The sequence below is a fragment of the Callorhinchus milii genome, unplaced genomic scaffold (assembly GCF_018977255.1).
Source record: "Callorhinchus milii isolate IMCB2004 unplaced genomic scaffold, IMCB_Cmil_1.0 Scaffold9, whole genome shotgun sequence".
In the NCBI taxonomy this organism is placed as follows: Eukaryota; Metazoa; Chordata; class Chondrichthyes; order Chimaeriformes; family Callorhinchidae; genus Callorhinchus; species Callorhinchus milii.
In genome coordinates, this window is record NW_024704750.1 from 22,459,327 (window position 1) to 22,603,505 (window position 144,179).

At 47.7% G+C, this 144,179-nt stretch overlaps 3 protein-coding genes and 1 non-coding gene across 4 annotated transcripts in view; 2 read left to right on the forward strand and 2 right to left on the reverse strand.

Moving 5' to 3' along the window:
• The first annotated feature begins 1,053 nt into the window (after positions 1-1,053).
• calm1a (calmodulin 1a) lies at positions 1,054-16,852 on the forward strand. The gene is made up of 6 exons (XM_007910124.2): positions 1,054-1,183; positions 4,055-4,085; positions 6,574-6,717; positions 11,808-11,914; positions 13,352-13,487; positions 16,230-16,852. The coding sequence occupies exons 1-6, from the start codon at positions 1,181-1,183 to the stop codon at positions 16,256-16,258; spliced, it is 450 nt and encodes a 149-aa protein (XP_007908315.1). The 5' UTR covers positions 1,054-1,180; the 3' UTR covers positions 16,259-16,852.
• A 30,338-nt stretch (positions 16,853-47,190) lies between these two features.
• Positions 47,191-119,265, reverse strand: ttc7b (tetratricopeptide repeat domain 7B). The gene is made up of 20 exons (XM_042337957.1): positions 119,118-119,265; positions 116,457-116,611; positions 115,522-115,690; positions 107,656-107,789; positions 101,539-101,660; positions 97,830-97,908; positions 96,494-96,666; positions 94,865-94,928; positions 93,617-93,754; positions 90,864-90,947; positions 90,486-90,590; positions 88,830-88,947; positions 88,242-88,299; positions 87,358-87,430; positions 86,614-86,774; positions 82,740-82,856; positions 75,804-75,901; positions 70,170-70,310; positions 63,624-63,826; positions 47,191-47,430 (listed from the first exon to the last, which is right to left on the reverse strand). The coding sequence occupies exons 1-20, from the start codon at positions 119,236-119,238 to the stop codon at positions 47,209-47,211; spliced, it is 2,535 nt and encodes an 844-aa protein (XP_042193891.1). The 5' UTR covers positions 119,239-119,265; the 3' UTR covers positions 47,191-47,208.
• Positions 71,920-71,993, forward strand: trnag-ccc. Its single transcript has one exon. It is a non-coding gene; the product is annotated as a tRNA-Gly (tRNA).
• A 9,921-nt stretch (positions 119,266-129,186) lies between the features above and the next one.
• The window catches only part of rps6ka5 (ribosomal protein S6 kinase, polypeptide 5), a 52,006-nt gene continuing 37,013 nt past the window's right edge, over positions 129,187-144,179 (reverse strand). Inside the window, exons 7-17 of the mRNA XM_042338173.1 lie at positions 143,835-143,938; positions 142,505-142,655; positions 139,317-139,478; positions 138,747-138,872; positions 137,625-137,758; positions 135,744-135,837; positions 134,190-134,360; positions 132,227-132,418; positions 131,358-131,517; positions 130,380-130,543; positions 129,187-129,557 (exon numbers count right to left, since the gene is read on the reverse strand). Coding sequence (XP_042194107.1) covers positions 129,306-129,557; positions 130,380-130,543; positions 131,358-131,517; positions 132,227-132,418; positions 134,190-134,360; positions 135,744-135,837; positions 137,625-137,758; positions 138,747-138,872; positions 139,317-139,478; positions 142,505-142,655; positions 143,835-143,938 — 1,710 coding nt within the window. The 3' untranslated portion in view covers positions 129,187-129,305. The remainder of the gene's footprint in view (positions 129,558-130,379; positions 130,544-131,357; positions 131,518-132,226; positions 132,419-134,189; positions 134,361-135,743; positions 135,838-137,624; positions 137,759-138,746; positions 138,873-139,316; positions 139,479-142,504; positions 142,656-143,834; positions 143,939-144,179) is intronic.

Here is a 144,179-nt window from a genome sequence, read left to right on the forward strand (position 1 = left end):
CGAGGCCCGCGCCGGCCAAGGCGAAGGGCGCAGAGCAACAGAAGCAGAAGCCGCGGCGATCGGTACAATTAGAAACGAGAGGAAAGTCGCGAAAAGCCAACGAGTGGCCGTGATTCGGTCCTTTTGCTCAGCGTTTCCGGCCCCATCTAAGTTTGCGGGTCATTTACTCGGGTTCCACCCGGCCTGAGGCACAGGTGTATTTCGCACCCTCCCCCCAACCCCTTCTTCTTCTTCTTCTTCTTCTCTCTCTCTCCTCCTCTCACTTTCCTTTGTTCCCTCCTTCCTTCCTCACTCACTCTCTCCCTCCTCTCGCGCTCTCTCTCTCTCTTTCTCTCTCTCCTCATCTCATTCTCTTCTTCCTTCCTCTCAAATCTTCACTGTTTCCCTCTCTCCTCACTATCTTTTTCTCCTTCCTTCTTTCCTTCCTTCCTTCCTCTCCTTCTCTCTCTCTCTCTCTCCCTCCCTCTCCTCTCTCTCTCCCTCCCTCCCCTCTCTCTTCCCTCCCTCCCCTCTCTCTCCCTCCCTCCCTCCCCCTCTCTCTCCCTCCCTCCCTCCCCCTCTCTCTCTCTCTCTCCCTCCCTCCCTCTCTCATTCCCCCTCTCCCTCTCCTCCACCAAACACAACCATCATGTCCAAAGCTTGACGCATTGCAGGTACCCCGCGACCAATGCGAGCGCTCGGCACATCCGCTCACCCATTGCAGGTACGCTTGGACCAATCAGAAGGAGCGTAACAAATCCACAGCCCCCCCCCCCCTCCACACACTCCTCCTCCTCCCCCTCTCCTCGCGCCAACCGGAGGCCTCATCACTCAGCCCTGGTGGTCATGGTAACCCCACGCCGCCGGAAAATAATCCCGCGCTTCGCCGACGTGCTTTCTCGGGAGGAGGAGGGGCGGGGGGTGGGGGGGGTGGACACTCCGCCGCGCGTCCCCGTCGGCCGAGGTGGGTGGGTGGCGGGGGGGTCCCGAGGGGGGAGGGGAGGAGGGTCGGCCGCGGCGTTCGCGGTGGTGGTGGCGGTGGGGGGGAGGGGTTGGCCGAGGGGCGGCGGAGGGATACGCAGTATATATATGAAGCGGGCAGTGGAGGCGGCGGGCGGCAGTCGGCGCTGGTACGGTCTCGGGTGTCGGACGAGAGCTGCTCGTATCCGCTCCACAGCGCGCATTCCCCCCTCGACTCAACATGGTACGTATTGGGCTCCCCGGCGCCGGCGGCTTCTTCTGAGGGGGGGGAAATGTGCGTCTATATGTCTATCTGTATGTGTGTATATATATATAGCTATATATTTTCTCCAGATGTGTAGCAGTCCCCGCCCGCCGTGGCCGGCGGTTGTCCGCTCGGGGTTTGAAAAGGAAGCGAATAAAAGCGGGAATGGGAAAACGGTCGTTTTTTCCCCCCTTCCCTCCCGTCCCCTCCCCTCCCCCCCTCCTCCTCCTCCTCCTCTCCCTCTCCCTCTCTCTCTCCCTCTCCTCCTCCCCTCGAAGTGGACAAAATGGCCGCTCGCGGTAACGGACGGACCAGACGCGGGGTTGGGGTTGGGGTTTGGTTGGGGTTGGGTTTGGGTTTGAACGGGAGCAGAGAAAAAACTGCCGAGTTTCTACTTCAGCTTTTCAGCCGAGCGGTTTGGTTGATCGCTCCCGGGCGGGTTTTTAAAAAAAAATTATATATATATATATATGTGTGTGTGTGTGTTTTTCTTTCGTGTAGGGTGAGGGGGTGGGAGGCGGCGGTGGTTTTAATTTTATTTTTTTATATATAATCTATTAAAGAATACTATAGAGGCTTTTTTCCCCCCTCGTCCTCCTCTCACACACACTCACACACCCACACCACCGTCTTGTTGCTTTCGCTTACCTTTCCGACCTCCTCTGGGCTGTGGGAGGCGAAGCTGGTTTTATTTTTTTATATGTGTATATATATATATATACATGTATGTGTGTGTGTATATATATATCTATATGCGTATATTTATTTGTATTTGAATTTAAATGAAACGTGTGATTTCGCTGGAAGCCGCCGTGGTCGCCAGTTGTTGCTCTCGGGGACGGAGTTGACGGGAGCTGAACGCGTGGCTAACGCGGAATCGCTGACGGTCGAAGTCTCTCGACGGATGGATGCCCTTAAGTTTGCGTCCTACCTCGGTGGCTGCTCGCCTCCCTGCCTCTCTTTTTCACCCACTTCTGCCTTCTCTGAGCCCGACCCGTTGCCCGACCCCTCCCTCGCGTTCACCCATCTGCAGCTTTTTATTGCCCGGTGCTGTAAAATCATCAGGTTTTTTAAAAAATGTATATATAAAATTCTGTCAGGAGCTTTTGAGACGTCTCAACGACGTGATAAGGCGCTATATCAAATGCAAGTATTATTACATGTGTCCCCAGGGTGGTCGTTTTGGGGCTCTTTCATGACGATTCTGAATGCGCATTGTATGCGTTGTTTGTGTGCGGGATGGTTTTTTTTGGAAAAAACCCTCGTCTTTCATGTCCAAATGTTTATCAGCGTACTTGATCTCCAGGATTGCATTCATCATCGGACATTACCCTTTGGTTATCTCGGAGGCCCATCGGCTTACAGAATTGGTGGAATTGGACCTTTGTACCCGCCCAGCGAGAGAGTCACAGCCCAGAAAATGTGTTGTAAACTTGCTTCACTTTTCCCCTCCCCCGATCGACGCTGATCATGCCACCAGCAAAGCAGAGTATTGCGTAGTTTCATATTTGTCTGCATTGAGTGTTTTTTTTAAACGAACGGATGTGTGTTCCGGTTTGTCGCTGCAGTTATGTCATCTGCACTCAAGTTAATGCGCTGATGTCTCATTAGATGTGCCTTTACGGCTTTTTTGCACAGGTGGATTGCACATGGATGTGCAATGAGATGTGGATGTGCTAGGTTACGTATTAAACCAAAATAAGGTTGCAATGTCGTGCCAAGCAAGCTAATGAAGAAAGCAGGTGTTTTATGAATCTTATACAAAGAAAGGACTTTATTTCATCTGTGCATAATGCATGAAGAATTAAAATTGAATGGTGACGAGTACTAATCTTCTCTACCTGATCAGGTCTAATGTGAACTCTGAAAGTGCCATTGGAAGGCCTCTGTAATTTTTTTAAAGGCCTCTTAAACTCAATTAGTGTTCGTGATCACTTATACAATAAACACAACAGGATCTTTAAAATTAAGACATTTGAATCTCAGAACATCTTTGAAAATCGCAATCAAGGTGAAGCATTGCAGTGACTGAAAGTATCCTCATCGTGTTTTCCTCTGTTTTTGATTTTGAGATGTTTCTCTAAAAAGTTTGGGATAAAAAGCTCAATATCACCCTTTTAGGCACATTTATTAATAATTTATTAATAAATGTGCCTAAAAGGGTGATATTGAGCTATATCCAAGTGATGTCCAGTGGATGCTTACAATGTGAAATTTGTCTGCAGACAATAGCATTAGTTTTATACTGTGATGCAGTTAATGTCATTATCTTTATAAACCCACATTCAATGGAGGATTACACTTTCATTCCCATTATGGTATAAATTCTGGTTAGCTTCCATGGAATTTCCTTTTGGTCCATCTGTTATGCATCTAAAACAATCTTATTGTTTCCAATACTTCTTTTCCCACCTGCAGTGAGTAGAGCAATCTGAAATGGCTAACTACAGTAATTTGCCTACTTGATGTTGCTGCATCTCCTCTGCCAGTAGGAGGTGCAGTACAGAGGGTGAATGATGAAAAATGGCCCTAACCCTTCCTGGAGAATAGACATTTTGCACGTGAGGTGGAATTCTGCTTGTCAGTTGGACAAGTGATTATTGCAATAGTGCACTAGTTATGGAACTATTAACCCCTTATTACTGACTATTAACTTGTTTGACTGGAAGCAGATTTGTAATATGAGATGGGATTTAACATTGTGTAAGTGTTGGGTGAACAAGGTTTTGATAATCTGATTGTAAGCATTCTGATTATCAATATGAAAATATTCTGATGATAAATATGAACTTAACATTACTGATTATGTCTTACTCATCTCATTAAAACATTAACCTTTGTGTCTTACAGGCTGACCAGCTGACTGAGGAACAGATTGCTGGTAGGTGAATTTAGGGACGTCTTTCCGATGTGAGGGGCGGTGTACAAATGTAATTTGTTGTTAGATGCAAATCTTTTGTTACTGGAATCTTTATGCTATCAAATGAGATTGTTGGGTTGGTGTTCAAATTTTTGTCTACTCGGTTTATTTAGAATGGTGGCTAGAAATTCAGCTATTATGGAAATGTATTCTTTTGGGGCTCCAGAGTACCAGAGCAGTCGAGTTCTTGTGGCTGTTTTCCCGACCTTGAATTACTGATCATATGGGAAGACATTTTTTCACTGGTGGAAAAAATGGAAGTCACCTAATGGGCACTATCCAGGAGTGGTGCATGACTGAAGAGATTAGTTAAAATCAGCCCAATGAGTGGCTCTGGTCTTTGTGCACACTGTGGCAGTTATTGATGGAGATCCGTGTAGTTGGAAGAAATTCCCCTAAATACTTTGTTAGAGCAGCTAATTCTCTAGCAACCTTTTGTTTTGGTTCATTGTTGTTTGGCTTTGAGTACTGAATGTCCCTTTGGAACTTGAGGGAAATTTAGAAACAACTGGATCTCTCACTGGTACTTTTGGGACTTGAGGGGCCCAAACCAGGTGCTTTCAATTGTATGGGTCGTTGATGCCTCTGCTCACTGTAGAGCATTGGTGTCATCCTTTCCTTATTAGTATAGTTGTGACCTGGTAAATTGTTGACGAGGAATTGGATTAGATATTCAAGCTCAGCAAATATCTTCGGCGCAAAGTGTTTACCACTTTGTATTTCTCGCTAGTTGAAGGTAACATTTCCATTCCTATTAGATTTGTAATACTGTATCGGTCGGTTTCCACCCCTACACATTGCTGCCTTGGTGATTTTGGATTATGTAGGTGCCTAACCCAAGAAAAAATAGTTGGTGCTAATGTTAATGATTGGTAACTTTTCTGGTCTTAAGCATCTTATTCTGTTAGACAATTGTGTTCAGGATATGTGCTTGCTATTCAACCTGTCTGCTATGAGAATGTTGCTGGTGCAGTCTTTGGATGAAATATAGCATTATTTGAATAATACACCAGATATATTGGTCACATTTTTCATGACTTTCTTGGACTTGGCTGTATGCTGAACACAGTTATATGCTGTGCTTGCCAATAAAGTCACTACATTTGATGGCACTTACCTGTGAAGTGCTCTGAGACATTTTGATAGTGCTCAGAATTATTTATCTTTGCTGCTGTATTTGATGTGGCTCATAAATTACTTTTTTTGTCTACACTTAGCTTCCATGTAAACTTAATGAAATGGCAAGATGAATTCTTAATGCTTCAATGAGAAGACAAGACAGCATATACCGTTAGTGAAAAGTGATATTGTCCTAAGTGATTATTTTCCATTGGCCATTGTATGTCACCTGAAGATTCATCACTTCTTGCTGTGATCATGAAGTCTGTGAATGCCTCTACTCTATCTGAAGTGGCTTGGAACAAATGGACTGCCTTTAATTGTGGTCCAAACATTTAGTTCTGAATTGAGGGATATTGTTGTACATTGGTGATCCTAAGTACTGAATGAAGGTTCATGGAGCCTGCATGGAATACCCCCAAGCCTTTCTTATCCTTCGATAAAATGAAATTGCATGCTCTTAGCTGACACTCCAATGCAGTGCTGGGGATGTGCTGCATTGATGAAGATGCTGTCCTTTGGATGAGACATTAAACTGAGGTTCGGTCTGGGTCGAAAAGAGAAGGGAGTTTTTCCCGGTGACTTGGCCAACAATCCCCCAAATAACTTTGGTCACTCACTCCATGGCTTTTTGTGGGACGTCACAGGTTATCCTGTGAAGTTCTTCGAGACGTCTCAATGACGTGATCAGACATCAAATGCGAGGATTATAACTGAGCATTTGTTCACAATGGAAAGCTGCTCCAAGACCTGGTTTCTTCGAGCATTTGACCAGCATCCATTCTTCTAATAGCTGCTAACCAGCTATTATGGACCTGTGCATGCTGATTTCTATAGGTTACAATATAAACACGCAGCCAATCCCCTTAAGGCTGTTCAGATTTGATCATGTGGATTTGATATGCTGATCTCAGTACTTTGACCATAATATCAACTTTGGCAATCTCACTGAATTGATGTAGAGCAAAGTTTGTTTTACAGCCCACCCCACTGTGAGCTTGTGGAATTATTTTTTGTACTGCAGGATGCCATTTAATGGGAAAAGGGTTGAAAGAAGATTCTTTCTTTAAAAAAATGGAGCTCCTACCACTTCCCTGGCTTCTTGAAGACCGCTTTGTCACACAGTTCTGTAGTTTTAAATTCTCTTGTCTTGTTTGAATATGTGACCCAATGTCTGAAAATTGGGCCACAGTCTGTACACTACTAGGATGTTCAAAGTTTTGCTATGCCAATAATCTTGTGTGGAGTTGAGACTTGGCCTTTTAATCTCTTTAAATGCCAAAATATTCCTTGTGCCCATTGACTAATTTTTTTTTAACCTGTTTTTCAGAATTCAAAGAGGCATTCTCCCTCTTTGATAAAGATGGTGATGGCACCATCACAACGAAAGAGCTGGGGACTGTCATGAGGTCTTTGGGACAGAATCCAACTGAGGCAGAGTTGCAGGACATGATAAATGAAGTTGATGCTGATGGTAAGTCTCAACCATTGAATATTAATTTCACAAAAAACTGATGCAATCAAATTATTGCACTTTAATATTGCTAATGCTTTTGCTCGCATTAATGCCTGAGCCATCCCATATACAGTGCCCATGGTTCGTATTTTGTGTTTATTCACTTAATTAAGTGCAGCTTTACAGATGGCAGACCAGCAGGCAAGAAGGCAATACAGAGGTGTTGAACTCTTAGCTATTTTAAATGCTATCTGAGTAACTTGTTTAGGGATGAGGATGATCATAAAGGGTGATTGCTTATTCTGCACATGAAATACAATTAAGTCTGAGGTAGTTTTTAATCGCATAGAATGAATAAAATGTAAGCCATTTCCATTTTGTAAACTTTCTTTACTTGGAATATTGAGTTATTCTGTGGGAATGAGATCCAATGACCCTGCCTAGTGGAATGGCTGGTTCACATGAGTGAAAAATAATTCATAAGGCCTGTTTTTGTTTATCACTTGACATTTGGCAGCTGCGCGTGACATTTTTAATACTTAACCTTTTGGGCTTCTATTACTCTAGGGATAATTCTTTCCCACAGTAAATTGTATCTTACTTATTGGTTACTAGGTGTGTCTGTTTGTATCAGGACACAGCTTAAGTTGTCTTGCATGAAAATAATGTAGCAAAATGTGCCAGTTTCACTGCCTTTTTAAAAAAGCTTATGAAATGGCATTAATAAATTATATTGGAGCACACTTTATCTGCTGTAGTGGAGAAACCAGTTGATGGATCAGTGAGATTTCTGTATCAACTCACTGTTCCTGGGAGATCAATGCTATGGTCTTGTACTTGAGGACAAACAAATTTTAAATAACTGGCGGTGTGCTGGTGATTGTCCAAGATATGTTGAATGCATTATTTTAGATCAGATATTCTCATTGATGAGCTTAATTTCAAATTGTTTAAAGTAGCAGTTTGGTTGGCCTTGGAAACAAATCTGAGGTACATTGTGCTTAATGACTGATAAGGTTGCAGTGTGTAACCAGACTGGAGGTGAGGAGCGGTAATTGTGACAGGAGATAGCCAACATTAACTAATTAAGTAGCATTTCCCTGACAGGTTTACATGCAATTTTCATTGGAAAGATCCAACATGCCATAGGGACAGATATATTAAACATTTACCCTCATTTCAGAATTTCAGTACAAACCTGTTTACCATGCCATTGAATTTTAACTCCAGAATAGTTGTCAATTTTGCAGTCTTTGAGAGTGCATTGCAGAACCGAGAATGACATCCAAAAACTTCAATTCATATTCATTTTTTAGACAACTGGAAACGAGCGGAAAATGCCGCAAACATTCAAGTCATTCTTTAAATTCCAAATTTATGTATTAGCTGATTGAAACTTGTTTTGGATTAATTGTATTTCCGCTATTTACGAATAAATAACTTGCTGTTTGAGGGAGGCGTGTTATGGCTACCCAGTTAGGGATGGTTTGGGCTTGACTTGTTTGATATCCTGCTGGGTTAATGCTGTGTCCGGTTTATCATACAGACAGTATTGGAGCACTGCCTCAGCCGATTGGGAGTATACTCTATACTCAGAATGTTTGCAATACAAAGAGCTGTATTCTCAAGGCTTTCCTTTGTTACGCTAAGCAAAGGTCCTGTTATCCCTGTTGCGGTGGTTCGCACCAATACATTTTGACAATGTCGTGGTAGACATCAAGCAAGGAAAATATATTGAGCAAGCTTGTGTTCAAGCTTGTGTTTTTTTTAAGGCAGTGAAACTGGAAGTAATGTCGCAGATGGGTTTGTAAGAGTTCAAGGATAGGACTGGTGACTGCAAAGGAAGTGTGAGCAGAGCTGTTGCTCATTTGGAAGCTGTGGGCTGCAATGTAGGAATGAAGATTACATCATTATGGGAAAATGCTTTTCCAGATTAGCTACTAGTTTTCCCAATTTATGTGATGCACTTGAGGCAATTTGACATAGAGCATTCTGCCTCTTAAGTTCAATGCAAATTGTGATTTTGAGCAGAATTACTCCAAACTGCCCCAGGCAATTGTATTTCTGCACTCTTGTCTCCGAGTCAGAAGGTTGTGGGTTCAAGCCCCAAATTGGGACTTGGAATCACTTAGTCTAAGACGCTGCCGCGTGCTGTAATGTTGGAGGTGCCGTCCTTCGAGTGAGGATGTTATTCCGAGGTCCCATCTTCCCTTTCAGGTGGATGCTAGAGATCCCATGGCTCCATTCGGGGGAAAAAAGAAGTGCATTTCTCGTCCATTCCTGGTCACCAAATTCCCCAAATAAAATTGGTCAATAACTCCATGGCTGTCTAAGACATGGCTGTGCACAAACTGGCTGTCTCGTTTCACCCACAAAATAGTCAGTACACTTTACGATGAAGTGCTTGAGACATCTTGATGATGTGATAATGTGCTGTAATCAAGGGCAAGAATTGTAAGTGTAAAAGGCTGCATAATTATTTGCCTGTGATTGATGTTATTAAAAAATAAATTTTGTCTTAGTGATCTGAAAGCAAAGGAAATAACAGGTACTGTAATATGTACCTCTGTTAGGATGAAGCTAAAAGATCTCAAAGTATCTACGACTTAATATTGAGCTGAGTTCTAGGCTTCATGTTGCTGCTTCTGATTGATGAGCAAAGATGTACCTGATGAATTAGCAGCCCTGCCACTGGGTAATGTCAGACTTAAGTGGATTGTCGCATAGCGGTTAATATTTGGCATTCACTCAGCAGTATCTGAACAGCACAATAGCAAACTTCTTGCCAACATCAAACCTTGAAAAGCTGCCTGAGGAATTAAAAACATTTTATTCCAAATTCAGTGCAACTTGATCTTAACTTAGGTGTGAAGTTTCTTTTTTTAAACGAATGCATGAAAAGTTGAGTAGTGATTTTCATACACTATGCTCTGTGTTAGCTCGCAATCATGTCACTGGAAACTAATTTAACTAACTAATTTAAATGAGGCAGTACCCCAATGAAACTTCCATATTCGGTGGTCCATCCCTGGTTGCTTCCAGCAACTGAAGGTAAGGTGGAAACACCATTACATATGCCTCAGTGGTCAATTAATGTTTGGAAGGGTTCTCTGTTGTGTTGTAGGAATTTATGCATTCCTGTTAAGAGGCAAAATTATCTAAATCTAAAGTAAGAGACCTGAGAGACCTGAGTTCAGTTCCAGGCAGAGGGCGGAACCTTGGACAAGTTTCCTTACTCCACACAGAGCCTAATAATAATCCCTCCAAAACCAAAAACAATAATAAATTGGTCATTTTCAATCTACGACTGTTTGTGGGACATTACTGTGTGCAATTGGCTGCCGCGTTCGCCCACAAATATACAGTCAAATCACTTTACAGTGTGTTCTGTGAAGCGCTTTGGGACGTCCTCCCGACGTGAAAAGCGCTATATCAAATGCAAGGATTATTATTATTATTATTAAATGCACTGAGCCCAAATGTCAGTGTCTTGTCATCTGGATGCACAAACTAGATTCATCATTAAAGGTTAAGGAATTGATATTTGCTTGGACTCCCTAAGCAGTTGAATTTCTTTTAAGGCTGCATTTCTGAATTTCTTTATTTGTTATTGATAATTAATTATATTGAATGTCACTGCTTTGCAGTTGCATTAAAACCAATTGTTGTATATTGGGCAGCACTGATGTATGTTGACTTCCTGGTTCCACTGTAGTATTCAAGATCTGCGAACAATAACTCAAATCAGTCCTGCAAATTGTCTGACTGCATGTACTTTGTTTCTGCTGAATGCACCAGTCCAGACACCAAATCAGTTTGGTGTGGGCCACAGTTTGCCTTGTTTTACTGGGTTTGGATTGCTTGATCTTACTTTGGAAATTAATATAAAGCACTTCCAGGAATACAATTTGGCCAGCATGACCTGGGTTGTTGAAGACTTAACAGAGTTTGCACTAGGAATCAATACAATATTGAATACAAATTTGTATTTCACGGCGAGTGAGAATCCAGAGGGATTGCATCAGGTTACATCAAATGGTTATTTCACCCTGGTGATGGGCTATTGGTTGGAAGTTTAGTCTGATTTACTACAATTATTGTTTTTTTAATCTATTTCCACACAGAGGCAAGTGGGATATATCCTGGAAGGCAATGTATGCTCAGTTTCCTTGTGGTAGGACCTGGAGACTCTTAAGAAACAGCAGTGCATCTATAATGTAAATCTCCAAAAAGTAAAAATTATCTGGTAGTGATGGCCTACTAAAATGTCCCCATCAGGCACAAATTGTATCTGTTGCTACAAAATGTCCTACATATTCTACAGAAAGCAGGAATTGGACTGTTGGCTGTGTCTTAGGGCTCTAATACTTGGGGTGGCAGAATGCAGGTTTATTCTGTTCTTTGATTGGGTTCCCAGACCATCTCTGGAGATTACTAGATTAGTCTCTCACTTGATAGGTCCTTGAGCAGCAGATACATGGAAGAAGAGGATATCGGAACAAATTTTATCATTGTAAATAACCACTTGCAGCTTGTTACCTTGCAGTTGATTTGAGAGGTCTTTCTGGATAAAGTTGTTTTGATGCAACCTAAACCAGGTAAAAATCTGAATTAAAAGACAAGTTAGTTAAGGTGGAATTGTACTTAACGGTGCAATTAAAAGGAGCACACTAAAATCTATTAAAAGAATATAATTGCCTGATTCTTATGAACCCGTTCATTGCAAATCTCTGGATAATATCAGAAGAATCTATTTCTGATTTAATGAGATTTGATCATATGGTTTAATTGGGTCAGATGAAAATTGTGCATAGGGGTCACTATCTAATATGGAAAGTGGGTAGCTTTAATTTGTAAATGTGAACTAACATTTAGACCGTTCCGCAATTGTGCACCACAGGATTGTATATATTCTATCAGAATGCTATATGCAAAATCTAGTCTTGCCATGTGTAGACTATATTTGCAATATCTTATTTACAAGAGTAACAAGAAAACAACTGTCTTTCGAGGTGTTGAATTCCATGATAGATTGCACTGGTAGCAAATTTAGATTACACACTTACCAAAGTAGTCTCTTGTTAAAAAAATCTCTTTTGCTCTTTTAGGTAATGGAACTATTGACTTTCCTGAGTTCTTGACCATGATGGCCAGGAAAATGAAAGACACAGATAGTGAGGAAGAAATTCGCGAGGCGTTCCGTGTATTTGACAAGGTATGGGAAATATTCAATAGCTGTGATAAAATTGTTATTACATTCCTGTTACTGGTTTCAGCTTCATACTTCCGATTAAGTAGACATTTGTGGCCTGTCCATCTTAATCAGTGAATGATTTGAATTCGGATTAGCTTTCTGGGTGTTGCCATTTCTGTTCTGAGATGCCAAGTTTTGGTGCAAATGTCTTTAACTGAAATCTACCCGTGAGTCATCACCCGTTCAGAGACTTGAGAAAGTCCAGGAGCGAAACGCTAGAATATTTTTAGTCTGTGGCATATCTGGGATAAAAGCTTTCAAAAGGAACTATTCCCAGTACAGCAATTTTAAGAATTTTTATTTCTCCACTCCCTTAAACCTGTGCACCAGTTATACCTGGAAATGTTCTGCTTTTGTGACCCGACCCCACTGTCAGTTGTAATCAGCTGATGCATGAATTCCCTCCTTGACTCAACTGAAATTGGGAACCCAGGGGAGATTGTAGCTGCACATTTTTACTTAAGTCAAACTGGTACAATTTACCTACATTTTTCCAAACTGATCAGCTTTTCCAGTTCACGTGGCATTCATTACTAAAGCCAAGAAGACCCTTCAGTTAATCTGGTTGATGCACGTTAAATAATAATCCTTGCATTTGATATGGAGCCTTACCACATCTTCAAGACGTCCCAAAGCACGTCACAGAATATACTGTAAAGTTAATTGACGTGTATTTTGTGGACGAAAGACATTTCATTAAAAAATATTCTATTCTAAAAGCATTAATAGAAAATGCAATTTTTGGTTGCCTTGTTAAGAAGGGATATTCATGCAGTTTTCACCCTCAGTACCAATGTCAAGTGTGTTTCACCCTCCTCCCTAATGAGATGGTTGCCTATCTCCTCCCTGGGTGATTCATGCCTGGCTTGGCAGGGAAGTCTGATTGCTTTGGACTGGAACAAAGGTCCTGGCCTATTGCTTGGTGGAAAATTGATTTTTTATAAACACCCATATAGAGGAAGGCCTTTCTAATCTAAGATCTTGATTCAATTATCTAAATGTGACTCGTGGCACAGCAATTTAGTGACAGCTGCTGCAATGGAAGGGCTTGAATATGTTTAGCAGATCACCAGGTGTTTCTGATCTGGGATCATGCTGAGATGCTTGCCAGACTTCACTTGCATGAAAGTGGTGATATAACCTGGATCACCACTTGACATGACATGCTCCCTACACGAAAGGTGCTATAAATGTAACTTTGTATTCTATTAATACCTCCTCAACAACTTGCATTTATATAGCACCCCTTGCGCAGTGTAGGATCCCAGAGCATTGATGTGAGGGCTTTCACTTTGAGGGGGGCTAGAGGCTTGGAGATAAGATCACAAACTTAGCATGTGTGTAAAAGCAATTTTCCAGTCTTATGATGCTAATTTGAAGGATGTTTACCGTTTGCAGGATGGTAACGGCTACATCAGTGCAGCAGAGCTGCGTCACGTTATGACAAACCTAGGGGAGAAATTGACAGACGAAGAAGTAGATGAAATGATTAGAGAAGCAGATATTGATGGAGATGGCCAAGTCAACTATGAAGGTGAGTGGTTATCTCTGCACTCCTTCCATCTGAAACTGGCAGGCGTAAACTAGTGGTTAGGATGAAGGGACGTACAACAGTTGACATTCTCCCGTAGTGGTAAAATGTATAATACTGGCTTGTCAAATATTTGATTGCATATTTTCAGCCACAATATTGGCACTGGTGCAAGTAGCTTAATGTTCCCACAGAATAGTTGTCTCTAGGGCAGGATGCTTCCTGAGGTTGATAGACTTATTAAATCTCCTAGAACCTCTCTACCCTTGAGCTGCAGGGGACTAAATATTCTCCCAGTGGACCATGTAGTGGCTGACCCTTACACAAAGCTCTCTGTTACATTGATCACATCCAATTATAGGTTTTCCCCACAGTCCTTGATTTTTACACTCGTTGCATATAAGCAGAAGGTAAAGCGCTTCGTTAGATTTTGGGTTCGCACCCTGAATTGCACAAAATATCTGAAATTCATGTCCCCACTTCATCACCAGCTGGTATGGGAAGCCCAAATGGCCAACTTCCAGATCAGGCGGTCAATGAGCCTTGTGTGCCATATGTTCAATGTGCAGAAGTGGTGTTGCTGGTGACCTAATGCCCTGGAAGTTGGCCATTTTAGCTTCCACACACTTGAACAAAAGCCAAATTTTGGTTCATTGTGTTGCCTTGTTCTATGCAGCAGCGCCCAGGGTGTGAGGGACACAACTTGACCTGAAATTCAGTTTTTTGCATCTCGCTACAGTTGTGCACTCCTTTGCAGTGAATGTGGAAGAGCTGAGATTTTATGGATCCCAATAGCTGAGTTATAACAGACCTCTACTGTAGCTGAGTTATAACAGACCTGACCTAGTGACCATTCTTGTGTGGGTCTTTTATGTATTTCTGCCCATACATATTCCCGTTGGATTGGAATTGAGAGCAGGAATATTTTTTGCCTTTCCCATTTGAGCCTCATATATTGAAGCCAATGTGTTCTGCTGCTCCAGCTGAGATCCAAATATTGTATAGGGCAAGAATCGAGCTGGGTTCACCAACCGTAACACATCGTGTGGCCAAAAAGTCCCAGGGCGAACCCATCTTAAAGCACCGGATCTACAAATGCAGATCAGCAGCACGTTCAGAAAGAGAACCAACAACTTTGAGAATGAACGCAAAACTGGAAGATCTGCATGTTTTTGCACCGGTTTTGTTTGGCTTTAAATGTCTGGAGCCCAGACGAGTCCTGCAACATCCACAAATATTAGCAGCTTATTGCAATATCAGTTCTGATATATAGGAAAGGTATTTGTGCAAGTTGTCCAAGTCCATTTGAAATAAAACGGTGAATAAAAAACATTCCTAATGGCCCACCGGTGGTGTGGTGGGTAATAAGACTTCAGAGAAGACTCCCCTCCCCTTTGATCCCAGGATGTGCTGAGTTAGCTGACCTCTGTGTGGTTCTCTCAAGAGGAGCAGAGGTAAATGTGATTTATAGATTTGAGGATATAAAGATCACTCACCCTAAGTCCCCAATTCTACCAACATGGCTATATTTACTTCAGTTGAGATGAGGCAAAGGAAAGCCTATCTTCAGGCATTGGACTAAATGGTGGTAGGGATACAGTTGACTGCCGTGTGTACTAGGGTGGGAAAGAAGCCAGCAATGATTTTTGTTCCTGATCACTGTCCAGGACCACCCACTGGAAAGTGAGTGGGTGACGATATCAACACCTCCACCCACAGCCGCTTTAGCAACCTACAGGAGAGCTCCATTACTGATATCCCTGAAACTTTGAATCCCAGCATTCTCAAGGATAAGTGGAAGAAAGATTTATGCATGTACAGTGATTTGACAATTAATCCATTCCCTTGTTTCTGATGATGTTTATTAGCAACTCCAAAGTGGTGTACGCACCCAGGTTCACTGTCACTACAGTATAAATGGCACTCGCCACATCAGTCTGTGCTGTGGATTGTTTGCTGCTGGTTCAGGAGAGAGAGATTTTGTTATCTTTCTCAGCTGTGCTTTAGTCATTTGCTGATAAACTTGTTTGTCCCAAGGAATAGTTGAAGTGGATTCAAGGGCTGCTGCCTAGCTGGTGGCTAATAACAATTCCCAGACTGCATGTTTGTACATACAGCTTTGCCATATGTAGCTATGCAGAACTGCCTTGTTTTCTGTCCTTCGCAGTTGCTCCCACGATCAGTCGCACATTAAATGGTTCTACATGGGTAGAGATGGCAATGTGTATCTTTTGAACAGATTGTAGAGTCTCTGGTTTTGTTCTCTTGTTGACCATAACAGGACATTAATAATGTCTTGCCCATGTTCTAGCATTCCATACACAACATGCTTATCTCTTCTCCCTCCTACTCACCTACCCATCAATCTACCACAAATTAGTACCAGTCATCAGCTTTCTACTTGTTCCAGCAGAAATTATCTGAATGTTTTAATAAGATGTTACAAAGTAGGTCATTTTGTCACTAAAATAGAAATCTATTGCTAATTGTTTGAATGCACTAGTCTGCAGTGGCCTTTATCAACAACAATTTATATAGCGCTCCTCAAGTAGGGTAGAGTCTCAGGCACTTTGAAGTCAAGGGTAGGGTGAGGTGACTAGGCACGGTCGAAGAGGAAGGACTTGGGTGTGACCAGAAAATGGGGAAGGGGGGAGTCGAGGTGAAATTAAATTCATGTTTTTCAAAAGCTGCCTCAGAATTGAGTTTAGTGCTGATTCTTAAAATCCTTTTTGTTTCCCCTCACAGAATTCGTACAGATGATGACTGCAAAATGAAGACGTTCATTACCTTTCCCCTTCCTAGAAAAAAAACAGTTGAAATCTTTTACTTACCTCTTGCAAAATGTTCATTTATTCATTCTGTTCCTGTATAGCAAAAAGTTACTGAATGTCAAAGAAAACAACAAAAAAAAACCTGTCCACAAACTCTGCATGTAATGATCAGTGGTCCTGTCCCCAGAGATCTTCAAGCCATGCATCAGTCAAACTTGTACTACCTTCAAAACAAAACAAGCACTTGGACTCTATGAAGTTCCATGCTAATTAATACACTGTTTAGGCTGGCCAGTTTTTCATGCATGCAGCTTGACAGTTGAGCACAGCCTGGCTCTGTTGATTCCACTTTTATGTTCTTTGTGGGAATAGTTTAGTTTTTTCCAGTTTGTATATTGTAATGGGGATGATTGTTCTGAAGTTGGTTGGGTTGATATTTTTTTGAATGCCTTGGCAAGCGAAAAAACAAACCACCGTTGCTTAGAAGGTTGTAATTACATGACAGTCCCTGGAGTGGAATTGTTTTCATACTTAACCGTGTGCTCACAAATTACCAGGTTTGAAGATCTTAATAAATAGATAAATTAAAAAAAAAAACGAATGGATGGCATGTCTGTATAAACTTGGTTAACTTGTCTGCATTGCACTATTGTGAAACGGATGTCAGGCAGTAGCCGTTCACTGAATTTTTAAAAGTTACTATGATAAGGGAGCGTCTTGGACTCTCATGTCTCTTCTGTTCTGTACCATAACTTGGAGCCGTCAGAGTATATATCTACATAGGACTTCAGCACAATGACGACATGGCTGTTGAGCAAATTACAAATATGTCCATTCCAAGTTGTAAATGCTAGTCTTTTTTTTCCAATAAAAGACCATTAACTTAACTTTTTCATGGCTGTTGGGTTGATTTTGTAGACTGACGGGAGCCACATCACACGACTTTTAATTTCAGCAACAAATTGCTGGGTGACTGACTGTCTCTTTACGCTTAATTCTTTTGGAGGGTTTAAAAAAACTGTGGTAAATGCTCGTGCACAAGCATTTCTAGTCGTCAAATTACTTGTAGTTGACCAGTGTTTCAATTATTGCGGTTGCATACTAATTATTGCGGTTGCATACTAATTTACAAATGCCACCTTATGGCAAGCTGTTGTATTTGATAGAACTAGTGCCTTACCACGCCTTATCGTTGAGGTCTCAAAGGAGCTTCACAGAATATATACTGTAAAGTGAATTGACTATTTTGTGGGTAAAACGCCATACCACACCATGCAGGGAGATCAATTTCAGCAGAAATCAACATTTTAACAGCAATTATCTGACTGCTTGACCATTGTGATTTAATGTCTCTGAAGATTTCTCGGTGTCGTCTACCTTTATTTGGAGTAAACTGATTATTTCTCATCTACAATACGACTTAATAAGTACATATCTATTATTGCTTCAGAAAGCGATCCGCCAATTGACTGCCAACTGGTTTCCTATCTACCTCAAGGTAAACAGAGGCGTGTGGAGTAAGGCAACTTGCCTCAGGTTTGTTCTGCCCGCGAATCGAACCTGGATCCTCTCGCTACACGACTCCACATCCGAAATGTACCCATTGAATTGATCTGCAGCTCTAACTTGGGAGTCTTGTATTCCTGCCATGTCCAAATATCTCAATAACCTACTTTCCAAGTGTCTATCCCTTTCAAATGCTTAAATTAATACCAATGTATGTGACGATTGATGGACAGATAACTGCATGTTGATATTTAAAGCAGCTAATCCTTTGGAAAGCAACGCCAAGCCACATTAGTGTTGCAATGTAACTTATCTACCTTTGATTCATGGCAGGAATTACTTAATAGCAGTACTCGCCTCTCGGTTGCACAATCTCATCCCCTGCGGGAAAGAGTAGGATTAGAAATTGGCTTGAAGTAAAGCCAATGTGTGTAACAACAGTAAATGGACTGCCATCCTCCGTGTGTTGGAAATGATAGACTTGCAGAATTAGTCTGGTCTATTCCTGTGTTAGATAACTCACCTTGTTTTACCCCCTCCTCCCCACCACCTCTTTCAAACTCATTCATGGAATCGTAAATTATACAGCTCAGGAGGCCATGCAGCCCATCGTGTCTGTGCCAGCTCTTTGAAAAGAGGTATCCGAATCAATCCCTCTTCCTATAGCCCTGCAAACTTGTCCTCCCCAAATAATTATCTACTCTCTTAAAAGTTGTTATCGAATTGGCTTCCACCAGCCTTTAAGGCAATGCATTCCAGATCCCAACAACTCGCTGTGGGAAACAATTCCTCCTCACCTCCCCTCGGTTTCTTTTAACTATTTTAAATCGGGTTACCGACTCGCCCGCCAGTGGGAATAATTTCTCCTTATTTCACCCTATTGAATCCCCTCATAATTTTGAAAACTTCTATTAAGTCTCCTCTTAACCTTCTCTGCTCCAAGGAGAATAATCCGAGCTTCTCTACCTCTCCTGATAACTGGGTCCCTCATTCCTGGTACCATTCTGGTCAATCTCCTTTGCACCCTCTCCAATGCCTTGACATCTTTCCTAAAGTGTGGGGCCCAGAACTGAGCACAGTCTTTAACTGAGGCCTAACCGGTGTTTTATAAAGGTTCATCATAACAATAGAATGGTGGAACAGGCTCAAGGGGCTGAATGGCCACTCCTGTGTGTATATTTCTATTCACTTTTTGACTTTGTGGGACCTTCAGCGTTTCATTGAATTAAATGGGCTTCAGTGCATAACTGAGTGGACAAGTGACCAGATTGGCATAGCCCCAGTGTTAAAGTTGCTAAAATTGTCCCCAGCTTCCCAAGCCACGGGGAAGAAATGAGCCTGGATATCCAAGTGATCTCTGCTCAAATAGCTTGAGATGTTTGTCGGGTAGCTGAGAGCTGCAAGTCACAATGAAAAGCTTAGAGAAGGAGAGACTGCACGAAAAGTGAAGCGGATAACTTGTTGCAGCAGATTGTGTATTCAGTGAAAGCCATGCCATGATGGAAACGGGCAATTGAGCCCAACTAGTCCGTGCCTATGTTTATAATCCACATGAGTCTCTGCTCATGCCTCCCATACGCTTCTCTTCCCTTCTCCCTCATGTATATTTTATGTGCACTTGTGACATTGTAGTACAGTGATTGCTGTTAGTAGCTGAAGCGTGTCATAATAATAATAATCCTTGCATTTAATATAGCGCCTTATCACATGTCTCAAAGTGCTTCACCGAATATACTGTAAAATGAATCGACTATGTTTTGTGGGCAAAAGATGAATATTTCTCTTAAGTCTGAACAGAATTGTCAGTCCCCCTGAAGCAAGATACAAGCGCTATTGTTAACAGTTTAGTGTACTTTTGTTAAATATTATTAATAATAGCTTAGTGTACAACCACCTGCCGAGGTTACAGAGAAGCCGAAACTGAGAACGACTAATTAAAGTGAAAGATGATACTGTACTAACTGACCTCTGACAGACAATAGCGGGTGAATCCAATGAAAGGTAGAACATGGGAATATAACGTCCTGGTTACTATCGCCAGCATTGATGTGTGCAGTTGATAGTGCACTCACCTCGCGAGCGAGAGGACCCGGGTTCGATTCCCTGGCAGGGCGAAACCTTAGATAAGTTTCCATACTCCACATGCCTCTGGCCACCTAGCAGAAAGTAAGGAACCTGGTTGTTAGTTGATTGGCAGATTGCGTTCTGGGGGTAATAATCCGATAATAATCCCTTAAAAGAAAAGTCATTCAATCCACAACTGCTTGATAATGCGCTATATTGAACGCAAAGGATTATGATTGTTATTATATGATGTCCGACCTGGAATTGGGGCACTCAGGTGGTGATGGAGTGTTCCCCAGGAGCCTAGCGGAGAACTATGGGCGTCACTGAGCATTGTGGTTAGTTTCAAGGTCTCAGTCGTTGGGCCGGGGAACATAGTAACAAAGAGTGAGGCAGCGCACAATGAGCAATTGAACCTGTAGAAGGTACCGTTTTCCCTGGGGAACCCTAAATCAAAGAGCATACAGAATTGCTTGATGTGAACATTATATGAGTTCACTCCGCAATGGATTGAACACAGACCAAATGGACAGTTGAGTCATGTCTGGTTCACTCAATCTGAATAAGAACTATACAGAGAGAGGACACTACAAACGACTAACATAAGAAGGAATGCTCGAGGTAAAATGAATGCCGATCTCTTTGCCACAGTTTTAATAAAAATCCTTGCATTTGATATATCGCTTTTCTCAAATCGCTTCGCAGAATAGACTGTAAAGTGAATTGACTGTATATTTTTTGTGTTCCTCTTTGACACCACTTAAGATGCGGGAGGAAGAACTTGCATTTAATAGCATCGTGTTACATCGACTGACTGCAAAGTGTGGCAGCCAATTCCGCACAGCCCTTGTGGATTGAGTGATCAAATTTTTTTTCTTTTGGAGAGATTATTACCCCTGGAAAGCGACTAAACTGGGTTCCTACTTACTGCTGGGTAAACAGAGGCATGTGGAGTAAGGAAACTCGATTTAAGGTTTCACCCCAGCCAGGAATCGGACCCGGGTCTTTCGCTTGCAAGGCGTGCGAGCTAACCACCACGATACGGGATTCCCAGTGTAGAGATCTGTAGACATAAACAGGATCTGGTTGCACACGGTGATATCTCACATTTTTCATTCATGATTTTTTAAAAAAATTTCAGTCTTAATTTGGAAGCCAATTTTTCTTTAAGCGCTGCAGAAAACCTTCTAAATAAAGGCTGAATCTAAGGATTTTCCAAGATCCTGCCAATTGTAAGCTTTGTGATAAAACTGCCTGACGATAACTCTAAGTCACCGTGAAGTCGAGTCCTGTAGCTCAGTGGTTAGAGCGCACAGCTCGCGAGTGAGAGGACCTGGGTTCGATTCCCGGGCAAAGTTTCCTTACTCCACAGACCTCTGTTCACCTAGCAGTAAGTAGGAACCCGGTTCTTAGTCAATTGGCGGATCATTTTTTGGAGGATAACCCTAAGGGTTAAGGTTAGGGTAATGTTGTTGTTGTATTATCAAAGAACAATGACCTTGACGGGTTGAATGACGTTGTTGATTCATTCTACAAAATTGGGTCTTATCGACACAGGGTCAATTTTAGTGGTTGATTTGTTGACTGTGGGACATCGGTTGTCCAGCTAATGTTCCACCCAATGTATGTGCATTTCATCAAACGGAATTACAATCCTGAACCCCTGACGCAGAAATGTAAGGTGTGGATGTGAAGTTGAGATGCCAGGGAGTAATATCTGAGTAATATCTGCCGTAACTAATATAATAATAATCCTTGCATTTGATATAGGAATATATAATAATAATATAATATCTGAGTAATAATATATATGAGTAATATCTGCCATAGCTACTAGACACAGCACTTAGCTGAATGTGGCCTATTTTTGTGATGCGGTGACGTAGACACACAAGGAATGTCTTTCTGTCTAAGTATAATTGTTTTATCAATGCATCAGGACTTATTTCCCCTTTGTCCTCCCCTCCTCTCTTCCCTTGGGCACTCAGTGAATGCTATCCCTGGTATGATGCTGTCCCTGATCAATTAGTCCATCTCCGCCGTGTCAGAGTGCTTAACAGTGGCGGATCCTGACTCCGAACCGGTGGTGAGGGTGGGAGGGGAAGGTGGCTGAAAGACAGCACCTCTGTTAATGAAGCATACCACCCCCCCCCCCAGTCTGCACTGGAGTATCAGCTTAGATTGTGAGCTCAAAGTCTCGATACAGGGGCTTGAACTCACAAGAGGTGAGAACACAGTCAACTGAGCCAGGCTGTTAGAGCTGATCGATAATCCAATGGTCCATTTGACACCCGGCAAAGACCATAACCAAATAAAATGTATTTATTGTATAACCTTTCCAATTTGGGAGTCCTGTAGCGTATTGGTTAGAGCGCTCGCCTCGCAAGCGAGAGGATCTGGGTTTGATTCCCGGACAGAGCAAACCTTAGGCAAGTTTCCTTATTCCACTCGCCTCTGTTTACCTCGCAGTAAATAGGAACCCGGGTGTTCGTCGATTGGTGAATCGCTTTCCGGAGGTACTAATCCCTCAAACAAAATGTGATCACTCAATCCACGACTGTGGGCACTGCCATGTTTCGCCCACATGTTATGTGAAGTGCTTTGAGACGTCTCGAAGACATAATAAGACGCCTTATCAAATGCCAGGATTATTATAACTTGCTCAGTGACGTTAAGCGTCTGTCAGTGTTTTTTTNCTCCCAACTTTTGGCCTCCAGCTCTGCCTGGCAAAGTACAACATGGCAGTAAACACAGGATAAAGCTTCCTCTGCTCTGCCCCCAACAAATGTGTCTAAGCATCAAGCTCACAGGATCATCCAAGTGAATTGACGCTCTCACTTCTAACCACCTGCCATCGCTGCAGTCTCACCGAGTCAGGCTGACAACTTAGTGGCATTACCAAGCCAATTTGTGTGGTTTGAATCCGTACTAAAGATGGGTTGGATGGCAGACACTGACCGAACTCATGAGAGAGAGAGAGAGACCGCGCGAGAGAGGAAGGGAGAGAGAAAGAGAGAGAGGCTTTCATCCCATATGTCTGGTTGGAATCCAAAGCCAGGATCCAGAAGGAAAGAACATGATACCAGCCTCCTGCCATAACTGATCCATCTACACAGAGTCGGGTAGAAACCTCCTATGAAGTGTGCCCAAGGTGGTGTGGTGGATAGAATTGCTGGTTCGAATCCCACTCTCCCTGGAGCCATGGTCTGAAAGGTTTCCTGTGTGCTATCTCTACGGTTCTACGGCACACACTAAGATTCCTTTAGGGCAAGACAATAAACTGGATGAATGTTGGAAGATCCTGCTATTTTGATAAACAAAATTATATTAGTATAGAGATTTTCATGTTGGGAGGACGTCCCAAGGCACTGGACAGTCAGAGTTCTGGACAATCTCCTACTATTGCCTTCTTTTGTCTCGCACCAACAACACCTCTGATCTCATCATCTCCCGTCCTCCACCTAAATTTCTTCCTTTCTCTTTCTTTCCCTGGCACTTTCTCTGCTTGTCCTTATCAACTGCTTCCTTCCAACAGCCCCCAGTTCTAACGAAAGGTCATCGACCTGAAACGTTAACCCACTTTCCTCTCTCCATAGATGCTGCTGCGTATTCCTAGCGACTTCAGTTTTTATTTCAATCCCGTCCTCACCTGGTGCCCACATACAGAACACACACTCGGTCCAATCTAGGCAACACCTTCTACTGATGCAAATCAGTCTCGAAGAGTCACTGAGGCACTATATCAGATGTGAGGATTATTATTATCATTTATTCATTAGCACTGATAGAAATGAGTTCAGTGTATGTTGAACTCCTGATAATAAGATCCTGGTTTATATCACGTATAAACGTTACACATATCATGGCTTATATGTATAATCATCAAGCTGTAAATATTTCCTTACCATTTAAAATGTGAATAGGGGACCCACTTTATCTCATCACCTGCTTATTATAATAATAATACTTATGTCATCGAGACGTCTCAAAGCGCTTCACAGAATATACTGTAAAATAAATTAACTGTATATTTTGCGGGCGAAACACAGCAGCCAATTTCGCACAGCAGCGTCCCACAAACGGTGGTGGATTAAGTGACTGCATATTTTGTTGTCGGAGGGATTATTACCCCCGGAAAGTGATCCGCCAATCGACTAACATTGGGTTCCTACTTATTGCTATGTAGACAGAAGCGAGCGGAGTAAGGAAACTTGTCCAAGGTTTCGTTCTGCCCGGGAATCGAACCCGGGTCCTCTCACTTGCGAGGTGAGCTCTACACTACAGGACTCCACTGTTTGTATTTGAATCCCGTCCTCACCTGTGCCCACTATGGAACTCCACATCAGGAGTTTACAGTACATTAAACTATTTCTTCTTATAATGATCCATGCATTTGATACAGTGCCTTGTCACGTCATCGAGCTGTGATAACATATTTATTAAAAGAACATTCATATTACAAACAGATTCTTCTCTGGAGACAAGTACAAAGCAATGTACTATTCCGCCGATGAAGACTGTCCTTTCTCTTGTGCAATGAACATTTGAGATGACATGATTTCCTGGCTGGAGTCCACAATGTATTTTGGGTTTTGCAGAGCTGTAAACATGCCAAGCTGCCTGTGATAGGATCGGGCTGCGTTCAGCAGATTCGCTTCGCTCACTCCCTTGTCTCGAGACTTTCTTCTTCGACCGGGCCTTCAGTCACCCTCCTATCCCCTACCCTCCCTGCTCTCCACTCCTCCTGATCCCATCCCCCGGCTCGGGTCCAAATCCCTGACTGTCCAACGCTTTGGGACGTCCTCCCGATGTGAAGAGCGCTGTGTAAATGTAATGTATTGTTGTTGTTTAGTCGATAGCTATTAAGACTTCACGGTGGTTAGCATGCTCGCCTCCGAGTAAATAGGAGTAAATAGGTCATAAGCGAGAGGACCCGGGTTCGATTCCCGGGCAGGGCAGAACCTTAGGCAAGTTTCCTTTCTCCACACGCCTCTGTTTACTTAGCGGTAAGTAGGAACCTGGTTGTTAGTCGATTGGGAGATCGCTTTCTGGGGGTAATAATCCCTTCAACAACAAATAATAATAATTTAGTCACTCAATCCACGGCTGTTTGTGGGACTCTCTGTGCGTAACTGGCTGCTGCGATTCGCCCACAAAATATACAGTCAATTCACTTTGCAGTATATTCTGTGAAGCGCTTTGAGACGTCGAGAAGACGTGAAAAGCGCTACAACAAATGCAAGGATTATTATTATTATATCAAATGCAAGGGTTATTATTGTTATTACTAAAGGGCTCGGGGTCTTCGAAGATATTAAATGCGAGGGAGGAAGTGGAGGGTAAACAGAGAGTGGAAATTGCAACAGAGAGCTATTGCGGACAAAGGAACAGAGGGGGAGGGGAGCTGTCGAGTGGTTGACTTTTCCTGAGGACCAAGGAACATTCTTCCGGCTTCCCCGAAAGTAACCAATAAAGGATCTCGCTTCAGAGGCCGCTAACTTCACCGCTCTAGGAGCGCAACTGACATCCCGGGTCTAACTTGTGACATTAGAAGGCCATTCGGCCCCTTCTCGAGCCTTGGGACGTCCTCCCGACATGAAAGGTGCTGTGTAAATGGAATGTGTTGTTGTTGTTGTTGTTGTTGCTGTTCTAGATCATGGCTGATCTGTACCTCAACTGCAATGACCCACCTTTGCTCGATGTCGATGGGTACCCTGACCTGACACACATCTATTCACCTCAGTGGAGATCATTTCACGTGGGGGAGGAAAAAAAATATGTACAAGTCAAACTGTTAAGTGGTCACTTAAACAAGATGAGATATGAGAGTGCGGGTTGCACAGCTCACCAGACTGTCAGCAACGTAACTGTAATTCATCACAGAAACTCCAAACTCCAAGCCACCGACCTGGACCATCTCCAATTTGGGCCCAGATCTTTGGGAAGTGAAGTCCTACAGCTCGCAAGCGAGGGGACCCGGGTTTGATTCCCGGGCCAGGGGGCGAAACGTTGGGCAAGTTTCCTTACGCTAACCACACAGCCTCTGTTTACTGCGCAGTCAAGCATACAGTCACTCCACTTTACAGTGAAGCACTTTGAGACGTCTGAACAACGTGATAAGGCGCTGTATCAAATGCAAGGATTACAGGGATTAGGGAGGGTGTCGGAGCACAGCTTGTCTCAGTTTTGCTGACGAGCGCCAGCCCCTGAAGGGAACTCTCAGAGGATCAAATTAAGAGCGCCATAAATATTTAAGAAATGCAAATGATGTGGTTGTTGCCTGTCAGCCGGAGAGGCTGAGACAGCTCAGTGACTGCAAAGGGCAAGGGGTTGGGTTGGGGCGGGTGTAGAGGCAGAGAGCAGATCTGTCTTTAAAATAATCTGCGGGCGGGGGGAGAGGGGGGTGATGACCGGAGGCTGAGACCAGAACAAAAGGTCCGCAGACCCTGGAAATCTGGTATAAACACAGAACACGCAGCAGGTCAGGCAGCATCCACGGAGAGAGGAAAAGCGAGTTGACGTTTTCAGGTCGATTGACAACAACGACAGCGCCCTTCGGGCCAGGCAGCCTCTCGGAGAGCTCGTTCTCCCTGGGTGAAAGGCGCTAGATGAGTGCACGTTGTCTGTGCCATCGAATAAAACTGAGGTGCACACCGACAACCAGCGTCCAGTCGCACACCCGCGCGCGCGCGCGCACACCCACACACACTCACGCACACCCGCCCACACACACACTGCCTCCCAAGGCAGCCCTCACCATCACGGTGGCTGTCCTTCAGAGCAAAGATGTGTCCGACGCGACACAGAGCTATGTCCGTGCGAGGATCCAAACGCTTGTTCTGTCCTGCGCGACAGAAGCAAAAGCCAGCGACCGCTTGAGTCGCCGTGAGACACGTCTCCGAGGAGAGGAGGTCTGGTGTCTGCGCAGCCTGTCAACCGCATCTCTCAGGTCACAGCTGCATCGACCGGCACCGGGTTCAAAAACAGCCGCAGGGGGTGGGTGGGGGGTCCCACGGGTTATCGACCCGCGCTCAGACCACCTGATGCTGCCCGTGCCTTTTATCTACCCGTGGAAAGGCGATGAGACTCAGAGACTCCCGGGGAACATCAAAGTGTTTAATCAAGCTGTGCCGGGCTGGGCTGGGCTGGGCTGGGCTGTAATGAAAACATCTCCTGGCCCACTCACGTACACTGACATTCACACACACGCTTCCCAGACATGCATCAAACCACTGCATTGCAGAGTTGAGGGCGGTAAAAGGAAGCCAAACAGCCTCCAGGCTGCCTCCAAGCAATTTAGTGCTGAGCGCAGGATGCTACCAGGCTGACAGGTTGTGATGGGTGTCAATCGTTTTTGCTGGCGCTGGGATTACAGTCTGGGAGATTTCACTCGATGGAGCTATAACCCTATAGTTGTGCACGTACAGATATTTTATATAAAATAATAATAATAATCCTTGCATTTGGTGCAAGCATTTTGTTTTGCCTGGATCCGATGGGCTGGGAGACGTTTTTAATATTAAATAATAATAGTAATAATAATCCTTGCAGTTGATACAGCGCTTTATCAGATCATTGCGCTTCACAGGATATATTTTAAACTGTAGTGACTGTGTAATTTGTGGGCCAAACGCGCCAGCCAATCGTGCACAGTAACGTCCCACAAACAGCCGTGGATTGAATAACCAAATTATTATTTTTTTTTATTGTTTTCTTTAAGGGTTTATTACCCCCGGAAAGCAATCCGCCAATCGACTAACAACCGGGTTCCCACTTACTGCTGGGTAACAGAGGTGTGTGGAGTAAGGAAACTTCCTTAAGGTTTCGCCCCACACCGGGAATCGATCCCGGGTCCTCTCACTTGTGAGGCGAGCGCTCTAACCACTGAGTTACCTAACTCGCCACTGCTGCTAACAGGTCACTGAGCCCTGTCTGGTCCCTTGGAGTGACGAGTTATCAGGAGTCACCATCTGTTATGTGAATGCTCTCGCTGTCACCTTGTGCAAACAATAACTGCTGACCCTGAGCAGCGATTGGGGGTGAAATGGATTTTGTGTGAAGCCTTCGGCTTCTCGCTTTCCTTCCTTTTTATTTATAAATCGTTCATTAATTATACACGTGGGCTTTGTCTCTGCTCCTTTCACCACCGCCTCCATCTACATCCAGCGACTGTAATCACTCAAGTGCTCTGAGAGAGGAGAGATTTCACTTAGTACCTGGAGTTCCAAATTGGTTCCTGGAGACTTGGATTCAAGGAGGATTTATCACAGGGGAGAAACCACACCCGGGTCCAGATTGACTCTATTTATGTCCCATTTCGGAGAATCCAGAGTGTGACACATTCTTAAATTCAGCCTTAACTTTGCAGCCGGATCCTTAACAGGACTTGGGATGTCCTCTCAGCGTGAAAGATCCTTTATAAACTAAACGTTAATGACAATAATAATCCTTGCATTTGATGCAGTGCCTTATCGCGTCGTCGAGCCGTCTCAAAGCGTGTCACAGAATATACCGTCAAGTGAATTGGCTGTGCATTTTGTGGGCGAAACGCGGCAGCCAATTGCGCACAGCAGCGTCCCCGCAAACCGTGGATTGAGTGAGCATATTTTTTATATTTTTAAATTTATTTTTCTTTGAATGGATAACCCCATTTCCCAGAAGCAGCAGAGAACTGTGTATAAAGAAATCAAATCCAGTCTATAATAAAAATAACAATAATCATCATCATAATAATAATAAGATAATAATAATAATAAAATCCATATAGAGTTAGACCTAAAGACAATCACCTGTCTTTGGGGGAGAAAAATATTGAATAGCACAAACATAATCTACAGTGTTAGTAACTGAACAAAACCAAAGGCAATGCCTGTACCTGTTGTCATCAAACATTACTCTGTTTCCACGTCTTATAAACACACAACACAAATTTACAGTTCCGCAGCGCCTTTCAAGGAGTTTGACACCGAATTGGGTGTCGCGACCCCAGGGTTGAGGAGGGGAGAGATGAAAGCAGAGCGGTCGAAGAGGAGGATCGGGGAGCGGGGGGGGGTGGGGGGGGGGGCGGTGTATGGTAATAATAATTAGATAATTATTTGGGGAGGATAAGTTTGTAGGTCTATGGGGAGAGCGCGGGGGAGTGCGATTGGATTGGATAGCTCTTTTCAGACACGATGGACCGAATGGCCTCCTCCAGTGCTGTATAATTCTATGACTCTATGATATGTCACCAGGCACAGGCTCTTTGCAATAACCTTCATAACATCCTGGAGGCTTGGCTTTAACAGCTCAAACCTGTGACAACTGCAGGGAGGAGAATATCTCTTTGATTTATTCGGCAAAACAAAAATCACATTTGTTCTTGTCTGATTTGCATTTAAAGCCCCCCCCGTCCTCCCTTCCCCCTTCTCTCCCTCTCTCTCTCTCTCTCTCTCTCTACATCTCCCCTTTCTCCCTCCCTCCTTTCCTTAAGAGAAAAGAAACGAAACGAGAAATAATCCGTCTCGGTATATTAAAAAAAAACGACCACTTTAATTTCATGCAGAATATTTAAATAAACCTGTCGGAGAACCTCGTAAAATATAACCAGCTGGAAACAAAGTCAGTGTTGTTCTGGAGATAAACACAGCGGCTCATGATAATATCTGGGAAACTGCAACAGACAATATATTAGAGTGGTATCCTGTAGCTCAATGGTTGGAGTGATTGCCTCCCAAACGAGTTTCCTTACTCCACACGCCTCTGTCTACCCAGCAGTTTACTAGGAACCCGGTTGTTAGGCGATTGACGGATCACTTTCTGGGGGTAATAACCCCTTCAACGAAAAACAATAATAATTTGGTCCCTCAATCCACGGCTGTTTGCGCGGACGCTGCTGTGCGCAATTGGCTGCCGCGTTTGGCCCACAAAACACACAGTCAATTCACTGTACGGCTTATCCTGCGAAGCGCTTTGAGAGTCACGAAGACGTGATGAGGCGCTGTGTCAAATGCAAGGATTATTATTATTCTTATTCGCATGTTACTACTAACGGCCCCGAGTTTCTTGGGAAGAGCAGAAACAGGTTGCCCTTAGCAATCCACATCACCTTCCAGGGAAAGCTACGCCCATCTCTAAACACTTCACAGAACGGAACTGATGGGAGCTGAAGTTGGGATGTTACAGAGGCAGAACGAGAGCGACGCAAGATGACACCTGTCAAAGTGATGGGGCTAACACCCCTCTCGATGGGTACGGGTCGGGCACGATTGCAGTCAGCGAGAGGGAGGAAGGGAGGGAGGGAGGGAGGGTGGGAGCGAGAGGAGAGGAGTGTGCGCGTGGGGACACTCTGCATTCGCTCTCTGCATTGCTGAGTTCCTGGGAGCATCACTGCACCATAGGATGACCTTCAGAAGCGCAGACAGCGCACACATCAGTCCACAGCTGAGAGCTGAGAGCCTGAGAGCTGGCGGCTTGTGTGACAGACTGAGAGACACGTCACCACACGCTCTCTCTCTCTCTCTCTCTCTCTCTCCGCCAGAGCTGGGATGCGGTGGACTCAAAGCAGCTGTTACTCTCCTTGGTGCTTAGTTAAACAGGTCGAGCGTAACAATAATAATAACGATAATCCTGGCATTTGATGCAGCGCCTCATCACGTCTTCACGACGTCTCAAAAGCGCTTCACAGGATACACTGTAAAGTGGAGTGACTTTATATTTTGTGGGCAAAATAACGCCGGATGCCTGTAACTTCCTCTCCATCCATGTTAACAGAAGATGTGAATTTTAGTGCTGAATAATTCTATGAAAACTGGCTGATGGCGTGTTGCTCCAGGGAGCAAAAAGTTCAGTGATCACCCGTCTTCCATTCCCCAACCCCCCCTTCCCACTACAATATGTTCACACACGTGGAAACCCGTCAACGTGATCAGCCGGGTGTCTGACACACATGGTAACCCGTCACCGTGATCAGCCGGGTGTCTGACACACACACGGAAACCCGTGACCGTGACCAGCCGGGCGTCTGACACACACACGGAAACCCGTCCCCGTGACCAGCCGGGCGTCTGACACACACACGGAAACCCGTGACCGTGACCAGCCGGGCGTCTGACACACACACGGAAACCCGTCCCAGTGCTTAAGAGTCTCTAAACCAGACTGAGAATTCCACATACTGTGTGTCTGCCACCTACACATGGAAATTTCCTCGTGTCTGGAATGGAACGCCCTGCGGTGGGACGCATCCTGTTTATTTAATTCTAGAAAGTATCAGGCGCAGGTCGGCAAGAGCCAAGGCTTGGGGGCGGGGAGCCCAGAGTGTGCGTTGGGGTAACTGCTGGAGTCTAACCAGATAAAACAGCATCGCTAGCCACTGATACCACTGTCTGGCAAGCTTTCCCGCTGCTTGTCCAGCCAGCACCGCCCCACCCTTTAGGGCTTTGGTGTGAACGGTTAATAGGAGCTGAGCGCTTAGCGTGGAAGGAGAAGGAACAGCCGGGGAGAGTGTGGTGAGTACAGACAGCAGCTGGTAACGCTTGCTTTACACTGTCTTTATTCCAACTCCCCTCTGGCATACGCTCTGTCCCCGAGGTGCTGTCAGGGTGATTTGCCGGCTTGGAGTTCACGCAATAGTCCAGTTATTATGAACAGGTGGATGTGTACTGCGTGCGCCGAGACCTGAGTGACACTGGATCATTAACACCAATTAATATTGAATTCTGGGGCGGTCTGCGGTGTGGACGTGAGAATTGAGGGAGGAAGGGAGGGAGGGAGGGAGGGAGGGAACCGGAGAGATTGGGCGGTTTCTGATTTCATTTGGGAGATTTACAGCCGACACACACACACACACAGACACAGACAGACACCTAGAGAGACACACACACTCACACACAGACACCCACACACAGACACATAGACAGACACACACTCACACACAGACACACACACACAGACAGACACATAGATAGACACACACACAGACACATAGGCAGATACACACACAGACAGACAGACACACACAGACACACACACACACACGCAGACAGACACACACACAAACACACACAGACAGATACATAGATAGACACAGACACACACACACACAGAGACACATGCATACACACACACACACACAGTGAAGTGACTGATCTCATCTGTCGGAGTTCTGTTTCTTACGGGGCGGGTTTGTGTTTCAGTTCACAAAGTGAATTGACTGTATATTTTGTGGGCGCAACGCGGCAGCCAATTGCGCACAGCAGCGTCCCCACAAACAGTTGTGGATTTTTTTAAAAGTAATTATTACCCCCGGAAAGCGATCCGTCAATCAACTAACAACCGGGTTCCTACTTACTGCTGGGAAACAGAGGCGCGTGGGGTAAGGAAACCTGCCGCAGGTTTCGCTCTGCCTGTTGTTCACAGTGGGTTAAGTAAACGTCCTCTTTCAGGCCCGAGTGACAGTATTATTACTCGTAGCCCATGTTACACACTGACTGAAGCTCTCTCTCTGCCTCAGCCCCAGTCTCAGCGAGATGACCCCTTTAACCACCCTCAAATCATCCCACTCGGCTCCTGTTAACCCCGGAAGCCAGGGTAGGCGGTCGTAGCTGGACAAGCAGCGGGAACATGGAATTCTCAGCTTGGTTCGGATGCTTTTAAGCAACTGTGATGGGTTGCCTCGTGTCTCGGACACCCGGCTGACCCCCCCCCCCCCCGCCCACAAAAAATGAGCAAAGTTTGACGGCTGCGACTGGAAGACGGTGGGTCAGGAAATCTTCTGATCAAGAAGATTAACATCTCCTCCTTTGACACCATCTCCTTTGACAATAGCCCAGTCAGGTCAAATTCCCACACCCTTCTGAGTCGGAGGACTTAGAGCGAGCGACTGAGCCGGGCTGAGAGCTCCACTGACTGACTGACTAGTTTCTGTGGGTGGTTTTTGCCTCTGGAGGCCTGAGGATTCCTGCGAGTGATTGGGGATTAGAGGGAACAGCTGGTACGGATACAGTATTCGGCTGTTACATGAAAAAGCCTATTTTTCTCATCCCGAGGAATTAGCAAGAGAAGCGGTGTGAGCTGCGGAGCGAACCCCACAGTAAAGCTGCTCAGATGAGAAACCGTAAATTATCCTCAGTCTGAGTAAACCCATTCCACCCCAGAAATACACAACAAGTGTTCCTCACTGTCTCACACCATCATCTTTGGCCTGTTTTTATAATAATAATAATAATATTCCTTGCATTCGTTATAGCGACTTAGCGCGTCGTTGAGACGTCTCAAAGCGCTTCACAGGATAGACTGCAAAGTGAATTGACGGTGTATTTTGTGGGCGAAAGGCGGCAGTCAATCGCGCACAGCAGCGTCCCCGCAAACACTCGTGGATTCAGTGACCAAATCTTTTTCACCCTCTTCCCTCCTCGGCTCCCTTCCCCTCACTCCCTCTCGTGCCCCCTTGCTCTCACCTTTGCCCCCTCACTCTCTCTTCGCTCCCCCTAAATCTCTCCCTTGCCCCCTCACTCTCCTCCCTTCCCCTCTCTCTTCTCTCCCCCCCTCTCGCTCATCCTCCTCTCTGCCAGTAACCAGCTTGGTATTACCTTGTATAATTCAGCGCAGGCTCACGGCTCACAGCCTTTAGGCAAACCCCAGCCTCGTCTCCCGAAGCTCATTAGTCCATCGTTGGCAGCTGCAAAACAAAATGTACTTTAGGGATTGTCCAGAGAGAGAGAGAGAGAGACAGGCGATGCACTGGGACAATTTGAATGTTGTTTGGTTTGTTTTGTCTCCACAAATAGCCCTGGATGTCCTGCGTCAAATTGGAGCGACAGGTTTTTGTGATCAATGCAAATTTTGGTAATTCATTTTAAAGGAATTTTTTGGGTAAAGAAGTTCTATGAAACCGGCTGCCAAATCAAGGATTTCCTGCAATTCCGGGGTGGGGGGAGAGGGAGTGTGGGGGGGTGGGGGGGAGAATACAGAAGATGTCTCAGGCTGATACTAGGGATAAAAGCCTTTGGTAAGTCTCCTTACTCCACACACCTCCGCTCACCTGGCAGTGAGCAGGAGCTTTGCTGTTAGACGATTGTCGGGATTGCTTTTCGGGGGTAATAATCCCTAAAAAAAAGGGTCTCTCAATCCACGGCTGTTCGTGGCGACGCTGCTGTGCGCAATTGGTTGCCGTGTTTCGCCGCCAAATATTACAGTCAATTCGCTCTACAGTGTGTTCTTATGAAGCGCTTTGAGACGTCTCGAAGGCGTAATAAGGCGCTGTATTAAATGCAAGGATTAGTATATCATTATTATTATTTATAATTATTATAATTCTCGGCTCGTCCACTTGAATCACTGTCGCTCTTTTTCACAGAAGAAGTTCGGCCAGACAGCCAGACAGCCAGACAGACAGACAGACAGACAGACAGAGCGAGAGGGAGCGAGACAGAGAAAGCTACTTGTCAGGCCAGACACAGAGTTCACGCTGATGCTATTCCTAGCAACTCGCTCCGAAACACCGTGATGTCTGGAGCTGAGAGCCAGCGATGGATGTGCTCGGAATACACACAGCTCTGCTGATGTCAAATCAGCCTCTGAACTGACCATCTCCGCACCGGCTCTTCCCTTACCTTCAAGATCAGGCGAACTGAGAATGGGGATGGGGTGGGGGTGGGGGTGGGGGGGGGGTGAATTTGGGGGTGGGGAGGGGGTCGCGGGGCGGCGAAAGGTTTTCAATTATCCCGTTAATTAATTCCCGTTAATTAAATCCCGCCATCAATTTTAATTCATTGTTAGATATCAATCGGCTGCCGAATTTCGCCCACAAAACGCACGGTCACTCCACTTTACAGTGGATCTCGTGAAGCACTTTGAGAGGTCTCGACCACGACGTGATCACGGCTCTACATCGAACGCAAGGATTATTATCATCATGAAACAGCTCCAACCAGTGATTTATTTTGTACGCGTTACCTTGTGATCCAACAGCTGTTTAGAAAAAAAAACGGAACGATGCTTATGTTTCAGAGTTGGGGGAGTGGGGCGGGGAGGGGGGGGGGAGAGGGGAAAGAGGGAGAAACACAGAGAGAGAGCGAGAGAGAGAGAAACGTAGAGAGAGAAAAAACGTACGTGTGACAGTTACAAAGTGCTTCAGTCACAGACGAACACTTAAAGGTCATTTCACACCCGAACACATAAGGTTTGAGATGTTTCACAGGATTTTAATTACCAGATCACAAAACTCTGCCAATCTCCAACCCCCCCCTCCCCATCCCCCCATCACCACACTCCCAGCCCGTCATATCAAGTCCCCCAAATTCCACCTGGTCTTAGCCTGTCAGCCTGTCACCCTCCTCTGTCACCCAACCCTCCCCGTCCTCCGCCCCTCCTGATCCCAACCACCAGCGATTCCCTGACTGTCCAGATTCTTAGGATGGTCTCCTGACGTGAAAGTCGCTGTGTAAATGTCATGTGTTGTCGTTGTTGTTGTTGTTGTTACCTTATCATCGAAGTCGGAAGCAAAAACGACTTGGCGTTAAGGCCTGATTCGGGGACGGTTTCTGGGTAAGAAACCGACAAAATCCGACCGGCAGATTGAGGTGGAATTGAAGGATTTTTGACAGCTCGTCAACCTGCGCCTAATACTTTCCAGGACGAAGTAAGGGAGGTGCGGGGAGGGGGGGGGGGGGGGAGAGAGAGAGCGACAGAGAGAGAGAGAGAGAGAGAGAGTGCATACACCCTTCCAGACAATAGGAAAAGCGATTTATTAAGCGATTTAATCGCTCAATCCACAAAGCGTTGAAGCGTTTTGAATGCAAGGATTATTATTATTATATTATAATTTTATCAGGTCCTATTGAGGGAGGAGCAAGGAGTTGGTTGAGAGAGAGGTGTTGAGTGTCTGTCTGTCGGCTTAAGAGCAGTGTTTGCTGTTTACCTCCACAATCTGCGTCTAATGACTAGACAGCTGTTCGTAATGTGTGTGATCTGGAGGCCGGTCATGTCACACTGAATAGGATACGGAAGAGTCATGTACTCATCACGGAGCTGCCGTAAAGAGAGAGAGGGAGACAGACAGACAGAGAGAGAGGCAGACAGACAGACAGAGAGGCAGACAGACAGACAGACAGACAGACAGAGAGAGAGGCAGACAGACAGAGAGACAGAGAGAGAGAGAGAGAGGGAGACAGACAGACAGACAGAGAGAGAGAGAGGGGAGACAGACAGACAGAGAGAGAGAGAGAGAGAGAGGGAGACAGAAAGAGAGGGAGACAGACAGACAGAGAGAGAGGGAGACAGACAGACAGACAGACAGAGAGAGAGGGAGACAGACAGACAGACAGAGAGAGAGAGAGAGAGAGAGAGAGAGAGAGAGGGAGACAGACAGACAGAGAGAGAGAGAGAGAGAGGGAGACAGAAAGAGAGGGAGACAGACAGACAGAGAGAGAGAGAGAGAGAGACAGACAGACAGAGAGAGAGAGAGAGAGAGAGAGGGGGAGACAGAGAGAGAGAGGGAGACAGACAGACAGACAGACAGAGAAAGAGAGAGAGGGAGACAGAGAGAGAGGGAGACAGACAGACAGAGAGGGGACGGGGGGAGCGCGGGGACGTGGGATTAGAGCAGTTGTAGTGGTCGGCTGTAGGAGCCAAAGCCACTCAGTGAGTGGATAACAATGCATTAATAATAATCCTTGCATTTGATATCGCGCCTTAACACGTCAAAGCGCTCCACAGGGAATTGCCGTCAAGTGTAGTGACTGCGTGTTTGCGGAAGGAGCGGTGGGGGGGGGGGGGGGGGGGGTGCGGGACCGATTGAGCAGTTCTTCCAAAGAGCCGGCACAGGCACGATGAGCCGAATGGCCTCCTTCTGTGCTGTAAGATTCTATGACTCTATGATACATTGCAATCAATTTTCACACAACGTCCTGCAATGAGATGAGTCTTTTTTTCGCTGGAGGGGGGGAGAGAAGAGGGAGGGGTGAGGGAGGCTGTCAGCCATGACCCCGGGAGAGAGAAACTCCCTTCTCTTTTCGAATAGTGCCGTGGGGATTCTTTACGTCCGTCTGAAACATGGCACAGGGCAGGTCCTGAGTTCAATGTCAGAACGTCTCCAACTCTCACGGAGAACGCAGAGGGAGGGGGAGAGAGAGAGAGAGAAAGAACACGTTTACAACAATTACATCTCATTCTAATTTGACTGCGAACCCCGCGAAGCGCTTTGAAGACGTTTGAAGTTGAACGTCTTTCAAGTTCCTTTGAGAAACTCGAGAGGCTTCGACGATATCAAATGCGCTATCAAATAAGAACATAATAATAAGTAATAAATAACCCTCGCATTTGACATCTTTTCGAATACACTGTAAAGCGTAGTGACTGTACGTACATCTGTGGGCGAAACGCGGCAGCCAATTCCACACAGCGACGTCCCCACAAACAGCCGTGGATTGAGCGACCGAATTATTATTATTTATCTATTCTTTTCTTTCTCTCTTGAGGGATTATAATCAGGCTTGTGTGTGGAGTAAGGAAACTTGCCCGAGGTTTAACCCTGACCGGGAATCGAACCCAGGTCCTCTCGCTCGCTCGCGAGGCGAGTGCTCTAACCGCTGAGCTGCAGGACTTAACGTAAGAATTTGCTGGCGAATGAACCGAGGTCCATCTCGTTCGCCTTCCACCACCTGGTCAGTCGCTTGACATGTCATCTTGTCCCAAAACTATACACCGTATCATCCCCAGATATTATTTTCTAGCAGATTATAAATCTATCTCATTTGTCGTGCTGTTATGTATATTAATGTGAGGATTATTGCTGTAACACGGCTGACGTTTCAGACCCTGTCATGTCAGGGCTTCTCGGGATTAAACCTGGAGTCCTGTAGCTCGGTGGTTAGAGCACTCGCCTCGCCAGCGAGAGGACCGGGGTTCGATTCTCCGCCTACGTCACTCACAATCCTGGGTTGTGTTTTATTTTGGCAACCAAACAAAGGACAAGGCACGAGGAGGAACAGGATCGAATAGAGCAGCTATTAAACATTTAGAGGCTCTGGGAGGCAGTTTGCTAACAAAAGAGGTTCCAGGGTTGAATCAATGGCCCCAGAGGAGGGCCATTGCCCACCTGCAGCCAGACAAGAGCTGACTGTAACTGGAGACCGAGGACAGACTGCAGACTGCAGGCGGTGTGAGTGTATGTGTGCGTGTATATATGTGTGTGTGTGTATGTGTGTATGTGTGTGTATATGGATGTGTATGTATGTGTGTGTATATGTATGTGTGTATATGTGTATATGCACGTGTATATGTGTGTATGTATGTAAGTATGTGTGTGTATGTGTATATATGTGTGTGTATGTGTATATGTGTATGTGTGTGTGTGTGTATATGTGTATATGTATGTGTGTATATGTGTATATGCGCGTGTATATGTGTGTATGTACGTATGTATGTATGTGTGTATATATGTGTGTATATGTGTGTGTGTATATGTGTGTGTATATGTGTGTGTATATATATGTGTGTGTATGTGTATATGTGTATGTTTATGCGTATGTGTATATGTGTGTGTATATGGGTGTGTGTATATGTGTGTTTATGTATGTGGTGTGTATATGTGTGTGTGTATATGTGTGTGTGTGTATATGTGTGTGTCAGTCGCTGATCAGCAAATCCAGAGCCCGATTAAACCATCCCCAGGCCCCTGGGCACCCAGATAGCTCTGGTCCCTCTGCTCGACTCGGAGTCCCGGAGCAGTAAAATCACGGTGGGACGTGAGTGGTCGGACCTGGGATAGTGAGAACTAATAACCGTGTGATTTAGTAACACCGCGAGACAAGGACACAGACGTGATGGGCCAAATGGCCTCTTTCTGAGCTAAATATATCCTCAGGATGAACAGTAAATTCCAACTGCGGAGAGATTTACCAGGACGATAGCGGGGATGAGTGGTTTGACCTATGAACAGCCATTAGAGAAACTGGATCTGTTTTCACTGGAACAGAGCAGGTTGAGGGGAGATGTGAAGTGTGCCAGAGTTATGGGGCAAACTGATCGTCAGTGAGTCAGCGAAAGATAATTACCAAAAGGGGAAGTTTAGGAGGAGTTTGTTTGGTTAAAATCAGTCATTTACTTGACGGCTGTTTGTGTGATGTCGCTGTCAGTACATTGGCTGCCGTGTTTGATTGCAAAATACACAATCATTTATACCATTTCATAAATAAACTTTACAGTAAATCCTCAGACGCTTTGATGCGGGGCGAAACCGCAGGCAAGTATCCTCACTCCACACGCCTCTGTTTACCCAGCGGTAGGTAGGAACCCGGTTGTTAGTCGATTGGCGGAGTGCTTCTCCGGGGATAATAAACCGTCCAAAAAAAATAACAACAACAACAAAATGACATTTATAGAGCGCCTTTCACGTCGGGAGGACGTCCCAAAGCGCTGGACAGTCAGGTGTCGGAACCCGAGCACGGAGGAGGGGAGGGGTGGTGTAGGGGTGAGGGAAGGCACAGAGGTGGGAGGGAGACCAAAGCCACGGTCGAAGAGAAGGGTCTTGAAACCGGCCGTGAGGGAGGCGAGGGAGGAAGCGAGGCCAAGGGACCGTGGGATGGACTTCCAGAGTGTAGGGGCAGAGAGGCTGAAAGCCCGGCCACCGATGGTAGGGCGGGTCGGGCGGGAGTCATGGAGCAGCCCGGAGCCTGATGAACAGAGGGAGCGGGCGGGTTGGTAGGGAGTCAGCAGCTCAGAGAGGGAGGAGGGGGTAAGGCCATGGATGGCCTTAAAGGGTGAGGACGAGGATCTTGAACTCGATCCTCTGGGGGACGGGGAGCCGGTGGAGTCGGATTTGGTCGCTCAATCCCCGACTGTTTGTGGGACAATGCTGTGCTGTGCACAATTGGTTGCTGCATTACACCCACAAAATACACAGTCACTACACTTTACGCTGTATTCTGTGAAGCGCCTTGAGATGTCTCAACGGCTTGATAAGGCGCTGCGTCACACGCAAGGATAATTATTCATTATTATTATAAATCTAAGCATTGGTATTTTAAAACAAATGGGGATTTTAACCTCTCGTCCAACGGGAACGGATGATATTTTCATCGAATGAATAAAAAAGGCCCCAAAAAAATGTCATTGCGATTGTAAGTATAATTGGGGGTTGAGTTACAGATGTGCCCTAATCTTATAGAATGGCGGAACAGGCTCGAGGGGCTGGATGGCCTCCTCCTGTTCCTGCGATTTAAGACCCAGCGAGAATGCCGAACGCGATGGTGTAATTGAAACTTGACTAATAAGATTAATCGTCTATTTTTAATTTTTGCTTCAAACCCACAAAACAGGTCACTCTCGGAAGCGGTTGCCGAGGCAACAGAGAAGGCAATACCACCTTTCATTGCTCACTGACATTCCCCGCACAGCGAAGCCGACACAAATCGCTTCCTTTGAAGGGAGCCTGGGCTTTGGCTCAGCGTAAAAGGCTTCCTACAGAAATAACAGAATTAAGATCATCACCAACTTGCCCTCCCTCCTCACTCCCTTCCTTCCACCCGCTCCCTCCATCCCTCTCTCCCATCCCCGCCTTTTCCTCCAAAAGACAACACAGCTCCTCTGTGGGGAGGGGTTGAGGCGGAGGGATAGAGGGAGGGAGAGCGTTCCAGAGTTTTGGGGCGTAGTGGCTGAAAGAGCGGGCCTTGCCGATGGTGGAACGGAGAGGCACGAGAGGCAAGCGGGTGTGGGGGGGAGTGGGGGCTGTAGTTCGTGCTGTGGTTTGTGGTGACGCTGGGATCTTGGCTGGGGCCGGTTATTGTGGATGGAATTCCAGACGTTCCTCATATTTCTCTCGTTGGATGGAGCCTGGCAGATGGACTTCGCTTCCACACAGGAGCTGCTCCCACTCCCCAAGGAGACGTCCCCTCCAATGTTGCTCTTCATTCGTTGACCCAATGGTGGCAGCTGGGCTGGGCTGTCCTGCACACTCCAGCAGGGGGCGCCAGCGAGCGTCACTCCTCCTGCCCCGACTCTGGATGTGTTCTGTTGTCTGAGGACTGACCCAGTCAGTGAGTGAACCCGGGATTTGAGCCCATAAACGACTGGCGCTACCCACTGAGCCAAACCAACCATCCAACCAACCAACACACCCACCCACCCACCAATCCAACCACCAACCCACCCACCAATCCAACCACCAACCCACCCACCCACCAACCACCCACCAACCAACCAAACACCCACCAACCAACCCATCCACCAACCCATCAACCAACCCACCCACCCACCAACCAACCCATCAACCAACCAACCCACCCACCAACCAACCAACTGCACAAACACTCAATTCACATCAAAGACACGGAGCCACATAGCATCTGACTTGAAAATAAATTTAATCACAACGTGTAATAAATATTGATCCGGTCGTTAAAAAGTAAGGAGCGAGTGAGCGGGACAAAGTTTTAGCATCAACACAAGCCTCGATGACAACACAAAGCTGTCCGGAGTTCATCACGTTGCCACGATCGTACAGTGACTTCACATCAATGGCTGACATGTAACAACACGACCGAGAGAATCGCGATAACACGTTACCTCGGCCCCTTAACGTTGAGCTCAGACACCGTGTAATGTGTTGATCATTATGAGTTGTGATTAAATGCAGGTCAAATGGCTCTAACGTCTGAAACGCCCTCCCTCTACCCCTCCGTCTCGCCCTCTCTCTTTCGCTCCTTTAAGTCTCACCTCAACTCCTCTTCAAATACATCTACAATAACCTCCTTTCTCCCTCGCTCAGTCAACCCTGTCCCATGAGATGTTACCTTAAGCCCAGAGCGCTGTATGAACGTTCTCCGCTTGAGTTTTGAGACGCAGTTACATTTTGAGATGTTTTTCTTTGTACAAATAGTTTGAAGCACGACCTCCACTGACCAGAAACTCAGCCCCAATGACAGTCACACACTGACTAAGGTTGCGTGTTCTCTCTAGAACTTACTCGCATGGAGACCCTTCTCGCCAAACGAGCAGTTTAGACCATCTGTCGGTCTGTCCAGCTCTTCAATCTGAACAGGACAACAGTTAATCGATGGAATTCAGAATGAAAGTCGTGGTGTTTTTGTCTCAGTGGTTAAGGTTAGCTTGTGAGTGAGGCACACCTCCACACCGAGTCCTTACTGTGCTGGGGATTAATTGACACCAACCTTGTACGAGCACACTAACCGCTGGCTGGTATCTGGGTGGTCTATGTGGGGCTCAGGGACCAGGAGGTGGGCTGTTGTGTGATCAGTCCCTCTAGTCAGCCTCAGTCACGCCTTACAGTGACTGCGTAGAGACTCCCTGTTGACTCTTAATCCATTGTCCCTTCCTGTACTGGGCTCAGTCGGGGTCTAACCAGGCATTCGCTGGTCAGGGCACGGTTTCTGTTTAACATTCGAGCTGGGGCAGCGACGGAGAGCCAGGGCGCGATCGCTGCCTGTTAGGACACTCAGTGCTTTATCTCCGTACACAGTCAATGTCAATTAAATCCCATCCATTAAACGTTTCGCCCGCAAAAAACACAGTCACTCCACTTTACAGTGGATCCCGTGAAGCGCTTTGAGACGTCTCGTCAACGTGATAAGGCGCTGTATCAAATGCAAGGATTATTATTATTATAACCGGACTGAGGTCAGGAAATTCAGAGAGACATACCTGGGACTCGATGGATCCAAAAAATGCCTGACCCAGCGGAAACCCATCGCCTTGGTCTGTTGCCCCCAAACCCAACACTGCCTTCCTCCCTCAACCGGCTCACTGTAGATGGGGGTCTGGGAGATAAAGAGAACCGGGAAGATTCCTGGGAGAATCCAGTTTGTTCCAGGAAAACTTCAGGAAAGTGGGAAGCTGCAGCGACTGACGGGATGTAAATTGAATTCCTCCCAGAAACTGATCTTTCTTAGTTCCCAGAGACTCCCACCTCACGATTGCTCTCCCCCCCACCCCCCTCTCTCTCCACTCCCTTCTTTCCCTCTCTTTCCCCCCCCACACCTTTCCCCACACATCCCTCTCTCTCCCCATCCCACATCCTTCCCTTTCTCACTCTCTCTGACCCTAGGCTGGGGGGGGCTGACAATGCTACACTGGGTGCTGTATCTGCCAAAATCTCCTTCCGAGTCAGAAATAAATGATCTGTAGGGAACATCTGAGGCAGGTGGGAGAGTTTGGAGAGGTCAATACACAACACAAGTGAGTGTGAGGGCTGTGCAGGTTAACTACAGGAATCTCCGACTTTATAGTCTATGGAATCCTGTATTTCAGTGGTTAGAGCACTCGTCTCGCAAGCGAGAAGACCTGGACTCGATTCCCGGGCAGGGGGCGAAACGTTGGGCAAGTTTCCTTACTCCACACGCCTCTGTTTACCCAGCAGCAAGTAGGAACACGGTTGTTAGTCGATTGGTGGATCACTTTTCTGGAGGTAACAATCCCTTTAAAAAAAAACTGATGGTAATAATTTGTTCACTCAATCCACGACTGTTTATGGGACGCTGCTGTGCTCAATTGGCTGCCGCGTTTCGCCCACAAAACATAGTCAATTCACTCTACAGTATCTTCTGCGAAACGCTTTGAGACGTCTTGAAGACGTAATGAGGCGCTGTATCAAATGCAAGGATTATTATTATGGAAATGTTATTGTGGTGTTTGTTAATACATTCCCCCCACACGCCGTCCCCATCAGAGAGAGAAAAAGGGGTGGGCTACCTCTGAGCGAGGCCCTGGAATTTACTGTGTGAATGTTTCTGCTGCTTCACAGCTTACAAATCAACACCTCTTCCCCTTTAGTATCCTCGAGCCATCAGACATCACATGCTCCTGAGCACAGCGCAGAGCAGCAGACTTCTGTGACCTAAATAGGGTCAGAGAGAGAGAGAGAGAAGGGGATGAGGATGTGGGGGGTAGAGAAAGAGAAAGAAGGGGAGAGAGAGAGAGAGAGAGAGAGAGAAGGGGATGGAGAGGGGGGAGAGCAATTGTGAGGCGAGCGTCCCCAGGGTCTAAGAATGATCAGTATTCGGGAGGGATTGTATTTATATCCCGATATCAAAAGGAGGACTGATCAGCTGACTCGTCACTGGCTGGAAAAGCACATTCTGGGACGCAATTGATGCTGTGTTTGAGGCAGAGCTGGGGCTGGGAGGACAAGATGGCACTGGGCAGGGCTGGGGAGGGCAGGACAGGCTGGGCAGGGCTGGGGAGACAAGATGGCACTGGGCAGGGCTGGGGAGGGCAGGACAGGCTGGGCAGGGCTGGGCAGACAAGATGGCACTGGGCAGGGCTGGGGAGGGCAGGACAGGCTGGGCAGGGCTGGGGAGGGCAGGACAGGCTGGGCAGGGCTGGGGAGGGCAGGACAGGCTGGGCAGGGCTGGGGAGGGCAGGACAGGCTGGGCAAGGCTGGGGAGGGCAGGACAGGCTGGTCAGGACAGGCTGAGGAGGGTAGGATCGAGCTGGGGAGGGCAGGACAGGCTGAGGAGGGCAGGGGAAGGCAGGACCGTGCAGGGCAGGGGAGGGTAGGGCTGGGGAGGGCAGGACCGTGCAGGGCTGACCCACCACCAACAAGCAGACATGAAAGAGTAGGAATCTTTAGCAGCTGCAGGTCTGGTCCAGGGAGGGCTATTAGCTTGGACATGCACATCATTACTGCTCCCCACCTTACGATTAAAGGTCAGCTCTCGCCACACGCTCTTCCCCGGCCCCCCCACCCTCCCCCACATTCCCCCCCACCCTCCCCCACATTCCCCCCCACCCACCCCCGCGCTGCTCAATCCTCAGGTGTGACAAGCAGACGGAGTAGAAGTGATCACTGAGGAGGGAAGAGATTCCAGACTTTCATTTACAGCAATTCTTTCAGCTCCCGTCACTCTCCTCTACGTACAAAACCTCATCCCATCCATGACATAATAATTATGATAATAATAGTAATCCCTGCATTTGATACAGTGCCTTATCACGTCTTTGAGATGTCTCAAGAACATCACCTCACGCCTGGCAGTCAAGTGATGCCACTGTGAGATGCACTTCTCAGCCCTCTGTGTGTGTGGTGTGTCTGAGTGAGGGTGTGTGTGTGTGTATGTGTGGGTGTGTGTGAGTGTGTGTGTGTGTATGAATGTGTGTGTGTGAGTGTGTGGGTGTGTGTGCACAAGAGGAATGTACGGTAGTGTTTAAGGTAGTATTTTTTTGGGGCCGGGTGGGTGTCTGACACATTCGGAAACCCACCACCATCGCTTAAGAGTCTCCAAAGTAATCTGAGAATTCCACCTCCGCGTGGAAATCCCAGAGATAGATTGATTGTTGGAATGGAGTGTGCGCGCTCTCTCCCTGGAGGGACGCAGCCTGCTTACCTAATTCCAGAAAGTATTAGGCGTAGGGTGGCAAGGTTCAAGGCTTGGGGGAGCCCAGAATGTGGGTTGGGGTAACTGCTCAAAGGTAGTGTGTGTATGTGAGGTAGTGTCAGCGCGCGTGTGTGTGTGTGTGTGTGGCAGTAATGTCTGAGTAATCATCTCTTACACAAACACACAGCAGTACAGCACATGCTTCGGGGAGGGTCATTTCCTGGGAAGATTACATACACAAGCCTCTGTCACAGCGACCGACGTGCCTGCGATGTACGATGGGGCTCAGTACTGAAAGCCAGCTGTCCCGAGGGTTTGTGCCTGAGATGGGCTTTAAAAACCGATGGAAACAAAATCATCGAACACTGCCGACTTAGAAAAATAAGCAGAGGGGAGACGAGGAGACATTTTTTTCCCCCCAGAGAGTTGTTACAGTCTGGAACCCACCTCCTGAAAGGGCGTTGGAAGCAGATTCGATAATAGCTTTCAAAAGGGAATTGGATAGATAGTTAAAAAGGAAACGTTTGCAGGGCTATGGGGGGTGTAAGAGCGGGCGAGTGGGACTGGTTGGTAGCTCACTCAAAAGAGCCGACACAGGCCCGATGGGCCGAATGGCCTCCTTCTGTGCTGTGGGATTCTATGATAACTCTTCTCCCCTCTCAGATCTCTGCTGAAGCCAAGGCAGGGGCAGTGGTGGAGGTGGTAGGTGGGGGGAGACCCTAGCTCCCTCTCAGTGAAGGCTGATCAGCAACGCTGAACCCCCACCCCACTCAACCCCAGCAAACATCAATCACACTGCGATAAGAGACCAGCGGCCTGTGGTTCCCTCTGCCCCAGCCGACTCCCACTGCCTTGGCTTATTACACACCGCGATTTAATTAAGTGATATTTTGTTGAATTTAGTATGTATTAGTTAAATCCTCCCCTCCTTCAACCCCCCCCCCCACCCACCCACCACCACCTCCGACAAAAAGGAAATTAGTGTCACAGTCGAGTGAAAATAGTTCCAGTCCATTTGCTCGAGCTCCTGATTGCCCAAAGCCCGTTCAGACTGACCTCCATCTGTGTGAGCTCAGTGTGGGGGGAGGGCAGAGGGCAGAGCACTTTCTAGTTTCTCCTCTGTACATATTTCTACATTGAAACGCTGAGACTGCGGAGTTAGTTCCAGTTACAAGCCGTACTCTGTTGGCTCTTAATGTAAACACACAATATAAATATATTACTTATATGACTATACATATACATATATATATATATATATCTTATATATACCCCACCCCACTCTCCCCCACCCCCTTTCTCAGGCTCAGATTCAGAGTTTCTGGTGCAAGGTACAAACGTGGGAGAGGACAATAAACAGGCAGTGAGTTTGTTGAGGTGTGATTTACACTGAATTGGACAGTGCTCAGCCCTGAGCAAAGGCTCGACTGGCCTCAGAGCAGTGTATGGAGTGTCTGTGAGAATAACACAGTGTCTATGAGAGTAACAGTATCTTTGATACTAAGAGTGTGTCTGTGAGTGTAACAGTCTCTGTGAGAGTAACAGAGTGTCTGTGAGAGTAACAGTGTCTTTGAGACACTGTTATTTCTGGGAGCGTAACAATATCTGGGAGTGTAACAGTGTGGCTGTGAGAGTAACAGTGTGTCTGTGAGAATAACAGTGTCTATGAGAGTAACAGTATCTTTGATACTAAGAGTGTGTCTGTGAGTGTAACAGTCTCTGTGAGAGTAGCAGTGTGTCTGTGAGAGTAACCGAATCCAAAGGAAATCCACTGTTTGTCAAGAGGCAGACTTTCCGGGCAGAGATTTGTTGCTCCCCCCACTCCCCGCCCCACCCTCTCCCTGGTCAGATCAGACAGTAAAACACACCTCAACAGCCACTTTACACTGGTAAGAGAGAGAGAGAGAGAGAGAATGAGCCCCCTGGGGCTGGATGATAGACAGACAGTGTGTGCGCATCCGAAAAGAACGTGGCACTTGTCTCCAGTGTAACAGTGAAGTCCTTCCCCAGCCCTGCCCTGCCCAGCCCAGCCCCGCCCGCACCCCCAGCCCCAGCCCGGCCCGGCCCGGCTCACAGTGTCCTGGGGATGATGGTGAAGGGGACGACGGGGCTGCTGGCCTCGAGTTCCAGGGCGGTGAGGAAGCACTCCGTGGCTGCGTGGTGGTTGCCCTGTGCTTGCAGGACCTCGCCCAGGTTGTTCCACACCTCGTGTGCCGTGGAGTTGACCTGCACGGCGTCCCGTAGCACCTTCTCGGCCAGGCTGTACCGTCCCAGCTGGTGTAACACCAGCCCCTGCCACACACACACACGCACACACACACAGGGAGAGAGTCTCAATCCACCGCTCTTCAGCTCACAAGTGTGTTAAAGTCTCACATTCCAATAACAGCAATAATAAACAGCGCCTTATCACATCATTGAGACTACAACAACAAATTGCTCTTTGCAGCACCTTCCCTTTAATAAATAGCGAATAATTTAAAAGGTATACAAATACAGGCATTGCGACGTCTCAAAGAGCTTCGCAGGATATAATAATAACTCTTGCATCTGATAGAGCACCTTATCACGTCTTCGAGACGTCTCAAATCGCTTCACAGGTAAAGTGGATTGACCGCGTATTTTCTAGGTGAAACACGGCAGCCAATTGCGCCCAGCAGCGTCCCGCAAACACCCGTGGATTGAGTGTTACAATAATAATCCTTGCGTTCGATATAGTGTCTTATCACGTCGTTAAGACAGATCAAAGTGTTTCACAGAATATACTGTAAAGTGAATTGACTGTATAATTTGTGGGCGAAACGCGGCAGCCAATTGCGCACGGCAGCGTCCCCACAAACACTCGCGGATTGAGTGACCGCATTTTATTTTGAAGGGATTATTACCCCCAGAAAGTGATCCACCAATTGACTAACAACTGGGTTTCTACTTACTGCTAGGTAAACAGAGGCGTGTGGAGTAAGGAAACTGGCGTCTAAGGTTTCGCCCCGAACCCAGGTCCCCTCGCTTGCGAGGTGAGCGCTCTAACCACTGAGCCACAGGACTCCACAACTTCCTAACTTGGCAGCACTATTATTTTCTAGAGCGGGAGGCTTCTGGTTAATGCTCCACAAGGCTCTTCAGTAGTGACTCCTACAGGAAAGTATGTGTGTTTGAGTGTGTGTGAACGTGGGTTAGAACAGGACACGAGTCCTTGGCTGCAACCATCGCCCTACTGAATATCCTGAGGCTGACAGCACATGAATATAATAATAATAATCCTTGCATTTTATATAGGTTTCCTGTAGGATTCCTACTCACTGTTAGGTAAACAGAAGCGTGTGGAGTAAGGAAGCTTGCCTAAGGTTTCGCCTGGCCCGGGGATTCGAATCCACCCATGCACAGCCAGAACATGAGATTCTGAAGCCTTGCCAAGGTGGTGTCACCGAGTAGAGGAAAAGTGAAACCCTCCACTTATAATAATAGTAATCCTCGCATTTGATACAGCGCCTCATCACGTCTTCGAGACGTCTCAAAGCGCTTCACAGGATACACAGTGAAGTGAATTGACCGTGTATTCTGAGGGTGAAACGTGGCAGCCAATTGCGCACACCAGCGTCCCACTCACAGTCACGGATTGAGTGACCAAATTATTATTATTTTTTTTTGGAAGGGATTATTACCCCCGGGGAAAAAAAAGCCATCCGCCAATCGCCTAACAACCGGGTTCCTACTCACTGCTGGGCAAGCAGAGGCGTGTGGAGCAAGGAAACTTGCCTAAGGTTTTGCCCTGTCCCGCCCGGGAATCAAGCCCAGGTCTTCTTGCTCGCGAGGCGAGCGCTCTAACCAATAAGGACTCCACTCAATCTAAACCGCGGCTCGGAATTTCTGAGTGTACACACTCGGTGCCACACGCGGTCCGTCAGTGTGGCACAGTCCCACGTGAATCAGTGATGCGTCAGTCTCCGACACTGTTCTCTTTGCCCGTGTGAAGAGCGAGGGACTAAGTCACGTGTCCAATCCTCGCCTGGTGCCCTGTCCCCGGTTTGATTGCTAACGCAGAGAAGCATCTCGATGTGCAGGGAGCTGTAACCACAAGTGCTGCCAAGCCGAGCCAACTCCTTACATCCACCCACACGAAATAAACACCTTCTCCCTGACGAGTGCCGGGGGAATCTGGTTGCTAGGCTGAGAGCTGTTGCGTGGCAACGGTTTCAATCCGATCCAATTGTGGCGGCTTAAAAGCGATGGTTTTAATTGGAATTGTGCCTCGTCAGTGAAAGTTGGCAGCGGAGCAAAACACTGGGTCGAAAAGGAGTCGAAAGGAAACGCAGACAGACAGACAGACAGAGGGTGAGCACCTCTGCCTGACTCTGTGTCTGCACCACACGGCTGGGGTCAGATCGACACGATTAAGGCAATGATTTGCTGTCAAATGAGATGGTGAGCGATTTTAATAATAATAATAATCCTCGCATTTGATACAGCGCCTTATCGCGTCTTCGCGACGTCTCAAAGCGCTTCACGGGATATACTGTCAAGTGGATTGACTGTATTTCGTGAGCGAAACACAGCAGCCAAGTGCGTACAGCAGCGTCCCTGAAACAGTCGTGGACTGAGTGCTTTTACCCACTGGAGCTCTCTACTCTAACCCCATTCCCTGCTCTCTCTCTCCCCATCGTGTCTGTGCTGGTGCTCGTTCCCCCACTGGAGCTCTTTCCGAGATCCACAAATCACACAGCCACTACACATTCCAATAAAATCAAATGAAGCACTTTGAAATGTTTCAACGATGTGACACGATATGCAAGGGTTATTAGAATAAATTTGAACTGAAGAGGATCACGAAACCACCGATCAAACAGAATCTAACTTGCACCGTCTAACTCTTCAAAAGCAACTTCAGGGATCGTAAAGACTTTCTAAAGGAAAGGAAGAAGTCCTATATAAAAAAAAAACCCCGTCTCACTTTCCTGTGACAAAGTGCGTCCCCGAAATTAGCTCTACCTTCGCTCTGTGCTTCGAGGCTCATTGTTAGCTGACAAGAAAATAACATTGCACGCTCCAACAAAATTGCTACTTTCACCTCTACACAAACCTGCCATTTGTTGGTAGGAATTAAACGGTAACTGAGTACAATTACTACATTAATGATAACTTGTGGTGGGTTCATGTTACCACTGAGCTACTGCCGAGCTCCCTGCTTCTGTCTGGGCAGATCGATTTCAAACTCCTCACCTATAAATCCCTTCGCGCACCTTCCACGCTCTCTGATCTTCTCCCACCCTACTCCTCCACTCACCCCTCTACTCTCGGTTATGGAAGCCTGTCCGTGCGTCCACTGTTCTCTCCGTGCACCCACCACCCCAAGCCTCCGTAGCCCCCTCCCCTCTCTCTAGTCCCTCGCTGACACTCTAAATGCTGCCGTAATAATAATTATCCCTGTCTTCAATATGGTGCCTTATCACGTCTCCCGAGACGTCTCAAAGCGCTTCACAGAATATACTGTAAAGGGAATTGACTGTATATTTTGTGGGAGAAACATGGCAGCCGCTTGGGCACAGCGGTGTCCCCACAAACAGCCGTGGATTAAGTGACCAAATGATTGTTTTTTTTAGAAGGAATTATTACCCTCGGGAAAACGATCCACCAATCGACTAACAACCGGGTTCCTACTTACTGCTGCGCAAACAGGCGTGTGGGGTAAAGAATACTTGCCCAACATTTTGCCCTGTCCGGGAATCCTCCTCCACACGCCTCTGTTTACCAGCAGTAAGTAGGAACCCGGTTGTTAGTCGATTTGCGGATCACTTTTCCGGGGGTAATAATCCCTCCAAAAAAAATATGGTCATTTAATCCATGACTGCTGTGCGCAATTGCCCATGAAATAACACAGTCACTCCACTTTACAATATATTCTACGAAGCGCTTTGAGACGTCTCAACGGTGTGATAAGGCCCTGTAGCAAATGGAGACATTATCTTACGTGAAGGTTGCAGTATAAATGGAAGTTGTTGTAACGTATACAAAACTCAAATTTTCTCACGCGCTCAGGTGAAGGTTACTGCTGATTCTGTGCAAATAAGTCACGTTCTACCCTCCCGGCGCGAGTTCCGTCTGCCCCTTTCCCAACAGCGACTGACTGTGAAGGTCAAAGCAAAACCCCTCCTCGGGGTCTGCTGTTACTTCCAGACAGGAGGGTGATTGAGGGAGAAGTTCAGGACATCTGCCTCCCTCCACCTCCCCAGGCTCCTCTCCAGATTGGTGTGTGTGTGTGTGTTTGGGGGGGCGGGGGGCTGTTTCCTCAGTGACAAGCCAAGGTCCACCATCCAGACCTGTCTCTTGAAATGGCAGCAGAGGAACGAGACAAATCCAGCAGTGATGGTGGTTACTGAGGAGTCAAAAGCCTTGTAGATTGTAGGAGGAAAGGGAAGAGCGAGGGAGGGAGGTGAGGAGTCCTGCAGAGTGAGGGCGGAAGGAAAAAATGTTGTTTGCAAGCCCATAAATAAAAGAAGAGCGTCTGATAAGTTTAGCTCCCGAGGCAGATCAGTCATTAAATATGTAGTGAAGAATTAGTCCAAAAAGATGCAGTTTAATAATACATGTGCTTCACTTCGGACAGCTTGAGATTGATGTAAGCTAACTCTCGATTCTCTCAAACTCCAAGTTTCTGTCCTTCACTCTTGATTCTGACGTAATGCAGAAAGGCTCCTTTCCCTCTCTCCTCCTCCACCCTTTTTCCTCACTCTTCCCTACTCATAGGAGCAGTCCCTAAGGCCTGTTCCGCCATTCTATTAAATCATGACTGATCTGTACCACAACTTCAGTTACCCGCTCTTGCTCCGTATCGCTTGATTCCCTGACCAAACAAATATCTATTCAGCTCGGTCTTGAAAATTTGAATGGATCCACAGCCTTTTGGGGAGGGAGAGAGTTCCAGATTTTTGGATAAAATAAACTACTTCCTGATTCCCCTCCTAAATGATCGAGCTCTAATTTTACTCACCTTTGCCCCATATTCCTTGATGCTCTGACCTAATAAAACTGACCTCGTTTGGCCATTTGACACCAGCTTTTTAGGGTATTCCCCCACAAAAACTACAGTCACTTCACTTTACAGTATATTCTGTGAAGCGCTTTGAGACTTATCATCATCAGCCTGGCTCAGTGATAGCACTCTCTCTCTCTCTCTCTCTCTCTCTCACCTCTGAGTCAAATGTTGTGGGTTCAAGCCCCACATTGGGACTTGGAATCACATAGTCTAAGCTGACGCTCCAATGCAGCGCTGGGAGGTGTGTTGCATTGTCAGAGGTGCCGTCCTTCGGGTGAGACGTCAAACCGAGGTCCCAGGTGGACATTAAAGATCTATCTCCCGGGCTATCCTGGACAACAATCCCCCAAGTAAAATAGGTCGCTCGCTCCGTGGCTGTTTATTGGACGTTGCTGTGCGCAAACTGGCTACTGCGTGTTTCGCTTACAAAATACACAGTCACTCCACTTTATAGTATGTTCTGTGAAACGATTTGAGACGTCTCAACAACGTGATAAGGCGCTATATCAAATGCAAGGCTTATTATTATTATTATTATTATTATTATTATTATTATTACCAAAGCCCACACATCATGGCTGAGCCCGGCCGACACATTGCTCTCCAACCTCAGCAAAGACTCAGATGGACTGATAATATTAAAAATAACCCAACGTTGGTCACACTGAGGTTACCACAGAGAGCATCCTCACTCACACCACACCTCATTAACATCGGGATGTGACAGATCTGTCACACTGAGCACTGCCCTCCTGATCAGGCAGTGTGGTGAGAGCTGTGTCACAGGAAGCCAGACAAGCTGGTCACAAGGAGATTAAAAATATATTGGTTTATTAAGACTCAGGATGGAAGCTGTAAATCAGCGGAAGTCCTGTAAGCTCAGTGGTTAGAGCACTCGCCTCACAAGCGAGAGGACGTGGGTTCGATTCCAAGGCAGGGTGAAACCTTAGGAAAGTTTCTTCACTCCACATCACGCCTCTGTTTACCTGGTAGTAAGTAGGAACCTGGTTGTTAGTCGATTCGCGGATCGCTTTTCCAGGGTAATAATCCCTTAAAAATTAATATTCATTTGGTCACTCAATCCACGACTGTTTGTGGGACACTGCTGGGCGCTATTGGCTGCCGCGTTTTGCCCACAAAACATACTTTACTGTATATTCTGTGAAGCTCTTTGAGATGTCTGGGAGACTTGATGAGGTGCTGTATCAAATGCAAGGATTATTATTATCATCGTCGTGGCCGGCCTAGCCTTTTATGAGAAGGGAGGAAAGCCCTCTTGTCCCCGAGTTACAGACTCCAATCTGTTGGGTTTGTGCTGCCTGTGTCTGTCTCATCACGTGCAAGTCAGAGTTTCAGCCTTCCCTCCCGCGCCCCCCACCCTGCTTGTAAAGCCGGCCGGAGTCCGCTGAGTGGAGGGAGCGTGCAGGATGGTAGGGGGTTAGGCAGTCACAGAGGTAGGGGGGATCAAGACCATGGAGGGCTTTGAAGGTGAGGACCAGGATTTTGCAACTGAGGTGGAGTGCGCAACCATGGATGGTGATGCTGTCAGCGCCTGAGGTGTGGAGGGCCTCGGTCTTGTTGACGTTCAACTGAAGAAAGTTCGCTCTCATCCAGGACTTGATGTCTGACAGACATTCTGTCAGGACAGCAGTGGGTCCTGGAGTCGAGGCTGGAGGCAGAGAGGTAGAGTTGGGTGTCATCCGCATACATGTGGGAGTTGACCCCATGTTTGCGGATGATGTCACCAAGAGGGAGCATACAGATATTGAAGAGGAGGGGACCAAGGACAGAGCCCTGAGGAAATTGCCCAAGGTTTCGCCCCGCCTGGGAATCGAACCCGGGTCCTCTCACTTGCGAAGGTGTTAGTCACTGAGCCAGGCCCCACACACTTGTCAGCTTTGCTGTGCTGTCTCTGACCCAAGTCACATTGATAACCAAGGATTGTACCACATTGGCTCTGGGTGTTAATGTGTTATGACCCAGCGTCATTGAAGCTCTCCCAGGTGAGCAATAATGCACAGAGTACAACAAGGCAAACACAAATGGCTCGTCACACTGTTCAGCACCAAAACACATCACAAGCTGAAGGGTTCACCCCCCTTCCCCCCCCACCTAGGGACAGTTTAGGGAGCGAGGAAATTGAGTCAAACTTCTTTCTCCCTCGCTTTGACATTCCCCCCTTTCCCCACCTTCCCTCTGGTCAGGATGCAGTGCTCTACTCTCGCTCTCCCACCGCCCCTTTCCGAGAGATGTCGTTAATAGGTGATATGTTTTGGGAGAGCTGCCGGAAGCTTTTGATCCCCGCAATCCCAGCTGGTGTCTGTGAAGAGCCCAGGTACGGGCTGCAGTGATCAGCAGCCGGGTATCAATCAGACTGGCTGAGCAGAGGCCAGAGCAACACGGAGCTCGGGGTGTCTGGCGGTCATGCCATAAACAGGGTGATACACAGTATATTCTCCTGCAGTCTCTACCCACTCTCAGTTGCCTCCGCTCTGCTCCCTCAGACCTGCTTCACGTTTCCCGTTACCCCCTACTCTGCTCCACTATCAGTGGGCGAGCTTTGCTCCACTTGCCCACCCCCCCCATCCACCACCTCCATAACTCCACCTCCTCCCCTCCCTCTCCACTGCCTCTTTAATGACCTCCCTTCTCCCCCCCACCCCCCCCAGCCCCCAGCACAAACTTTCCCAGTTTGGTTTGGAGACTCTTAAGCACGGGGGATGGGTTTCCGCGTGTGTCAAGACACCCGGCTGACCACAAAATAAAATAGCAGCGCAATTCACAACAGAAGCTGCAAATAGAGACTCCTATTGACTCCAGCCTGTGGGAGCAGCATTCCCGAGGTTCTTCCCATTGGAAAAGCGTTAGAAAGCTTGGGAAAGGGCGAGACCATTCCAGTGGCTCCTTCCACCTCCTCCTCTCCCCATGGACGTCACCCCAAACATTCCACCTTTCTGTTTGGACATAATCTGAGGTGGATAGATGCCTTTTCAGGGTGAGGGTATCAAGGGATGTTGGGCAAGGTCGGGTAATTGGAATTGAGGTACAGATCAGCCATGATCTAATAGAATGGCGGAACAGACTCAAGGGGCTGAATGTCCTCCTCCTGTTCCTATGTCCCTATGACACTTCCTGATCCCCAGAGATGCAGGGCAGTTATTTATGTCCCAGCCATTGCACTGATCGTGGCCGTTTGCACTGATCACTGTTCCCGCTTGCTGTGTTTATTGCCTGGTATCCAACGCACAAACACAGCGAGCAGGAAGAGGCTGGTGACCCTAATTACATTCCTCTGGTTTGCCAAGTTGTCTTGTCTCATCAGCCGGGCCCCGCTGTCGAGCTTGTTAATTCCCATTTACAACCTTTGTAAATACACTGTGTAATTACGCATCTCGTAACATTCACGTTAATCAATCCAGTTCAGCCGTGTGACAGTAATAATATAATATCATCGCTATTCTTGGTGGAGAATGCTCCTGCTCTTAACACCGACAAGAATCCCCACAACTACACGGTTACTGTGTTCAACTCAACTGCACGTGACACCAAATCCCTGTGAAGCGTTTTGACATTATTGGATCAACTACTAGGATTATTATTATTATCATTTATGTTTTAATTTCAATATATTTAGGACTCCCCCCCCCCAACCCCCCCCCCACTGAAGCTCTCTACTCTAACCCCATTCCCTGCTCTCTTTCTCTCCCTGTATCCTTCAGTATTACATTTTACTCGAAGTATTTATCCAATTCCTTTTCAATCGCTGAAATAATAATAATCCTTGCATTTGATGTAGCGCCTAATCACGTCCTCGAGACGGGTAGTGACTGTGTGTGTTGTGCCCGATCGCTATAGAGGAGTAGTTGACAGCCATTCATGGTAACGCTTCCACTTTGTAACAAGTCTCTGTGTAAAACCAATCTCTTCTAACCAACCTTCGCTTCCTCCTGTTAATGACCCTGTGCCCCAGATGGGATTATTGATGAGCTGCTGATGTCTGTGTGAGACACGGATGGATTTTGGACCTGAACAACAGGAGAGGAGTGGAGAGCTCAATTTGTTACTGTCTCCTGTTTGTCCAGGGCTGTGTAATCAAGTCAGTCAATCACACAGGAATAGAGCTGCAATATCGAGCAATGCCTGAGGGAAGGAACAGGCTATGAGGCCTCACTAAAGGGAGCCAGACGTTATACCTTGGCTCTTCTCTCACAGGTGATTGATCTGCAGTTTTGTTTTTTTAAATAAAATAAAATATTTAAATACTCCAATGGCAAAAGGAAAATGCTTCTGTAAACGACTTAAAAAAATCACAAGACGCAAATCATTAAACTCTAGGTATCTTCTGAAAGATTTACAAAAAGAGTTTAAAAAATCCCTAACTTGAGTGATAAGAGTTGTGTGGCCCTAATCTAAACACAGTGTTGAGTAGTCCTGAGCTATATAATCATAATAATAATCATCCTTGCATTTGCATTTGATTGTTGAGATGTCTCAAAGAGCTTCACAGGATACACTGTTAAGTGAATTGACTGTGTATTTTGTGGGCGAAACGCGGCGGCCAATTGCGCACAGCAGCGTCCCACAAACAGCCGTGGATTGAAGCGACCAATTTTTTTTATTTTGAGTGATTATTACCCCCCAGAAAGCGATCCGCCAATCGACTAACAAGCGGGTTCCTGCTTCCTGCTAGGGAATCAGAGGTGTGTAGAGTAAGGAAACTTGCTTAAGATTTCACCTTGCTAAACCTGGGTCCTCCGGTTTGCGAGGCGAGGGTTCTACTCTACGCCACAGGACTCTAGTGTGGAGTGGTACTGAGCTCACACAGTGTTGAGTGTTATTCAGCTACACAAGGCTGGGACTAGACCACCTGGTGTCAGACATTGGCGAGATATATGCCACACTCTCTGATGTGTGAACCTTATACAGATGGTGAACACACTGAGAGAAGACAGGTCAGAAATGCCTGATAAACCTGGAAGTTCCCACCTTACCTGACCCAACAGGCAACCATCCAAAACCTCATTAACAAAGCCAGCTTGAGCTAAATTAATTTAACACTACTGACAACACCCCCTCCCCAAACACACACGTACAGGGACGGGGTCTGTCCAGATAGTGCGTTGTTGACCCGCGGAAATACTTGCAAAGTGGTTTGTAGCTTTGAAAATATCAGGAGAGCGTTTGGAGAAATTTTTTCACGGAGTGCTGTTTGTGTAATATATGGAGTCCTGTAGCTCAGTGGTTAGAGCACTCGCCTCACAAGCGAGAGGACCTAGGTTCGATTCCCGGGTGAAATGTTGGGCAAGTTTCCTTACTCCACACGCCTCTGTTCACCCAGCAGTAAGTAGGAACCCAGTTTGTTAGTCGATTCGCGGATCATTTTTCCGGGGATAATAATCCCTTCAAAAAAATTATAATGATAAATTGGTCACTTCAATCCGCGGCTGTTTGTGGAGACGCTGCTGTGTGCAATTGGCTGCTGCGTTTTACCCACAAAGTATACGGTCAATTCGCTTTACGGTATATCCTGTGAAGCGCGTTGGGACGTCTCGAAAAGAATATCGCTTCAAGCAATATTTGAAGCAGAACCCTTCATAGCCATTAAATCAAGAGAAAAAAAACATCTGCAAAAGATGTTAAACTTTGTGGGGAAAGGGGAGTGTGGCTCTGGCACAGCCATGAGGGGCTGAGGCACAGGCCTCCTGCTGTGCATTTCTCTCATTCCAGGAACGTTGCTCACTCACTCTGCTACCTCAGCCCATTGCAAACGGCGACACAGGAGACCTCTGAGGCGCGTGTGTGTATGTTAGCCTCGGGCTGCCCAGCATGTGTGGCTCACATATTCCAATTAGGCCCAGCCCGTGTAACTCCACTTCAACCCAGGGACTTGCTCTGCATTTAGCTCAAAGAGCAATAATCCTTTGTGACTGTGGGAGGCTGTGGCCGTTTAAATTTGGCTCTTAATTTCTTGTGGAGCTAAATAGCAACCGTTGCATAGAGGTGTCGCCTTCCACCCAATCCTGCCCGCCTGTCCTGTATGTGTGTGTGTGTGTGGCCATGTGTGTGTATCTGGGTGTGGATGTGTGTGCGATCACAACTGTACATGTTTGAGTATTTGTGTGGAGTTTTTTTTGTGTAGTGTGTGTGGGTGCCTGCGTGTATGTTTGTGTGTTGTGTGTAGGTGCGTTTGTGTGGTCTGTGTGGGTGTCTGCATGTGTGTGTCTGTGTGTGTGGTTGTGGGTGTGTGGTGTGAGCATGTGTGTGTGTGTGGTGTGTGTATGTGGGTGGGTATGTGTGTGGCGTGTGTGGGTGGTGTGCATGTGTGTGTGTTTGTGTGTGGTGTGTGTGTTTGTGTGTGTGGTGTGCATGTGTCTGTGTCAATCAGTGTCAATCGGCTTCCTATGTACTGTTAGGTAAACAGGCGTTTGGAGTAAGGAAACTTGCCTAAGGTGTCTCCCCGCTCAGGAATCGAACCCGGGTCTTCTCGCTTGTGAGGCAAGCGCTCTTGAACTCGACCCACCGGGGTGATGGGAGAGCGGGATATGCGAGAAGCGAGACACAAGATTCTCAGCGGTCTCTCAGCTGGTTAATCAGACAAGTCTGGCAGTACGGTGTCTCAGCCAGCCAGCCAGCCAGCCAGCCAACCTGCCTACAGGAATGAATCTACAAGCTGCTGTGTGCAGACACAATTAAAGGGTGGCAGGCGGCTTGGCTTAAACTGGAGGCATATGACAGATGCAGAGCTAATCCTCAAGGACTGCGGTACATCTTGTTAACTGCACAGACATGTGTTTTATTGCTGCCCTGGAGCATGCTGTCACTCTCCCCTCCAGCCTCTGCATCCCCACCTCTGTCCGTGAGCGACATCAACCCGGTCAGTGGAGAAAAGGTTCCACATCTACCGTCCACTGTGGCTAGATATCACAGACTGTATTATAATAATAATAATAATCCTTGCATTTGATATAGCACCTAACCACATCCTCGAGACGTCTTAAAGCGCCTCATGGAATATAATGTAAAGTGGATTACTGTATATTTTGTGGGTGAAACTGTGTGTGTATGTGTGTGCGTGCGCGCGTGTGTGTGCACGTGCTTATCTGCCTTCGGGCACACACACATATACATAAACACAGCAAGGCATTGTGTGCTCTGCCGCTGGCAAGGCACACAGAACAACCCAGCTCCTTTCAGCGTGTCCCTGCGAGTCAGTGAATAGAAAAATTGTTCTTTCGGATTGAAAAATAATGCCTGAAACCCTCGGTCCAATTTTCTATCTCTAATATTCAGCTCAACTGGTGTCATACCAAGGGCTATCCAAAACCCACGAGATATAACCTGATCTCTGGCTATAACAGAAACACTATTCTGGAACATTTTTAAAAGGTGCTTTCTTAGTGATCTGCTTGAATGACATTTATTTTCTTTGTTTTTTTATTGCAAGGGATGGACGCAGGCTCCCAGAGCAATCGGGCCTGCTTTCCTACGGTTTTAATAGTAATAATAATCCTTGCGTCTGAAATAGCGCCTTATCACGTCTTTGAGACGTTCTCAAAGCGCTTCACAGGATAAACTGTAAAGTGAGTTGACTCTATATATTCTGTGGCCGAAACACGGCAGCCAATTGTGCACAGCAGTGTCCCACAAACAGTCGCGGAGTGAGTGACCAATTTTTTTTGGAGGGATTGTTACCCCCGGGAAAGCGATCCGCCAATCGACTAACAACCGGGTTCCTACTTCCTGCTGGGTAAACAGAGGCGTGTGGAGAAAAGAAACTTACCTAAGGTTCGCCCTGCCCGGGAATCGAACCCGGGTCCTTTCGCTAGCGAGGCGAGTGCTCTACAGGACTCCTATTGTTGCTGTATAAATGCAAGGTTATTGCTCAGCCTGAGATCAGTTAGCTCAGTGTAGTCCATCACCAATGTCACGTTTAAAAGAAACATGCTGCGTCCAGGTGGGCAAATTATTTCACCTGGGATATACGTTTTAAGAGCGAGATGAAACAAAGCATTAAATGTACTGTTCAGGGCGGTTGATGAAATATTGTGTGTCCTCATTAACAAGATTGCAATGCAATACCAGGGCATCAAGTCCGTCCCTGTCAATAAGGCAGCGCTCTCAGTTACATGGCTCAGCCTGCCTCAGGCAGACTGGGTTTCACTGCGAGCCAGACGCACAGCGAGAGGACACTTACCGTGTTACACCTTGCGATGAGGATACTGACCACTGCCTCGAATTCTCAAGTCAGGGGATTTGCCAGCAAAATGCACAGTCACTACACTTTACAGTCAATCCACCCGTGAAGCGCTTTGTGACATTTTCCTGACGTGATAAGTGGCTGTATCAGATTCCAGGATTATTATTATTATTATTATTACTGAACACTTTGCCAAGCCGTCCACCATAAAACAACATACTTCTTGCATTTGCATGTCTGAAGGTCTGGAAGAGGTTCACAGGGAATTGCTGTCAAGTGCAGCGACTTGTGGGCTTCGCAGACAAACGCAGCAGCCAATTTGTGCACACGAAGTTACAAAGTGAATGACTAATTTATACTGTCTGTGATTAGCACAGCCCAGAGACTGACAGCTCCACACAGACCAGTGCAGGCAGCACTCTCAGCTATCCTTGGAGGACGTTCCAACGCGCTGGACAGTCAGGGTTTCGGACCCGAGCTAAGGGTCGGGATCGGGGAGGGTGGCGGGTAAGGGGGGGGTGATCGAAGTTCCTCTCACTGTGTGTCTGGATAGCAATGAAACCCACGGGCGAAGAGGAGGGTCATAAGACGTGTCTTGAAGGAGGCGAGGGAGGGGGCGAGGTGGAGGGACTGCGGGACAGAGGGTGATGGCAAAGTGGCTGAAGTGGGGCAGGCGAGGCAGGGAACACGAGGCAGCGGAGGGAGCGGGCAGGTTGGTAGGGGGTTAGTAGGTTGCAGAGGTGGGGGGAGTGGGGGGAGCAAGACCACGGAGGGCTTTGAAAGTGAGATCTGCAGCCTGTGGAGGGAGGAGTTCACTCAGATCAATAAAAGCCCATTTCCCATATATAGCGACAGATCAGCCTTTCTCACACTGGTCTCCTTGAGTGAGTGTAGTGCTCACAGGGCCTTGCAAAGCAGGAAGTCCGGTGAGCGTAGTACTTAGTGCGCTCGCTTCGCGAGGGAGGGGACCTCAGAGGCAAGTTTCCTTTCCAACATACTCTGTTTACCAAGCAGGGAGTGGGGGAGGTTAAGGTACCACTGACTTGCAATCCCCTCCCCTCACTATAATAACAATCCTTGCGTTTGATACAGCGCCTCATCACGTCTTCCGAGATGTCTCAAAGCGCTTCACAGGATTTAATGTAATGTGAATTGACTGTATATTTTGTGGCTGAAACGCAGCAGCCAATTGCGCTCAGTAGATTCCCACAAACAGCCGTGGATTGAGTGATCGAATTATTATTATTTCTTTAAATTATATTTGAATGGGGTTATTCAATCCCTTCAAACGGTGACAAGTGGGTCAAGATTCAAACCCCATATTCCAGGTATTATTTTTCCTGGGAATTACGTTCAGTGGAGCGGAGAAAACTGGGCGGAGAGAGATTCCTGTCTGTGAGGAATGTGAAGCGAGCAGCCTGACCCAGCCTGCAAGAACATAAAGGACTCAATGTAAAATATTTTGTCAACTCTTTAAACACAATTGTGTGTTGGAGGCTCGGGCGGCGGTGGGGGAAGAGAGGATTGTGTAATTTCTGCATTGTTTTACTGTGAAGCGTGTCACAAATGCTGCTGAGTCACAGGACGTGTCTGTGGGTGAAGCTACATGTGTAAGTGCTGCCTATTGTCAAACGTAAGCGATAAAGTGAGAGAGGGGGAGAAGCGATGGAGATGGAGAGAGAGAGAGAGAGAGAGGAGAGAGAGAGAGAGAGTTGTGCTTTCTGTACACAACCAACCCAATCAGCCCTGTAAATCAGCTTGTAATTTACAGCTTGACAGATTGTGGCAGTAGGGATGGACAGCTCCACAGAAGGTAATGGGATTCCTGATTACAACTGCCTAATACATACCGACACACCGACCAACACCTCAGTTGGAGAGGAACTCACTGGCCTGTCACAGAGTAACACTGGCACTCGTACCCTCTCTCTTTATCCCTTGTATTTGACATTAGGCAGTACTTACACGTGTAGCTTCACCCACAGACACGTCCTGTGACTCAAACCATTCCATCGGCAAACACAACTGAGGCCCTTGCAATGTTGAGACAATTGTTTTATGTTTTAAGTGGAGTCAGTGGTTAGAGCAGTCGCCTCGCAAGCGAGAGATTTGGGTTCGATACCCGGCAGGGAGAAACCTCGGGCAATTTTCCTTACTCCACACGCCTCTGTTTACGTGGCAGTAAGTAGGAACCCGGTTGTTAGTCGATTAGCCGATCTCTTTTCCGGGGGTAATAATTCTTTCAAAAAATAATAATAATAATTTGGTCGCTCAATCCACGGCTGTTTGTGGGACGCTGCTGTGCGCAATTGGCTGCCGCCTTTCGCCCACAAAATATAGTCACTTTACAGTATATTCTGTAAAGCACTTTGAAACGTCTCGAAGACGTGATAAGGCGCAATATCAAATGCCAGGATTATTATAAACAAAACCCAAAATACTGCAGCTGCTGGAAATGTGAAACAAGAACACAAGTCGTTGGGAACACTCAGCAGGTCAGGCAGCATCTATGGAGAATCTTCCAGCATCTTTCTTGCCACTTCAACCCTCCCTCCCACTGGCACTCTGACCTCCATGGTCTCCTACGCTGTTCCAATGAGCTATAGCGCAAGTTCGAGGAACAAAACCTAATTTATCTGCTGGGGACCCAATTTCAGACCATAACAGCTCACCTTCCCCCTCCCCTCTCCTGTGACCATTACCACATCATCTGGGTCCCAGGCACATCTTTTTTCTCTCTGATCGACCTATTTTGTTGCAATTTCTCCCCACCCCCCCCCTCCCTTTTGTTTTGCATCATTAACACTTTTTTAAACCCATCATCCCCTGTCCCTCTACCCCATTTTCTCCTTTGTCTCCCTTGCCCTGCCTCCCCCCTCTCTGTTAGTCCTTAAGAGCCTCTCCCTACCAACCTGTCCCAGTTCTGACGAAGGGTCGTGGACCCGAAACGTTGACTAACTTTCCTCTCTCTCTCTCTTTCTCTCTTCTCTTTTCCAATAGCGCAAACGGGATCTTTAACATCTAACTGAACAAGCAAACGGGACCTCGGTTTAACGTCTCATCCAAAGGACGGCAGCTCTGATAATGCAACAACCCCCCAGTGCTGCATCGGAGCGTCAGCTTAGACACCGATGGGGTGGGGGTGTGGGGGGTTTCGAACTTACAACCTTCTGACTCAGTTGGCTTCACTGTGACCCTTCGAGCAGTACATTAAAATATCTTCAAGTATTAAAACCACACAGTAAAGCAGGCACTTACCAGTCTCTGCATGGTCCTAACGTGTGTGGGGCTGATGGACAGAGCCTCCTCGTACCAGCGCTTGGCCTCCTCTATGTTTCCTCGGAGTTCAGCCACTTGTCCGCGCATGAACAGCACGTTGTGGGAGGTGGGGAAGAGGTTGGCAGCCTCCTGGATACAGGCCGTGGCCTCCGCAGGCTTCCCGATACCAATGTACACCTCGGCTGTGGAGAAACAGACAGGACCTGAGTCAGCCCGGGCTCAGCCGCTTGCACTCTCTTCCACCTCTGGGTCCTGTAGCTCAGTGGTTAGAGCCCTCGCCTCGTAAGCGAGAGGACCTGGGTTCGATTCCCGGGCAGGCGGAGAAACATTGGGCAAGTTTCCTTACTCCACACGCCTCTGTTTACCCAGCAGTAAGTAGGAGCCCGGTTGTTAGTCGGTTGGCGGGTCACTTTTCCGGGGGTTAATAATCGATTCAAAAAAATGAAATAAAATAATAATTTGGTCACTCAATCCACGACTGCTGCGTTTCATCCACAAATGCACAGTCATTACACTTCACAGTAAATCCTGTGAAGCGCAGTGGGATAGGCGCTATACCAAGTACCAAATGCAAGGAACAGTATAAGGTTGTTAGCTCAATCCTGCAGTGGGATCTGAGCTGATCACGGTGATGGGCTTTCACGGGCGTCAGACACTCGGCTGATCACAGTGATGGGTTTCCACGTGTGTCAGACACTCTAATGATCACGGTGATGGGCTTTCACGTGGGTCAGACCCTCAGACGATCACGGTGATGGGTTTCCACTTATGTCAGACACTCCGCTGATCGCAGTGATGAGATTCCACGAATATCAAGACACACGGTTGAGGGGAAAAATAAGGTCACATGGGTGGAACTTACTCGTGGATGGGATATGTGGGTCCGAGGTTTTGGCAACACTTCCTGTCGTTTGACCCAATGTTGGTGAGTTTCGCTGGAAGACCAACCAACTGTGGTCTTGCAAGAAACAAACACACGTAGCTTACATAAGCAAAAGAATACCGTCTGCTGTACAGGACGAGTTGAGGGCTTTGGAGCGATAAGTGTCTCTTGATGTCAGGCTATAAAGCTCACTCGTCTCTGGGTGTGAGGGTTTGATCGTCTGACGTCAATCGGTGATCTCTGAGATTCACCCTGCCTCAAAATTATGATTCACTGAAGCAAAAAAGCTCCTCCACCATGTGCTTTGTGACAGGTTATTTTAGTGACTGGCTCGACCGCTGTACTTTAATATTGACGAGAACATCGCCTTTGCATCACTGACTTACACAGCGAACAGGAGCCACGCAGGCGCAGCCCTGGCTGTGTTTCTCACGCTCCTCCGACCAGGAGGTGCTCACTTCCTCCATGTTCTCATCCGCAGCGTTAACCCTGCGAGTGCTGGAGTGCCACACTGCGATGGGTCGCTGCGTGTGTCAGACACCCGGCTGATCATGGTTAAGGGTTTCTGTGTGTGTCAGACACCCGGCTGATCACGGCAACGGGTTTCCACATTGTGCAGAACTGTTGAATAGCAGTACTGTGATGTTATCTTAAACCACCTCCCACCCACCCCATCGCCCACTCCCCACCCCCTCAATTTCCATAGTTATTTTCTGATCTCTTACATCTGGCCCAGCTTGATGCCACCCCCATGTTTTGGGTCATGTGAAGTCCAACCCAACTCCGCGCGATGCACACAGCAGCTTTCTGAGTAAATTTGGGTTCAAAGCAGCACACAGTATATATATTACATTATTCAAGATCACATTAGAGGAGCCGGGGAACTAGATAATAATCATAATAAACCTCGCATTTGATATAACAACAACTTGCATTTAAATAGCGCCATTCATGGCGGACAGCGTGAAGGGAGTTCAGAGCGATATAGCATCTGTCTCACACAATATATTGTAAAGTGAATTGACTGTAATATTTTGTGGGTGAAACGCGACAGCTGTGGATCGAGTGACCAAATTATTATTTTATAATTATCTTTTGGTGGAACTATTACCCCCCCCCAGAAAGCGATCCGCCGATGTGTGTGGCGTATGGAAACTTGCCGAAGGGTTCGCCCTGCCTGGGAATCGAACCTGGTCCTCACAACAACAACAACAACAAGATTCCATTTATAGCGAGCCTTTCACGTCGGGAGGACGTCCCAAGGCGTGTGAGGTGAGCGCACTAACCACTGCTCTACAGGACTGCACAAGGTTTACATAAACCAGGTTAACCTTAACGACCGAGGTATGTGCTGGGATCCGTACACCTCAGGCAAACCCACATATTGGCTCTCCCGCCCCCAACCGCAAATGTATTCATTAAGTGGAACCAGAACATCTGTTTGCACATCGTGCTGGTGAGACAGAACTTACGCAACTAAACCAGCTTTGTTATAGGCAGAACCCACATCCCGTAAACGGAGTTCGCGCGTTGGGAGTCGAGGGGAAACGTGGGGTGCGTGTGTGTATATGTATAAATAAATTGATAAGAGTGTCTGGAGCACATGGCACGCATCCCCTCAAGCTGTCATCCTTCCTTCCTGCGTGACTCACACTCACAGGTACAATCTTTCCAATTTGGCACAAATACTAAACTTCCCTTTGGCAGACTGGCTCAGTTCAGAACAATATTAAGAAGATTCCTTGCATTGATCTGGCGCCTGGCACGTCAGAACACATCAATGCTACACAGAGAAGCGCTGTGCGATGTAGTGACTTCTATCAGGCTAACGTAATAATAATACTACTAATAATCCTTGCATTTGACATAGTGCCTCATCACATCTTCGAGACGTCTCAGAGCGCTTCAAGAATGCACTGTAGGGTGAGTGGCCATTTTGCACACAGTAAAGGTCCCACACACATGGCCACGAGGTTAATGCTGCATTTTTATTGTGAAAGAATAAATTTGTGTCTCTTTTCCAATAGTGCCATAGGATCGTTCAAGTCCATCTTTACAGACAGAACCTTCGTTTAATATCTTATTCCGAGGCTGGCAATCCAACAATGTAGTTCTCCCTAAGTACAGCCACGACTCTAAAACTCAATTTCCCAATATGAGCTACACTTGACAGTAAGATCTTGTGAAGCTCTTTGAAACATAATATTGTTAATAATAATGATCTTTGCATTTGATATAACGCCTTATTACATCGCTGAAACGCCTCAAATTGCGTCACAATTGACTATATTTTGTGGGCGAAACGTGGTAGCCAATTAATTGCGCGCAGAGGTGTCCCAGAAACAGCGGTGGAATCACTGACCAAATTTTTTAAAAGAATTATTTTTAAAGCGATCCGCCAATTGGTTACAATAGGATAAAATAAGGAAATCTGCCTAAGGTTTCGCCCTGCTCGGGAACTGAACCCAGGGCCTCTCGCTTGTGAGGCGAGTGCTCTAACCACTACGCTACGGGACTTTGTACATCCTTCTGATGTGAAAGGCGCTGTATCAAACGAAAGATTATTGTCACAGAGAGTGAGGACCTGCCAGAATCCCCACATTCCTGTCTCCCCAATACTGTTTTTTGTGTGATTCCCAGCGTTCAGGTAACTTTGCTCCAGCTGTTAAGTGTGTAAGGAAGCATTTCCTGGACTAACCACACTGGCAGAGTAAACGGTGTGAATTTCACAGGTTCTGAGCAGGGCTTGTGACCTGCTCCTAGCGGTGGCAGCGTCTGTGATATGAAGGGGCATCAATCAGTGAGTGGATTCCTGAGACCGTGGCCCTGTTTGGTGAGAAACCTTCTGTCAGAGTGTGGTTGCCTTCCTTCACCTTCAGACCTCCTGGCGAGAAGGCAGCCTGTCGTCGCTGAGCTGTTCCTGAGTACTTCACTCACTGGCCTTAATCCAACCACTGCCTGTTCCAGCCTCACACTACCTCTCTGACTCCACGCTCAAGTACTTTATTTACACAGCGCCCCTCACGATGCTGAGCCAGGGGTGGGGGGGGTGGGAGGACAATGTGACCATTTGCATGTCCGAAGAGGAAGGTCTTCAGGCGGGACCTGAGGAAGGGGCAAGCCGGCGGGATAGAGGAAGAGTGTTCCAGAGTTTCAGGGCGTAGTGGCTGAAAGCACGGCTGCCGATGGTGGAACGGAGGGCATGGGGGACATGCAGAAGGCTGGAGCCAGTTGCGCGGAGCCAGTGGGTTGTGGGGTAAGCATGTCAGAGAGGTAGGGAGATGCCAGGGCACTAACAGCACGAGTAAAGAGAAACTAGGTTTATATGTCACAATCCCAGGTGAAGCGACACTGCGCTGAGAAGCTAACTAGAAAGAGAGTGTTTTTGGTGTCTTTGGGGTTATATTAATAAAAAAAATTGTTCTTATAATAATTTGTATTTAATATAGCGCCTATATTATATTATATATTATATAATAATATATACATAATATATATACTATATTATATATTATATATATAGCCCTAACCTGCTCTATTACAATCACTGCAATCGCTGCACTTGAAGGAAAATCCTGACGTGAAAGGCCCTATTTCAAATGCAAGGATAATTCTTATCAAGTGTCTTACAGGCGTTTGTTATCAAGTGACTGTTTCTTAGTCAAACACAGCAGCCAATTTGTGCACAGCAACATCCCACAAACTGCGGTGATATATGTACGTGAGGAGATCGCCAAACGTGACTGCAAAAAACAGAGGGAAAACCCTGTTTTGTCCAATCCAGGCGAGTGGGCTCAATCGGCGTTCAATTGGAGTGGTTGGGGGGGGGGGGCAGGAGTTCTTTGGCTCCACCCCATCCTTACCCCTCTCCTTACCTCCCAGCTCCACCTCCTTACTCAAACATCTCCCTATCCTCTGGTGCTGTTCCCAACCCTTAAAACCGCTGTCATCACTCCTATCCTTAAAAAACCGTCTCTGGACCCATCCCTGCTCTCAAATTCCTGCCCCATCTCCAACCTCTCCTTCCTCTCCAAGGTCCTGGAATGAGTTGTTGCTTCCCAGCTTCGCTCCTTCCTCTCCCGCCGCTCCCTTCTCGAACCCCTCCAATCAGGTTTCCGTGCCGCCCACAGCACAGACACCGCCTGGTCAAAGTGACAAATGACACTCTGTCCAACTGCAACCAGGACTCCCTCTGTCTCCTCGTCCTCCTTGACCTCTCTGCTGTCTTTGACACCGTCGACCACTCTATCCTCATCCACCGCCTCTCCTCTCACCTCAAACTTCACGGTTCTGTCCTTGACTGGTTCAGATTGTACTTCTCACACCGCCTGCACTTCATCTCCTCAAACGGTTTCTCCTCTATAGCCCCCGTACCATCTCGTGTGGTGTTCCTCAGGGCTTTGTCCTTAGTCCCCTCCTCTTCAACATCTATATACTCCCTCTTGGTGACATCATCTGCAGACATGGGGTCAACTTCCACATGTATGCGGATGACACCCAACTCTACCTTTCTCCCTTGATTCCAGGACCCACTGCTGTCCTGACAGAATGTCTGTCAGACATCGAGTTCTGGATGAGTGCGAACTTTCTTCAGTTGAACGTCAGCAAGACCGAGGCCCTCCTGATCGATTTCCATCAGCGCCTCCACACCTCAGGCGCTGACAGCATCACTATCCATAGTTGCACAATCCACCTCACTGAGCCAGTCCGGAACCTTGGTGTCTTGTTTGACCCCTCATATCCGGGCCATGACCCGCTCTGCCTTCTCCCACCGCTGCAGCATCGCCCGGCTCCGACACTGTCTCACACCGCCGGCCACCGAGATCCTCGCATTCATACACACACTCATAACATCGAGGCTTGACTACGTAAACTCCCTGCTTGTCGGTCTCCCCAACTCCTCCTTCCACAGGCTGCAGATCATCCAGAACTCTGCGGCCCATGTTCTCTCCCACCCCGGGCTCCGTGACCCTATCACCCCCATCCTCGCCCGACTCCACTGGCTTCCCATCACACAGAGGATACAGTTCAAGATCCTGGTCCTCACCTTCAAAATCCTCCATGGCCTTGCTCCCCCCTATCTCTGCGACCTCCTAACCCCCTACCATCCTGCTCGCTCCTTCCGCTCAGCGGGCTCCGGCCTGCTTCCCATCCTGCACCTCGCCCACCCCACTATTGGCGGGCGGGCCTTCTGCCACTGTGCCCCCACCCTCTGGAACCCCATCCCTCAATCCCTCCGCCTCGCCCCCTCCCTCGCCTCCTTCAAGACCCATCTCAAGACCCTCCTTTTGACTGTGCTTTCGATCATCCTCCATTCCCACCTCCCTCCACCATCCCCCACCCAGAACCCCAGCCCGGGTCCGAAACAGTGACTCTCCAGCGCCTTGGGACGTCCTCCCAATGTGAAAGGCGCCGTGTAAATGTAATAGTGTCACAGGACCTTTGGCGGCAGACAGACAAAAAGGCAAAGGTGAATCTCACTGAGAACAGAGGCTCTTGTCTGCCCTTCGATCGATTGAGTTCTTGTCTTGTAACAAGGGTGGGATTTAAAGCTGGAGTGAATAACAGCGAACACTTTGTGCGCTGTTTGCGATGGAGCCCGAGGAGAGAGGAGGCGAAACGAGTGACTGTGTTTGGCTTACCTGCGTGCAGCCAGATCTGGGCGAGGGTCATCCAGGGATGCATAGGGCCCTGTCTGGGCATGCTGCTCTGTAGTGAGGAGGCCACCTCCGACAGTGCCTGCTCCACCCTGGAGGCTGCGATTGAGGTGGCGTGTATGGATCCTGAGGCGGAGAGAAAGGTAAGAGAGAGATCAACATCTTTATCAACATCGAGCGGGCTCAGACTCTGCAGCAGTGTGTAGGCTCTACACACAGCCCCTTCCCGCCCACCCCCCCACACACAGTGTAACTCAACAACAACAACTTGCATTTGCACAGCGCCCCTCATGTAGGGCAGCGGCCCAGAGCCCTTGACAGTGATGGAGCACAACGCCGAGCCGGGTCAAGACTATGCTTCCTGCAATTCAATGCAGATGGTAACTACGTGAGTAATGGAGGGTAGAGGAGCAGCGTTACGAGTTAGGAGGTGAATAATACGAGTCCTGCAAAGAAGCTTAAATCGTTACGATAGGAAACGGAATGGGACTCAGGTGGATGGGCGACTCAGGCGATTATACGATTATACGATTTAAGACTTGTGTGAGTTTTACTGCACAGGCATTTACCTTCAGATAAAATTAAGTTACTCACTTCACGGCTGCTTGCGGGACGCTGCTGTGCGCAATATGGCTGCTGCCTTCGCCTACAAAATACCACAGTCACTGCGCTTTAGAGTAAAACCCTGTGAAGCGCTTTGAGTTGTTTTGATGACGTGATAAGTTGCTGGATCACATATAAAGATTATTTTTTATTAGATAGTTTGAAGGATGTTAAGAACAGTTTAAAAATGCCTATAAAATGTCAGTGGTTTAGACGGTGACTAAGATATACAATAAACACACAGTTTAAGATTGATTGTGCCTCATGCATCATTTAATACCCCGAATGACTTATTTTTTCCCTTCAGATAGCTTGACTTGACTGAGCAGTTAACACTGCGATCAATAAAACATTTTAATACACTTCTGTTTTCTATTGATTGAGGTCTGAATGTAATAGGAGAGGGACCGCAGCAAAATACATAAACTGAGAGAGAAGAGAGCACGGGGAGAGAGAAAGGGGGGGAAGAGAGAAGAGGGGGGGTTGGAGAGAGAGGGGGAAAGAAACAGAGAGAGATATACCGAACCAACAACACTGCATATTACAGGAAACAGGGTGTGGAAAGTAAAGTGCTCTTGGAAAAAGAGAACGGGTGCAGAGGTTGAAGGGAGTGGAACAGACAAACGACAACAACTTGATTCTGTACAGTGCCCCTCATGCAGCGTAGCGTCCCAGAGCGCTTAAAGACCAGACGGAGGAGCAGTCAGTATACTATGGAATGTAAGGTAAGGTGGGAGATGATTACACTGGGGGCCGGGGGTGGGGGGGGGGATGATGATTGCCATTGTTAACAATGTAGTTCAAATGGGGGGGCGTGCGGGGTGGGGGGATTGGGAGAAGGGCGTCAGACATTTTTGAACAGTTTACGAGCTGAGCTGAGTGATCTATCCCCTGTGATTATCTGTGTACTAGGAAACACAGATCCTTTTCTCGCCAGTGGGGCTCATTAACGGGAGCTGAAATCCATGATCTGCTCCGAGTTCAAGATAAGACAAACCTTAAATAATTCATTTGAAAGATGCCTGTGCTCGAGGGAGAGTAAATTGGATAGACAGTGGATCCCTCAGGACACGGAACCACACCTTTCACTGGTCGCAGAGCTAAACTGCAAGCACTGTATGTTTGTGGAGTGAGTCCTGTAGCTCAGTGGTTAGAGCACTCGCCTCCCAAGCGAGAGGACCTGGGTTTGATTCCCGGGCAGGACGAAACATTGGGGAAATTTCCTTTCTCCACACGCCTCCGTTTACCAGCAGTAAGTAGGAATTCTGTCGATTGGCAGATTGCTTTTCCGGGGATAATAATTCCTTCAAAACAATTTTTTAAAAAAAACTGGTCACTCAATCCACGACTGAATGTGGGGACGCTGCTGTGCGCAATTGGCTGCCGCATTTTGCCCACAAAATATACAGTCAATTAATTTTGTGAAGCGCTTTGAGATGTCTCGAAGACGCGATAAGGCGCTATATCCAACGCACGGATGATGTTATTATGTTACTCCACTGAATGCCACCGTTAGGGAGTGTGTCACTGACACGCCGTGCTGCCAGTCCACCCACCAGGCTGCTGGGAGCAGGGAGAAGGTTAAGGTTTCCATAGTGAGTGGTGCTAAACTGGTGCCCAATGAGTCCACTGCAATGCAACATGGAGTCTAGTGTCTGACCCACTGTCACTGTCCCCCACCCTCCACACACCACCCCCCCCCCAGCAAGTCTATCTCCCCTTGTCTTGTCTCGCCCACAAATATACAATCAATTCACTTTACAGTCTATTCTGTGAAGCGCTTTGAGACGTCTAGAAGACGTGAAAAGCGCTATAATCAAATGCGAGGATGATTTATTATTATTATTGTCTCACCAGCAGTTTGTCTCGCACCGAGTACAGCCGCGAGCTGGTGCTTAATCTGCGAGCTGTGAGAGAGAGAGAAAGTGACTATAAAGTGAACAGAACGGAAAGGGGTGTCTGAGTATGGTCCGAGAGGCTGAGCGGGCTCACATTTCCTCTCACTGCGCGGTGCAATTAGACGGCAGACGGCTCCCACTTCAGGGCAGGTCACTGAGAGACAAGCACTGTGATCAGTCGTACAGCCACGGTCATAACACTGCACATTACTAGGTGGAGAAGAGATCAGAGGTTTCTTTTCATCTTGATAATTGTCCTGAGACACACAGCGGTGCCTTACGCAGGAGGGGGGAAATCGGAACAATAGTCTTATCCTCCCTGTTGCTGACTAGTGGAACACACTGCAACTAATACCTTACCGAATACCAAATACATAAATTACAAATATTAATAATATGGCCACTTAATCCAAGACTGTTTGTGGGGACGCTGCTGTGCACAATTGGCTGTTGCGTTTCGCCCACAAAATACAGTCACTACACTTTACAGTGTATCCTGTGAAGCACTTTGAGACGTCTCGCAAACGTGATAAGGCGCTGTATCAAACGCAAGCATTATTATTATTACTAAATACGTACTTTTTATTCCAGTTTCTCAGGAAACCAAGGTCAATATTAACTGCTTCCCCCAGTTCCTCAAGGGATAAACAGTCTCAGGACTTAGTGAGGTCTATAGCAAGTCTGATCTGTACAAATTGCATAATTGCATAAGTTATAATGAGCCCAAGTCCCGGTTAAGAGTTTATATTCTATGCAGGTTTGACATAACTCATGCTTTGCATAAGTCATATTAAATGATACCACTTATGTGAGGTTTACTGTATAATTCAAGAGGTGAACAACACTATATCAACTGGAAGGATTATTATTATAATATTTTATGGGATTGAGAAAGTAAACCCAGAACAATACTTTCGGATGCACCTAAACAGCGGAACAAGAAGGACACAGGTTTATCGCAAAGGGCGATTTCAGGACAGACACCAGGAAGGTTTTTTTCTACCCAGAGAGTAATTACCGACTGGAACAGGTTACTAGTAAGGAAGGTCACTGGCAGAACAGTGGTCTGCAGTACTGTCAACAATGACAACTGGCATTTACACAGCGCTCTTCGCGCAGGATAGTGTCTCGGAGAGCTCCATACCGAGGGCGAGTTTGCCCTGACTGTCAGAGCCGGGAGCAGCAGTAACGAGCTGTTTGTTTTTAATTAGTCTCCAAACATGGCAGGCGGCACAATGCTGTTTAATGGGAGCCTGACTCAGGCGGCAGCTCGTGCTGTACAAACCAACAGTCTGTTATTGAGTGACGTCACTCTCACAGGCCCTGCAAAACAGGTCGCCACCCGACACATTCAAAACAACTCGCTGTTTTCCATGTTGGGCGTCTAAAAATAGCCCCAGCAACTTTCCTGGCCTCGGGGGCTGTGCTTTTATGTTGTTAAAAGGGGAATTAAAGTCCCGAGGATTGCTTTTTATTTTATTTAAATACTCTCAATCACATTCTGACTATCTGCGATCAGGGCTCCCTCTGCATCCTCGTCCTCCTTGACCTTCTGCTGCCTTCGACACCATCGACCCATTCTATCCTCCTCCACCGCCTCTCCTCTCACCTCAACCTTCATGGCTCTGTCCTTGACTGGTTCAGATTGTACCTCTCACACGGCCTCCACTTCATCTCCACAAACGGCTTCTCCTCTATAGCCCCCGACCCCATCCTCGGTCTTGTTTGACCCTCACCTATCCTTACTACCCCACATCTGTGGCATGACCCGCTCTGCCTTCCCCCACCTCCGCAACATCCCCCGGCTCCGCCACTGTCTCACACCGCAGGCCCCCAAGATCCTCACATTCATACACACATTCATAACATCCAGGATTGACTACGCAAACTCCCTGCTTGTCAGCCTCCCCGACTCCTCCCTCCCATGGCTGCAGATCATCCAGAACTCTGCAGCCCGTGTCCTCTCCCGCACCGGGCTCCACGACCCTATCACCCCCATCCTCGCCCGACTCCACTGGCTTCCCATCACACAGAGGATACAGTTCAAGATCCTCACGTTCAAAGCCCTGCAGGGTCTTGCTCCCCCCTACCTCTGCGACCTCCTAGCCCTCTACCACCCTGTTCTCTCCCTCCGTTCAGCTGACTCCGGCCTGCTTCATGTCCCCAGCCTTGCTCGCCCCACTATTGATGGGCGGTCCTTCTGCCACTTTGCCCCCACCCTCTGCAACTCCAAAGTTATTATCATTGAGTTGGCTTCCACCACCCTTTCGATCTCCCTGCTTCCCCCTTACCCTCCACCCTCCCCGACCCCGACCCCCAGCTCAGGTCTGAAACTCTGACTGTCCAGCGCCTTGCGACGTCCTCCTGATGTGAAAGATGCTTTACAAATGTAATTTTGTTATTGTTGCTGTTGTACTGGGCACAGAAGACAGTGTCCTCTCCCCTGTCCCCCCCCCTTCGCCTTGCCTGGGCTCCTCTACTTTGCCGACTTGGAGACTGACTGGGTACAGACGAGCTGGGGAGGCTCCGCAAGGGATTTTCTTCTTTATGGGATCACTTGGAATAAACGTTTCACCCTCTATCCTTTATTTCTAACAGGGTCTGTCATCAGTTCTATTATTTCTCATTTGCAATTGTATAATAATAATAATCATTAAATGTGATGTAGCCCCTTATCACATCTTCGAGGTGTCTCAAAGCACTTCACAGAATATACTGTAAAGAGAATTGATTGTGTATTTGTGAGTGAAAAGCGGGAGCCATTTGTGCACGGCAGTGTCCCACAAACAGTTGTGGATTGAGCAACCAAATTTCTTTCGGAGGGACTATTACCCCTGGAAAGTGAACTGCCAACCGACTAACAACCGGGTTCCTATTTCCTGCTAGGTGAATAGAGGCGTGTCGAGTAGAAAAATTTGCCAAAGATTTCGTCCTGGCCCAGGAATGGAACCCGGGTCCTCTAGGTTGCGAGGTGAGCCCTGTACCCACTGAGCTATGGGACTCCATGTGCAAACGTATGCGTAAACAATGCGTAGGAAGGAATTCCAGGTGCTCTAGAACCCCGATCAACAACTGCTCAGTGAGGGGCCAGATGCCAGTGAAGCCGGGGCTGGGTTACCTGTCTCGGGGTCACTGAAGTCGGGCAGGGTGATGGTGTTCAGGTTCCGTCGGTCAGCTATAACTCTATCCAACAGGCTGCTTCCTCGGCCAGAATCACTGCAAGAGACAAGACAGCAAAGACAGCATTAGCACCAAGGCAAAGGCGGTGTCCGGAAGCGATTTCTGATCAAATGTACACAGCCCAGAGCGAGACAGGGCTGAGCATGTACCAGCCAGTACCTTGGGGCGTGCTCTCGGTGTGAAAGGTTCTATACAAATTTAATTTTGTATTGTATCTCTAAAGCCGACTGGATAATGGGCAAATTACGAAGCAAAAACGATAGGCGTTCGAGAAAGAGGGTGGGAATGGGATTGGCGCAGAGAGCTCCAAAGGATTCCTGCTATTGGCGTGTTTCTTTGCAAATGTTTTTAGAGTTCCTCGGGAAATTGTGAAGCGATAAAAAGCTGACATCTCGCGCTTGCCTGGCAAGTGGGAGGATTGTTTGTGGGACACTGCTGTGACGCAATTGGCAGCCGCGTTTCGCCCCAATCGCACGGTCAATTCACTTTGCTGTATATTCTGTGAAGCGCTTTGAGACGTCTAGAAGACGTGATAAGGCGCTGTATCAAACCCAAGGATTATTATTCTTGAAGGTTGATGACCTTTCGGATGAAACTTTAACTCACGTGCCTCTCTCCATAGATGCTGCCTGACCTGCTGAGTGTTCCTAGTGACTTCTGCTCTTATTGCAAGGATTATTATTGTTATGTTTAGTCACACCAGCTCCCTGGTATTGTATATGTAAAGTGGGCTAATACAGGGCAGTATAGATCAGATGGTGTTTCCAGGACAGATGAACTATCTTCAGGACCACAGTGACCACACAAAGCATCTATATTAATCTCCACAAATTCATCAACTATTAATGTGTATCCATTGCTGCAGTATCTGTCCTCAGTAATTTAGGTCAACTGCTCCGTGTGGCCGCAGCACTGGTTCCAGGGTAACTAATAACAATCTTTAAGGCCAATGCTGAATAGGTCTGAGACAGGATCTCTTCATCCACAACTTTGCCCCCACCCCCACTCCTGTCCTCCCCCACTCAACCCATTATAGATTGTCACACGGAGCCCCAGGTGACTGCTTTCACTCTTCAATATCATGGATATAAACAGGACGATCACAATTCATCGATCTTTCCCTCTTGATACGTCATCTCAAAAAGGTCAACTGTATAAAAGTCAGACTCCAAAGTCAAGAGTCTAAACAGCAGATCCTGTCACTGTTAATCTGAATTACCCCCCACCCACCTCTCACTGGAGCTCTCTACTCTAACCCCATTCCCTGCTCTCTCCCCATTGTGTCTGCGCTGGGGCTCGCTCTCCCACTAGAGCTCTCTAACCCCATTCCCTGCTCTCTCCCCATTGTGTCTGCGCTGGGGCTCGCTCCCCCGCTGAGCTCTCTAACCCCATTCCCTGCTCTCTCCCCATTGTGTCTGCGCTGGGGCTCGCTCTCCCACTAGAGCTCTCTAACCCCATTCCCTGCTCTCTCCCCATTGTGTCTGCACTGGGGCTCGCTCCCCCACTAGAGCTCTCTAACCCCATTCCCTGCTCTCCCCCCATTGTGTCTGCGCTGGGGCTCGCTCCCCCACTAGAGCTCTCTAACCCCATTCCCTGCTCTCCCCCCATTGTGTCTGCGCTGGGGCTTGCTCCCCCGCTGAGCTCTCTACTCTAACCACATTCCCCTGTTCTTTACCCCTTAATAGTACATTTTTTCCTGAAGTATTTACATGTTCGCTGATAAACTATCGCTGCGGAATGGGATGCCACATATTTGTGGGCAAGTCCTCCCGATGTGACTTACACAAATGTAATTTTTGTTGTTTTTTTTGTTGTTGTTGTAAGGCACTCCCCATTCTAACATGCCTCTGTGAACAGGAATCTTACAACCTCCTCATTTTTGTTGTGGTGATAATAATAACAATAATTATCCTTTGATTTAACACGGCGCCTTATCGCTTGGTTGAGACGTCTCAAAGCGCTTCACGGGACACACGGTAAAGTGAAGTGACTGTATATTTGTGGGCGAAACCCGGCAGCGCCCCAAAAACAGTCGTGGAATGAGTGACCAAGTTATTGTTATTGACACTAATTGATGAACGTGGCCTCTAGTTCAAAATCAACCTGATCTCTCGCTGTGTCTTGCTACGTCTGCTAATAATTTCTCAAGGCGAGAGAATGAAATGAGGAGGCCCCTGAGCTGGGGGCAATAGTGCCCCCACTGGGCATCACCGGGAACTACACGCTAAAGTGTAAACAATGACCCAGCTCTTCAGTTCTCTCTCTCTCTCTCTCTCTCCAGGACGTGAGCCTGAAATAATCCAATCTAAATCATTATAGTCCTCCCATCTGATTTAGCGGCAGCCGAGTTGTGTACACAACACCCCCACAAGCAGCCATGGGGTGAGTGGCCAATTATATCTGGGGGATTTTTGGCCAGGACACCGAGAGCGAGAGAGAGAGAGAGAGATAGAGAGACAGAGAGAGAGAGAGAGAGAGGAACTCCCTTCTCTTTTCGAATAGTGCCATGGGATCTTTAACGTCCACCTGAACAGGCAGACGGGATCTCGGTTTAACGGCTCATCCGAACTTCTTATAAATTCTCTTTTAACTTCTCATAACTCCTCCAACAATGCTGTGATCTCCTCAGCACAGCACTGCACTGCACTGGAGCGTCAGCAACAGCGACAACACATTACATTTGCACGTTGCCTTTCATGTCGGGAGGACGTCCCAAGGCGCTGGACAGTCAGGGATTCGGACCCGAGCTGAGGGTTGAGATCAGGAGGGGTGCAGGGCAGGGGTAGGAGGGTGACTGAAGGCACGGTCGAACAGGAGGGTCTTGAGTCGTGCCTTGAAGGAGGCGAGGGAGGGAGCGAGGTGAAGGGACTGTGGGATGGAGTTCCGGAGGGTGGGGGAAGAGAGTCTGGAGGCCCAACCGCCGATGGTGAGGTGGGTCAGCCTGGAAAATGAACTGAAAGTGCTGATATGAGGCTCGAACCCACAACCGTCTAACCCAGTGCCATGGACTGTGGCCGCCTGTCATGCTCTTGATGCGAGTGACAAATGTGCACTTGAATTCGGTGAGACATGAGGGGTTAAATATATGTTATGTTCTGGGAACGTTATTCTCAGTTCAGGCCAGCTCTCGCTCGGAGTGAGCCAAATCCCCTCCTGAATGACGGGGAGGCAATTTTCAGCCATTAAGAGAGCGCCGTGGTGGTGAGAATCCACAGGGAAACAGCAGCATTAGGCACAGAGCTGTTCATTAGCACTAAACACAGCAACCACATCCACCTACTGGGCCCCATCCATAGCACACGCTCGCTGCACACGATAAGCTCGCTGCACATTACAGTACACGCAGTCAACTGTTTAACACGGGCGGCATTAACCTGAACTGATGAGACGTACCATCACTCAAGGAGTTTGTGAAACAGTTCTGTGTGGCATCTGCTCAAGCCAGACACTGGCTCCTCCACATCCGAGATCTTTATGAGAGCCGGTGCATCAGCTCACAAAGTAACCCCTCGGCAGCTGTCTGAGCCGGGGAGGCAGAGAGATCCTGAGATCTATCCAGCCTTAATGTCAACAACAACAACCAACAACAATTCAATTTGTATAGCAGGTACCTTCAAGGCTCTGTTTTCTACTCGAGTTAAAATCAATACAGCACAGAAGGAGGCCATTCGGCCCATCGTGTCTGTGCCGGCTCTTTGAAAAGAGCTTCCAATTCAATCTCACCCCCCCCACCCCGCTCTCTCCCCAGTGCCCTGCAAACTTGTCCTCCCCAAATAATTATCTATAGAGAGTTCCCAAAGCAACAATATTTTGTGATTTTGGACACGTTGTTCTGTGAAGAGCGGGTACTGGGTGTGAGCTTGGTTCAGTGAATAGCACACTTGTCCCTGAAGCTTGTGGTTTCAAGCATAGAAACAGGAGTAGGCCATTCAGCCCCTCGAGCCTGTTCCGCCATTCTACAAGATCAAGGCTGATTTGCAGTCATCGCCACTTAACCGCCTTTGCCCCATATCCCTCGATACTCTGATCTAACAAATATCTATCCACCTCAGTCTGGAAAATGTGAATGGATACAGCATCCACAGCCTTTTGGGGAGGGAGAGAGTTCCAGATTTCCACTACACTTTGGGTGAAAAACTACCTCATGATTTCACTCCTAAATGGCCGAGATCTAATTTTATGATTACGCCCCTTGTTCTGGATTCCCCCACCAGAGGACTTGTAAGCGCTATGGGACACTAACCTGCATAGTGGGCGCTATAAAATTGCTAGTTGTTGTTGTTGACTTTTAACTCATAGTCTTGGCTGAAACTCCAATGCGATGCTGGGGGAAGCACTCGTGGAGCAGTGGAGCTCAGTGGTTAGAGCACTCGCCTTGCAAGCGAGACATCTGGGTTCAATTCCCGGCAGGGAGAAACCTTGGGCAAGTTTCCTTACTCCACACCCCTAATAATAATCCCTCCAAAACAAAACAATAATAAATTGGTCATTTCAATCCACGACTGTTTGTGGGACATTGCTGTGCGCAATTGGCTGCCGCGTTTCACCCACAAATATACAGTCAATTCACTTTACAGTATATTCTGTGAAGCGCTTTGAGACGTCTCGAAGACGTGAAAAGCGCTATATCAAATGCAAGGAATATTATTATTATTGCTGGAGGTGCCATCCTTCAGATGAAACTGAGGTCCCGGTGGACGTTAAAGATCCCATGGCGCTATTCAAAAACAGAAGGGAGTTTCTCTCTCCTGGTTCCTGGACGACAAACCCCTTAATAAAACTGCTCATTCATTTCATGGCTGACTGTAGGACATCAATGGTGCAAAGGTTTAGCTTGAGGTGTGTGTGCGGACATGTGTGTATGTATGAAGTATGCGCGCATATGTGAGTACGTATACGTGTATGTGTGTGTATGGAGTGTGCGCTTGTGTATGGTGTGCGCGTGCGTGTGTGCGTGTATGTATGTGTTTATGTATGGAGTGTGTGTATGGAGTGTGTGTGTGTGTGGGTGTATGGAGTGTGCGTGGGTGTACATATGGACTGTGCGTGCATATGTCTGTGCGTATGTATGGAGCGGGAGTGTGTGTAATCTCCAGTGGCCACACTGAATGGACAGAACTGGTGCCCTCCTCTCTGCAGATGTTCTCCCAGCCACCCCCAGGACCGAGCTCTGCGGGGAGAGGAACTTTGTGGTGTAGTTGCGACCGCTCGCATTCAGTGTATCAACCCAAGTAAACTTGTGAGGCTGGTGACAGCTGTTTGGAGCAGCATTGTTTACCGGAGCCGTCTCTGGAAGAAGCGCCAACATCCCCGCCGGTTCAGAACCATCTCACTGCGCCACACACAGCCTCATTGTCACCAGCTGCCGCTGTGCCCGAGGTGACTCCAGGCCCCGTTACTGTACAATGCGCTGAACAAACAGCAACTCAGTACAACAGCCAAAGTTTGGTCCCGAGTCTTAACGCTGGACAATGGCAAACACACACACCCTGTGGGTCTGTCCCAGAGTCGCTCTGTGCTAAGCGAGCTCATCTCAGCCATGTCGGGGAACGCAAATTACTCTGTTGGTCCGCCCATCACTATCAGCGAGCCACGCCCCCCACCCCAACCCCTATCCCCCATTCTCCTGGCAAGGCTTTCACAAGGGGTGACGCCAACAACAATAAATAAGATTTGCACAGCGAGCGTCTTTCACGGCAGGAGGACATCCCGAAGTTTTGGATGGGTAAGGGTTTGCAACCCGAGCAGGGGGCTGAAATCAAAAGGCGTAGAGGGCAGGCCGAGTGGTGATGGGAGTGTGGCCCAAAGGCGCGGTCAACGAGGAAGGTCTTGAGAACGGCCTTGAAGGAGCCGAGGGAGGGGGACTAGGCACGTCGGAGGGATTTGGGGATGGAGTTCCAGCAGGTGGGGGCAGAAAATCTGAAGGCCCGATCGCCGATGGTGGGGTGGGCAGGGGACGTGGAGTAGGCCAGTGCCCGCTGAGCAGAGGGGGCGGGTAGGTTGACATGTTGTTAAGATTAACAGGATGCAGAGGTAGGGAGGAGCAAGACTGTAGAGAGGGCTTTAAAAATGGGAGTTGTAGAAGAACAGAGGACAGGGAGGTTGGAAGCCAGCAAAGTCTTTAACACGACTAAGACAGCCATTGGGAGATGTTACCGAGTGCGACAAACAAAAAGCACCTCACTGTCAGAGCACTGGAGGCTCAGCGTTTCCACTGACTAACCAGCTGGCAGTTCCACTTACACACGGGGGCAAGATGAGAAGCAGCAGCAGCTCATTAAAGCACATTATAATGTCTCACGTTACAGCGCTCGCTTCAATCAAAACCTCCCCAACAGAGACATCCTAGTCATGTAGAACAGAGCCGGGCAAGAGAACGAGCAGACTTCACTCCCTGACAATAACAACAACAATAATAATAATAATCCTTGCATTTGATACGGCGCCTTATCACGTCGTCGAGACGTCTCAAAGCGCTTCACGGGATATACTGTAAAAGTGGAGTGACAGTGTATTTTGTGGGTGCAACACGGCAGCCAATTGCGCACAGCGGCGTCCCGCAAACAGTCGTGGATCGAGTGAGAATAAAATGATTATTATTTTATTTTGAAGGGATCGTTAGACCTGGAAAGCAATCCACCGGTCGCCTAACAATCGAGTTCCTGCTTACCGCTGGGTAAACAGTGGCGTGTGAGAGGAGTAAGGAAACTTGCCAAAGGTTTGGCCCTGCCCGGGAATCGAACCCGGGTCCTCTTGCTTGCGAGGCGAACGCACTGACCACTCACTATGCTGTAGGGTGATTGTTTTGTTGCTGGAGATGCCCCTGTCGTGGTCTGTGTTGTGAGGGAGCAGGGCCCTCACTCACTGCGCTTACCTGGGGTTCGTCAGGTTGTAGCAGGATTTCCAGATCTGCAGCATGTGTTTACAGGTGAGAAGTGCTTCATCAGGGCCCCTGCACATCGATTCCAGCTTCACCTTCGTAAAGAGCAATCTGTGGGGGCAAACCATCCACAGCAAAGTCACCACCACGTCCAAGTGCCTTTGCACAGCGCCTCCTCACGCACGGTAGGGCCCCAGAGCGCTTGTCAGTGGTGGACACGACCCCGAGCCGGGGGTGTGGGGTGGGGGAAGGGGGAAGGTGACCACAGGCACGGTCGGGAGAGGATGGTTTTTCAGGCGAGACCTGAAGATAGGGGAAGGAGGGGGGCAAGGCAGCCAGTAGCCACCAAAGTGAGGAGGAGACAACAACGACAATTGACCTTCACGCAGCAGCCTCTTTCACGTCCCGAGGCGCTGGTGAGTCAGAGACTTGGACCCGAGCTGGGGGTTGGGATCAGGAGGGGGTGGAGGTTAGGAGGGTGACTGAAGGCACGGTGGAAGAGGAGGGTCTTGAGACGGGCCTTGAAGGAGGCGAGGGAGGGAGTGAGGCCCAGGGGCTCTGTGTGGGTGGCAGAAAATCACCACCCACCACCCCAGCTCGGTGTCAGGCTCTGCCACTGTCAAGCCCTCCGAGACTCTACCCTGCAAGTTGTTGTTGTAACCTCGCCAACGCAAAACAGCCAACCTGCTCTTCCCCTCCCCGGCCCCAGATCACTAAACTTTGTTTAAATGGGAACATTGCTGAGATCCCATCTGCCTGTCCTGGTGTCTGACGCTGATCCCATTACAACCTAATTACACACTGTAGGCGGTAGATAGCCCAGTGCCATAGCCAACAGCCGTTACCATGGCTCTGTCAGGGCTTGTCTCCCACATGGAGCCAATGTGAATAACGTGCCTGGTCTCTGGGCTTCGATAAATGCCCCCCCACCCCCCCGGACGCTGTTCCCGTGTGAAGGGCGTGATATAAACGCAAGTTGTTGTCGAATGAAGGTGGCTCTGGGGTTTGCAGCACTCACTGCTGTTTATCAGTCACCTTGTGGGCAACCTGGATGGATTACACCTCAAAATAGATTTGGATTGAAATTATCACATGGTGTGTGTGTGTACGTGGTTGTGTGTGTGTGTGTGAGCGAGTGAGTGATTGATTGAGTGGGTAGGTGATTGTGAGTGAGTAAGTAGGTGAGTGAGTGTGTTTGTGTGTGTGAGTGAGTGAGTGTGTGAGCGCGGGTGGGTGCCAGTGAGAGTGAGCCAGTGGGTTTAGGAGTGTGTGATTGAGTGAGTGTGTGATTGAGTGAGTGTGTGATTGAATGAATGTGCGTGTATGTGTGGGTATGAATGTGTGTGTGTGAGTGGGTGTGAGCGAGTGGGGTGATCGAGTGAGCGTGTGTGTGTATGTGAGTGATGCAGTAACTGTGTGTGTGTGTGTGTGTGTTCCAGCTTTAATGGCTTCACTGGCACACTGCATTGTATCTAAAGCTGTATAAAGCTGAGGGCATAATCCCCCAGTCAGGCCACTTGTTCACAGCGTGGCCGGGTGTGTGGGATATGCTGTGCATTTCCCTTCAAATCCCGACACTGTTCAGGGTAGTAGAAATCTGGAACTCTCTCCCTCCCCTAAAAGGCTGTGGATCACATCTTCAAGACTGAGGTGGATAGATGTTTGTTAGGTCAGGGTCTCAAGGGATATGGGGCAAAGGCGGATAATTGGAGTTGAGGTACAGATCAGCCTTGATCTTACAGAATGGCGGAACAGGCTCGAGGGGCTGAATGGCCCCCTCCTGTTCCTATGTTTCATTAACCCCCTGTGAAGAGCTATGATGTAATTCGAGGCAGGGAGTTACATAAAAGACCAGGATTAAAACTTCCCGTCTGCTCCCAAACCCACAAAGGGGACGAGCTTTACAGTTCGAGGTCTTTAGTGTAATTAAACCGACTTAAAATACAGAAACACCGCCCCCACAATTAAACTGTCATTAAACCTTCCTGGTGAGACCGAGCCTACTGCTGAGCTAAATGTGTGTTTAGCGATCTCGCTGTGAGCTGTGTGCCTGCTGACTGTTCCCCCACCCCCAAACACACACCCACGTAAAATATTTTTGCACCTAGCGACAAGAGAGAAAAATATCTCAATCTAAAACCATTGTCATGGCCGATCATGACCCTATTCCTAACCTGATGTCTAGACATGCAACACTGTGTATGCATGTGTGAGTGTGGTGTGTGTGAGTGTATTGGTGTTTGTGAGTGTGTGTGTTAGACTGTGTACGTGTTAAGAGTGTGTATATATGAGTGTGTGCATGTGAGTGTATTGGTGTGTGTGTGTGTGTGAGAGAGAGTATGTATGTGTGTGTGAGAGTGCATTGGTGCGGTGTGTAAGTATGTGTGTTTGTGAGGCTGTGTGTTAGATTGTGTATGTGTTAAGAGTGTGTGCATATGTGAGTGTGTGTGTGGGAGTGTGTGTGGTAGTGTGTGTCTGAGAGTGTGTGTATGTGCGAGTATGTGTGAGCGTGTGTGTGTTAATGTGTGTAGTGTAAGTGTGTGTGAGTTGGGCGGCGGTGGGGGGGAGCGGCGGGGGAGTAGTAGATGATAATCAGGAACCGAATGAGAATCTAAGGTCAGTTTTATAGAGACGGGCCATGTAAAGAAATACATGTGATCCTCACTCTCTCTCTCGTGCACTTGAATTGACACGGAATAGGGGACAAACAGCAAATGAGTCACGTCTTTAAGTACTGCAGGTCTTTTCTACATATACACATATAACTTTATACACAGAAAGGTAAGCTAAGCCTTGCCTGGTGGTCGGACCTTGATACCTGAGATGACTGCTTAGCCCCGAGAGTCTGAGACAATAAGCCGCGAGATTGTGTTACTGGTTAGCGCAGCGCGCACACAGAGCAGCTGACACTCTTCCTAACAGCTCAGGCACGGCCGGCATCCCCTCAGGGAACCGGAGAGGCCGTGCCCTTGTTCATTTCATGTTTAATCTTATACTTAGAAAGCGCATTTGTTGATGAGGCTTTACACCCGAGTGCTTAGGGGTGTCAGGTTTTATAACTCTGCCGTTTGAGAGTGTCCTGCTGTTGTGCTGCGAGCAGCTCTGTCGACTGAGCAAAGAGCAAACCCAGACTTATTATTAATAATAATAATATTAATACTTGCATTATTCAGCGCTTTATCACGTCTTTGAGACGTCTCACAGGGCTTCACAGAATATACCACAACCCGGCAGCCAATTGCGCACAGAGACGTCCCCATAAATAGTCGCTTCCCACGTGTTTATAGGAAACCTCAATCAATTCACCATTGATGTCTCTCTCTGTGTCTCTCTCTTTCTGAAGTATATAGATTCACGGAATTTTTACAGCACAGGTTGAGGCCTTTAAGCTCATCGTGTCTGTGCTGATGCTCGCTCCCCCACTGGAGCTCTCTACTCTAACCCCATTCCCTGCTCTCTCTCTCTCTCCCCATCGTGTCTGTGCTGGGGCTCGCTCCCCCACTGGAGCTCTCTACTCTAACCCCATTCCCTGCTCTCTCTCTCTCTCCCCATCGTGTCTGTGCTGGGGCTCGCTTCCCCCACTGGAGCTCTTTACTCTAACCCCTCAAACGTCCAATACTTTGCCTGCGTGACCACATTTCCTGTGGGAGTATTGACGGTGCAAGTCGGGACGACACGAGTCTTTATGGGTAGATTGTGAGCGAAGCTGATGCTGCTGTTGGTGTGATTGTGATCAACCCTGTGACAGGCTGGGGAACACGCGAAGCAGGGAGTGGAGGAAGGAGAGGGGGGATGGGCGGAGTGAACGGAGGGGAGCAGATGGAGGGGGGGGGAGTGGCGGAGTGGAGGGAGGGGTATGGGTACTCACATGAAGTTCTCCGGGTACTCGCTCAGTGCCATGTCGATGATGTTCACGGCATCATGGTAGTGTTTCTGTGCTGACAGCAGCAATGCCAGGAGGTGTAGAGAGTTAACATCATCCCCCTGAAGCTGGAGAGCTTGACGCACGTAGCCCAGCGCCTCGGGGATCTGAGAACAACGACAACTTGTCTTTAATTACAATTAATTGCATTTCATACAGCGCCTTATCAGGTTTTCCGACATGTCTCAAAGCGCTTCACAGGGGTATACTGTAAAGTGTAGTGACTGTATTTTGTGGGCGAAACGCAGCAGCCAATTTACAAAAGATACAAAAGAATTTGTATTTATTTATTTTTGAGGGATTATTAACCCCGCAAAAGCGATCTGTAAATCGACTAACAACCGGGTTCCTACTTACTGCTAGATAAACGGAGGCGTGCAGAGTAAGGAAACTTGCCTAACGTTTCACCCTGCCCGGGAATCGAACCGCTTGCGAGGCAAGTGCTCTAACAGCTACGCTCCAGGATCCCACGATTTATATAGCGCCCTTCAATGGGACAGAGTTTTGGAGCTTAAAGCCAGAAGGAAGAGCTGGAGCTGTGGATTGTGGAGTTGCTAACGATCTGTCTTTACTCCTGTTCCCCTTCACGTGCTGCCGGGATAATGGTCACACACGCCACGATGGCTGTGAGAGGCTGGGGCACCTGGGCTCGAACAACAAAGCCAGGCAGGCGCTGTGTGAAATACTGACCTGCCGTGATATGGCAAGCTGCAGAGACAGATAGAAGGCAGCCAGGTGATCTGTCGGAGATAAACTGTGAGCCCTGGAGGGAGGAGAGGAAAAATAACAATGAATCCAGGCACAGCCAACTGTAAACTACAGAGAACCAATCCGGGCATTAAAATTACTCTCAGGCGACTGGTGAAAGGCAGATTGGAGACTAGACATGTTTAACAAAGTGGTCTATCTGTTCTCGAGACTGTAGGTTTGGATATAGTAGGCTATTTCAGGATGAAATGCTACGCAGACAGGCTGTAACAGATAACAGAGGGGACGGGGAAGAGAGTAGGGAACTCCGATTAGGATGGACAGCCTTTTGGAGTAACAAACATGAGCCAAACACCGACTACTGTGTCCTACCTCTCTCTATGGTTATAATAATAATCCTCGCATTTGAGACGTCTCAAAACGCTTCACAGGATATACTATAAAGTTAATTGACTGTATTTTGTGGGCGAAAAGCAGCAGCCAATTGCGCACAGCAGCGTCCCACAAGCAATCATGGATTGAGTGATCACCTCTTCGACTGCGCCTTCGGTCGCCCTCCCACCCCTACCCTCCCCTGCCCTCCTTCCCCACTGATCTGAACCCCCAGCTTGGGTCCAAATCCCTGACTGTCCAGTGCTTTAGGATGTCCTCCTGACATGAAAGGCGTCATATAAATGTTATTTGTTGGGCGGGCAAGCGAGTGGCCGGCAACAGCACTCAAGAGGTTCCCAAGTAAAAATTTGTCACCTTCTCAGCTACTGTGGAAACACTCGGAGACATATATGACATCTTTTTCTAGCCTTCCTTGGGGGTGGGGGAGAATCAAGAGCTTCACACGATTAAACACATCATGCGAACGCACGCACCTCTGAAACGCTCCAAGTGCCTTTTTCTGTAAACTTTCTTGAACTCCTCTCAACGTTGCTTTTACATAAACCAAAAAACATAAAACTGGTTAAAATCCACCCGGCTGAGTCAATAACTATAATAATAAAAATAATCCTTGCCTTTGAATAAAGCGTCTTCTCACTTCGTTAAGATGTCTCAAAGCACTTCACAGGATATATATTGTGAAGTGGAGGGAATGTGCATTTTGTGGGCGAAACACAGCAGCGAAAAGCACAGCAATGTCCCACAAACAGTCATCGATTAAGTGACCAAATTTTTTTTTGAGGGGTTATTACCCCGGGAAGTGAATTGCCAAAAGTGTTCCTATGTACTGCTGGTAAACAGAGACATGTGGAGTAAAAAAACTTGCCAACGGTTTCGCCCTGGCCCGAGAACCGAACCCGTGTCCTCTCTTGCGAGGTTGTAGTGCTAACCACTACCACAAGGGACTCCTTTGTGGGCGAAACGTGTGTGTGGTGTAGCAGTCCTGTGGCGCCTTGTGCGGAGCGAGGTCTGGACACACGGTGCCTGTGTTCTCAGTGTCTAGGTTTGCGCGGATCTCTTACCGTCTGTGGCTTGGAGGCTGTAGGCCAGCCCCACAGCCAGGTAACCCTTGGCTCGGAACTCAGACGCTTTCTCACTCATGTCAGTCACCATCTCAGCAAATCGCTCCCCTTCCTCCAGCTTGGGAAGAGAACACGTCAGAGACGCCTGGGTCAGTATTGTTAACAGGAGACGGCAACAGTGCTCAAAGTTACAGAACCGGGTAAAAGAAAAGAAAACAAAGGAAAATAAGAGATTCTATTTGCACCGCAACTTTCACATCGAAATGTCTCAAAGCGCTCCACAGGGAATTACTGTTAACCTAAGTGTCTGTGTATTTATAGGCAAAGGCAGTTGGCTAAGTTACACACAGCAAGGCCCTGTACAGTCACACAGCCAGTCAACAACAACTTGTACTTATATAGCGCCCTTCACGCTGGAACGATGTCTCGGAGCGCTTAACAGTGGTGGAGCCCGATGCCGAGCCCGGGGGAGGGGGAAGGTGACAGCAAGCGTGGGCGAGGAGGAAGGTCTTCGAGCGTGATCTAAAAGCGGGGGGGGGGTGGGGTGCGAAGCGAAGTGATTGTGGAGGAGGCCAGAACCAGTCGAGTGGAGGCAGCGGGAAGTAATGTAGGGAGAGAGCAGGTTGGAGAGATGGGGGGGGGGGTGTCAGGGTGTGAAGGGATTTAAATACAAGAGTGAGGATCTTGAAATTGATCCATTCTGTGACAGGGAATATAACAGAGAATAGTAATCATAATAATCCTTGCATTTGATACAGCGTCTCATCACGTCTTCGAATATACTGTAAAGTGTAGTGACTGTGTATTTTGTGGGCGAAACACGGCAGCCAATGCGCACAGCAGTGTCCCACAAACAGTCGTGGATTAAGTGACCAAATTTTTTTTTTTTAAGGGATTATTACCCCTGGAAAGCGATCCGCCAATCGCCTAGCAACCGGGTTCCTACTTTCTGCAAGGTAAACAGAGGAGTGTGGAGTAAGGAAACTTGTTCAACGTTTCGACCTGCTGGGAATCGAATCCTAGGTCCTTTCGCTTGCGAGGCGAGTGATGTAAATACAAAGCTACAAGACTCCATGACCAATTACTCAAAGGATTGTTGGCCAGGAAACTTGGAGAAACTCCCTTCTCTTTTCCAATACTTTAACATCCACCTGAAGTATAGGCAGACAGGACCTCGCTTTAACTTCTCATCCAAAGGTCAGTGTTCTTCCCAGTACTGCAGGAGAGCGTCAGCGTGGACTGGGGCTCAAACCCACATCCGTCTGACCCAGAGTGCTACCAGCTACACTGTATTTTACTGTGAGTTTCACCAAAGGGGAGTGGAAATCTGGAACCCTCTCCCTCTCCCAAAAGGGTGTGGATGCTGGATCCATTCACGTTTTCAACACTGAGGTGAATAGATATTTATTCGATCAGGGTATCAAGGGATACGGGGCAAGGGTGGATAATTGGAGCTGAGGTACAGATCAGCCATGATCTTAAAGAATGGTGGGATAGGCTCGAGGGGCTGAATGGCCTCCTCCTGTTCCAATATTCCTATGAGTTAGGACCCACCTTGGTCAAGTCAGCTGTTGCCTGGGTTGGAGTGAGGGGATGTACCTGCACTATCCATATCTCAAATACACCTTCAATGTAAATGGAATTAACCTCACTCACCCAGTGAAGAGGTCCAATGCATAACTTGGAAGCGAGGAGTGGAATCGTGGGATCGTCTGGTTTCAGCCTGATGCACTCTCTCAGCACCCTGACGGCTCGAGTAGACTAAGAGATAACAAAGACACACCAGGGTTTACACACAGCAAACACAATCCAACTCAGCAACGTCATGAGGTGAACAGACAAGAACAACCAGAGGGTTCAAGCGATGGAGGGGGATGGGGGGGGAGCGAAAGAGTAAAGGAGGGAGCAAGCGAATGAAGGAGGGAGGGGAAAGTGAGAGGGAGAGATGGGGAGGAAGAGAGGGAGACGGGAGGGGGGGGGAGAGAGGAGGGTGTGAAGGGATCATAAACCACGTAGACAGTCTTTTGTACGCACCTTGCCAGCAGCCATCAGCGACAATGCAAACTGGTACCAGAGATGAAACTCCTCGAATGTAAACTTCATGGCTCGCTCCAAACACTAGGATCAAAACGACCAGAAACAAAATGAAAACCCCTTCATTTCAAACCCCGCGACCTCCACTTCCCAACTACTCGACCTTTCACCCTCTCAGAGCCCCTGACGGCTCGAGCAGTCAAAGAGGGAACAATACTTTGTAAAGACCGGGGATTTACACTCGCTGGAGTAAACAATGAAGGATTATTTTCACGTCAAAACAGTCTCCGGAGGACAGGAGCAACCCCAGAAATTATCTTTTTTCTTTAAAAGACCCACTGGCCTCACATCGAGCGAGTCAGTCACTTTCACTCTGGCGGGTTTATGTGGGAGGGGAGATTGTTGGCCGGGAACATGGGACAAACTCCGACAGCACTGGGGCTCTTAAACAACCACCTGAACACGACCTTGGTCAATCTGAAGAACGGCACCTCCTATAACATAATAATAATAATCCTTGCATTTAATACAACGCCTTATCACTTCTTCGAGACGTCTCAAAGTGCTTCACAGGATACACTATAAAGTGAATTGACTGTGTATTTTGTGGGCGAAATGCAGCAGCCAATTGCGCGCAGCAGCGTCCCCACAAACAAGTCGTGGATTGAAGTGACCAAATTATTATTAGTATTTTTTTTTTAAAAAAGGGATTACTACCCACAGATCTGCAAATCAACTGGCAACCGGGTTCCTACTTACTGCTAGGTAAACAGAGGCTGTCTTTCTGGCCTGATGGTACTAGTGAGCAATGGGAATAAAAGATTTAATTCAAGAGATAGGCTGCAAAAACACATCTGAGACAGAAAAAAAAACCCTCACTCTGCCTAAAATCTGGATAAAGCTCTTTGGAGATCACACACTAACAATCATGATTAAAACCCACATCCCCTTTAAATCCCGAGGGATTAAGGACAAAAATGACAGATAACAGCCATGACTGAACAGCGCTGGTTACAGGTTAGAAGCGATTACTCGCAGAGTCAAGTAAAGGTCAGAGTAATTTGCCAATGATGAAATTAGACGGCATTGATGTTCCATTATACAGCGATGTCCAGACACTGTCTCAGCAAAAACAACAACAATCCTCGCAGTGGATGCAGATCCTAAAACATCGAGAAGTCTCAAAGCGCTTCACAACATTTCTGACATATTCACAGAATTATATTGGAACGTGGATTGTCTATGTATTTTGTGGGCGAAATGCAGCAGCCAATTCCACACAGCAGTGTCCCACAATCATGGATTGAGTGACCACATTTTTTGGGGGGGAGTGGAGGGGATCATTACCCCATGGAAAGCGATCCGCCGATCGAATAACAACCGGGTTCCTACTGCTAGGTAAAAAGGCGTGTGTGTGGAGAAACGAAACTTGCCTAAGGTTTCACTGGACCCGGGAATCGAACCCGGGTCCTCTCGCGTGTGAGGTGAGTGCGCTGACCAACCACTATGCTGCAGGACTCCAAATATTAAGATTAAACCATGAATATTCTGCGGATTGGGACTTTGAGCGCATTGACTACAGGCTGACGCTCAGAGAGCTGGACTGTCTGAGGATCATTCTACCACAGGAGTCAACAGGGTGGGATGTGAGGAGGGGAGGGATGGGGGGGGGGGAAGAGAGGAAAAGGGGAGTCAGGTTTCAAGTCTTAGAAAAGTAACACATTTTTATAACCGTTAAATTCTAATAAAACAATCTGCTAGAAATAATTTAAGCCATTTACTCACTGATAAAACGCGCATGGCCTATCAGAGGCAATGGCTGGCTTATTAATATTTTGCAGATTACAATGAAATGTCACTGCTCTGTCTAATAACTTCACAGTTTGTTTAAATTAAAAAACTAAAGTGATCTGTTCCCCCGCCTCCCCGCCCCCCGCCTTTTTCCCTTTTATTTCTATAAAAAGACGAGCCTGGGTGTGATCGATTCACCCACAAAACACACACTCCACTTTGCAGTATATTCTGCGAAGCGCTTTTAGATGTCTTAACGACGTGATGAGGTGCTGTATCAAAGGCAAGGATTATAAGAAAAATCATTGGTTGCACACACCATTCCCAGCCTTAGCTGGAGATCGAAGGACTGCTTTGATGCAGTGAAATCGTTTTACACACACCCAGTGGCACATCAAAAGGAATTTAATCTTATTTGACGTAATAATAGGTTGGCGATAGGTCAGGAAAATGCAGCTCTCAATTGCTCAGTCTCTGTACGAGAGCGAACACTCTCAGCATTTGCATTAATGTTAAAGGTTCCTGTCTTTAGAGTTGATACTGTTATCGACTTGTTGGCTACCTTGTTCTTCTGCAGAGAGCAAAACAGGAACCAGTGCAAGAGGTGTGTGCCAGTGCGGGAGAGCAAGACAAGGACAAACTGTCTTGAGATATAGCAAAATAGACCGATGGATCGAGAGCAATAAACCGTTAGAGAGAGAGAGAGAGACGGACACACAGGGGCTGAGAGAGAAATCCGAATAGAAAAAGACAAGAGTGCAAAATAATAATAATTTTTGCATTTTGCATTTAACACAGCGCCTTATCGCGTCTTCATGATGTCTTCACTTCACAGTAAAGTGACTGTACGTTTTGGGGGCGAAACTGGGGAGCAAAAATAGTGAGAAAGGGAAAAGTGAGAGAAAAGGGGAAGGAGTGAGAATGTGAAGGGGATTGGGGAGAAAGTGTAGAGCCACACCCACCTCGGACAGCATTTCGTATTGCCCTCGTCTGCCCAGGGCGATGGTCAGGAGATCGTAGACGATGGAAGCGCTTTGCAAGCTGACCAGACGGTCGCTGTTGTGCTCCGGGATTCTGCTCAGCACTGCGTCCCTGTTAGCCTGGAACCACACACAGAGCAATATAAAATAATCCTTGTGTTCGATATAGCGTCTTATCATGTCGTGCAGACGTCTCAAAGCGCTTCCACAGAATATATTGTAAAGTGTAGTGACTGTGTGTTTTGTGGGCAGCCAATTGCGCACAGCACACAAACAGTTGTGGATTGATGACCAAAATTAATTATTTTTTTGAAAGGATTATTACCCCTGGAAAAGTGATCCATCAATTGACTAACAACCGGGTTCCTACTTAACTGCAGGTATACAGAAGCATGTGGAGTAAGGAAAATTGTCCAACGTTTCGCCCCCTGCCCAGGAATCGAACGCGGGTCCTCTCGCTTGTGAGGCGAGGGCTCTAACCACTGAGCTTACAGGACTCCACTCGCAGCACGAGTCCAGCAGAGACACAGACAGGACGAGCGAGCAAGTTAGCTCCAACATCTCCCACCCACCGGTCTTTAAACCCATTGAAATGAATTAGGAACTAGTAAGATGTAGTAGGTGTTTGACAGCGCATTTCCTGGCTGATGGGGAGGCCCTCACATCACACACGCTTGACGCTTGCAACATCCACCACTGGCTTCGTCCATTGGCAACAAGTGGGTCACGTTACCCTTCTTTAAACCCCGCTCAGCGCTGCCGTTCACTTCTCCTCGTTTTACACAGCGCCTGTTTATAAAGTGAATCATAGTGAAGCCCGGCTACCGAGACCATGTGGGTGTACGTGTGTGGACATATAAGCGTATGCGCCTGTCTGTAAGTGAGTGTGTATGCATTTTTTTGCGTGTGTATGTGGGACAACATCACCCGACCACAAGCCCCCTTCACTGTGTGGGTACAATAACAGAACCGAACGGCAGTGTAGAGCTGTGGCGGCGGGGTGGGGGGGGTGGGGGTTGAACTGGAGAGCTTTGCTGTCGCTGAGGGTTTAATTTAAAGTGCTCGGTATCCACAGCCCAGCATTGCCTGTCAGAGCTGAAGCGCAGAATTTATCAGCGAAGCTTTGTTTCCCAGCGGCTGTCCGCTTGCTCTCATGTATCAGGAAATGCTATCCACAGGGACAATTAACTGCCTGAGATGTCAACCGTGAGCTCAGAGCCTGGCCCTTACCATGGACTCGCTGATGAGCAACAGTAACAGCGCCTCCTCGGTATTTTCCTGAGGACAGAAAATGCTGGAACGAGAAGAGGAAACAGAGCCATCATTAACGGTTTGCCCGAGCTGGGAGAAGAGGCAGTGCCGGGATCTTATTATTTCACCTCATCTGACAAACACCCCCACACTCTCACCACAGGCATCGAGAAGCAAAGGACTTCCCTGGGCAGATTGACACGTCCCCAGGTGACTGCTGTCACATGGAGTGACTGTATTTGTAGGCAAAAGAGAGTCCTTACCCGTGCCAGCCATTACCAATGAAGGCTGATGTTTTGATGTGATAGGAATACATGATTCATCGAATCCTACAGCATAGCATGTAAGGCCTTTCGGCCCATCGATAGTGCCTGTGCTGGGTCTTTGAAGGAGTTTTCCAACTAGTTCCAGTCTCATGCTCTTTCCCCACAGCCCTGCAAATTTTTGATCGAATACATCCACTATACGGGTGCTCTATTCGGTGTTGGTTATTGATGGCTTGGTCCTATTTATTTGATTCTGTTAAGAAGACCACCGTTCGTGTCACTGAGCTGGGGGGCTGGAGGTGACAGCTGGAGCCATGGGGGGAAGCAAGCACCAGCACAGACATGACGGGGCGAAGGAGGGAATGAGGTTAGAGTAGAGAGCTCCAGTGGGGGAGCGAGCACGAGCACCAGCACAGACACGATGGGCTGTGCAGTAATCGTAAGGCTGAGAGTTAGCAGGCATATTCCAATTTGTTGCAATCAGATCAGGAGAGGAGACATCTCGGGAAATACAGGTTCCTAAGCCGATCAGCCTGGCTCAGTTGTGGAGCTGTGATCGCTAACCCAGAGGCCAGCGTCTCAGGAGAGAGCTGCCCAGAGGAGAAGCCAGAGAGCTAACGATCAAAGCAGCACAATGTTTCCTGCTGCTTTGCTGTTACTGGGATTTAGACCGCTTTAATTAGTTAAACCGTCTGGGACCCAGGATTCATAGGCTTTAAAGAGCAGCTCGGGATTGCGAACTGCAGCAAACAGAAGCCGTATTAAGCAGCTTCCTAACAATAATCATCCTCACGGATGATTCACTTTTGTTCCGGTGCCATTAGCCCCCACCCCCCACTCCCAAATCCAACCCTCCCCAAACTCGGGGGCAAACTCTCGACTGTCAAGCACCTTGGGACGTGTTCCCAATGTGAAAGGCGCTGTGTAAGTACAATTTATTGTTGTTCTGTGAAGTGAATTGACTGTATATTTTGTGGGCGAACGCGATCACCAATTGCACACAGCAGCGACCCACAAACAGTCACTGGATTAATCACTGGGTTCCTACTTATTGCTGGGTACACAGGTGTGCGTGTGGAGTAAGGAAACTTGCCTAAGGTTTCGTCCTGACCCGGGTCCTCTCGCTTGCGAGGCAAGCTCGCTAACCACTAAGTTACAGGACTCTGGTTTAACAAGAGCCCAGACACAGTGCCAGGGCTGGCTAAATACTGCGCAGCACTAAATTCGGATTGGGACGTGACACACAGGTAGGCTGTACACAAGGTGTCCTTTGCAAAGCTGATGAGAGTGGGTAGGTGCGCTTGTCACACACGGTGCCCCAGCCCCTGTGACAGCCACTTGCCTGTCTCCCATGTACACTCTGGGCTTCCGGGTGATGGCTCGCGGCTTCAGGTTGCAGCATTGCTGTGAAGGGTCATCCAGCGGGGAGTGCTGGGGGGGATCTTCCAGCGGGTTCCAGTAACTCTGCTCACACATTCCCCGTAGCAGGATCTCTGCCAGCTGCCGGGCGATCGTCTGCACAGGGGGAAAAAAAACAGCAATTTAATAAGGCACCGAAACATTCCCAGGGCAACACAGAAGCAGGAGCAGGGAATCCTAATGATAATAGTAATAATGATAATAATAATCCCTGCATTTCGATAGAGCGCCTTATCACATTGTCACGATGTCCCAAAGCACTTCACAGAATAGACTGAAGTGTGGTGACTGCGTATTTTGTAGGCGAAACGCGGCAGCCAATCGCTCAAAACAGTCGTGGATTGAGTGACCAAATTATTATTATTATTATTATTTATTTAAAGGGATTATTGCCCCCGGAAAGCAATCCGCAATCGATTAACAACCGGGTTCCTTCTTACTGCTAGTAAACAAAGGCGCGTGGAGTAAGGAAACGTGCCCAAGGTTTTGCTCCTGCCCGGGAATCAAATCCACACCCTCTCGTTTGCGAGGCGAGCGTGCTAAGCACTACGCTACAGGACTCCTCTACAGGAGTCATACGATCACAAGGGAAGTTCGGATAAACAAAGCCCTTCAGACATTCTGCTCAAATTCCCACTTTCCTTAAATAAAACCTAAACGTTCTGACCTCAACCTCTCCACCTGCTAAACCTGTGCTCAGCTGCCCACTGCCCCTTTGAGGAAAGAGACACTTCCTGGTCTCTGTCTTGAAATCCCTTCTCATAATATTGAACGTCCTGTTCTGCTCCTCTCTGAGATGTTTCTTTCAAGGCTGAAAATCTCTAGATTGTCTTGCGAAAACTAGTGGAGTCTCGTAGCATAATGGTCAGCGCGCTCGCAAGTGAGAGGACCCGGGTTCGATTCCCGGGCAGGTTAGGCAAGTTTCCTTACTCCACACGCCTCTGTTTACCAAGCAGTAAGTGGTAACCCGGTTGTTAGTCGATTGGCGGGTTGCTTTTCCAGGGGGTAATAATCCCTTCAATAAAATTATTAATTTGGTCACTCAATCCACAACTGTTTGTGGGGACGCTGCTGTGCGCAATTGGCTGCTGCGTTTTGCCCACAAAATATACAGTCAATTCACTTTACAGTATATCCTGTGAAGTGCTTTGAGACATATCATTTATTAGTGAGGGGAGCGCGAGTCAGTGGTACCTTAACCTCCCTCGCGCACCACCCCCCCACACCCCACCAGCCCCAGGCAGGGTTTGGTGACCTACCATCCGCAGGTTCTGGGTTGTCCTGGTCTCCACCGCTCTCAGGATCTCTCGGAAACGCCCGACTCCCCTGGTCAAGTTTCTGTGTGAACACAATGTTGCCGGGTTAGCGCGGCTGAGAGCGGGGAAGAGAGCACATCAGCGAGAGGCTTCACTCAAACACAAGGCGAGAGGGAGGTAAAGGAGCACAAATACAAAGGGGCCCCATTGGCAACATGTCAATAGGCCGAGCGGCAACTTCACATTACCCAGCTTTCTCCGCCATCTAAACTCATTATCAACCGTTACTACAAAGAACTGAAGAACTGAAACTCTTTCCTGTTGTCAATATCACCGAACGGATCGATTTCAAGATCCTCACACTCGTTTTCAAATCCCTTCATGCCCTGGGACCTCCCTTCCTCTCTGACCTGCTCACCCCCCAACGCACAACCTGCTGCCTCCGCTCGACTGGCTCCAGCTCCTGCTTGTCCCTCGTGCCCTCCGTTCCACCGTCGGTGGCCATGCTTTCAGCCGCCACGCCCCGACACTCTGGAACTCCCCTCCGCCTTGCCCCTTCCTTTCCCATCTTCAGGTTGAACCTGAAGACCTTCCTCTTTGACCGTGCTTACAGTCACCTCCCTTCCCCGGTTTGGCGTCCTGCTCAGCCACGGTCAAGCGCTCTGGGACGCTACCCTGCGTGAGGGGCACTGTGCAAATGCAAGTTGTTGTTGCTCTCGTTGCCCTCTTTGGCCCAAGCAGTGAGAGAGAGAACATCTTGTGTTTGGCTGTTTTGGATGCCGCTGTTCAGATCTGCCTCCAGCTCCCTGGGAAACAGTGACAACCCCAGCACGTACCCAAAACATGCCTGAAATCCAGTCCAGGCAGACCTTAGAAATCTATGACACCATTGTAAAAGAACAGGGAGTTCCTCCTGAAGTCCTGGCCAACAATCCTCTGGATTAATTCGCCATTTACTGCACAGCTTGGCTGCTGCGTTTGCCTGTTGATATAGTCACTATACTTGACAGTAATTCCCCGTGAATTACTTTGAGATATCTCAATGTTTTTTGGTCCAGGATCAAACACAGAGATTAATATTATCTTAAGTAGCCAGTGCCTGGCGCTCAGCTGCCTGTAGTGTTGAGTGACAGAGTAGAGCCCTGTGAACGCACATGGTACATGGATAAGTCTGAGGACTTCAACTTTGCTCACTCCACTCGCAGCTGATAATTACATAAACATCCGATGCCAATTAAAGCCACGACAGACACATCGGCTCACGGTGAACTTTGAACACCAATACCACTCCCGAGGCAGCAGAGCGAGGAGAATCATGGGCAGAGACGCACATTTGTGTGGTGTTGTTTCTGCTCTATAAGGGAAACAGCAGCTAATCTGCGCTGACACAAACGTGGAAGTCACAGACTGGGGGAGGGCTGACGAGCACAGAAGAGGTATTGTCTAAATCAATGTCTAGTTTAGGAAAATACAAAGGCGTTCTTGAGGGAACAAACACTGAACAACAGAACAATCAAAGACTGCAACCTGTTTCCCATCACTGGATTGCACGCTTTCTGTCACACCCCAACCCACTACCCTCTGCCTCCGCTCGACTGGCTCCGGCCCCCAGCGTGTCCCTCGTGCCCTCTGTTTCACCCATCAGCGGCTGCACTTTCGGCCGCTACGACCCCAAGCTTTTCCTCTATCCCTCCACTTGCCCCCTCCTTCCCCATCTGAAGACCTTCTTCTGCGACCGTGCGGTGCACGATGACGAGCCGGCGTCACCGCCCCCACCTCCCCCCCCGCATCGTCATCGTGCACCGCCACTGTCAAGCGCTCTGGGGCGCTACACTGCGTGAGGGACGCTGTGTAAAGGCTGTTGTTGTTGCTCGCTCTGATGTAACGATTGAGAGATATTCTGATCGTTCCCAATGGTTGAACCTTTTACTTTATGAACTGATCTCTCCTAAACATAAAGCCCCACCCACATCACCTCCTGACTTCAAATTAAAGCCTTTAAAGGAACAAAAGGTAGTGGGGTAAAAATCAAACCCCTTTCAGGATTCCATGGGGTCAGTTACCGTGTGCAGTAGTTGACACCAGGAACCATGATGTAGAGCTGTAATTATAGATAGGGACAAGAGGAGGTTGTTCACCTGTCAAGCCTGACCCGTCAGATCATTAGATCATGGCAATGGATATTTGAATCCAAATTTATCCAAATTTTCTCCGTTCCCTTACTTCCCAAGTGTCCACCTCCCTTTAAAGTGCGGACGTGGGAGGCCCTAATCTCGCCCTCGCTGGGATCCAGTGATGGAATTGGAGTCTTTATTGACAGTGAGGAATTGTTGACTAAACAATCGCTTTGCCCCTCGGTGGGTACGTACTGTGTATCTTGCCATAGATTCATCCTGAAATACAATGTGTAGAGAAGTCAGGCACTGTAACACCCAAAAGTGCCTGTGCCTGTAGAGGAGCAACACATATGCGTCAATGGCCACTGTGGTCAGTGTGGGGGAGGAAGGGAGCAAGTTTACTCTGCTCGGATACAGACCTCTCCTGCCGGGATAGCACAGCCTCTCTGTGCAGTGAGAACTTATCCAAGATTCCTGTCTGTGTCCCCTCCGCTAAACACAAACGATTCTTCCAGCAGCAAGTGCACATTGCTATAATAATAATAATCCTTGCATTTGATACAGCGCCTTTTCACGTCGTTGAGACGTCTCAAAGCGCTTCACAGGATACACAGTAAAGTGAATCGACTGTGTATTTTGTGGGTGAAACGCGGCAGCCAATTGCGCACAGTAGCGTCCCACAAAGAGTCGTGGATTGAGTGACCACACTATTAGGATTTTTGAAGGGATTATTACCTCCGTAAAAGCGATCTGCCAATCGGCTAACAACCGGGTTCCTACTTACTGCTTGTTAGAAAGAGGTGTGTAAGGAAACTTGCCTGAGGTTTCGCCCTGTCCCGCCCGGGAATCGAACCCGGGTCCTCTCGCTTGTGAGGCGAGCCCTCTAACCACTACTCTACAGGGACGCTCACATTAATACCCGGTGGGTGACCTGTGCCGTGTGAGCGCTTACCTCTGAGACGCTGCTTTATCAGAGAGTGAAAGGGCAGGTGGGGGTTATGTGGGGAGTGGCCAGTGAGAGGATAGTGCTCATCAGTAGTCCCAGGTTGTCACCTTCGCTGACAGTTAATTGCATTAGTGCCTTGGCTTGGCCTTATTTCACGCCTTACTCTACGACGGGCTTGCTATACATGATTCCATTAGTTACAGCTTTTAACCTCCTCCCCTCTAAATACCGGTTCATCACAATACAGATGAATCCCATTTGCTCACTAAGGGGATAATCGTTGTGTCCAGACAGGTTTAACAGTAATCAAACCCTCCTCGCTAAACATCTTCCTCTGTCAACGCTCAGAAACTAAGACCGGCGATGTCTGAAGTCTCCGCCATCGTTAAGCGCTTTGGGACGCTGCCCAATGTGGAGAATGCTATATAAATACAAGTTGTCGTTGTTGTTGCCTTTCACTGAGTTGGTCTCGGTGTCAACCGGGTTCTTACTTACTGCTGGGGCGTGTGGAGAAAGGAAACTCGCCTAAGGTTTCGTCCCGCCTGGGAATCGAACCTGGTTCCTGTCGCTTGCGAGTCGAGCGCTCTGACCGCTACGCTACGGGGCTCCACAGGGTTAGACACGCTCCGAGCGGTAAACGTCATCTTACCCGTTTTTGAAGTAAATGACGTGCGCTCTCTGCAGCCCGGTCTCCAGGAAGAATCCCAGCTCCTGTTCCTGGAAGGACGAGCCTGGCTTCGGGCTCCTGTTCTGGATGTTAGTGTTCAGCACCTGCCCCGCCAGCCAACAACACACAGAACACACACACATCAACCATGTGTCACTTGTTGGATACCACGCGGGGGTGATTTCACCCACGAAACACACAGTATATTCTGTGAAGCGCTTTGAGACGACTCGAAGAGTTAATTAAGCGCGCTGGGACGCTACCCGGCATGAGGGAGGGGCGCTATATAAATGCAACTTGTTGTACATCAAATGCAAGGATTCTTCTTATTATTAATCATTCAGTGACCAGGAGACATGGCAATGCACAACTCTGTTCCGAGTTCTAGGAGATTAAATTTCAACGACTTAACGGGGGGGGGGAAGCAATGGCTTAAAGGGACATTTAATTCCATGTCTCAGACGGGTACTCAAGACGCTCTCTTTATTTGCCTGGAATTAATCTGATGGTGCCCTCCTATCGGTCCTGAGTATGACGTAATGATAATAATAATCCTTGCATTTGATACAGTGCCTCATCATGTGGTTGAGACGTCTCAAAGCGTGTGTTAATCCTTGTACAAGCGATTCAGTCAGCTCAAAACATATCCTGATGGTTTTTGTGGACTTTTTTAAGGCTCCATTTAATATTAGTTAAGTTGCTGGAGACGTGAATGGTTCTCTAACCGGCTCCTCTGTGGGGCACAGGGCACAAGACCTTAATACGCGACCATGAAATTACAATAACAACAACAACTTGCATTTACACAGTGCCCTTCGTGCAGGCTTGGGTCCCGGAGCGCTTCACAGTGGCGGAGCCTGACAACGAACCAGGGGGAGAGGGAGCTGACCGTAAGCACGATGAAAAAGGAAAGTCTTTAGGGAGGATTCAAAGATAGGGCGGGGCAAGGCGGAGGGATTGAGGGAGAGTTCCAGAGTTAAACTATCTCAAACAGGATAACTGAGGGGCAGGAAATAAATAACCCACTGGATCTGTTCATTAATTCAGCTCTGAAACACGTCAATTCATCCAGAGTTTCACAAAAAGGCCGTGACAGAATACTCACTCTGGCTTTCTGTCGACACTGTTAATGAGACAGGGCTATAGAGAGATAAAGAGGCTATAGAGAGATTGCTTGGGTGCATCACAGTAATTAGCTTTAAACATTGTGCTGCCTCTCTGGTACAATGGCTTTGCGCACACATCCACTAAAGTTTCAGCCCGTTCTGAAAGGGATTGTGTCACGTCTTCCATCTGTCTTCCATTGAGAAACTATTTCAGATTGCAGCTCAATGCTGCTTTGTAATCAGTACATTGTTGTCTACAACATATTGTAAAATTTACAGTCTACAGCATGTTGTGGAGTCCTGCAGCTCAGTAGTTAGAGCAATCGCCTCGCAAGCGAGAGGACCTGGGTTCAATTCCCGGGCAGGGTGAAACCTTTGGCAAGTTTTCTTACTTCACACGCCTCTGTTTATCTATCAGCAAGTAGGAACCTGGTTATTATTCGATTGTCGGATCCCTTTTCCAGGGGTAATAATAAGAATTTTTTGATATGAATTTAGTCACCTAATCCATGACTGTTTGCAGGACACTGCTATGCGCAATTGCCATTACATTAAATGCAAGGATTATTATTATTATTATCATCCACAACATACAGGTGAGGGGGAGGAAATCCATCACAACAACCACAACAAAATTACATTGCCTTTCGCATCGCAAGACGGGATCTCTAACATGAGCGCTCAGATTTGTGAAGTCTCACAACGAGTTGGACGCGATAATTACTGACTGTGTATTTTGTGGGCGAAATGGGTCGTGGATTGAGTGACCAAATAATTATTCTTTTTTTGAAGAGATTATTACTCCTGGAAAGCGATCCGCCAATTGATGAACAACCGAGTTCCTACTTACTGCTAGGTAAACAGAGGTGTGTGGAGTAAGGAAACTTGCCTAAGGTTTGGCCTCGCACCGGGAATCAAACCCGGGTCCTCTCACTTGCAAGTTGAGTGCTCTAACCACGAGAGTGCAGAGATCAGACCACATACGATTAGGAGGCAGAGATGGTCTTACTCCAAAATCACACAATGAGAAAGCTGCAGTATCGCTGACAATGCATTAACTGCTGAAGGTTTCAATGTGTGGATGTGTCAGACACACAGTGTTTGTCTGCAAACACTGGGAGGGGAGGGGAGGTTGAGTGGAGGGCGGGTCGAACTGCAGCGTTACCGGCTGACAGGGAAACATACCATATGGCAGACTTCACTGTGAATAATTCCCTGTGAAATGGTAGGTTAGACAGACCGCAGCTGTGTGCTCTCCTTCCTGCTCTCAGCCAATCCTCGCTGCTCTCGATGGGCTTATTCACAGGCCACTTCAGGTGCGTGGCGGGGGGGGGGGGGGGGGGGGGAGATTGGTTCTGACCGGTTGATGTATACTTAATGTACCTCTGTGTGATTGGGAAAAACATTTCACATCTGAATACAGTCATAGTCTTACAATTCGGATTATATAATAATGGGGTTAAGCTACAGATCAGCCATGGTCTAGTAGAATGGCAGAACAAGCTCGAGGGGCTGAATCACTCCTAGTCCTGTGTTCGTCTCTCTAAAAGGCGTCGAAGGCCACAAATCCAATACACTCTACGTAACACAGAGCAGCACCACGCAGGGGCTGAACAGAGCAGTACTGGGCGTCTGGCTATAGTTAAACATAACCCCTTCACCGTCTCCCTACCCCCGCGCTGAGCTCCTGGCCAAACAGCTATCTAATTCCCTCTTGAATTTGCTGACGGGATCTCTCTCTGCCTGGGCAGCACATGCCACGCATTCACCATGCTCTGTGCCGAGCAGCTCGAGCTAAGCCTGTCCCGTCACGCCCCCTTTGTTAGAAATCCTGATTCCATACAAATCTCTGCGGATCCCGGCTTACTGTCCTTTCTCCCCACACAACCGTGGCATGACCGGCACTGCCTACCACCACCTCCGCAACATTGCCAGACTCCGCCACTGCCTCACCCCTCAGGCTGCCCAAACCCTCACCCGCACATTCGTCACTGTGCTCGACTGAGGGAACTCCGTCCTCATCGGCCTTCCCAACTCCTCCCTTCACAAGCTGCAGATCATCAAAACTCTGCAGCTCGTGTCCTCTTCCGCACCAGGGCTCCGTGACCCCATCACCCCCCCCCACCCTCGCCCGACTCCACCGGCTCCCCGTCCCCCAGAGGATCGAGTTCAATCCTCGTCCTCACCGTTAAGACCATCCATGGCCTCGCCCCCTCCTCCCTCTCTGACCTGCTGACTCCCTACCAACCCGCCCGCTCCCTCCGTTCATCAGGCTCCGGCTGCTCCATGTCTCCCGCCCGACCCGCCCTACCATCCGTGGCCGGGCTTTCAGCCTCTCTGCCCCTACGCTCTGGAAGTCCATCCCACGGTCCCTTGGCCTCACTTCCTCCTTTGCCTCCTTCAAGGCCTGCTGAGTGTTCCCAGCGACTTCTGTTTTTGTTTCAGATTTCCAGCATCTGCAGTATTTTGCGTTCTGAATGTAATGTAATTTGTTGTTCTTATATAAGCTTAACCGCCTCAGCAGGAAGATGAGAAGCACTGAGCTCAGGAATTAGTGATAATAATAATAATAATAATCCTTCTATTTGATATAGTGCCTAATCACGACATTGAGACGTCTCAAAGCGCTGCACAGGACATACTGTAAAGTGTAGTGACTGTACATTCTGTGGGAGAAACGTGGCAGCCAACTGCGCACAGCGGTGTCCTGATTAAGAATACAATAAACATTTTTATAGCGCCTTACCACTTTGAGACGCCTCAAAGTGCTCTCCAGTAGGTCCTGTCAAGTGTCGTGTGATATTTTATAGGCAAACACAGCAGTTATTTCACACCCAGCAACATCCCCCAATCAGCCACGTGGCTAGCGAACAACTAAATCCGAGAGATTGCCGGCCGGGACACCAGGAGAGGGAAACTCTGGGTTGGTTTCTAATATTGCCACAGGATCTCGCTTTGAACAGTGGCACCTGAGAGACTGAGCGGCATTTCCTAAAGTAACGCGTGTCGTCCACCCTCCTGTTAGCCTTAGTTACAAGCTCCCATTCCTCAGCCGTGCCATTACACTGCCTTTAAACCATCCCTCCCAGGCACGCCACACAGCATTTGTTCCAGTTGTAATTGAAATGATTGCGTAAAGGGCAGGTGGATTGATTTCTATCTCACCGGAGGCTGAGGACACTAAGCGCCGTGCAGCCCCCCCCCTCGCTTCCTCCCTTGTTCCTGCCTCAAATCCTGTGGATTCGATTAAGTGGCGGGATTACTTCTCGTTCAATTAGACCTTTTAATGTTGTGGTACCTGTTACAGACAAAGCTGTTAATAAGTGTGTGGGCTGTGGTTGATCACTGCCAGCTCCAACGTCAGAGCAGCAAACGTGGGCCCACGCACTGCGTCTGTATAAAGGTCAGAAACATCCAGTGCCATTGACGTGTGAGTTACAGAAGGAGTTGTAACCAGTTGGGGGGGGGGGGGGGGCAGGAGCCGAGATCTCCATCCTGACACCACTCTCGGTTTGATTTCAACCGAATCAGGTTCGTGGTGTTTGGCAGGAGAACAGGGTCCAGAGGGTGGCTCCAAAATGTCTGATTATAATAATAATATACACCCCCACCCAAGCCCACCATCACACACCGGCCAACACTTTACACACAAACCGTTTAGTCCAAGCCTCGGTCTTGCTAGTATGTCGCAGTCACTAGTATAAGGCTCCTGCCACACAAATGAGTGGTGCCTGGACAATCCACCAAGGACGGTCTGTGCTAGGCTAGACTGGGCTGTGCTGGGCTGGGCTAGGGCTGGGCTAGGCTGGAGCTGTGCTCGGCTGGGGCCAGGCTGGTGCTGGGCTAGGCTAGGGCTGGGCTAGGCTGGTGCTGGGCTAGGCTAGGGCTGGGCTAGGCTGGTGCTGGGCTAGGCTAGGGCTGGCGGAACATCAATGGGAGTTTCAGTGACGTGATTTCAATGCTGTGGGATAGTACTCATGTTCATCCTTGTCCCGCCAGCTCCAGTGACTCTGTCCAGTGTCAGTCACACATACGGTCACTACATTGAACATGAGACCATTTGAAAGCAAACAGAGCAGAGCAAAGTGGATGTTCAAACGATAAACTCAGAATGTTACAGCGCAGAATATCAGGTCTGCATCGGTAGGTATCTCTCCATGATCCACCAACTCTAACCCACTCTCCTGCTCGCTCGCTCACTCGTTCCCCCACACCCTTTACTATTCCAAGCTTCAGGGTTCTATCTAACTCCTTTCTAAACAGAAGTTAACTCTACTTCAACTACGTTTGGTGACGGAGAATCCCACAAGCCCACCTCCCCCCCGGCAATAATAATAATCCATGCATTATCACATCATTGAGAGGATACACTGTAAAGTGAATTGACTGTATATTTTATGGGTGAAATGTGCAAATTGTGCTTTTCAAATCTTTTGCGTAACGGGCCTTGCCTTACACTCTGCTCTATCCAGTGAATAATTCAGGTCACCTTAATGCGTCTATCAGATTCCCCTTTAAAATTCTGGCTTGTTGATGTGGCAACCACTCCGTGTCACCATCTTGGTGATTAGGAATCCTGTAGCTTAGTGGTTAGAGCGCTCGCCTCGCATGCGAGAGGACTCGGGTTCGATTCCTTAGGCAGGTTTCCTTACTCCACACACCTCTGTTTACCTAGCAATAAGTGGGAACCCAGTTGTTAGTTGATTGGTGCATCGGTTTCTGTGGGGAATAATCTCTCAAAAAATTGGGTCACCCAATCCACGAATGCTTGTGGGACACTGTGTTTCACCCACAAAATATACTGTCGATCCACTTTACCGTATATTCTGTAAAGGGCTTTGAGGTGTCTCAACGATGTGCAATGGGACATCAATAGGGTCAATCTGGGTTTCTGCCCACAAGGTTTCCACAGCTGCAATGTGACCGAATGAGACGGGTCGCTGCCCGATCTGTGGGCTTGATGGGACAAGGCGAGTAGCCAGCTCATTCTTACCCTCTCAGTCTCCTGTAAGTAAAGCAGAGCAATGTCCCCAGCCTTCTCGTAGCACGCAATGATCTCTTGTTCCTGCTCCAACTGCTGCTCAGTGCTTCGTGATGACCCTTCCAACAGCTTCTCCAGACACAAACCTGCAGACGGGAAGTCAGTGGAAATACAACAACAAATTACGTTTGTACAGCGTCTTTCACGTCAGGAGGACACTTTTCTACAAACTCTGTTATTGGGCCTGGGCTCCCTCACAGCTCGGGTGAGAAACACGTTGATAGTGTCAGAGGCTTTTGTATTTTTAATCGCACCTCGTATGTGAAAATGTCTCAAAGTGCTTCACAGTAATTATCAGAAAGTGGGGTGACTGTGGATTTTGTAGGTGAATGCGGCAGCTATTTTGCTAACCACACGGTCCCACAAACGGCGACGAAGCGAGTGACCAATTTAGTTTTATTTATTTGCTTGTTTGTTTGTTTGTTTGTTTGGGGGGGGGGGGGGTGTCTGACACATACGGAAACCCACCACTGTTGCTTAAGAGAATCCAAACCAAGCTGAGATTTCCATGCATCCCACCGGCACATAGAAATCCCCGAGATAGATTGTTGGGATGAAATGTGCTCTCTCTCTCTCCCTGGAGGGACACATCCTGCTTATCTAATTCCGGAGAGTATTAGGCACAGGTTGGCAAGAGCCGAGGCGTGGCCAATCTATCTGGGGGATTGTTGGACAGGACACTGGGAGAAGGAAATTCGCTTCTCATTTTCAATAGCGATAACAATCACCTGAACAAGCACACGGATTAATGTCTTATACTAAGGATAGCGCCTTCATCCCCACACCCTCCCACCGAATTGCACTGGAGCATCAACCTGGACTGTGTGTTCAAAGCTCCCAACTAGTGTGTGTGTGTGTATTGGGGGGGGGTGGGGGGCAACATCAGACCCCAGCACCTCTCTCGGGGTGTTGGCATGGAAACCATCAAGTTATTTATAATTCGTTTAACGCAAATAACACAACCAGACAATTACTGGAAGCTGTGCGATGGGGAGGTAGCCGGTAAACTGCAGCACAATTAAAGATCCTGTGTGTCTTCTCTTCACTTACATTGCGAGGCAGCGACCAATTTATTTGGTTGCTATAGAAACTGTATGCGATCAGATATCCTCTCTCTCATTCTCCCCACCTCCCCGACCAGTCACTGCATCTCAACACGTCTTCAGAAATGTGACTGCAAAGTGGAGCAAAGACTTAAAGGGGAAGGTGCGTCGAGAGAGCTCCCAGACCCAACGGTCCTGAGAAAAATGACAGCGAGGTTTGGGGAACGGGAGGATGATGTAGAGGGCAAATTTTAAGGCAGGGATGACACCAGATAGATCAAAGAGTCTTCTTCATCCGAAGCTCCCACAATCTGTCCATCTCTCGCTCAATAATAATAATAATCCTTGCATTTGATACAGCGCCATATCACATCTTCGAGACGTTTCAAAGCGCTTCACAGAATATGCGGTGAGGTGAATTGACTGTATATTTTGTGGGGAAAACACAGCAGCCAATTGTGCACAGCAGCCAATTGTGCACAGCAGCGTCCCACAAACAGTCGTGGATTGAGTGACCAACTACTTATTTTTAAAAGGAGCATTACCCCGGGAAAACGATCCGCCAATCGATTAACAACCAGGTTCCTACTTACTGCTATGTAAACAGAGGCGTGTGGAGTAAGGAAACTTGCCCAGTGTTTCTCTCACCAGGTAATGGAACCCAGGTCCTCTCGCTCGTGAGGCGAGTGCTCTATGTTACACCCCCCCAGCCTCTTGCCCCCTTGTGCTCAATTTCGCCCACAAAACACACAGTCAATTCACTTTCGGAGTCCTGTAGCTCAGTGGTTAGAGCACTCGCTTTGCAAGTGAGAGACCTGAGTTCAATTCCAGGCAGAGGGCGAAACCTTGGGCAAGTTTCCTTACTCCACACAGAGCCTAATAATATTCCCTCCAAAACCAAAACCAATAATAAATTGGTCATTTTCAATCTTCGACTGTTTGTGGGACATTGCTGTGCGCAATTGGCTGCCGCGTTCGCCCACAAATGTACAGTCAATTCACTTTACAGTGTGTTCTGTGAAGCGCTTTGGGACGTCCTCCCGACGTGAAAAGCGCTATATCAAATGCAAGGATTATTATTATTATTATTATTATTTACAATATATTCTGTGAAGCGCTTTGAGACTTCTCAACAACTTGATAAGATGCTATATTGAATGCAAGGATTATTATTACCCCTCCGCCCCCACCAGCCTGGGGCACCGAGGCGATTTGCACCCCCTGACTACACAGAATCATGTGGCACGGAAACAGGCCATTTTCACCGCTGGTCAGTTCAGTGCTGGAGTTATCACCAGTAACCAGTAACCATTTTCTCGCCTGACCATCTCGGTCAAGGGGACAAGAAAGCATCATCTTAGAATTACAGCTCAGCCATTCAGAAGTGAAATCAGGAGGCAGTTTGTCACCCAAAGGGTTGTGGAAATCGGGAACTCTCTCCCCAAAAAGCTGTGGCCGTTGGATCCATTCACATTTCCAAAACTGAGGTGGAGGGATATTTGTTAGGTCACAGGGTATCAAGGGATATGAGGCAAAGGCGGGTAATTGGAGTTGAGGTACAGATTTTATAGAATAGCAGAACATGCTCGAGGGGCTGAGTGGCCTCCTGACTTTACAGAATGCCGCACTATATAATAATATACAATTATAAGATATGTACGTAGAGAGTATATATATATAACATCGATATAATATAAATAGAATACAGAATCCTCCCCCAGCTCGGTGTGATGCTCTGTCACTGTCAAGCGCTCTGGGAAGCTGCCCTGCGTGAGGGGCGCTGTGCAAATGCAAGTTGTTATTGCTGTCGGCTGGGCTCCCCTTCCTCTCTTCTCTGGCGCTGCGGTACTTGTAGCTTTTTGAGCTGTGATAAATCGGGTTACGCTCTCCCTTGTAACTACAATGTGATACCCACAATAACACACAGGCTCAGCGGCGGCCTCCGATACCTCTCAAATTAGTCTGCGAGACACGCAAACCTTTGATTAGTTTAAAAATAAGCCCAGATGCGCAGTGTGACAGAGGGGGGAAGTGACTCGGTATCTCTCCCTGAGAATGTCACATCTCCCACAGGCTCCCAAACCCCGCAGCTCGGCGGTCAGAGCACGCGCCTCGCGGGCAAGAGGACCCGGGTTCGACTCCCGGCAGGGAAAAACGTTGGGCAAGTTTCCTTACGCCACGCGCCTCTGTTTGCCCGGCGGTAAGTGGGTACCCGGATGTTTGCCGATTGGCGGATAGCCTTTACGGGGACAATAATCCATTAAAAAAACATACGTTAAAAAAAAATGGGAGTCACTCCATCCACGGCTGTTTGTGGGCCACTGCCGTCTGCAATTGGCGGCCGCGTTTCGCCCACGAAATACATATATACAGTCAATTCAATTTACAGTGGATCCCGTGAAGCGCTTTGGAGACGTCCCGAAGACGCGGATGAGGTGCTCCATCAAACGCAGGGGTTATTATTGTTTATTATTAGCGGCGCCTGTGTCACGTGGAAGAAAAAAAAAGAGATCGCATTGTAAAGGCCCACGAGTTTAGCCGGCGCGCTGGCTCCCATGGCAACTCGGCACTCGTCACCATGGCGACTGCTCCCTCTGACAGGAGAATTTTTGGTTCGAGTGATGATCTGTCAAAATTTAACCTCTTCTGAGTCTCTCTGGTCCCAATTCAGAGGCCGAGAGGACCGCCATCGGTGTGTCAGGCCTTCGGCCTCTCTGCCCCGTCCCACAGTCCCTCCGTCTTGCTCCCTCGCCTCCTTCGAGGCCCATCTCAGGACCGTTTTCTTCGACCGCACCTCAGGCCACCCTCCTGCCCGCCCCCCCACCCCCAACCCCACCCCCAACCCCACAGGTCAACCCCACATGTCAACCCCCAGCTCGGGATCAAATCCGATCCCCGACTGTCCAGTGCCCCTGGGACGGCCCCCCCCCCCCCGCCCGCCCCAACGTAAAAGGCCCACGTAAATGCCATGCGCTCTCGATGTTTTTGAGGTTGATAGAGGTCGGCTCAGCTCACCACATCTCACCGGTTCATCGAACGGATCGGATTCAAGACCCCCACTCTCGTGTTCAAATCCCTTCACCCCCTGGCACCTCCTCACCTGCCTCTTCAACCTTCTCACCCCCCCACCCAATCCACCACCCGGCTCCTCTGCTCGACTGGCACCCGCTCCTGCTCATCCCTCCCACCCTCCACCCCCCCCACCCCACCCCAACCATCAAAGGTCGCGCTTTCAGCCACTACGCCCAGAAACCCTGGGACACTCTCCCTCAAACCCTCCGCCTTGCCCCCTCTCGCCCCTCTTTCAAGTCACGCCTGAAAACATTCCTCTTCGACTGCGCTTACAGTCACTGTTAAGTGCTCTTGAGACGCCACCCTGCGTGGAGGGCGCTATATGAGTGGAAGTTGTTGTTGTTGTTGACCCCGGGGCACCGTGGCTGACTGCGGCACCACTCATTCTCCTTACAGCTGACACAGAGCCTTTCACGTCAGGCGTTCATGTCTCAGAGCACCTCACAGGATTTGCCGCAAAGGGTAGGACTTGCGTGAATTCGGGGCTGCCAATTTGTGCGCAGCAACAAATGTCCCACAAACAGCTGTGAAACGAATGACTAATTCGATCTGTTGCTTCAAGCCGACAGTGTCCAACCCGGCGGCTTCCCCCATCGCTAGGCGGCTGCTCACGTAATGTAAGCAGCGCTCCGGGACGCAACCTGCGCGAGAGGGGCGCTGCGTAAATGCAAGTTGTTGTTGTAGTGAAGCACGGCGGAGGGGCGAGGGGAGAGCAGGGGTCCAGAGGGTGTGCGCGTGCGTCTGCACCAGTTTGCAGTGTTTTTTGTAAGACGAACACAATCCTCGTTCAGCTCTCGCTGAGAGCCGGAGATTAACCTCGGGGAGTGCTTTGAGCCACGTTTGCCGCCCGCCCAGACAGAAGGCGCAGGCACCGATTCCGCACTGTTGCAGGCAGGGTGCTGACAGATGTGGAGCTCACTGTCGCCACCGCATCCAATCCGTGAGGAATTATTCACACACACACACTCAGTCAGTCAGTCAGAGGCGGTCACTTTGCTCCACAGTCGAGAGTTTTAACTCTTGATCCACAGCCCCCCCTACTGGCTCTGTGGGGAAATGCACACAGGACTCCAGCTGCGCAGACCAGGAGCGAACCCACCGGCCCGACACCCGAGTCTGGCCGCTGACAGACAGAGCACAACAACAACAACTTGTATTTATATAGCGCCCTTCAGGCGGAGTAGTGTCCCGGAGCGTTCGGTCTCAGAGTTTGTGTGTGTGTATGTGTGGGGGGTGTTTGTGTGGTTATGGGAGTATGTGGCTGTGGGACGGGGTGTGGCTGGGGGAGCGGGGTGTGGCCGGGGAGGGGTGTGTGGCCGGGGGAGGGGGTGCAGCTGGGGAGGGGGTGTGGTGGCTGGGGAGGGGTGTAGCTGGGGGAGGGGGTGTAGCTGGGGGAGGGGGATGCGGCTGGGGAGGGGGTGGCTGGGGTGTGGCTGGGTAAGGGGGTGTGTGGCTGGGGGAGGGGGTGTGGTGGCTGGAGAGGGGGGTGCGGCTGGGGGAGGGGGGGCGGCTGGGGGAGGGGGGGGCGGCTGGGGGACGGGGGGGCGGCTGGGGATGGGGGGGCGGCTGGGGACGGGGGGGCGGCTGGGGGACGGGGGGGCGGCTGGGGGAGGGGGGGTGGCTGGGGGAGGGGGGGGGCGGCTGGGGGAGGGGGGGGCGGCTGGGGGAGGGGTGTGGCTGGGGGAGGGGGGTGTGGCTGGGGGAGGGGGGGCGGCTGGGGTTGGGGGGCGGCTGGGGGTTGGGGGTGTGGCTGGGGGAGGGGGGTGTGGCTGGGGGAGGGGGGGTGGCTGGGGGACAGGGGGTGGCTGTCTTGTGAGGACAGGTTTGTCCAGCGCCTTGGGACGTCCTCCTGACGCGAAAGTCGCTATAGAAATGTAATTTGTTGTTGTTGTTGTTGTTGGTGGTGGTGGTGGTCGGGGCACAATGTCAGATGATGTCAAACCCACTCAGTCCGTCCGGGTTTGAGGAGCCCCGAAGCTGAGCGGTTGGAGCAGTCGCCACGCGAGCGACAGGGCCGGTGGGGTTCGAGCCTCATCCCAATAAAACCCTTTCACACGGTTGTGAAGCACTCAATGTGGCACCAGGAAGGTCCCAGTGTCGGTGCTTCCTCCGGGCAAACACAGCGACGTGAAGGGGGGGGGGGACCCTTTCCTTTTATTTAATCGATTGCTGCTTCCGCCTCTACAGCTTTGTGGGGCAGAGTGTTCCACATCCTCGCACACCTTGTGTGTGTGTGTGTGTGTGTGTGTGTGTGTGTGGGGGGGGGGGTGGGGGTGGGAATGCTTCCTGACCTCACTTGTAACTGTCTTAGCTCGATGGCTGTCCGCTGTCGATCAGCGCCTGGAGTGTTGAGGCCCACGGGCTGGTTATAGACTGATCACTCGCTGCACACAGCTTCCCAAGCCAGGAGGCAGCAGAATAATAATAATACTAATGATAATAATCCTTGCATTCGATACAGCGCCTTATCATTTTGCTGAGACGTCTCAAAGCGCTTCACAGGATGCAGTGTAAAGTCCATTGTCTGTGTATTTTGTGAGCGCTACGCGACGCGGCGGCCAATTGTGCATAGTAGCGTCTCGCGCACTCCAGGATTGAGTGACCACATTGTTATAATTGTTTTAAAGGGATTATTTGCCCCGGAAAGCGATCCACCAATCGACTAACCGGGTTCCAACTTACTCCCGGGGAAACAGAGTAATGGAGTGATGCTTCCCGCTGGGAATGAGCTGACAGGACAGCGCTGGGGGAGCACCGCATTGTCTAAGGCGCTGTCCTTCGGGTAAGTCACTGATAATGGTCGGGAATGAGCAGGGAGGTGAGGGCGCTGATTAAGCCCGTGTTTAGGAAGGTTTAATGGTGCGCGCGAGAGAGAGGGGGAAGGGAAGCAGAGGTGTGAGCGGAGAGTCTGCGAGTAGCTGAAGCCTTGGACACCAAGGAGTAGCAGAGAGGATCAGCAATGTCAAGAGGATGTCTCAAAGGGCTTCACAGGATTTACTGTAAAGTGCAGTCACCACACAGCCTGTAGCCAATCTCTGACGGACACACACACACACACACATAGAATTTTAATACACAATCACTCCACTTCACAATATATCCTGTGAAAAGCTTTGAGGTGTCTCGAAGACGTGATAAGGTGGTATATCAAATGCAATTATTATAATAATTATTATTACATCAAAATATTATTATTATAATTTTAAACATTTTGGGCAATTTGGGTTTTGAACACATGCATCACCTTACAAATAAAAACTCCTAAACTCTGCCCCGCTGGTCCTCAAGGAGCTCTTGTTATTCATAATAATCTTTTTTGATACGCATTTGATATATCGTCTCATCGTGTCGTTCTGAAAGCTCATCACAGACTATACTGTAAAGTGCAGTGACTGTGCATTTTGTGGGCGAAACGCGGCAGCCATTTGGGCACAGCAGCGTCCCACAAACAGGCGTGGACTGAGTGATTTTAAAAGGGATTATTACCCCCAGAAATCGATCCGCCAATCGACTAATAACCGGGTTCCTACTCACTGCAAGGTAACCAGAGGCGTGGAGTAAGGAAACTTGCCTAAGATTTCACCCCACCTGGGAATCGAACCCGGCTCCTCTCGCTCGTGGGGATATGCTGTGCTACAGGATGTACTGTAAAGTGTAGTGACTGTGTATTTTATGGGCGAGATCACTGTGAAGCAAAGCTCACCTTTTGTGGCGTAAGCCTCGGCCATGATCCGGAGCCTGTAGACGGGCACCGCCATCAGCTGCATGTTGTCCAGCACCACCTTACTGTACAGGCTCAGGGCCTCACTGTAGTCACCCTCCACGTAGTGAAACTTGGCCAAGATCAGGTTGGCTTCCTGAATGAACTCAAGCTGAACAGAGCAGGACAGACACGCACTGAGATTAGCAGCAGGTCAGGTCACTCACACTTCACTCTCAGACAGCTCCCCACTCACACAGACACCAGCACAGCCTCGATAGCAGGAGCGGAGAGCATGCAGGCTCTGGGAATGGGGAAGGACAGCGATGGGGGAGGTAGAGTGCGAGCGAGACAGCAACACGGAGGCCATTCAGCCCACACAGCCTGACCGGACAGGTTTTTGGAACATGGCAGATCTTCCAATACCATTTCCACACCTGTCCTCTATACCTCTTACTCCCCAGGTATCTATTTACCTCCCTCCCTTTAAAACCATCGCGGCGTGGGGGGGGAATAGAGTGCATGCGTGAAGGGCGTCTGTAATCAGCGCTGTACACTGTACTGAACTGCCATGGGATGTCCTCCCGACGCAAAGGACACTATATTAATGCAATGGTTCCAGCCTCCTGCTTGTCCCTCGTGCCCTCCATTCCACCATCGGTGGCCGCGCTTCCAATCACAACTCCCCGAAACTCTGGGACTGTCTCCCTCCGCCTTGCCCCCTCCTTCCCCACCTTCGGGTCGTGGCTAAAGACCCTCCTCCCCCCGCCTCGGAATCGTGCTCCATCACTGTCAAGGGCTCTGGGACGCTACCCTGCGTGAGGGGCGCTGTGTAAATACAAGTTGTTGTTGCTATTAGTAATAATAAAGATGATAATAATAATATTTGTTGTTGTTAAAGGGTTAGCGCAGCAGGAGAGGCCGAAGGCACCGATTACCTTTAAATTGCCGCGATCGAGAGCCGCCGTCAAGTGTTTCTTCACCTCGATCAGCTTCATGCGCGGCCCCTGGGGGCTGGAGTCCGGCTTGATGGGGTTTTCCTTCAGGTAATGTTCCAGCTTCGCCTCCCCCAGCAACAGCTCAGGCAGGTCATCTGAAAAACAGCCCGAGTCAGTGCCTCCACACGCTCCCTTTGCACTCTCCAAACATCGCCCGAAATACTGGCAATGGCAAGACCTGGGTAGTAATAACTCCACTTATAATAATAAATAATATTATTGATTAATAATTTCACGTCGGGACGTCCTCCTGACGCGAAAGGCGCTATACAAATGTAATCTTGTTGTTCTTGTTGTAATCCTTGCATTCGCTCACAAAACATACGATATTACAATATATCCTGTGAAGCGCTTTGAGATGTTTAGAAGTCGCTATAAAGCATTACAACAAATGCAAAGATTATTATTATTATTTATATGTGTATAGAGAGAGGGGGGGAGAGAATGTGGTTTAACGGAGGGGGATGTCTCAAAGCACCTTATAGGTACGGTGGCCATATTTTGTAAAGAAATCGGGGACATCTATATATATTAAAACAAATATATTAAAAATGTGCCGCAAATCTTAATGCTGCTGTGAGATTAACGGCTGCGTTTCTCTGATGTTTCACTGTTCTGACTCTATGAGTAATTTGAGACGTGATGTACAGTAACTGTAGTTTGGCAACTTTGGTTTCCAAAGCTTTCCACTAATCCACACAGAATTAGTTGCTATCAACGCCCCCAGTAACGTAGCAAGCGACTACCGGGGGGTACAAGGCGAACTCGGTGGACCTCGGCATTTGTTCCATCTTGCAACTCCTACGTCCAGCCCTTTGGCACGTCCTCCCGACGCTTTACAAACGTCATTGGTTGTTTGTTCCTGTGTCTTTGCTCAGTTTTTCGCTGGATCCAAGAAATACAGTCACTACACTTTACAGTATATTCTGTGATGCGCTTTGGGACGTCTCGACGATGTGAGTCGTTGAGACATCTCAAAGCGAAAATCTCATCCGGGGACTGTCCCTGGAATCGGGGCTGTGTGGTCACCCTGGTTTGGGGGTGGGGCGGGCGGAGGGGGTCCTGTGTGGAGCGAGCGAGTGAGCGAGTGAGTGAGGAGAGGAGTGGGGGCGGATGGGAAGAAAGTGACTGAACGTCTGAAAACGGGGAAATACAACAATAATAAACCTTACGTTTGATATCGCGACGTTTATCACGTCATCCGGACGTCTCAAAGCGCTTCACAGACTACACTGTCAGGTGTAGTGACTGTGCGTTTTGTGGGCGAACGTGGGGCCTGTCGGGTGTAGTGACTGTTTCGCGTCGCTCGCCGCGAAGGGAGTCAAATGGGAGAATCGCCTTCTACGGGGGAGAGAGAGAGAGAGAGAGACGGGGGGTTTCTCTGTGTGTCTCAATCCCCCCCCACCGCTCGCTCGTCCCGCACCATCGCTCTCACAGCACAGTCACTACACCGGACAGTAAACCCTGGGAGGCACTCTCGGGCGACCTCGCGACCCTGAGTGTGAGTGAGAGTGAGTGTGAGTATGAGAGTGTGTGAGTGTGTGAGTGAGTGTGAGAGTGTGAGTGACAGTGTGTGTGAGTGTGTGTCAGTGAGTGTGTGAGTGAGTGACAGTGAGTGAGTGTGTGTGAGTGACAGTGAGTGAGTGTGTGAGTGACAGTGAGTGAGTGTGTGTGTGTGAGTGACAGTGAGTGTGTGAGTGAGTGTGTGAGTGAGTGTGAGAGTGTGTGAGTGAGTGTGTGTGAGTGTGTGTGACAGTGAGTGTGTGAGTGACAGTGACAGTGAGTGTGTGAGTGACAGTGAGTGTGTGAGTGACAGTGAGTGAGTGTGTGTGTGAGTGTGAGTGAGTGACAGTGAGTGTGTGAGTGACAGTGAGTGAGTGTGAGAGTGTGTGAGTGAGTGTGTGTGACAGTTAGTGAGAGTGTGTGAGTGAGAGTGAGTGTGTGACAGTGAGTGAGTGTGTGTGACAGTTAGTGAGAGTGTGTGAGTGAGAGTGAGTGTGTGAGTGACAGTGAGTGAGTGTGAGTGTGTGAGTGAGTGTGTGTGACAGTTAGTGAGAGTGTGTGAGTGAGAGTGAGTGAGTGTGTGTGACAGTTAGTGAGAGTGAGTGTGTGAGTGACAGTGAGTGTGTGTGACAGTTAGTGAGAGTGTGTGAGTGAGAGTGAGTGAGTGTGTGTGACAGTTAGTGAGAGTGTGTGAGTGAGAGTGAGTGTGTGAGTGACAGTGAGTGTGTGTGACAGTTAGTGAGAGTGTGTGAGTGAGTGTGAGTGTGTGAGTGAGAGTGTGTGAGTGAGTGTGTGTGACAGTTAGTGAGAGTGTGTGAGTGAGAGTGTGTGAGTGAGTGTGTGTGACAGTTAGTGAGAGTGTGTGAGTGAGAGTGAGTGTGTGAGTGAGAGTGAGTGAGTGAGTGACAGTGAGTGTGAGTGAGAGTGAGTGAGTGAGTGTCCGGTGGTGACCCCCTCCCCCAGTCCCCGCCTCACAGCGCCTCCTGTCCGGCTCCAGCGCTCAGGAGAGGCCGAGGCCTGGCGGCGGCTCGGGGCCTCGGCTCGGGGTGGGCGGCCCCCGGGCCCGGGGGGGGGTGGGGGGGGTGTGTGGGGGCTCACCGTTCGCCAGGAGTTTGGCGGAGAGCTGTTTGATCAGCTCCGGGATCCTCTCCCACAGACACTCGTTGCGGCAGCGCTCGATCTCCGTCTCCAACCGCGACCCCGACTTCTTGGCCGCCATTTCCCGCTCCGTCCCCGTCCCCGTCCCCTCTCCTCTCCGCTCAGTGCGGCCGGAAACCGCCACAGCGCCGCCCGGCGGCGGAGAGCGCGTCACTGCAGCTCACAGCGCCAACCGCCGCGGCGGCGAAGGGGGAACTGCACCTGCAGCGTCACCCGGTGGTGGTGAAGGGGAACTGCACCCGCAGCGCCGCCCGGTGTTAATGAGGCGGGGGGGGGCGGGGGAGTTGCACCCAAGCAGCGTCGCCCCTGGTGGTTACCGAGGGAACTTCAGCTGCAGCGCCGCCTGCTGGTGGCACCGGGGAACTGCAGCCGCCGCGCGGTGGGGGGTGGGGGTCGTGCAGTGAACCAGGAATTGCACCGCAAGCGCCGTCCGAACTGCGCCGGGACCGAGACTGGTCCCACGACGTCCTGGAAGCACATTGATGGCCGGCGTCAGGCACACGGTCCCGATTGTGATCCTCCCGTTTGATACGGCGCCTGATCCTGGACGTCTGAAAGCGCTTCACAGACTATACTGCAAAGGGAAAGGATTATATGTTTTGTGGGCGAAACCATGGCTGACGGGGGTTGGGGGGGAACAGCTGTGATTGGCAGGGGTTACCCGGGGTCACCTGGGGTCGCCTGGGATTACCTGGGGTTGCCTGGGGTCACCCGGGGTTGTCTGGGGTCGTCTGGGATTACCTGGGGTCGTCTGGGGTCTGGGTTTGTGAGCACACGTTCACATATCCAGGACTTGCCTTTGTAAAGAGATGAGCCGCTGCTGCTCCAGCTCCGCACCTCCAACTCTTGGAAGCGTCGCTCCATGTGTGTCAAGATTTTTGTCCAGATTTGCTGTGAACCCATCGGTCAGTGTCTCTCTACGGTCGGTGCCTCAGCTACTCACAGTGTTAAAATGTCCACACAATTACACCCGACTCCGCTGGGAACACGGGAACAGGAAACGTGAATTTTTATATAATAATCCTGGCATTTAATACAGCGCCTTATCCCGTCTTTGAGACGTCTCAAAGCGCTTCACAGGATATACTGTAAAGTGAATTGACAAGCGATCAGCAAGTCACTAACAACCAGGTTCCTACGTACTGTCAGGTAGAGGTGTGCGCAGTAAGGAAACCAGGGTTATGTTTAGCCGCTGACAGAGAGGGGAAATATCTCGCTAACTCTCTGGCCAGATCCAGGCTGGTCAAATGGAGGGGCAGCGTCTCCTGCAGACGGACCCAGAGGGAGATGCGATCCGTCCACACAGCCTCCGCTCCTGACTCTGAGCCTCCTGGGTTCACTTCGGATCCTGTATAAACCGCGCGCTCAACAAAGTCGCTTTCCTCCAAATACGACAGACATGAAACTATTGCATACGGTGGTGAGTTTATTTCAGTTCAAAAGACAGACAGAACCAAGTACAATTATACACAAATATATCTCGAAGTGTGAGCCCTTGGTCTTTCATCTATATTTAACTGAATTAAACTATAAGCAAGCACGTTTTAGTATACACCGAACACACTAACACTGTTTAAAATAGCATCAGTTTACAGAGCACAATTTCCATTGTAAGTTGCGAAGTTGATACAACCTAGTCAGTCCGTCCCTCAGTACAAGGAAACTTTGCTTATTATAACTCCCAACACCAAGCTTACATGGTTTGCACCATTAAATACTCTAAATTCCATATTATTTTTTCAATAAATAAAACCATGTTATAAACCCCAAGTCACCCAGTCGGTGCTAACACCAAAAATCAGTAACAAGCCAACACATCCTCAGATATGGCTTTGGCGAATATACACAGCGAAGGGTGAGATTCACTTTGGCATTTTGTTTTAAGGGAAAAAAAAGTTTTCACAATTGATCGATATCGATCTGCAGTTGCCAAAGTTCAAGACAGAAATGGGTCTTGACGATTTCAAAGTTCTAGCCCAGCTAGAAAACAGGAGGGGGTGAAAGACGTGCGATCGGTCAGTCCACCTGCAAAAGTAACCTCCACATCTGATGTAACGGTGGCTACACATCTCAGAACTGCCGTTAGGATTTCCAGTGCATACTTAAGTCTTTCACAGGAAGAAATACTTGCACTTCACACAACCGCTGTGTGTGTGTGTGTGTGTGTTACAACAGTAACTGTGTGTCAATGTGTGTCACTAGTATAAATAAGATATCCTCCAAGTCATATATATATATATTATATATATGTGAGCTGTATTAATCACAAATATTAAAGTTATTTACATTGTGAAATTTCTTCACTCATTTAAAACTCAGCCTTTATATTTTTTAAAACACAGAAAAAAACCCGTCTCTCTCGCTCTCACAACAATGCTCACAAATCCACTGGATAATGAGCAATCCCACACACCAAGTCCCACACAGCTGATATTCCTACACAATATTGGTCGACTGAGGCGATCTATATTCAGGCTTCCAAATCTTACGTTAATTCCTGAAAAAAAACACACACACACGTAACCAACCACAGGCACACACGTACACACACTGCCACATTTCATTCCATAATTGTTTTGTCTCTCCCTCCCTCTCCTTTCCCCTTCCCCCAGAACTGGTGCTGACAACAACAACAACAACAACAACAAGATTGCATTTATAGAGCACCTTTCATGTGGGGAGGACGTCCCAAGGCGCTGTACAGTTGGGTCAGGACCTGAGCATTGGGGGGAAATGGTCAGGGGGAGGGAGGGAAGGGAGCGAGGAGGGGGGAAATGGTGAGGGGAGGGAAGGGAGGGAGCGAGGAGGGGGTAGAGAGTCGAGAGGGGAGCTGAAGGCACGGTCAAAGAGAAAGAGTCGAGCCAGATGCCTGGTCCCCAGACAGACCCCTCGCTTCCTCGGGCCTCTGAGAGTTCCATGGAGTAGCTGGCACTCGAGATGTTACAGGCACTGGGAACGTTCACCTCCACCCAGTTCCTTCCAACCGCAGGATATACACTGCCCCAACCCATCCATCGCCTCCCTCAAGCAAGACCTTCCTCTTTGACCTCACTTTCAACCATCCCCTCACCTCCTCAGCCGACAGCTGCATAAATTGATAAACAGGCTTGAGAAGCCAAATGGCCTCTTGTTCCTCTTTTCTTACGTTCCTAAGTCGCTCACTCACCACTTGCCTCAAATAACAGTTACGAGAGAGAGAGAGAGAGACATGCACACAACTTGCTTCTTAGAACAAACACGCAAACACACAACACCCTGGTGAAAGTCTTGAGGTATGTACGTACGTATATATGTTTTTAGAAAAATACTGAAAGCTTGTCCAAAACAGACCGATATGCCACCCGGACAATCACTCACACCCGAGCTGCCTGTCAATCACTGCAGCACATCAACACAACACAACACCCAACATCCCTGATCCCAGCCACTGGCGAGAAAGCATTACACAAAGGTTTGTAAACATCACACGTCAACGCCTCGGCCACTGCTTTAGAGCCAGAGAAACCCCTCCAGGTTCTGTACAAATCAAACGCACATCAACATCTGGGCAAAAACAGTCTTGGTAAGTTTTCTATATAGAACCACTGGCAGACAGGCTCAGTGGCTGTTGCCCAGTACTGCTGGAGTACAGCTTCCTTATTGAAAGCCAGCGTAATGTGAGCTTCCACCTACTTAAAAAAAAGTAACTTACAGCTTACAGTGCAAATTTAAACCATTAACACAGCGGGTCCAACACAGAAATTCCACCACATCCTTCCTCTCTGTGAAAGGAAACCAAGACACAGACAATAACAATAATCCACCAAACAGAACCCAAAATGCTGACAATAATAATCATCTATCGCAGCTCATCACGTCTCAAAGCACTTCACAGAATATACCGTGGAGGGTACAAGTGTACATTTTGTGGGCGAAACACGGCAGCCAATTCCGTACAGCAGTGTCCCACAAACAGTCTTGGATTGAGTAACCAAATCATTGTGATTATTTTTTTCTGGAGCAATTATTACCCCCGGAAAGCAATCTGCCAATTGACTAACAACCGAGTTCCTACTTACTGCCAGGTAAACACACACGTGTGGAATAAGGAAACTTGCCTAGGGTTTCGCCCAGCCTGGGAATCAAACCCGGGTCCTCTTCCACTATAAGGGTTGCTGGTGTTTTTTTGAAAAAAACGGTTATTAGGGTTCAAATTGTGACATTTACCCACAGGAAGTTTTTTTTTTAAAAAAAATCAATTCAATTGTGGCGATGGGGAACCATTCTCCAGTATTATTAACACATGAATATTGCAGCGCTAAAACAAACAAACCTCCTTCTTGATATTAATTCGCTATTGTTTCTGAAACGCAAGCTAGAAAATAGGCCCCCAAAAAACCAACAAGCAGAGGTGACGGTGAGACAGAGGTTGATCATAAGATAGTTTAGGTGAAGGTCTTTGGCCTATTTGATAAGAGTAGACAGGGAGAAACTGTTTCCACTGGCAGGTGGGTCAGTAACCAGGGCACATAGATTTAAGATAATTAGCAAAAGAACCCGAGGGGAGATGAGAATTGTTATATATATAATTCTATAAACACAGAGTTGTTACGGTTCTGGAATGCACTGCCTGAAAGGGTGCAAGTCGATTCAATAGCAACTTTCAAAAGGGAATTGGATACTTGAAGAGAAAAAATTTGCAAGGATTTGAGGAAAGAGCGGAAGAGTGGGACCAATTGGATAGCTCTTCCAAAGAGCCGGTACAGGCACGATGGGCCGAATGGCCTCCTTCAGTGCTGTAATATTCCATGATTTCATCTCATCCTTCCAGATTACCCACACACCCACACTGCCAACTTTCCATTCCAGCATTGAGCGCGGTGTGTTTCTTTTTGAACTAGTATCCAGCACCTGACCTCAACCACCTGATCTTCCAAAACACTCCCACCCGCGCCCCCCCCACACCCCCCATTACAGCCCAAGCAAAAAAAAAACGTAACTTCCCAATAACCTATTCCAGTCATTAATGCCCCATATTAATGACAGCTCCTTAGGACGTCCTCCCGACATGAACCACGCTATAACCACGCAGTTTGTTGCTGTTGCTCCCAAAGAATGTGTGCGACTAGTAGCAGAACGAGCGCTAATCTCCCAATCGGAGGGAAAAGATCCGACATGCATAGCAACAGTGGGAGGCACATCCCAGGAAATAACCCGAGTGAGGCTTGTGTTGCCCCAGTTTAGGCTGCAATCTTTGTCTTCCACACGTTTCAGTGAAGCTGACTGCAGCTCTTCATTGACCTAACCAGAACACACAAAGGCCCTTAAAGTACCATTGCTGATCCTAAGACATCTGTTTAAAATCGTATAAAAGGACTCATCCCCTCTCCGTGGATTTTGTTTCTTTAAACGCACCGTTTGTTGTATAAAAAGGATTACACGGAATTCTGCCGTAGCTGCAAAGACCCAAAGATCTGTTGCAGACACTCTAAAATCTCTTGGAAATAGGACCAATACTGTCGAGAAGGAGACCCATTTAAAACACGTGTTAAAAATTCTCTTAAAAATCTCCTACCGACTCACCTCAGTAAAAACAATCTACGTTTAAAAGTCTTTACAAAGTAGCCGTGAAATTTTTCAGCAATCAGTTGCCCTCAGTAAGTTTTAGATTACCGGGTGACTGTAGAAAAAAATGGAGGCAAATTTCCTGTAGCAATATACTAGCCGATAGGTTACCTCTTTAAGTCTGTAAAATCTGTATTTGTACGGAGTTTAAAAACCTATCTTGAAATCAGCCCTTCTGTATATATTCTACTTTCTAGACAATAAAAACTTTATGGAAAATATTTCTAATTGCTGTTGTATAGAATCCACAACGCAGAATACCATTCATACAGCACTCTCTGACATTCAGTGTTAAAATCTGAGGTTCGTTAAAGCTGCTGGTTATATCTAACATAATAATAGTCCTTGCATTTGATATAGCGCCTTATCACGTCTTCGAGAGGTCTGAAAGTGCTTCACAGAATATATTGTAAAGTGAATTAACTGTGTATTTTATAGGCGAAATGCGGCAGCCAATTGCCCAGAGCAATGTCCCACAAACAGTCGTGGATTAGGTGACCAAATTATTATTTATTTATTGAAGGGATTATTACCCCCAGAAAAGTAATTTGTCAATCAACTAACAAGCGGGTTCCTACTTACTGCTAGGTAAACAGAGGCGTGTGGAGTAAGGAAACTTACCCAACGTTTCGCCCTGCCTGGGAATCGAACCCAGATCTCTTGCTTGCGAGGTAAGTGCTCTAACCACTAAATGACAGAAATCCACAACCTGGATCCAAGATTTAAAAAGTTAAAGAGACCGCAACATGCTCAGTAACCTAGCTAAAATCCAACTTTGCAACATGAAGGTATAAAAATAGCTTATAGATATCATTGCATACCTAGCCTGAACAGTCAAGAATCCAGTGCCTGATGTCTACACTCACATCACAGCACTGTGGAAACTATCACATACGGATTGTCAGGACTCGCTTCACTGAAAACACTATTCTGTGCCTCAGTCCTCAGGAACACCCAACGTCAAAGCTATTTAAGATGCTATTGCTACATAATTCAGCTGACATAATTCAGGGTGTTCACAAAGTCCTTACAAAACAGTGATACAAGACTACAGAGGAGCTGAAACAAACTGTCAGAGAGAAGTTTTACCTCCTCACTGACGCCATCCATGTTATGGAGGATGTGGCACTGAACCTGGCAACGGATCTTTATCTACCGTGAAAATGAATGCGCTCACTCACTCACACACTCACTCCATCCCTCCCTCCGATCCTCTGGACGTCTAAATACAGTTAAAAACTTGTACTGAATACAATTAAGTACTTCTAGATACCATTAGCATCATGATTCTGCATGCTTCAGTGGTTAGTAAGTGCATTGTAGAAAACAAAAAGGGGTAACAAGACTTTGTGAACACCCGGTATAGTACTGAGAGCTATAGCGACCACACTATCAACAAAATTCCTGCAATATTCTGTCAAAATGTCCACAAATCCAAATCCCAGTTTTCCCCAGGACGTCACAGCCAAACACAGCCCTATCTATCCTTATCCATCCAACACATGCGTACGTTCCACGAGGTGCGAGAAGCCTGACTGATTTTCCTCTTCGCTCTTCCTAACCCAGAGGTACCAATTCCTACTAGACCGTCAACTCTTCTCTTTCAGGCGACTCAGTTCAGGGTGAACCAGGAATCTAAACTGTAACCTGCAGGTCTGTGTAGCTCAGTGCTACATACGCCAAGTGGGTCCTCGGGATTAGGGTTACCCTAACCCTATCATAATAATCCTTGAATTTGATATAGCGCTTTATCACGTCTTCGAGACGTCTCAAAACGCTTCATAGAATATACTGTAAAGTGGTTCGATTGTATAATTTGTAGATGAAATGCAGCAGCCAACTGCACACAGCAGTGTCCCACAAACAGTCGTGGATTAAGTGACCCATTTTTTTGAGTGAGAGGGAGAGATTATTATTCCCGGAAAATGACCTACCAATCGACTACCAACTGGGTTCCGATTTACTTAGGTATGTGGAGCAAGGAAACTTGCCTAGAGGTTTTGTGCTGCCCGGGAATCGAACCCGGGTCCTCTTGCTTGAGAGGTGACTGACCAATGAGCTACAGGACTCTACATTGGGGTGGGTAAGGTTCAGAAGATCTCGCATTGAGAGAAAAAAAAGTTGTACCTTTTGGGTCAAGGAGAGGGAGATCGGTTTGCTTTAAATCGTGTAAATTCAGCTCAATCATCATAAAAGTGGCCATTTAGCTATGCCTCAATGGCAAAAACTCTGTGATACAATACAAGATTATATTTGCATAGCGCCTTTCACGTCGGGAGGAAGTCCCAAGGTGCTGGACAGTCAGATACCAATGGCGATTAATCTATACGGGTCCTATATTTTAATGACAAAGTCAACGACCTTACATTCAGTTTGTGTCAGGAGAATTCACACAATTAGTAGCAGCCAGAAAGAATAGGTAAAACACAAGCCCTTCGGCAAAAACACTTGCCCATTGCCACAACACCCATTGGCAAAATGTAGAGCAGTCCCGCCAAACTGTCTTCTACTCTCAAGTTCCTGTGGGTCACTTGATCACAACTTTCTAACTACTTTAAAGAGATTCTCTGGGAGCTCTCTGTCACAAGGTCACACAAGTAAAGGGGAGGGCGGAGAGAAATATACACACTGTACTCACAATTTCTCTTCATTGGAACCTGGACTCCTTGTGAGAGACTGCTGCGTAAACAGAGTAGGGAAAAATGCAATCTGAATTGGGTCCGGATTCCTTGCACTTACCTGGGCGTAAGAACGACAGACTAAAGCATTCCACTAACCCCCCCCCCCCAATATTGATGGAAGATTCACCAAAGGGGTCAGTGGCACAGTGAAAGTTCAATTAATGATATGAACACAGTGCTTGTGATATTGTGCCAGGAGGTTTGCTAACAAAAACACCAGCCATGCAAAATAAACTCACCAAAGAACACAGAAACGGGCATGTAACGCACTAAAGCCAGCACACGCTAACACATTGTCTTCTAAACAAAAATACAAGAAACAATCCTCAAACAGGCCCTTAAAAGAGTACACATATCAGAATTATTAATATAAACAATAAAATATCAGAGGGTATCCACAAGATTGAGATTTCTCACATCTAATTTCTGCAGGAGTGAAGTAGAAATTGTTAGAGAGAAAAGGAATAAATCTCATCTCCTCAATAAAATTACTAAACAATTGGCCTCCAAGAAAATTACACTATGGTTATCGAGCGTTCCCACCACCCACGAGACCATAAATTCCAAGAGTTTTCAAACCAAAACAGAGTTGGCTTTAAATTGAAGATAATAATCCTTGCATTTGATAAGAGTGCTTTATTACGTCTTCGAGACGTCTCAAAGCGCTCACAGAATATCCTGTAAAGTGTATTAACTGTATATTTTGCAGGCAAAACCCCAGGATTTTGGAAGACGCTTAAATTCAATCTTAAATTGGAAGACAGACAGCGGGTATAAAATGACTGCGGAAATGGCGTTTCCAAATTAAGCCGGAAATGAAGAATACTCCAAAATCCTGCGGCATCTCAGACATTTTACGATGAAACGGTCCGAAGGCTAAGACGATGAGAAATTTCAGGCCTCCAATCTGTAAACTGTTGACAGGCATGTGAAGTGCACCCAGACGAGTTTTTCTTTGCTGAGGAGAATGAATGAACCCAGGCATCCAAACACGTGTTAAAAAGTTCCCCCACCCCCTCAAAAATCAATGTGAGGCCACATTTCAACACTCCTGTGGTTAGCTTATAACCAGAGGAGAATAAGACACGACAGGAACTGCTTCTGTGGCCAGCGAACGCCCTTTGAAAAAGATCACAGACATCACTCAGTGCAGAGGAGGCAATCACAAGACTTCAACCATGAGTGCACTTGGTTGCATATGTTGGATACATCCTGAGCTTTGGGTTTATCAGGAGGCTACATTGCTGACTTTTGCTTGATTTTGATAGCGCAAGCTCTTTCAAAGAGCGCTCACGTGCGAAGCAGAGAGCTCGTACCTCAGGGTTTGTACCTAGAGAGGAAAAGGAAGTGCTCAAGTGTTTCTGGGAATATCTCAACTCAGCAACACGCATGTACAGCAGGTCTAATAATAATAATCCCTGCATTTGATATAACGCCTTCTCGCGTCTCAAAGTGCTTCACAGGATATACCGCAAAGAGAATTGACTGTGTATTTTGTGGGCTGAAGTTCTTCTGTCGCAAGGAAAATATGCAGTCCCGCCTTTCGAGAACTGAAGCAGGGATTTCCTCCATCTCCCCATTCCCACCTTTAAAATACTTCTGTTTTAAAAGTCTGTCATTTTCTGTACACCTATAATACAGGGCTCTTTCAGTGCAAGCGGAGAAAAAGTCCTCAGCCACACCATATTCTTTGTACATAAAGCAGTTTGTCTTTTTTTTCCCTTTTCAAAAAAAATCTTCAGGACTGTTGGTATGTTTCGGGCGGGCGGGCGAAAGAGCAGCCCATGGTTCTCACAAGATGGTGGGGCTTAAAAACAGGCCACGACATTGTGACCGAACGGCTTCAGTCGGAGAACTGAAAGATGCTGTCGGGATTGCTGTCGGCGGGGGTGCTGGGCTGGAGCACCTTGGCGGGGTTGATCTTGCCGTGCGAGTGGGAGGAGGAGGAGGAGGAGGTGGAGGAGTGGGAGCTCTCGCTGGAGCTGCTGCGGGTCTCCGTGCTCGTGCTTGTCTTCTTCATCTTGCGGCGCTTGGCCAGTGGCGCCTTGTCCACGTTCTGCAGGCAGAAGCCTTCCCTTTTGCACTTGTTAAAGGCCTGTGAGGTCAAAAGGCAAACGCACGGCGAGAGGTTACAGAGCAAACACTGTGGCAAACACTGCCACACAAAGAGTGCCCGCTCCCTCCGCTCAGAGGGCTCCGGCCTGCTCCATGTCCCCCGCCCGGCCCACTCCACCGTCTGTGGTCAGGCCTTCAGCCTCTCTGCCCCCATCCCCTGGAACTCCATCCCACAGACCCCTCACCTCGCTCACTCCCTCGTCTCCTTCAAGGCATGTCTCAAGACCCTCCTCTTTGAACGTGCCTTTGTTCACCCTCCTAACCCACTTGCCTAGCCCTCCACTCCTCCTGATCTAAACCCCCGCTCGGGAACAAATCCCTGACTGTCCAGTGCCTTGAGACATCTGCCCGACGTGAAAGGCAACGTGTAAATATAATTTGTTGTTGTGAAGATCGAGGTTTGCGATTTATAAAATTTAACACTCAATTAGCATCATGAGCTGTACTGGACCTGCAGGGCTCAATTAAGAATTGCTAAGGAGTGTAACATTAATATACAGAAGTACTGTAAACATTTAGTTATTATTGTGAATCAGAATTCACAATCATCTATCTGTACCCTTAGAGCTGCAGCGACAAAGCTACTTTTCAGTTTACGTCAGAAGTTACCAAAAACAGCGTATTATAATAATCCTTGCATTTGATATAGCGCCTTATCTCATCGTTGAGACGTCTCAAAGCGCTTCACAGAATATACTGTAGAGTGAATTGACTGTATATTTTGTGGGCGATACGCGGCAGCCAATTGCGCACAACAGTGTCTGAGGATTGAATATTTAATGATTACGGTATTGTTACTTACGTGAAAGGTTGCCTTGACGTAGGTGTGGACAGAAACACCTGAGGAACCAAGCACGTCTGGTGTCATCAGTGGATTGGACGACAACTGACTCCCGTCCTGAAGCCACTCGTTGTACCGCAGACTGGACATTTTGATCCGTTTATTTGGGTCAACAGTGAGAAGTCCTGGAGCAACAATACGAAGTGAAGAAACAACTTATTTTGTCAAATTTCTCACATTTGTTCAACTCTCATTGAATTGCGAAGCCTGTCTAACCACAGGATGTCATATCTGATTCAAGATCAGAGCTTTGAAAAGTCTCCCACGTGCCGTGGAGCGGTTTGTATCACCGCCTGTTACTAGGGCGTTTCATTCAGGTTCAGGCTAAGAATACACAGACGTTGAGCAGATTTCCCTCAGGTCTAACGTGAGCTAAGTATGAGTGTCAGGGTGTGTGGGGGGGAAAGGAAAGTGAATAGGATTAAATGTATAGCTCTTTCAGAGAGCAGGCACAGACATGACAGGCCAAATGGCCTCTTTCTGTGCTGTAAACTTCTACGGGTAGGCAGGATGGTTCTTCTTCTCAGACAGTGGGGTAGTTACATCGCTGGGGTGGAGGGGGGGGGGGGGGCGGGGGGGAAATACATCGCTGTATTGGAGGTGCCATCCTTCGAATGTGACATGAAACCGAGGTCCCGTCTGCCTGTTCAGGTGGATGTTAAAGATCACACGGCGCAATTCAAAAAGAAAAAGGAGCTTCTCTCTTCTCGTGTCCTGGCCAACAATCTCCCCACATAAAAATTGGTCGTTGACTTCATGCCTGTTTGTGGGACACTGCTGTGCACAGCAAATTGGCTGACGCGTTCGCCCGCAGGTACTCCATCCAAGGTAAATCCCACAAAGTGCCTTGGGATATCCTCTCGATGTGAAAGGCAAGGATTATTATTAGTAAGATCATTAGACTTCACCTCACTGTCTGGTCGGGAAGGGGGAAGTTACCTTGGATTAACTCCTTGGCCTCCTGGGAGACATTTCTCCAGGCCTCTCCTTCAAAAGAGAAGTCTCCTTGCTTGATTTTCCTCATGATTTCTTCAGCACTGGTGGAAGTTAGAGTTTTCCCCTCACACTGGAAGGGCACTTTCCCCGACAGCATAGTGTACTGGGGGGGGGGGGGGGGGGGGGGGGGGGAGAAATGGGGATCGAAGGAAAGAGGAGGTAAACAATCATAAACTAATAAAAACTAAGGGGTTTAACTGCTGACACAGATAATGTAGAGATGGAATAACCTCTCCTCCAGCCCTATTCTCCAGCATGTACACTGCGCTTGCCTATTCTAGTCTGGAATCAGCTCCCTTCTCTTTCCGTTCCACCATTAATAGATGAGCCTTCAGCCATCACGTTCTGTGCTCTGGAATTCTTATCCAAAAACCACTTTGTCTCTCTAGATTTCTCCAGGCTACACGCGTCCCCCCCCACCTGTTTGCCCCCCTCCCCACCTTCAAATCCCACTTAAAGACCTTCCTTTTTGATCGTGCGTACCCCCTTCCCCTGGCTCAGTGTCAGACTCCACCACTGTAAAGCGCTCTGGGACCCTAAACGCAAATTGTTGATCTGAAAACCCCTTCCTTCAATGCCGCATATGGTCATTTGATCATATAATCCCTCTCCATTTGGTGCTTACCCTTCAATAATCCCTTCAAAATAAATAATAATTTGGTCACTCAATTCACAGCTGTTTGTACGTCACTGCTGTGCGCAATCTGGTTGCTGTGTTTCGCCCACAAATATACAGTCAATTCGTTTGCAGTATATCCTGTGAAGCGCTTTGAGACGTCCTTGATGTGAGAGATGCTGTAAAGAATATTTACCAGAATGACACCTAAACTCCACAGGTCACAGGACTCATCGTAGCCATCGTCCTTCAGCAGTTCAGGAGCTGCGTAGTGCAGGGTGAAGCACGGAGTCTTCAGCGGCTGGTTGTCCGGGGGTTTTAACCGAGCGAAGCCTAAATCGATAATCTTTATTTCTGTGTTGTCACTGTCATCTGCGCACAACAAATTCTACAGAGCGTGAAGCGAAAAAGGAAACAAAAGGAGATGATTAGGCACCAGCCTGGCTCAGTTGGCTGCACTCTCATCTCAAAAGAGTCAATCAAAGCCAAAAGGTGGTGGGTTCAAGCCCCATGTTGGTACTTTGAACTCAAGTCTATGCTGACACACCAATACAACACTGGGGAGCGCGTTGTATTGTTGTAGATGCTGTGCTTCGGATGAGATGTTATCCTGCCTGCCTGTTCAGGTGGATGTTAAAGATCCCATGGCACTACTTGAAAAGAGAAGGGAATATCTCTCAGTGCCCTGGTCAACACTTTGTTTAGTTAAAAAGTTAGTCATTCAACACCCTATTCGACCCTCAACTGTGTCCTTCATCCCCCACATCCGAGCCATGACCCTCTCAACGATGTAATAAAGCACTATATTATATGGAAGGATTATTATTTTAAAAACAGAAAGTGGAGTTGTGTATCATCTTCTGGTAACACAGTACTGTGAAGGTCAATTCATGAAAAACACTGAGTTCTTTGAGAACTCTTGGTATAAAAACAGGAAACTGCTAGGAATGTTCTTGCCAAATTACAATTTCACACAATAGAGAGCAATAAATCACAGCAAAAGATGGGCTGAATTTTAATTTGCTTTTGTCAGATTGACCCTAGGTAGAAGGCGTAATGCAGTACCAATCCAGTGTATGCTGCAATACCTCTCACTCAGGCCCTGACCTACTTACCGGCCGGCATTGGCTTAACCCTTTGGGTTGGGAGCAGTTATTCATTCACATCAACATGTACGGTGATTCTGGCTTCACACTCTCCTTCTAAACTCAACAGTTGTTCTCAACACAAGTCCCACAACAACACAGACATGGCTTTGGATGTCAGCACATAATGATTGGACACTTGGGGTTCTCAGTGAATGGGGACAGTATAAAACAGCCCAACTTTTCTTCCCTTCTGTGTGTAGGATTCATGTCTAAGTTTCGGGTCAGGGAGTAGCCACTAACTAGAAATGTTCTGATCTCCACTTGGGAGGATTATGGTCCCCGACCTCAGGAATTATGAATAAACCCCAAGCTCCAAATGGTGGCTTGGTTACATGAACATAAGGGTGCTATTTATTCTCGCAGACTTATAATTAGCTCCTCATTGCGCATAGCACAGTGAGCACAAAGTGTGCCATGATCTATCGTTGTGCTCCTTTCAGGGGACTGCATCACTAACAGATAAATAGTGTCACACTTTTTCCAACCAGGTTAAAAAGGATTCTGCAGTACCTCCTCATCCTTCGCTAACTATATCTGTGCATGCTCACTTGTGATTCAAAGTATTTTTATAATAAATCAAAATATCTTCAGTCGAGCATTATATGCTTTGTATTTAGCCAATAAAATACAGTCAATTCACTTTATGGTATATCATGTGAAGCCTTTGAGCAGTCTCAATGACTTGATAAGACTCTATATCAAATGCAAGGATTATTATTATTATTATTTCTCTTTTCCTTTTCACCCCCAGTTCTCTGACTTTCACATTGATGATGGGGCTGAGATCGGAAACGTGTCATGCAGGATACAGGATACAGATCTGCGCCCCAGGTCCGTAGGCCGAAATCTGGACTATTTTTTAAACCCAAAAGTCTGCTTACTATTTTGCGTACACCGGATATTGCAACTTTCACCCCTGTGGGTTCTGTAAGAGCCGTGCTGCCTCACAGGAGAAACCTACACGTTCTCTTCACGGTTATGACTTGGTCGGGTTGAGGGAAAGTGATTTACCTCCGGTTTCAAATCCCTGTGGACGACTCCCACATCATGCATGTGACTGACGGCCGAGACCAGCTTGCGCATGATGTGACTGGCTTCGGTTTCACTGAAGTGCTTCTTCCTCCGGATGCGATCGAGCAGCTCACCTCCTTTCAGAAGCTCCATCACCAGAAATGTGTGTAACTGGTGAAGGAAGGCAAAGGTCAACGTAAACTAAAACAAACATGTCCGCTGATCAAAAAAACAGCAATTCCAGGAGGTCAATAATCCCGTTTAAAATAAATAAATTGGTCATTCAATCCATGACTATCTGTGAAACACTGCTGTATGCAATTAGCTGCCGCAAAATATACAGTCATTGCACTTCGCAGTATATATCTGTGAAGCGTGATATTCTCAATGATGTGATAAGGCGCTATATCAAATGCAGGGAATATTATCAAACATAATAAATTGATTTTAAAAAATTATTCCCGTGGAATAATGGGGAACCAGAGGAACATCACCGACATGTGTTACCGGAAACAGAAAAGACAAGCTAAATAAACCTTCTGAAGGTTTTGGGCATTGACCAATGTGGCTGGCGATTTCATCCCTTACATCAGGGCGACCCACAAGCTGCATCCAGCCCACAGGCCAATTTGATTTGCCCCAGCCCCCTCCCTCCATTTCATCTGGCCCAGACGCTCTCTCCATAACCGTAAATGTTTCTGGTAGGGAAACAGCAGCAATATTGCTTATGCGACCGGCAGACATTTCTCAAACAGGGCATCTGGCCCTCAGCAGCCCAAAGGTTGGAACCACCCACCCCTCCGCCTGTCTTACACCTTGATATCATACAATCAGTGCCAGTGAGCCACAAACAACTGACATCAGTCATGTGGAGACAAAGTCAGTGAGAGGTGAAGCGCCGTTAAAGATTACGCAGCACAGCTGAAAGAGAGAAAATATTTCTCCCAGTGGCCCACTTAATAATCCTCCAGATAAACTGGCCGCGCTAGAACCTGGCACTGCATTTAGGAGATCACAAACTGGCCCGATCAAATAGTAATAATATTAATAGAATAACAACAATTATTATCATCAAAATCTATCACGAGAGACACAGGATGCATTTTATACAGCACTGATAAGCAGCTCGACATCCACATGCAACAAAATGCTCCGAACGCCCCTTTTCAAAGATATAAAAAAAGAAATGCGAAAAAAGATTGAAAGTTGCTTCCGTTGGTCGACACGATAGAGAACAACAAATTACATTTACACAACGCCTTTCACGTCGAGAGGATGTCCCAACACTTTGGAAAGTCGAGGATTTGCACCCAACTTGGGGTTTGGGATCAGGAGGGGTGGGGGGAAGGGAGGGTGACCTACATCTGAGCCTGATTCTATATTAAGAATCTGCACTTGACACTATTATCTATTGTCACACTATCAAAAGTGATTGCAATCCACTTTTTGCATAAACTATCCCAAGACGTTAACCTAATCGATCCTGAACCAACTGCCACACAGAATTGGCTCACATGCTTCCGCTGCTACATCACTAAGCCACACATAGCTTACCTGATCGTGAAAAACATCGTGCAGTTTTACAACATTAGGGTGTCCTTCACAGAGTTTCAGTGCTGCTATCTCTCTTTGAGTGTTGGCCTCCATTCTATAAAGAAAATCATATCTAGGTTATTGTTGCATTTGTTGAACTGACAGACGTGCTGGGGCCCATTATAATTCCATCTCTTTTAAACCCACAAATGGCTTCACTTGGACTGATAAGACATTTTGCCATAGCATGTTGCAATCTGAATTTCAGTCTATTGTTGCATTTAAGACTTCAGTAATGTCTCAACACATTGTCTGCAGAGGCAAGGTGGGGGGGGGGGGTCATAGAGTTTAAGGAAATGTACAATAGGATGTTAATTATCACACAACACTACTGAAAACAACAGAATATTTCTCCCAGTGCACTGGTTAATAATCCCCCAGACAAATTGTTCATTCACTTCATGGCTGTTTTTGGTGTGAACAAAATGGCCTCCATGCTTGTCTCCAAAAAAAAGTTCCTACATGGACAGTAATTACTGTCAAGTGTTTCAGAGACTTTGTGCACTTTGAAAAGCTGTTATATAAATATACGTAAAACAATCATTAACATTACACACTGCCACCTTCATCCTGTCAAAAGATAAGTATGGAAATATGTAACCCGCAAGGCAAATTTAATACTTTGTTGTGTTCCAGTTTACCCATTTGTGCTTCCAGTCAATAAGATTACCTTCCAGTGGATAAACTGTGAAAAAATATAAGCCACATGGGTGAAAGGAGCGATCCATCAATAAAATCTCACAGCAAACAGCACACAATAACATACAGTACTGAGGAACAATGGGCCAAAAGAAGAATCAAAGTGTTGGACAACATTGTACAGGATTCCCTTCCATAGTTTTCATCTGCGATTGCTTTACAACTTCTGGCAATGTCTACTGAACATCTGATATGCACACACCCATGAGGAAGATTTTATGAAACACATTGTAATTTCAGTTTTTAATAGATCATAAACTATAGTTGGGGGAGAAAATAAATCTAACCTCCAAAGTGACTATTCTCTCCATTGCAGTAACTGTTCTATCATACAAAAGCTACATAAATTTGGCAAAAGCCAAATTCAAGAAATATTTCTGAATCCAGAACCCTGTTTAACATTTGTAATGATAATAATCCTTGCATTTGAAATAGCACCTTATAGAAGACGTGATAAGGCACTACAACAACAACAAAATTACATTTAGAGCGCCTTTCACGTCGGGAGGGTGTCCCAAAGCGCTGAACAGTCAGATGTCGGGGCCCGAGCATAGGGGAGGTGTGGTGTAGAGGTAAGGGAAGGCAGAGAGGTGGGAAGGCAATCAAAGGCACGATCGAAGAGAAGGAGGCAAGCGAGGAAGCGAGGCGAAGGGACCGTGGGATGGAGTTCCAGAGTGTGAGGGCAGAAAGGCTAAAAACCCGACAACCAATGGTAGGGAGGGTCGGGCGGGAGACATGGAGCAGACCGGTGCTATATCAAATGCGAGGATTATTATTATCAAGTCTTCTAGACGTCTCAAAGCGCTTCACAAAATGTACTGTAAAGTGAATTGACTGTACATTTTATGGGCAAAACGTGGCAGCCAATTGCGCATAGCAGCGTCTCACAAACAGCCATGGATTGAGTAATCAAATTATTATTTTTTTTAGGGGGTTATTACCCCAGAAAAGCGATCTGCCAATCGGTTAACAACTGGGTTCCTACTTACTGTTAGGTAATCAGAGATGTGAGGAGTAAGGAAACTTGCCTAAGGTTTCTCCCTGCCCGGGAATCCAACCCAGGTCCTCCCGCTTGCGAGGCGAGTGCTCTAATCACTAAGCTACAAGACTCCACGTGGAGTCAATAACATGTCCGAGTGCTACCTTTTGCTGATGATTTTCACTGCAAATTCCTGCCCCGTTTTCTTATTGCAGCACTTCCTACAGATAGAGAAACTTCCTTCTCCAAGCGGACTGTCTTTGAGATCAAGGTCATAGTGCTGATAAAATGGAGAATCCTACAGTAGGAAGGCAAAATAGATATTTTTAAAAAGTTGTTTAGCTTTTTAAAAAAATACAAGCACAGCGGAGTGGGGGAGTAAGATTGCAAACTAATCAGGATAAAAATGTTCTCCCTAAATTGCTTTATAAATGAAAGCCTCACTCTCTCTCTGCGCTAGGAAAGAAGCTATTTGCTAGAAAGGACAAAAAACTGCTTTCTCGCTCTTATGGTGTAAATGTGTGTTAGAAACTACATAGGAAGAGCCAGAGAAGACTATTGCTGTCCCTTCTGGCTGGTCCCAATGTAAAAATAAATCAATAATCCAACACTATTGCACCTGACATCAACTTCTTCGCCAATTTCCACCTGACTTTGATGACATCAAGAGCACATGGGAACATTAAGCATTGCAAAAAGGCCTATTTCAAGAATATTCACTAATTCTCCTTGTGATGATCAGAGTCGAGGACGGGACATGATTCCAATCTCTGCTCCTCTCCACAGTAACTGGTCTCGTGATTAGTGTCTCCCGTGTAGCTTGTTGCTAAGTATGGAGACGCTGAAAGAATGGTCCAAGTCAGAAAGAAATTATAAAGCTTTAAAAACTACTCCGTGCTAGTTTTTTTTGCTTTTTTTTAAAAAAAAGTCAAACCTAATAAAATTAGAGGGAGGGGGCAAACCCTAAAATGACAAAGGAGCGAGAGAGAAACACAACCCATTTCACTAACATTGTCTCTCTCTCTCACACACACACACACACACACACAATAATAATAAACGAAAGGCAAAATACTGCAGTTACCGGAAATCTGAAATAAAAACAGAAGTCGCTGGGAACACGCAGCAGGTCAGGCAGCATCTATGGAGAGGAAAATTAGTTAATGAGTCATCGAAGACCTGAAACGTTAACTCATTTTCCTCTCTCCATAGATGCTGCCTGACCTGCTGCATGTTCCCAACGACTTCTGCTTTTACGTTAATAAAAAATCCTTGACTGATAATACCTTCATCATGACGCTGCGTGCAATGGATGTGCTGCCAGGCCGTTCCACTCCCAAGAGAAGCTGAATGGGATCAGTCATCACGGCATTACGTTTGAAGAGAATAGAAGGAGCAATAAAAGAATAGCCCTACAGAGAAACAAAGGGCACGCTTTCACTTGAACATCAGTCCTATTAAAAAACCCCAAAATACACACAATGGCAGTAAACAGACTCACGTTTCAGACAATTCCCTCTTCCCACGAGGGTGCGCATGGTCACGGTCGGAGGTATGGGGGTGTTGTGGGGGGGAGGTCGGGGGGAGTGGTGTGGAGCGGTAATAAAGGGACAAAGGAACACAGAATAAAAGCAATTTCCCCAGAGTAACAGAATGACGGACTAGAGTTTCACACATGTCCTAGCAACGGGCTGCGTTTTGATATCAGTGGCTCACCAACAGGTTAGACTGTTTGTCTTTGTGATAAGTGCACAACACAATCGAACCATGGAGGGCTTGTGCTATAAACCTCCTGCAATTCTTTCTACAATTCTAACCCAGAACGTTCCTGCATGCTGGGGTAGCCCTTTACTGACCTGGAAAATCCTGTCGGAGTTTTGAGGCAGCGCCGCAGGTGAGTATGTGGGATCCATTTCCGTGAACTCATCTGCAAAATTGCTGACATCCAGCTCGTCCCTGATAACCGGTTTAAATGGAGCTACAATACTTTTAGCAGCCAACTCGTCCCAGCTGATATTCTATCAATATCAAAGCACAATAAAAGATTACAAAAGGACAGCACACAGAGAAAATGCTTCAAGCTGTCTCTCACTCGCCTGCTGTGTTTTTTTACTATATCTGCAAACAAGAGAGATTGCTGAAAAATGTACAAGGTCTAAGTATGCTAAAAAAAGTGAACACTTCAGTTTACGTCTTTAATGTTTGACTAATAATAATCCCTGCATTTGATATAGCGCCTAGTTACATCTTTGAGACGTCTCAAAGCCCTTCACAGAATATACTGCAAAGTGAATTAACTGTATATTCTGTGGTTGAAACGGGGCAGCCAATTGCGCACAACAGGGTCCCACAAACAGTCGTGGATTGAGTGAACAAATTATTATTATCAAAAACATGTTTCAAAGCCATAATTAACCACGGAAAAGTAATCTGCCAATCGACTAACAACTTGGTTCAAACTTACTGCTTGGTAAACAGAGGCGTTTGGAGTAAGGAAACTTACCTAAGGTTTCGCCCTGCCCAGAAATCGAACCCAGGTCTTCTCACTTGCTAACCACTAAGCTACAGGACTTCTATAAAGAAGGTTTTAACCAAGTTAAATACTACAACAGTTCAGTTCACCTGAGGGAAATACAAGCCAGAAGGTGACTTACTCAATGCTTGGCCTTGGCTGAGTGAACTGATCTCAGCCAGGGCAGGGATAGAACACTAGTGGTGTAATCTGTTAATTAATTTGTGTTATTTAATCTAGGTAATCTGTTTACTCAGCAGGCAGTAGGAACCCTGTTAAATTGAATGGTGGATCACTTTCTGGATGCAATAATCCCTCCAAAAACTAATAATATATTTGTGGGACACTGCTGTGCGCAATTGGCTGCCACGTTTCGCCCATAAAATACACGTCACTACATTTTACAATATATTCTGTAAAGCGCTTTGAGACGTCTCAATGACATGATAATGCGTTCTATCAAATGCAAGGATTATTATTCTTATTATTCTTATAATAATCAGCCAGAACCCCCAAAGATCTCTGGTGATCTGATTCTATCTAGACCAAGTTTACCTGTAAGCACTGGCATCTATCCCATCAGGTGCAGAAAGTACTGAAGTGCATCAGAAATTGGAAGCCATTTCAACAGTCAACAAATCAAGCTGCAGTTTACTTGATAAGAATAATCCTGGTGTGCTTTTGTTTGCTGTAATTTGGATTTGGGTGGCTGCCAGATTGCGTTATCGCTCACCAAGGCTTCAAAATACTGACAATTTTCTGACTTCATTTACAGCGTCCAAATACATGGAACAAAGTTAGTTAAATGACCACTGGGGTGGTCTCCCAATGCAGCTTCAATGGGAATTAGCTTGTCACTTGTTGGGGATTGACATTGTGCACTAAACCATCACACCAGTCCTTGCCAGGCTCCACTGCATTCCTATCACACACACTAAACTCCATACACCCATCACACCAGTCCTTTCCAGGCTCCACTGGCTCCCTTCGCCGAATGGATCAATTTCAAGATCCTCACACTCGTTATCAAATCCCTTCATGACCTGGCACCTCCCCAGCTCTCCGACCTGCTTACTCGTCAACCCACTACCCACTCTACTGCCTCCGGCCTCCTGCATGTTCCTCGTGTACTCTGTTCGATTGGTGGGTGCATTTTCAGCCGCTACACTCAAACTCTGGAACAGTCTTCCTCTATCTCTCCGCTTTGCCCCTTCCTTCACTATTTTTCGATTGCATTTGAAGTCCTTTCTCTTCGCCCGTGCCTACGGTCACCTCCCCCCGGCTCAGCGTCGTGCTCCGTCACTGTGAAGCGCTCTGGGACGCTACCCTGCGTGAGGGGCGCTTTACAAATGCAAGTTACTGTTGTTGTGTGAAGGATCCCGTGGCTCAAGACTGGATTCCACCAGCAATACTCAAAAAAAGCACCTGTACTTGAATGTGAACAAGACTGAGGCCCTCCTGATTGGCTCGCGCCAGCACCTCTGCACCTCAGACTCTGGCAGCAACAACCACCATAGTTGCACACTACAACTCACCAGTCAGTCAGGAACCTAGGTGTCTTGTTCGATCCTCACATTCAAGCCATGACTCGTTCTGCCTTCCCTCACCTCCGTTACATAGCCCGACTTCGCCACTACCTCACCCCTTAAGCCGCTGAAACTCTTGTCCATGCCTTCATCACATCCAGGCTCGACTATGCAAACGCCCTGCTTGACTGCCTTCCCAACTCCTCCCTCCACAGACTGCAGATAATCCAGAACTCTGCAGCCTGTGTCCTCTCCCGCACCAAACTCTTTGACCCCATCTCCCCCAACTCCATTGGCTCCCTATCCTTCAGGATCCAGATCCTGGTCCTAACATACAAAGTCCTCCATGGCTTCGCCCCACCCTACCTCTGCGACCTCCTAACCCTCTACCAACCCGCCCATTCCCTCCGCTCAGCCGGCTCTGGCTGCTCCACGTCCCCTGACCCACTCACCCCATCATTGGCAGGAGAGCCTTCAGCCAATCTCTGGAATTCCACCCCTCAGTCACTCCGCCTCGCCCCCTCCTTAGCCTCCTTCAAGTCCCGCCTCAAGACCCACCTCTTCATCCATGCCATCGGTCACTCCTCTTCTCCTCCCCCCACCAGACTCCAGCTTGGGTCTGAAATGCTGTACACTGTCCAGTGCCTTGGGACGTCCTCCTGACAAATGTAATCTTGTTGTTGTGGTAGTACTTATTCACATAAGAATGTAAAGGGCAGGCCAATCATTGCTGCCCATGTGGGCATAACCCAACAAAAATAAATATTCCTTACAACCCCTCAATTAATTTTTTGGCCAAACAGCCACCCAATCCCCTCTTGAATTTGTTGACAATCTGCCTCCCTGCATCATTCATTCCAGATATAAACCAACAACTTGCATTTATACAGCGCCCCTCGTACAGCGTAGCGTCTCAGAACGCTTAACACTCTGTGTAAAGTAATTAAACCTGAAGCAGTCTGTTCACCTTCCCTCTTGCCATGTGAGTCTACGCCTCTTTCCTCACCTGGAAAAACGGATGAGACTTAATTTCTTCAGATCCTCCTAAGCCAGAGCCCAACCGTTTCTTGGGATCTTTGATCAGGAGTCGCTGAATCACGTCTTTAGCTGAAGGACTGATCTCTGGAGGATACGGAGGGTCGCTTTTAAGAATCCTCCTATGTGTTTGTGAGGGCGGGGGAGGGAAAGGAGAGAGAAAAGACAAGTGGTTACAGTATGACTGAAAACTGTGACCAATTGGCACAGCACGTTAATATTGTCCTCTCACCTTTTCGAAGATAGCATTGACCAGATGGTTACTTTGTGGAAGCAGCTGCTCAAGAAGTGAACAGTGTTGGAGGCAGATTCCCCACACATCAAGGGGGAGAGATTTCCCACCCCCCCAAAAAAAACATTCCAGCTGTTCATTATCGTTTGTGCAAAGGGTGTTTCCTTGAATTGCCCAACTCTGCCCTTGACAACTGGTGCCAGACCTTATCCATTTAAACTGTTACTAAGCTTTGCAGAGGGTGTGGTGTTAACCTGAATTTTATTGATTTTACACAGAGTTCACTGTTTATTCTCATCCAAGCCAAAGTATTCAAGGCACTCCTGTGAATTTGAGAATGGTTGCTTAACAGCACTTAATGTTCCAAGGCTTTTGGTTCTATTCTGCTGCACACTGTGACTGGGTGGAAGTGTGCATCAAAGCGCTACATCAGATACATTAATAAAGACAGATGAAAGCTTGCAAAAACCACAGAATCATGACCCATGGTCAGAGTAGAGTTGAATAATCCACCTAACACAGACATCACCACATCCTATTCCCCTGGAGGAATTCCAGCCCTATACTAGCAAGGGGATCTCTAGAAAGTTATGCGTCAATAAATTGCATTTATATAGCACCCTTCACACAGGATTTTGGAACACTATCCTGTGAGAGATGGAAGTTGGAACACAGGATAGGAAGTGGGTCATTCAGCATGTCAATCCTGTGAAAAAATAGTTTGTCAGAAAAGTAGAAAGAAATCAGTGGTTCTATCTAGAAATGTTAATAATACTACTACTTTCACTTGGAATAGCGCCTTATTACATCGTCGAGACGTCTCAAACAAAGAAGGAGATCATTAAAACCTTTAGATCCAAGAAGTTTTCCCATCTAGAAGTGAAGGATGATCTTTGTGTAAGCGGTAGATAAAGAGAGAAAGGTCATGTCAATACTGATCCAGTTCATTGATCTGGATTCGAAACAGAGATCAAGCACCTATCTCTGCGATACTCCATTAAGTCTCACTCAAGCAGCAGGTTGAAAGAATTGAAACTTTTTTTTCTTTTTTTTAAAAAAAACTCCTTACTTAGAAATTTCTGTCTGTGAATTCCTTTCCCCGTCAACAGTAAAAGGCGATGCTCCTGTTTTCAGTTCATACATTAGGACTCCGAGACTCCACCAATCGACAGCCTGTGAAAACAAAACTCTTGCTAAGTGCCAGAAGCACGGTGCAGACACAGGCTGGTCCAGACTGCCAGTAATAATAATAATCCTTGCAACTTATCACGACGTTGAGACATTTCAAAGTGCTTCACAGAATATACTGTGAAATGAATTAACTCTATATGTTGTGGGTGAAACGCAGCAGCCGTTTATCTTAAATCTACGTGCCCTGGTTACTGACCCACCTGCCAGTGGAAACAGTTTCTCC

Bases quoted from the DNA above. Each gene is read 5' to 3' on its own strand.
- calm1a (XM_007910124.2), top strand. The intron at 4,086-6,573 runs GTAGGTGAATTT...CCTGTTTTTCAG, and splicing joins GACTGAGGAACAGATTGCTG to AATTCAAAGAGGCATTCTCC. The intron at 13,488-16,229 runs GTGAGTGGTTAT...TTCCCCTCACAG, and splicing joins TGGCCAAGTCAACTATGAAG to AATTCGTACAGATGATGACT.
- ttc7b (XM_042337957.1), bottom strand. From the start codon at position 119,238: ATGGCGGCCAAGAAGTCGGGGTCGCGGTTGGAGACGGAGATCGAGCGC. The intron at 88,300-88,829 runs GTAAGAGATCCG...TTTATGTAAAAG, and splicing joins CAGCCTCCAAGCCACAGACG to CAACGTTGAGAGGAGTTCAA. The intron at 82,857-86,613 runs GTGAGTACCCAT...TTGCCCCCACAG, and splicing joins GAGTACCCGGAGAACTTCAT to ATTGCTCTTTACGAAGGTGA.